Genomic DNA, 118,810 nt, shown 5'->3' on the forward strand with positions numbered 1-118,810 from the left:
GATAACAGCTTAATCTGTCTATTCATAATTCAAAATGCCCCCTGATAGATATTATGCTTTGAGATTATTATAACTAAGGGCTTTAATTTAATTTATAAGTAGAAATTTACTGTTGTAATTTGTCAAGGTGCAGCTAGTTTAACTATATTTTGCATATATGATAATATGATATTGATATTAAACTAAATTTCATATCAGCATATAAATATGGAGATGATAGGCTACAGAATACAAAATACTATGAAAATTTGCAATAATTTGTGTTAACAGCTTGTTGTGCTTCCAATAAATTGATGCAGGTTTGGAATTGAAAAATAATGAGGTTTATAGAATAAATAAACAAAAGTTAAACATAAAGATCTAAAAAGTTTTTTTTCTTCTTTTTCTTCGAATTAAAAAAAAATACCGTTACATGAATAGCTACCGTAAGTTTTGCCTGTTGTTAAATAAGTTAAATGTACAGAAATATCTAGTTATTCAAAAACAGTAATTTATATTTGCGATTATATAAAAATATTCAATACAAATACTCAGGAATATGTGAAAAAAAAAGTTATTGAAATATATTTTCAGTCAGGCATAATGTGCGCCATCATGGAAACGGGGTCCTTCGTTTCACACGGAAACCAACGCTAATGACCGATGTTTGTTTTGCTAAAGTTAGCAGGTAAATATTTCCATTTTACTGTCACATTTACACGACATTGCGCATTGCCACGCAAGGATTTATAGTCTACGTTATTTTAACTTCACCCCACGGTGATTTTGGCCACGCTAGCTGCCGGTTAAACGCTGCTAAAACGTTTGTTTACATTGGTTTTATTTAGCGCATCCATTCATGCTAAAGGCGTTAGCTGCGACGATGCTAACTGTGTTTTCGTCGCGAATGTGCGTTTACGCGATGGAAACGTTAAATAATCTCAACGGGATTTTCAAACGGATCACATTCTCTTCGTGTTAAAGTTAAATTGTCTTTAAAATGATTAACGTTAAAGGCCGTTGACGTTACCGTGCTAAAACTGCACAGCTAGGCTAGGCTAGGCTAGGTTGCTAACGAGCGGTGTCTGTGTGCAGCGACGCTGTTTGCGTGGGTGTGTGACAGGTGGATTTAAACTGCTGGATGTAATGTGGAAAACTGATTAATTTGTTCTTTATTTTATCCGCTATTTAAATCACCTTTTCCTCAGACATGTAATTAGCCTCTGGCGTGACATAAATATCATTTTAAACAAGTTTTTAGCTTTATTTTCCCGGATTTTTTTGCTCCCACCACCAGTCAACAGAAATGAAAACGAATCTCAATAATGTAAGAATATTATTTCAGTGTCATGAGAGTTTAAACACACCGTTATACAAGCTTTGACAATACAGCAGTTTCTTTTCGGCTGACTTTACTAATCCTGTCACTTATGTCAAGGCAAGAAAAGAAAATGCAAACAGCCACATGAATGAACCCATTCATTGATTATCAATCACCCATTGATACAAGGTTGTCTTCCCCAGCTCCCATTGATTCTTTAAGAAAGAGGCTAATTTAATTGTGTCTGTCTTTGTGAATCACACGTACCCATCACCTGAGTGCAAAACTATGTTCCCAGAACAAAGGACAATAAAACAATATATAAGTAATTCCTTTGTTTAGTTTCCACTAAGCCACATTCAATGGTCAAAGTAAACTTTCATCTTACAGAGCAGTAAACACACCCATTTCAATAAGAGGATGTAAAATACCAGCTCCCCTCTTTTTTTTTCCTCGATTGAAATGTACATAACTTAAACGTAAACAGTGAACAGTGCAACAGTCGGAGGTTTGTCTTCAAAAAAATAATTTTTGTTGTTGTCTTTCCTCAGTATGCCTGCTGAACGCAAGCGCTCAATAAACATGGATGAAAAAGACGTTTGCACCTTCAGTAACAAGGAAAAAGAGAAGGACAGAGATGGCGAGAGGCGGCCGGCGTCGGCTCGGGACAAACCGAAAGACCAAGAGGCCAAAATGAGCGGCAAAAAAGACAGCGGCAAGGAGGAGAAGAGGAAGCGCCTGGAGGAGGAGAAAAAGAAGAAAGAGGAGAAGGAGCGGAGGAAGAAGGAGGAGGAAAAACAGAAAGCAGAGGAGGAGCAGAAGAAGAAAGAGGAGGAGGAGAAGAGGCTGCAGGAGGAGGAGGAGAGGAAGCTTCAGGAAGAGGAGGCCAAGAGGCAACGGGAGGAGGAGGCAGCGCTCCTGAAGTAAGTGATGGTGTTGTCTTGGTAACTCTGGATCCTGGGATTTTTATTTTATTTTATTTATTGTGCAATACAAGTGACAAACATAAAGACATGACACAGCACAAGACAGGAAGGACCTTACACCGCAACACAGCAGCCAAAAAAGTAAATGAATTGAGAGAGAGAAAAAAAAAAAGAAAGAACCAAACTAACAAAAGAGAGTTAAATAATTAAAACAGAACAAACCTTTATCCCCCCCCCCCCCCTTTTCCTTAATTTCCCTTCCCTTTCTCCTTCCCCTTGTCCCCTTGTCCCGCTCCCCCTTTCTCTTTTCATCCCTTTCCTGGGATTTTTATGTATTTATTTATTGTGCAATACAAGTGACAAACATAAAGACATGACACAGAACAAGACAGGAACGTCCTAACACTGCAACACAGCAGCTAAAAAAGTAAAAGAATTGAGAGAGAGAGAAAAAAGAAAGAATAAAACAAGAGAAAAAGTAAAAAAAAACAAATAAAAAAAACATCAGCAGCCAATCAAAGAGAGTTAAATAATTAAAACAGAACAAACCTTTAGTTATTTTCCCCCTCTTTTCCTTTATTTCCCTTCCCTTTCCCCCCCTTTTCCCGCTCCCCCTTACTCTTTTCCTCCCTTCCCTGGGATTTTTGTTGATAATCAAAGCAACCAACAAACACATATGTTTTGCTTTCATCATATATACAGCTCTGGAAAAAATCCACTTAAAAATGATTAGTTCCTCTGGTTTTACTATACATTTGTCTCATTCTATAACCTACTGACAAAATTTCTCCCAAATTGGAAATAAAAATATTGTCATTTAGAGCATTTATTTGCAGAAAATGGCAACAGGTCAAAATAACAAAAGAATTCTGGTGTTTTCAGAGCTTGTATAATGCAAAGAAAACAAGTTCATATTCATTTTAAAACAACACAACACTACTTTTTAAACTTTGGAAGAGTTTTGCAATCAAAATTGGTGGAATAATCCCAATTTTTAATCGCAACAGTATCTTTCTTCATCATTAAATATGATTTGGTTCAGGTGATCAGCTCAGTAGAGTGAGGTGTGCTTGTGTTGGAGTTCAATAGACACTGGAATCGATGGCTGCCACATGTAGAGAAGCTGATTTATTAAGAACATTTTGGAGTGGTCTCTTTATTTTTTCCAGAGCTGTCTATATTTATATATTTTTTCCCTTAATTTCTGCAGGGAGAAGGAGGAGGGTCATCAGCTGCACCAGGAGGCCTGGGAGCGCCACCACTGCAGGAAGGAGCTCCGCGTCAAGAACCAGAACGCCCACGAGGGTCGGCCCGAGGAGGCCTTCTTCAGCCGCCTCGACTCCAGCCTCAAGAAGAACACGGCCTTCGTCAAGAAGCTGCGCACGCTCACCGAGCAGCAGCGCGACTCGCTCTCCCACGACTTCTCCTCGCTCAACCTCAGCAAGTACATCGGCGAGGCGGTGAGCTCCGTGGTGGAGGCCAAGCTGAAGATCTCCGACGTGGGCTGCGCCGTGCACCTGTGCTCGCTCTTCCACCAGCGCTACACCGAGTTCGCGCCGCTGCTGCTGCAGGCGTGGAAGAAGCACTTCGAGGCGAGGAAGGAGGACAAGGCGCCCAACGTCAGCAAGCTGCGCACGGACCTCCGCTTCATCGCCGAGCTCACCATCGTCGGCCTCTTCACGGACAAAGAGGGACTGTCGCTCATCTACGAGCAGCTGAAGAACATCATCAGCGCCGACCGCGACACGCACACGCACGTGTCGGTGGTCATCAGCTTCTGCAAGCACTGCGGGGACGACATCGCCGGGCTGATGCCGCGCAAGGTGAAGCTGGCCGCCGACAAGTTCGGCCTGACGTTCCCGCCGAGCGAGATCATCAGCACGGAGAAGCAGCAGCCCTTCCAGAACCTCCTCCGGGAATACTTCACCTCCCTCACCAAACACCTGAAGAAGGACCACAGGGAGCTGCAGAACATCGAGAGGCAGAACAGGTGAGTGTCATCCTTCCCTCTCCAGTAGAGTTGCTTTCCATGGAAATGATGGGAATTATTGGGAATTTATGGGAATGAACTGGAACTTGGGGGTAATTTAAACAAACTGTATCATATACAAACATAAATGTATTAAATATTTTGTTTTGTCATAAGCAGACATCCATGCAATACAACAACAAAACAACTGGGTCAAGGAAGGAAGGAAGGAAGGACAAAGGGAAAGATGGGAGGAAAGAAGGAAGGGAAAAAGGAATGAAAGATAGAAGGAGGAATGGAACAGATTGGATCGATTGGGTCAAAAAGGAAGGAAGAAGTGAGGACGAAGGGAATGAAGGATGGGAAGGAACAGATTCGTTCAAGGAAGGAATAAGAAGGAACGAAGGAAGGAAGGAAGGGAAAAAGGATTGTGGAAAGAAGGAAAGAAAGAAAGATGGAGGGAGGGAACAGATGCGTTCAAGGAAGGAAGAAGAAGGAATGAAGAAGGGAAAGAAGGGAGGATAGAAGGAAGGGAAAAGGGATTTGTGGAAAGAAGGAAGGGAGAGAGGAAGGAAGGAAGGAAAGACAAAGGGAAAGAAAGAAGGAAGGAAGGAAGGACAAAGGGAAAGATGGGAGGAAAGAAGGAAGGGAAAAGGGAATGAAAGATAGAAGGAGGGAGGGAACAGATTGGATCAATTGGGTCAAAAAGGAAGGAAGAAGTAAGGACGAAGGGAAGGAAGGAAGGAAGGGAACAGATTCGTTCAAGGAAGGAAGAAGAAAGAAAGAAGGAAGGAAGGGAAAAATGATTGTGGAAAGAAGGAAAGAAAGAAAGATGGAGGGAGGGAACAGATTCATTCAAGGAAGGAAGAAGAAGGAATGAAGAAGGGAGGAAAGAAGGAAGGGAAAAGGGATTTGTGGAAAGAAGGAAGGGAGAGAGGAAGGAAGGAAAGATGGAAGGATGGAGGAAGGGAACAGATTGGGTCAATTTGACCCTGAAGGACGACAGAAGGGTTAAATTAACTGTTAAGGGCCAACCTACAATTTTGTAAATTCTGGATTTATTCCCATGGAAAGTTTCCAACTGCACTGCTCCTTTGTCACTTTTTTGTTTCTGCTCACTTGATGATTCGACCTTGCTCCTCGACCTTCCTCCTCCTTTTTCAGACGAATCCTACATTCCAAAGGAGAGCTGAGCGAGGACAGACACAAGCAGTATGAGGAGTTCGCCACCTCCTACCAGAAGCTGTTGGCCAACACTCAGTCACTGGCCGACCTGCTGGATGAAAACATGCCCGACCTGCCTCAGGACAAGACCGTGCAGGAGGGTGTGTATCCATCAGCAGCACGCACATCCCCCAAAAATATTTATAACAACTGGGTGCCAGACAAAAAAAATGTAGCAAAATAGCAAAACATAAAGGGATAGTTCACCCAAAATTGAAATTGCACTCATTACCTATCTACTCACCCTCATGTGGACTAATATAAGGGCTGGGAGAAGTTTCAGAGTCCTCCGTGGCTTCTCTGAGTTACAGGGGGTCTCGGCGTAGCAGTGCATGTCCATATAACGGTTGCAAATGGATACCAACTGTCTTCGTAACAAAAAGACACACCAAAAAACATCCAAATACCTCCAAAAAAATTAAATAAGTCTATATTTCAAGCTTGTTTTGTAGCGGAAGCTTCTCGAAGCTCCTCTTCCCGGTTCGTCAAATTTGGACGAACTGGGAAGAGGAGCTTCCGCTACAAACAAGCTTGAAATATAGACTTGTTTAATTTTTTCCGGGACAATTTCTCATGTTGGGGCTTCAATACAAGACGGACATTACATACGAGCAGCATGGAGGTATTTGGATGTTATTTGGTGTGTCTTTTTGTTACGAAGACAGTTGGTATCCATTTGCAACCGTTATATGGACATGCACTGCTACGCCGAGACCCCCTGTAACTCAGAGAAGCCACGGAGGACTCTGAAACTTCTCCCAGCCCTTAGTCCACATGAGGGGGAGTAGATAATGAGTGAAATTTCAATTTTGGGTGAACTATCCCTATAAGGTCTGCACACCAGAAGTAGCCCCAAAGCTTGTTTTATTATCACCTCATGTGGCGTTTCGGGTACACAACCCTTCTTCAGACACATGTGAAGACTGGCTGTGTACCCGAAACGCCACATGAAGTGATAATAAAATAAGTTTGGAGCTACTTCTGGTGTGCAGGCCGTATGTTTTGCTCTGTATCCAGAATTATAATGATACAGTGGCATCATGCAAAAGTTTCTGCACCCCTGGTCCAAATTTGTGTTGATGTGAAAAAGGCATAAAGTTACAGATGACACATTCCCTTTACATTTTAAACAATATATATATTTGTTTTCATCTTTAACATTCTCAAAATGACAGAAAAAGGAAAAGTTTTGGCCACCCTGCATAGTTAGTAGCTAGTAACTATCACATTCAATTTAGAAACTATCACAGTGTGTAAATAGTAAATATCTTGTCTGATACCTTGGTCAAAGTTATCTGAGAGCTCAAGTCTCCTGGGTTTCCCATTCTTTTGCAGGCTGCTGCTTTGTTTAGCTTTTTCACTCTTAAACTGTAGAAAACAAAAATAATTCACTGGTATTGATTTAAAAATATTGAAAAAGCATGTTTAATGTTTAACGTTATGCCTTCTGGAGATCATTTCTGTTGCACATTAACAGACTTTTGGACCAGGGGTGTCTAAACTTTTGCATGATGCCACTGTAGTTAAAGCTGTACAGAAAAGAAAATTGAATTTGAGCCCACTGTGGGTCCTAACATTAGTGTAATAACTCATCTTTCAGACGATGGAGCCCAAACGCTGTGCAAAATTCTATTTTCGAGTAAATCCGGGATGAAAGTGTGGTATTTTTTCCCCGCATTGGATAATGCAGGAGCACGGATTACGCGTCACGCTGCTCACGATTCATCAGCCACTGATATTGGATCCGTCATCCGTCAATCAAACATCTGATACACACACACACCGAGCTCGGTCTCGCCCCAAGCATTGAATATCCCGCCCGCTTGTTAACGACTAGGGCTGGGACGATATGCTTTTCTCCCGATTCGATTCTTCTACGATTTTTTTGGAAGGCGATTCGATTTAAATTGCGATTCTACGATATTGCCGATTCTCTCGATTTTTAGTCTTTAGCATTTTTAATAACATTTATCTGCACACAAATACTGTAGGAGCCTATAAATGAACATACTCCATTATAAAGTGAACTTAAACCCTTTTCAAAACCTGTACTCTCTGTATGTAAAAAAAAAGACTAACAAATGCACATTGCACAATATTTTAAAAAATTCCTAAAAAAAATCGATTTTTGAAAAAGAAAATCGATTTAAAAATCGTCAAAAAAGGTCGATCGCGATATTTATGTGAATCGATTTTTTCTCCCACCCCTAATAACGACCAATCAAATTCGTTTTCCTTACTCGGGTAAACTCGTGCGGCAACTCGTGGAAACTCAGCGTGACAAATGGCCATTTCTGAACACCTTTAAGTAACAACTCTAGTGAGGTGAATGTGTGTGTCATATCTTTCTCTCTGTGCTCGTCTTTAGAGCACGGCCCCGGCATCGACATCTTCACCCCCGGGAAGCCCGGAGAGTACGACCTGGAGGGAGGGATCTGGGAGGACGAAGACGCTCGCAACTTCTACGAGAACCTGGTGGACCTGAAGGCCTTCGTCCCCGCCATCCTCTTCAAGGACAACGAGAAGAGCGGCCAGGGCAAAGACAAGGACGACGCCAAAGGTAAGTCCGTGACTCACACAGAGGCAGACAGATGAAAGAAAGAGAGAGGGAGAGGGATTCATTCATTCAAGATTCATTCACTCAGTTTTATTTAAACTGACTGTTTGCTGCTGCTGCTGCTGCTGCTTCAGATGGGAAGGAGGCGAAGGAGGCGGCCAGCACCACGGAGGAGCTGGAGCTGGAGCTGGAGGCGCTCGACATCGCCGATGAACCTCTGGAGCTGGAGGGAGCGGACGAGGCGGAAAACGAAGAGCTGGCCAAGAAACTGCTGGACGAGCAAGGTACTGTAAACGTTTCAGTCCAGAAGAGACAAACAAAACAAAGCTTCAGTAAAAAGAGGATTTCTCATAAGTTTTTGTGTGTGTGTGTGTAGAACAAGAGGACGAGGAGGCCAACACCGGGTCGCACCTGAAGCTGATCGTCGACGCCTTCATCCAGCAGCTTCCCAACTGTGTCAACAGAGACCTCATCGACAAGGTGAGGAGAAGGTTTAACATGGTCAAAAAGATTATTGTCAGAGAAATAATCACGGTATTACCATTATTATGCATTAATTAATTAATTTCACAACACTATGAAGGTGTAAAAATCAATTATAATGAAAATTTATTTACATTTCTAATCATATACACAAAATATTTTAAGTATCTACTGCTCAAAAAAATAAAGGGAACACTTAAACAACACATTGTAACTCCAAGTATATCACACCTGTGTGAAATCAACCTGGGATGATAATTTTGATTTACATTGATCATTTTTATGTTATTTCGTTCTCAACACACTCTACTATATATTGAATAACGATTTTAAACTGCAATATTTCATTAATTGAGATCTAAGATGTGTTATATAAGTGTTCCCTTTATTTTTTTGAGCAGTGTATTAATAAAGGACCAATTATTAATCCCCCAGGGAAAATGTTTGGATTATTTCAGTGATTATTTGTCATCTATACTGAATGTTTAAGCCTCTTTTTTCTTCTTTTTTTTTTACACATTTAAATACCTTGGAAAGTGACGGTATTGAGAAATGTTTACGATTAAAATAATTGTGGAATTTGAAAACAAGTAATAGTGACATCTCTAGTCAAAGATGATGATTCAAACAAATTGATCAAACAAAATGATTTTGTGAAACTATTTTATCCATATTTCCTCCTCTTACATGTAACGCAGTGTTTTAAACGAGTAAAAGCAGCTCACACACTGTGTTGACTCCTGCAGGCCGCCATGGACTTCTGCATGAACATGAACACCAAGTCCAACAGGAGGAAGCTCGTGCGTGCTCTCTTCACCGTCCCCAGGCAGAGGTAAAACTAGTTAATGATGTGCAAAGTATTATTTATATGCTGAGCGGGAATATAGAGAAAACTTTGGTCTTTAGATCTAAACAGATTTAGCTCATCTTAGATATTAACAATGGATAAAACGGCTGTTTTGTTTGAGTTTTCTGCTCATTTCTTCCAAAATAAATTCACTATTATCATTTGTCCAACACCAAACAGCAGGAAAACAGTGTTGCAAGAACATTTAGTAGGTGAATAGACCTAGAAAACTGACTCCTGCTACGAGTCAAAAACCATTAAAAACACCTCACATACATGTAATTTCATTTTTCTTTTTAATAAAGGCTCAATATTTTCCCAAAACAGCTGGATGCTACCTATGAAGAACCAGCAGGAAACAGTGCATTTGTTCAGGACTATTTTTAGTGGTGGATTAATACACATTTGCTCCTCTAGTGATTATTTTGCACAGAGGAATAAGAGCACTGGATACCATATGTTTCATTCATAACCTTTATTTAAGCTCGGAGATATATTGAGGAGTAACCTCATTTACAATATAGCCGAGATGAAACACAAAACATAAAAGGACAGAACACAAAACATTTAAAACGTAATTGAAACAAAAGTGTAGTTAAAAGTAGGAGCAGTTAGAGGTGAAATAAAGTGTAATTATAGATTTAAATTGTCCTATTGATAAAAGTGTGGTAGGTAAGTTTCAGATGATCTTGCAGAGTGTTCCAGGTTGTAGGTGCAACAGTAAGAGAAACTGGTCTTTCCGAGTTCAGTGTTAATATTGGGAACCTGCAGTGTGAGCCAATCTGTTGAGCGTGTGCGTTAAGTTGGTTTGGTTTCCGTTCAAGGAGAGAAACACAGACTGTTTCCTTCCAACAGCAGCAGGTGGCGCTGTCGTCTTAACCTCTAGTCTGCAGGTCAGCTGAGCTCTGCCTCTTCCTCCTCTCTCAGGTTGGATCTGCTGCCCTTCTACTCTCGCCTGGTGGCAACTCTCCACCCCTGCATGTCGGACGTGGCCGAGGACCTTTGCTCCATGCTGAAGGGAGACTTCAGGTTCCACGTAGGTTCCTCTCCATCGTCGGCGCACTTTTATCACAATATTATGAATGAAAACGTTTCATTTTATTGATGATTTTTACGTGTTTTTTTTGTTGTTTTTTTTGCTTTTAGATCCGGAAGAAGGACCAGATCAACATCGAGACCAAAAACAAGACAGTCAGATTCATCGGGGAACTGGCCAAGTTCAAGATGTTCTCAAAGACGGACACGCTGCACTGTCTCAAGGTGAAGAGTCTGAGACCTCGTTATCTCTGAGCTGATCGATGTGAACGTTACAACCTATTGTATTGTATTGTATTGTATTTTATTAGCACATAAGAGATATATAAAACAACATATTAAAAAGTGGAACATGCAAAGTATACAGTAGATAAAGCAAATGTGCAAGAGAAACAAAAAAAAACCCTAATAAGGGCTTGTCAAGTGGTCCTCCTAAAGACAAACATTCAACATAAATGTAATTTACACTAATGAAAAAAGCAACATAAAACAATTAAAAAGAGAGAGAAAGAAAGAAAATCAATTTTGTGTGAAAATTCAAGATAAACATTCAACATACATTTATAAAGATAAACATTCAACATGAATTTAATTTACAGTAATGTGAAGAACAACATAAAACAATTAGAAAAGAGAGAGAGAAAATCTAAGGTGATGTAAAAAATAATAGCTGTGTGTGTGTGTGTGTGTGTGTGTGTGTGTGTGTGTGTGTGTGTGTGTGTGTGTGTGTGTGTGTGTGTGTGTGTGTGTGTGTGTGTGTGTGTGTGTGTGTGTGTGTGTGTGTGTGTGTGTGTGTGTGTGTGTGTGTGTGTGTGTGTGTGTGTGTGTGTGTGTGTGTGTGTGTGTGCGCCCCGACAGATGCTGCTGTCTGACTTCACCCATCACCACATCGAGATGGCGTGCACGCTGCTGGAGACCTGCGGACGCTTCCTGTTCAGATCCCCAGAGTCCCACCTGCGCACCAGCGTCCTGCTGGTCAGTGAACAACATCATCATCACTCATTTAAACTCCTACGTTTTTTATTTCTGTGTCGATAACCAGGATAATTTGGACAGAAATTGATACATCATGAAGTTGTAATCTGATTCAAACAGCTGATATTTTGTAGGGGTGGTTAATCGATCCGATTTCCCCGATTCGATTCGATTATTAAAGATTATTTATTTTCCATTTGACAGTAACAGTAACCCAAAATACACCACAAATGTATTGCTCCATTAAAAAACAGTCAGCTACTAAATTACTTAACTTCTCTTTTACTGACTTGGAGCTCAAAGTACCTTCAGTATTTTGTAGTTCTTTTTGTAACTTCCAAATACATTTTTTAACTTTTGCTTTACTTTTTGCGCCAGTCTTTCACAGTCAAAAAAACCCCCAAAAAAACAAATGTCCGCACTTGCAAATAAATGTCGATATTTGAGTTTTTTCCTACAGAACAAAGAAGCAGCTTTGGAGCTTTAAAAACACGACAATAAAATCATCATTTGTCACACGTCATCAGTCCTCAAGCTAAAACTTTATGGATGAAGACTAATGAATAACTTTTGCTTTACTTTTTGGGTCAGTGTGCAAATAAATGTCCATAGTTTGAGTTGCAGAGTTGCAAAGATGCAGCTTTGGAGCTTTAAAAAATTAACACAATAAAATCATCATTTGTCAACATTAGTCACACGTCATCAGTCCTAGTAAGTCCTAAGTTAAAACGTATGATGTATATTCTTGGAAATTTAATAAAATCAATAATTTATTTTTTTCACCACCTTTTGTCCGATCTTCCCGCTACAGGAGCAGATGATGCGTAAGAAGCAGGCGCAGCACCTGGACGCGCGCTACGTGACGATGGTGGAGAACGCCTACTACTACTGCAACCCGCCGCCCATGGAGAAGACGGTGAAGAAGAAGCGCCCGCCGCTGCAGGAGTACATCCGCAAGCTGCTGTACAAGGACCTGTCCAAGGTCACCACGGAGAAGGTGCTGAGGCAGATGCGCAAGCTGCCGTGGCAGGACCCCGAGGTGAAGAGCTACCTCATCTGCTGCATGGTCAACATCTGGAACGTCAAGTACAACAGCATCCACTGCGTCGCCAACCTGCTGGCCGGCCTGGTGGCCTACCAGGAGGACGTGGGCATCCACGTGGTGGACGGCGTGCTGGAGGACATCCGGCTCGGCATGGAGGTGAGATACAATGACAACGACGATGATGTAACGATTCTGAAAGAAGAAGAGAGCAGTTGTTTATGTATCGGTGGTGAGGTAACGCACAGCGAAATGAAGGACAGGAAGACAGAACAAAGCCCTGCGGTTGTCTTGACTGACGGTCCTGACAGCAGCTTGAAGTGCTGTTGTTTCTGCAGGAACAGATAAGACGACACGTTCACAGTTCACAACCTCGACATCGTCTGACAGCAGAGCATCAACAACATGTGAAGTGTTAGAAACTCTGAAGGTCACAGTTATGTAACTCAGTCCGTTGCAACATAAGTTCATTTACTGCTAATACTTTCATGTCTTTAGTTAGGATTTTGATTGCAGAACTCAAAGGGATAGTTCGATAGAACGTTACCACACAGAGTTGTTTTAGAGGGAAATTCATGCAAAACCGCTGATGCGCGTTGCCTTCAGGGACAGTTTTTCATCATCAGTCTCTGTATTTCCCTCTAAAACAACTCTGTCTGGTAACGTTGTGTTATTATCTCATAGCGTGGTGAATGTGCAGGTCACAACTTGTCCACCAGAGCGTTGTGGAGTTGTTGGATTGTGTATTTGTTGAGTTTGATGAGGGAAACCAAGAAATCCCATGAGCCTCCGTAGCGTAGCTCTGAGCAGCTCACGGCTCTGCTCCGCCGTTCTAAAAATAGCTTGCACCGACAATTAAAGGTAACGAACCTACTGCTATGACTATAGGGATTATGGCAATGGGCCAATTTGCCAAAATGTTGAACTATCCCTTTAAACATGTATCAGGGAGTTTTTGCAGCTACTTTTACTTCAGTATAGAGCTGAATAATTAATCGAAATATTATCAAAAGACGTCCTGTTTCCTGTCTGTTTCATTCTTGTGAACGTGATGTCTGAGTGACAAGTGAGGGGATTCCTTCACATTTTGCACAAATGTTTAATTCAGGTCGATTGGATTTTTATTTGTCAAAGATCAAAGATGCGACTACAACATTTCAGGAATACCCAGAGGGAGGTTCATCGTTACACTAATGGCACGAATGGTTTAGAGTCAGAAAGGTCACAGCTCATATACAGTATCAACCCACTCATCCATTATTAAGACAATTAAATACCAATGTCTAATAGGATGTTATGTTAATGACGTGATGGCATGTGCCGCCATTATTTTCTGCAGCTTGGTTGCTTGGTGGAAGCTGGTGTTAGATTTACTTTTGATAAAGTTGAAAAGCATCTCAAAAACCACAGATGAACTATAGCGATGTCATTATTTCTAATTTGTTTGTCCGTTTCCCTCTCCCTGTTGCCAGGTCAACCAGCCCAAGTTCAACCAGCGCCGCATCAGCAGCGCCAAGTTCCTGGGCGAGCTCTACAACTACCGCATGGTGGAGTCGGCCGTCATCTTCCGCACGCTCTTCTCCTTCATCTCGTTCGGCGTGAACCAGGACGGCAGCCCGAGCCCCCTCGACCCGCCGGAGCACCTGTTCCGCCTGCGCATGGTCTGCACGCTGCTCGACACCTGCGGCCAGTACTTCGACCGCGGCTCCAGCAAGAGGAAGCTCGACTGTTTCCTCATCTACTTCCAGGTGCGTCGCAGCTCCACGCACCACGATTCTGTCCCGTAATATATGATTTTGGGTTTTTGTAAACTTGTCGAATCTTGTAGGGACTTTGTTCTCAGATAAAAGCCGAGAGAATCAATAACATGATGTCAATTCAATCAATCAAACATTATTTCTATAGCACTTTTCATACAGTTATAATACAACACAAAGGTGCTTTCCGTAATAAAAACACCCTATCCCTCTCACCCACATACTGCATGAAAGTAAAAGTGGAATATTTAAAAGAAGGCACTATTAAAAAGGTTCATAAGGTGTAAAAGAGAATAAATAGATCTCGAAACAGAAAGAGTAGGAGGAGAACAGAATAAAACAAATAAAAGGAGTAAAAGCAGTAGGAGAAATAAATATGCACATAACTAAATTAAATAAAAACATGCTAAAACATAGAATGATAATGATAAGATCAGTAAACTAATAAGACAATAAATAAGTAATTATAAAACAGTGAGTGAGTAAAATAATAAAGCGGGTAAACACTGTACAATTATTTTTTAGTTTAAGAGGATGTATGAGCAAAAAGTAGGGGAATTATATAAAAAGAATAGTTTTGGGATTTTGATTTGTATATTGTGACTGTAAACCAATTCATTATTATGGCATTTCATCTAATGTAAGTGTTTTTTGCTTGTTTTGTTTTTTAAGAAAGGAACACGTATTATAAGTTATAAGTCATTCGTTTTATTCTTTTTAAATTATTATTATTTTTATCTTTATTTTAAATCCGCATTATGTCTTCTTACTATTTTGGGCTCTATGTCTTGTATGCAAATCACTTGGTAAACTTTTATGTTTTGAAAATGTGCTGTATACTGTACATAAAGTGGATTGGATTGATCAATTCCAGGATTCAAATGAACAAATAATGAAATAAAATAAATAAAACTAATATTAATTAAAATAAAAAATCATAATAATAATAAAAATGAAAGGAAATTCAGTTAAAAGCAAGCCTAAAAACTGCTGTCGTGTGTGTGTGTGTGTGTGTGTGCAGCGCTACATCTGGTGGAAGAAGAGCGTGGACGTGTGGACCAAGGATCACCCGTTCCCCATCGACATCGACTACATGATCAGCGACACGTTGGAGCTGCTGCGGCCCAAGATGCGGCTCAGCTGCTCGCTGGACGAGGCCACCAAGCAGGTCACCGACCTGGAGAGGGAGGTGCTCGTCAAGCTCGGTAAGCGTGACACGGTGACACGGTGACACGGCGGCTTCTGAATCTGTAGCGTCGTACGTCCGTATACCGTATATATCCGGCACCACGTAATTAGCACATGTGCGGCAGCGTCCGGTCTCTCCGGCGGAGCAGCATTCCTCCGTGTGTGGGAGGACGACCGGCAGCGCTGCATCACTCCTCACTAGGCCTCGTCTGTCGGACAGGTTCAGCTCATCTAAACACACACACACACACACACACACACACACACACACACACACACACACACACACACACAGGGACACACACACATAGAGACAGACAATGAAGAGGGTTTAGGAATGATAATTGTGAATTAAAATGAATGCAGAATTCATTATAGGCTTCGTTTCAGAAGGCAGTGACATAACATCCACTGATGGGGAAATAATTGATTGTTTAATCACATTTACACTAATACAGATAGATTTTTGGATTTTCTGTTGATTTATTTGTTCCTAAACTTGATATTTTTGAATGATGAGCTCCTGGTTTGACAATTTTTGGTCATTTTCAGCCACTAAATTGAACATTTTATAGAAGAGCAAAGGAGCTGCAGTCATACTTCATGCACATATTCAATGACACGGTGTTGATATGTGAAATGCGACCTTTAAAACACCTGTTTCTTCTCACTTAAACCTGTTGAGGGTTAGATTTAGAGTTAAGAAATCTCTGATCTGAACACAGATACAGTATGATGAGACACAGAGATAATGATCGGTGTGATCACCGGCTCCGATCTCTGTGAATAAACATCTAGATATGAAAACGTTTCAGAGTCCAGGCAGTGAAGAAGTTTGAACCTGTATTTATTTTGTTCCTTTAATAGTTTCTGTTTTCTGCTGCTGAATGTAAAATGAATTCCTGTGAACGCAGAGACACAAAGAGAGAGAGAGAGAGAGCGAGGGAGCAGAGTGGGTGAAGGATGAAGCAGGAAGCGTTTGTGTCGCAGGTGTTTTTTCTTCAAAGCTTCGTCTTTGTTGAACAGTTTCAAGGTGTTCACATCACCTGGAATGTGCAGAGAAATATGTAAACAGAGGCTCCACCCTCCGACACCGAGACACCGAGACACAGAGACACCGAGACACAGAGACATGGACCGCTGCTGCAGGACGTTATCCAATCCGTTTTATTTATAAAGCACATTTAAATTAACACAAAGGTTTCCAAAGTGCTGTACAGTAAAATAAAAACCATAAAACATACTAAAAAGGCAAAAATACTAAAGATAAAAAAAATCAACAACCTACGTCGCTTGAAAAGCCAAAGAAAAGAGGTGCGTTTTAAGAAGAGTTTTAAAATTAGACAGTGAGAAGGCCTGTCTAATTCATTCCATAATTATCATTACAGTTACATTAAAATATAGTTGAAGCTTAAGTATCATTGGAGACCTAAGAGCTCTAAAGTATCTTAATTAGTGTTTTTTTTATATATAAATATACTAATGCAACAACATGTGAGCGACTTTTTGCTGATTTTAGCTGCTGGAGGTTTTAATTTCTTCATATAAAATCATGTAGATTCATCCAAACTGAGGGTTTACGACCTCGAGATACATCTGAGGGACCGTTCAGTTTGTAGATTTTACTTTCACTCTTTGAGCCTTTTGCCCTTTTAAGAAGTTTAAACTACAAACAGGTCAAGTGGGCTGTTAGTGTTGGAGGTCACAGGTCACAACAGGTTAATCTTTAACAACACGTTACCGGTATAAATTTTATTTTATCAGCGCCTTCTCCTCAGTTTTTTGTGTGAAGATGTAATTCTTCAAGGTAATAAGTGATTATTATAGCTGTTATAAATAGATAAATAAAGTATAAAGCAGCAGAATCTGGAAAGACTCATAGACAATAACCTCAAAAATGCACTGTGTGTGTGTGTGTGTGTGTGTGTGTGTGTGTGTGTGTGTGTGTGTGTGTGTGTGTGTGTGTGTGTGTGTGTGTGTGTGTGTGTGTGTGTGTGTGTGTGTGTGTGTGTGTGTAGAGAGAGTGATTGATGAGCGATCGGAGGCCTCTCTCTCTCTCTCTCTCTCTCTGGTTTCACACTGGTTCCTTTGTTGAACTCTTCATAGTTGAACCAGGATCAAACATTCCTCAGGACCTGATCGTCCACTTCAGGCCCCGCTGCATTTTCTCTCCGTCACCGCGGCCGCGTGTCTCCGAGTCTGACTCATGAGGCAGAAATTAAAGGGATAGTTCAACATTTTGGCAAATTGGCCCATTGCCATAATCCCTATAGTCATAGCAGTAGGTTCGTTACCTTTAATTGTTGGTGTAAGCTATTTTTAGAATGCCGGAGCAGAGCCTTTCTTGGTTTCCCTCATCAAACTCATCAAATACACAACCTAACAACTCCAAAACGCTGTCGTGGACAAGTTGTGAGCTGCACATTCACCACGCTATGAGATAATAACAGAACGTTACGAGACAGAGTTGTTTTAGAGGTAAATTCATGAAAAACCGCTGATGCGCGATGCCTTCAGGGACAGTTTTTCAGCAAGCAGTCTCTGTATTTCCCTCTAAAACAACTCTGTCTGGTAACGTTGTGTTATTATCTCATAGCGTGGTGAATGTGCAGGTCACAACTTGTCCACCAGAGCGTTTTGGAGTTGTTGGATTGTGTATTTGATGAGTTTGATGAGGGAAACCTCTAGGAAGAAATTCCTTTAGCCTCCGTAGCGTAGCTCTGAGCAGCTCACGGCTCTGCTCCGCCGTTCTAAAAATAGCTTGCACCGACAATTAAAGGTAACGAACCTACTGCTATGACTATAGGGATTATGGCAATGGGCCAATTTGCCAAAATGTTGAACTATCCCTTTAATTTGTGTATCTTCCTATTTCTATCTGTGGCCGCAAGTGTCTCACTGTAATCTCTAATAATAACCGTGTGTGTGTGTGAGATGTAATAATGACCCTGGTGTTTATATCTTCCACCCAACCCGAGGTCTGGCCATGGAGAAGGACGGCCGCTCCAGCAGCGCCATGAGCGAGGGCGAGGGGCTCGACGAGGACGAGGATGACGACGACGAAGAGGGCGGAGCCGAGACGGAGGAGCAGTCGGGCAACGAGAGCGAGATGAACGAGCAGGAGGAGGATGTGAGTCCAGAAAAAAAAACACAACACACACAACTCATACAACACAACACTACACAACACAACGCTGCTGTTGGCAACTGACCGTGTAAATGATGTCGTGCTTCCTCGATGTTCTCGTCCGGCCGGAGAAAAACCTCTGTTGACAGAAACTCATTGTGCGAACAGATACAATCAAAAAACATGTGATGTGATGAAAATTGGATGAAAATATATGAATATTGTTTCAGTTTTCAGTCGTTCTCAACAACGGGATTTTTAAAAACAAAAATCGTTAAATTAAAAATTACATTTTGATATGTGTAAATCTGGTCTCAGGAAGTTTATACTGTATATGTTTAGTCTGAAGATCTGTCTTTTTTAATTTTAGAAGCTTTTCCACCAAAAGTTTCAGGAACTAAAAGTTTCTTTCAGCCCGTTCATTGTCTGCGTTTCCACGGGGAGGTTATGCAAGTCGTTACTAAAGTAAACGTCACCTACTGGTCTTTAAACTACACATACGGTACAAGAACAAAAGATTTCTTCTAAAACGTATTGTTTTGATAATGCATGATGGAAAACAAGGAACAAGAAGCCGTCCAATCAGGCCGACCAGGAAGTCGCTCTGGTCTTCAGATGTAGAGAAACACAAACAACCGTGTCGGGCCGAAGCGCCGGGGAGAGGGAGGGTATTCCCCGAAATGTTCCTGGTTCCTACAGTATTTGTCAATCAAAATGATTTGGAAACAGTTTTGATAATAGAATGATCATCTAAGTCCAGAAATATCAAACATTTGCAGCTTCTAGCTTCTTAAATGTGAAGATTTTACACCTTCCTTTTATATCTATGATCATTTTCTAGATGAATTGATAATAAAAAAAATAGTAGCTAGTCACAGCTCTGGTGCAGATATCATCAGATTTCAGATAACAACAGGCAGGTATCAGTGGAGCCTGTTGGGGAACATTTTTATCTGTTGACTGGATCTCAGTGACAGTTCAACAGGAAGTTAATGAAAAGATGAATAATTTCCTTTGAAAGGAGCAACTGCACCTCTGACCTGAGGTCAGTTCATACCAACACAACAAGGTACAAGTGCTGCATAACCTCTGTGATCAGGTCAATAGAGATTACTAAAGTATTATATTTATGAAATGTATTTGCTGTATTTACAATAAGTTATTTTATTTATGTTCTTCCCAACAGGACGGGTCTGAGAACGAGGAGGAGGAGCGGGAGGAGGAGGAAGAGGAGAACACCGACTACCTGACCGACTCCAATAAAGAGAACGAGACCGATGAGGAGAACAATGTAAGAGGGAACATGTCCTATATAATATAAAATTATATTATATTATATTATATTATATTATATTATATGAAGGAGTCGATGTCCACAAATTAAAAAACACCATAATCACCATTACATGAGCAAAGATGATGAATGTTGACTGTTACAATCATAATAACGCCCTAAACCTTCACAGCAAGAGACTTTCCTTTTGTAATTTATTATTATTCTGTTTATTTCAAACATCTTAAAGACAAAAAATAAAATAAAATTCAAGTACATAAAGACAGTATAAGCAAGTGCGGGACATCAACGAGCGTTTCTTTCTGAATCCCTGCAGTTTGAAGAGGAGCAGATTAAATGTAGCTGAAAGAAAAGACAGGTTTTATCATTAGACAGAGCTTTCTGTTAATTAATTAACTAATTGTTGCAGGAGGTGACGATCCGTGGCGGAGGACTGAAGCACGTGGCGTGTGCCGAGGACGAGGACTTCATCCAGGCTCTGGACAAGATGATGCTGGAGAACCTGCAGGTACAGTACGACCACCGCACATCCCCCACGTTTTTTAAAAAGAGTGTCTCTGCAAGAGTCTGACAGCGTGAGTCTTTCCTTGTCCCTGCAGCAGCGCAGCGGCGAGACGGTGAAGGTGCACCAGCTGGACGTGGCCATCCCGCTGCAGCTGAAGAGTCAGCTGAAGAAGGGCGGCTCGGGGCCGTCGTGCATCGGCGAGGGCGACACCGACATCTCCGACACCATGCAGTTCGTCATGCTGACGCGCAAAGGAAACAAGCAGCAGGTGAGTGAAGTGTAAACAGGGTGCAGCAGCAGCAGCAGGTTTTGAAAGGGATAGTTCACCCAAGATTGAAATTGCACTCATTATCTCCTCCCCCTCATGTCGACTAAGGGTTGGGAGAAGTTTCAGAGTCCTCCGTGGCTTCTCTGAGTTACAGGGGGTCTCGGCGTAGCAGTGCATGTCTATATAACGGTTGCAAATGGATACCAACTGTCTTCGTAACAAAAAGACACACCAAAAAACATCCAAATACCTCCATGCTGCTCGTATGTAATGTCCCTAAAGCCCCAAAATGCGGGAAGAGGAGCTTCGAGAAGCTTCCGCTACAAAACAAGCTTGAAATAGAGACTTATTTAATTTTTTTTCGGGACAATTTCGCATTTCGGGGCTTCAATACAAGACAGACATTACATACGAGCAGCATGGAGCTATTTGGATGTTTTTTGGTGTGTCTTTTTGTTACGAAGACAGTTGGTATCCATTTGCAACCGTTATATGGACATGCACTGCTACGCCGAGACCCCCTGTAACTCAGAGAAGCCACGGAGGACTCTGAAACTTCTCCCAGCCCTTAGTCCACATGAGGGGGAGTAGATAATGAGTGCAATTTCAATCTTGGGTGAACTATCCCTTTAACCTCCAGGAGCGTAGTTTTTGTGTCCTGTGGAGGAGCTCAGGGACCCAGAGGTGTTGCAGCGTCACAAACTAACGTCCATAAATAAAATCCACTCAGCTGCAGCTTCAGGTTTGAGCTCAGTGTTGTAGATGAGTGAGAGAAAACACAGCAGCAGCAGAGGAGTGAGAGAGTGATTCACTTTCACTGTTTCTGAAACTCACTCACACTCCGACTGACTGAGCCCAGGAATAATATTGACTCGACTCCGTGTGTATGTGTGTGTGTATTTCATACTTGTGAGGACCAGTTTCAGTTTTAAAGCGTCATTATGAGGACCTCAGTTTGGACTGAGGTCGGTGGTCGCTGCTTCAGAGAGACGTTTGAAGGTTTATTTTTCTGGTTTTAAAGCTGCGGTGAACAGTTTGGAGCATGACGTCGACATATCGTCACATTTTAAAGAGGATTTTTACCTTAATTAAAAAGTTACAGAGTAATTGTGATAGTTAACTACATGACTTGTAACTTGGTGTGGTAGTGTAGTGTAGTACCTGGCCGCTGCCCCGGTGTCCCAGCTCTAACGCACTTCGTAACCTTCGTAATCTTTTTGTTTATGACAGTTAAGACTACACAGATATACACGTTGTAACATCGTATATATGTTACATAACGTTACGTAAACAAATGCACATGGCTGAGAGGAAGGTTAGCAACACAGAGGAGAATAGATCGCACACATAGTTCATCTTTAAAGTTGATTTTTGTGAATTAGTTTGTTATATTCACATCCAGAGCAGCGACAGAGCAGCAACATCATGATTTTTCATTCTGCCATTTATTCCCTCATTATTATTAGTAGTAGTATTAGTAGTAAAGATGTGCCAAAAAGGATGTTGCAATTATTTTTAGCAATTTGAGTCAAAATTATTACATTTTTTGCATTTTAATTTTCACTCAAAGTTTAATCTAGAAATTTTTGTTGGATCTTTTCCCAAACAAACATGTTTCCTTGATGGCTGGAGGATTTGATTTGTTGTCCTGGTGCTGAGACACATTTTTATCTCTATCAAAAGAAGAAGCGATTTGGATTTTGCACTTGGTTTTGGTTATATTATCTTTGAGATAATTATGCAGTCGTAGTAATTATTAAAAAGCTGTTGTTCTTCTTATGGATCGTCCTCCATATTATAATTTATTTTTTTTCTTAACCTATGTTTGCTTACATGAGTTTCTCGAATCGTTTGTTTCTTTTTTTTTACGGAGGAGGTTCAGAGGATTCGTCCTCACGCCTGTGGTCTCTGGTCTGGTGTGTAGCAGCCAGAGAGGAGGGGGCACGCTGCCAACGAGGGTCCTCGCAGGCATAGGAAGGAAAGCGTGTGTGTGTGTGTGTGTGTGTGTGTGTGTGTGTGTGTGTGTTTAGGCTGCAGCGGTGGAATGTGTGGTTTGAGGGCAGAGGCTGGTTGTGCTGCTGCAGGGTGTGTCCGTCTTCCTGCTGCAGCTCTCGGGCTTTAACGGAGCGTCGAGTCGAGTCGACACAGCTTCAGTTCTGTGAAGCTCAGAGCTGAGACAGAAAAATCTTTGTCGGTGCATCGGTGAGGTGTGTGGATGGGAAACGACTTCTCTCTGTAAACACACAACACACTGATTTACAGCAGCAGCGAATCAAAGCATCCTCTGTATACCTACAGTATGTGTGTGTGTCTATGAGTGTGTATATTACGTATGTGTTTGTGTGTTTGGTGTCGTTGCTTCCTCTTGTGTGGGATGTACATGACACAGAAACTCACCAGTTTGTTTTTATAAGAAAAAAAAACCTCTGGTTGACGCCTCAAATATGAATATTAACAAGTTTTCCTGGATTCCCGTGACAGTAAATGCATCGTTTTTCAGTTTTGAAGACTGTGGGATAGAAAAAGAAAAAAAAAAATAGGTAGATGTTTCTATTAAAGCTCCACCCAGCTGTCAGGACTTCCTGTCACTTTGTGATGTCACAACAAAGCCCCGCCCCTCCTGGATCCAAACATCCAACAACAAGATTTCTCTGAGTGTTTTATTCTGAAATCTGCTCAATTTTTATTTTTTGATGATTGATTGACTCAGAAAACAGTCAGCCAATCAGAAGAGAGGCTCAGAGTCTCCTCTTCCTCCTCTCTTCTGATTGGCTCACACCGACCTGTTGTTACTAGAGCTCCAGAGAGAAGCTGAGAGAGGAGATGGAAAACTACACTGAGATGTTTTTTTGGTTCTTAAAACCACTGATAAATCTTCTTTTTTAATTTATTTTTTTATTATTTATTAGCACATGAAACAAATAAAAATAAAGCAGCATATTAAAGAGTAGAACAACAACAAAAAAAAAACAAAATAAAAACCCCTAATGGCTTGTCAAGTGTTCCTCCTCCTTATGGATCAGACCTTCAAAACAAAAGCATCAACTACAGACCAGTGTGAGTGTTTGTAACTCGTCCTCCATCTTTCATACATCACTGTTAACCCGTGTGTGTGTGTGTGTGTTTCTCGCCAACAGTACAAGATCCTGAACGTGCCGCTGTCGTCACACCTGGCGGCGAACCACTTCAACCAGCAGCAGGCGGAGCAGGAGGAGCGCATGAGGATGAAGAAGCTCACGCTGGACATCAACGAGCGGCAGGAGCAGGAGGATTACCAAGGTAACGCAGCATGACGGCTGATGAAAACACAACAATACACACACATGTCTTTAAAGGGATACGCCAACATTTTATTTTTCGTGTCTTGCCTCACTCCCGAGTCCATGCCCAGCAGATAGACACCATCCTTTCGACTGTGCGTGCAGTAACAAGGGAGATAGAGCCGTATCGCCCGTAATTAGCTTAGCTCAAACACTGGAAGTGTATGGGTAGTGTTAGCCTGCCTCCACCTAAAGTCATCAGAGAAACTCTTCAGCAACTCTAAACGGACCGATCTTCGTCTCAGAGCTGACAAAACTCTCCGGTAAGGCATCTTGAGCGGTCAAATGCCGCTAACGGGACAAGATCGGTCAAAACGGAGGGTTCAAGCAAAGATGGTTTATTTTGGTTCAAGCTAGCTACATCGAGGGTAGGTTAGCTTCCTGTTTCAAAGTAAAAGCACAAATTCTATCGTCATGGTTTTCTGTATGTAAAGGGCAACGGGTGTTTTATTTTGTGAAAGTAACCGGAAGTGCGTTGGTCACAACGGCTAGCTTTAGTAGCGCCAAATTCGTCCGAAACAAAATTGTGAACAGCTGGTATTTAGACAAATTAACGACACACTGCTGATCTAAACGGCTACTTTCTCGCCTAAACATGTTTGAAATGTGGATAAAGTGATATATTTACAGAGTTTAGAGCTAAAATGAAATCCCTTTAACTCTGTGTGTGTGTGTGTGTGTGTGTGTGTGTTTGTGTTACAGAGATGATGCAGTCGCTCGCTCAGCGTCCGGCTCCGGCCAACACCAACCGAGAGCGTCGGCCGCGTTACCAGCACCCGAAAGGAGCTCCCAACGCCGACCTCATCTTCAAGACCGGAGGAAGGTGAGGCCTGTGTGTGTGTAGAGTTAGGACTCGTTACCTCAACTCAACCTGCACTGACCCCTCCCCCTCCTCCCTCCTCCCTCCCTCCCTCCTCGGCAGCGTTTCCTTGAACAGAGAGAAAATGGCGAGAAATGAAAGGCAGGAGAAGCGAGACAAACAAGAGAGACGAGAGAGGAAAGACAAGCAGGAGAGAAACCAGAGATATGAGACCGAGTAGAGTTTGTTTTCTTCAGATTCAGAGAGTTAGGCATAGAAATAAGAGAAAAAGGAGGTTTGGACGACGACTTCCTGTTTTTTAGATTTTCACTTTACACTGATTCTGATTTTCCAGGTTTGAGTGAGATCGTTTATTTGTTGTGGAAACACGTGTAAATAAAGATTCATTGAAGTTTATGCTTGAACAGAAACAGCAGCTTGTGTGTCTTTGTTGGAACAACATCATAACGTGTGTGGCGTTCAAGCCCGCTGGGATTTCTCAGATACAAACACATTGAATCACATGAGAATCTTTTTTTTTTTTTTACTTTGGTTTTATCTTCAGATTTGTTCATATTTGCCACAAATGTATTTAAATTAATTTAGTTTATAGTGGGTTGTTAAAGCAGATATCAGTGGAATGTTTTTGTTAATATAAGTCCTAAATAGTCCTATTTTCCGTCAGCAATCACTTACATGAAGTATTTCAGCCTAAACACGAGTCTCTCCGTCACTCTGCTCTGCTGTAACCCGAGGAGAAAATTTTCCTTGTGGGATACAAGTGTTATCCAATGAGGAGAGAGAACGGCATGAAGGGCTGTGTGTGCAGCCAAGGGATGCGCGTGAATGTGGTGACGTAGCACGAGGACCAATTGATGCCTGACAAGGGCGGGGGCTGCTAACTCATGGTGCGTTCAAAGAAACTCGTACTTTGTGTTTTTCCTTCCTGTGAAGTCATACCAGTTCGATCTGGTACGAGTTCACGGGTCGGAAGTTACGAGTGGCCGTTATAGGGAACTTTCACAGACAACAGGATGGTAAAAACACGAGCTACGGGTTACCTGGAACGCTACCAAGTCGTAGTTGTGACTTGAAGCTGTAACTTACGGTTTCAAAAGCCTGCCTTGAACGCAGCATTAGCCGAAACGGCCGTGAAGCTGATATCTGCTTTAATGTTCTGGGATGTTGTTAAGCTTTTAATATTTTTAATTCAGAAAGAAAATCAACACACACAAAAAGAAAAGAGACAAAGTCGTGGTGCTGAAATCAGAAAGTGTCAATAAAGACAAACACTTTTATGTTTTTATGATTTTTTTTAAATCTTTTTTTAATCTAATATTAACAGAAAGAAAAATACAGAATATCAGCACAGGTAGATTTGTGTCAAACTGATTTTAAAGCAAAAATCAATATGTTTTTGAAGTGAAGACAACAGATACATCACATGAGGCAATGATGGGAGTTATTGATCAGTGGAATGAAAATGTTGGAGTCTGATTAGAGGCTGAAATGCATTGAAACACAAAAACCACAGTTTTGAATTGATTTTCTCTTTTTCTGCTGCAATTTTGTTTTAATTATCCACATATTATTGGTATTTGATACCAAGATGCATAGATATATATTTTATATTTAAAAGGGTATCATAACATCAGCAAATATAAAAAAAACACATAGATGATGAAATAGATAAAATAGAATTGAAATATAATTTACAACACATTTACAGTAAAAAAATAAGTGAAGAAATTAAAGTCATTTCTGACTAAAAAAGCAAGTATATGAGTTTTAATGACATTATAACATTAAAGGGATAGTTCAACATTTTGCCATAATCCCTATAGTCGTAGCAGTACGTTTGTTACCTTTAATTGTCGGTGCAAACTATTTTTTAGAACGGTGGAGCAGAGCCGTGAGCTGCTCAGAGCTACGCTACGGAGGCTCATGGGATTTCTTGGTTTCCCTCATCAAACTCATCAAATACACAATCCAACAACTCCACAACGCTCTGGTGGACAAGTTGTGACCTGCACATTCACCACGCTATGAGATAATAACAGAACGTTACCAGACAGAGTTGTTTTAGAGGGAAATTCATGCAAAACCGCTGATGCACGTTGCCTTCAGGGACAGTTTTTCAGCAAGCAGTCTCTGTATTTCCCTCTAAAACAACTCTGTGTGGTAACGTTGTGTTATTATCTCATAGCGTGGTGAATGTGCAGGTCACAACTTGTCCACCAGAGCGTTGTGGAGTTGTTGGATTGTGTATTTGATGAGTTTGATGAGGGAAACCAAGAAATCCCATTAGCCTCTTGGCAGCTTACAACTCTGCTCCGCCGTTCTAAAAACACCTTGCACCGACAATTAAAGGTAACGAACCTACTGCTATGACTATAACGATTATGGCAATGGGCCAATTTGCCAAATTATTGAACTATCCCTTTTTAAGTTGGTAATATAGTATGTGGTGAAGATAAAAAAAAAAATATGAATAATGAACAATGAAAACAAGACTTTTTTACCTACTTTACTTTTATTGCTGTTGCTACAGTCATTGTCCTGCTCTGTCCCCTAGGAGACGCTGATTGGAGTCTGGGCCCCGGGCTGAGCGAGCAAGAGAGCGAGCGAGCAAGAGAGCAAATGAAAAAGCAAGAGAGAGAGAGCGAGTGAGCGAGTATAAAGAGAGAGAGAAAGAGAGGACCGGAGAGGAGAGGAAAGGAGAGGAGAGGAGAGAGGAGAAACCGCTCTACAACACAGGGATCGAGTCCTCCAGACCAGGCCACGCCCCCCCTGAGGGAGAGAAGAGGCGGCGGGGGGGGGGTCAGAGGTCAAAGGTCAGACAGATGATGGCTCTCTTTTCTTTTTTGTCTGTTGCCTGAGATGACAACAATAAACAAAAAAAACCACACACAACAACAACAACAGAACAGAACAACAGTCTGGACCAATCACAGAGACTGAAGACTGATGATGAACACCTGAGCGGCCGGCGGCGGCAAACACGGACAGGAAAGAGGCCGCCATTACCGCCGCCACTGCTGGAGGAAAACAGTGACTCGTATTTAGGAGTTCGAACCTGCGAGTGGGTGAAAATGTTTAAACGAGACTAGTTTAAGATCCAGATTTTTATTTCTCAGTAGTTCCTTTTTGTTTTGTTTTGTTTTTTGTTTTGTTTTTTTGGACTCGGGAACACGAAGCGACAGCGCAGACGAACGACGGGACGACAAGGAGGATTTTAACACTTGAGGTGGTGCGTTCAAGGACCGTTCGCCCAGTGATGCAGAGGAGGACGACGACGTTTCACACACATACAAACACACACACATAAGGCTGAAAAGGTGAAAAAATGGCCGATGGTTGGGAGCAGTGATCGATCTGCAGCTTCTTTTCTTAATTAATCATCAGATTATTGTTTAAATCTTCTTATTTGACTAAAAAAATGCAATTTTTTTGACAGATAAAGCAAAAAAAATTCACATCGAGAAGCTGCAAACAGGGAATTATGGGAATTTTATGCTTGGAAAATATAAAAACAGCAGCAAATCATGTTTCTGATCGTCGTCTTTTCCCGATTTAAAGTCCAGTCCAGGAAAATTAATCAATTTTCTGTCGGAAAACACCTTATTGATCGACCAACCAATCATTGCAGCAGCTGGTTTGTGACACATGTGAATGATAATTGTTTTACTGTCATTTAAAACCTTCTCGACAGCAGCTAACGAGGCATCTCCACTCAACTTAATTGATCTGTAATTATCTGTTTCTACTGATTTAATTGGCCTCCGATGATCTAAGGAAGGTATTTGAGTTAGAGATGAACGGACGAGCAGGAAAATAATCAGTTAATAGATCAATTATTGTCTTTTTTTTTGGGAGGGGAAGTTAAAACGAGATGATTAAGTTAATTATGAGTCATGCTGCAGTTTATTTTTACCAGTTAATTGATTAATTGTTCAGTGAACCAGAGTTGCGAAGCTCCACCAGACTTTTCCATCTCGGCCTCATTCACACACACACACACACACACACACACACCTGGAACATCTGGACGTCCGGGCGTCATGTGACCTGCTCACTGATGGACACCTGTCTGTACATAACCGTCACTTTCTCCAACTTCTTGTCTCACTAGATGTTTTTTTTTTGTTTTATTTTGTTTTGTTTTTTCCTCCAGAATCTAAGAGTTAAGTTTTTTGTTTTTTTTTGACAATATCCAGCTTGCTTTGATTTGGATTTGTGTAGTGTCACGTGGATTTTTTTTTTGTTTTTTTTGTTTTTTTTGAATAACCGTGTGCCTGAGAGTCTTCCTCAGTGATATATATTTTAGATCTGTTTTACCCCGTGGAGCCTGTAGATGGTTAAATGTGCTCTGTGTTTTCTGCTGCACTCTGATCTAGTTCGTCTGTTTCTAGGTTCAAAACAAAACAAAAAAACTTTGGCGTTGTTTTTTTTGTTTTTTTCTTCCTGCGAGCAAAAAAGAAAAACAGTAGCAGCTTCTTCAGCTTTTGTGTCTCGGCTCCTGACGGACAGAAGTGATCACAATAAAATATATGAAGACGACAACTCTCTTGTGTGTGTGTGTGTGAGGGTGTGTGTGTGTGTGTGAGGGTGTGGCCTGTGTGTGTCGAGCTCTAATTACAAGGCAGCAAACATCAGCATTTCCTCACTTCCTGTCTGTTCCCGCCCCTGAACGCAGCACATATAGGACACTGTTAAACACGGCCGGATCGACGTCATATGGAGGCCCAGAGGGGACAAAAAGAAGTTGTTGCACACCTGGGAATCAAAAACATGGAATAAGTAATTTAAATACTTGATATTCATCATTTTCTCTTAGGTTTTTAAACCAAAATGCCCCCAAAATCTTTTTTAGTATCTGTTAGTTTCCAGTTTTCTTAAAAAAATATATATTTATTTTACCATTTGCAGGAAAAAATAGTTGAAATATGCACTGCAAAAACTCAAAATCTTACCAAGAATATTTGTCTTATTTCTAGTCAAAACAAATCTCATTCTAATTAAAATAAGACTCATCACATTAAAAGCAGCTTGTTTTTAGACACTTTTTACTTCTTTCAAGCAGATTTTCACTTGAAATAAGTAGAAAAATCTGACAGTGGAGCAAGTTTTTCTTTCTTATTACAAACACAAAAAACTTACTTTCACTGGCAGATTTTTCTACTTATTTCAATTGAAAATTTGTTTGAAACAAGTGAAAATGATCTAAAAACAAGTTGATTTTTAGGTGATGAGTCTTATTTTAAGTGGAAAGAGATTAGTTTTGACTAGAAAAGAGACATTTTGACAAGAAATAAGACAAATATTCTTGGAAAGATTTTGAGTTTTTGCAGTGTGAGTATCAGTAAATCGCATTTTCCATATTTCACTGTTTTCTAACATTCATTCACTGTCAGGAGCATCAACATGATTCAAAGAGTATTTGTCATCCCGTCCCAAGAAATATGGCAGGAATGAAAATCTGTTTCTCACAATTATAATAATCAGTAGCTGCAGCCGTCAGTGAAATAATTGAATAACAGTGTTAGTTTCCTCCGGGGCTACAAGTTATTATCTACTTAGAAAACGCATCACTTACATTATTCACTTATCTGCTAATGATTTATGAAATAACCAGTGAGTTAGACAGATCCTTTTAAAATAAATCAAAATGATTAAAATGTTCTAGTATTTAAGCTCTATATCGATTTATTTAAACGATTGATAATCAAATTATTTGCTTGTTTAATCTTCAGTTGATCGACAGGTGGTGTAAAAACTATAATGACACAATGAGTCCCAGATAGAAAGTGTGAAGCAGAGTAATGAATGTGGTCGAACCAGAGTTTGACACCAGAGATGAGCAGAAGATAAACGTTCACTAATGAAGAGGAAAAAATGAACGTCAATCATCCTGAGACACGTCCACAGGTGATGCAGATGTTCATAAGCCCTTACAACACACACACACACACACACACACACACCCCTCCTCAGTGAAGGACCCTCTGTGTTACAGGGTTATGTAACAGTCTACAGTCAGTCTACAGTTTTCCTCTGAGCCGCTGGTGTTCGACACAACGAGTCCAATGTGAAACACAGAGAAGGTCTGAAAAAACCCAAAGTTTATAAAAACAGAAAGTGAAAACTGAGGTTTAAAAACCAAAAAAAACTAACTAAAAGTATAAAGTAGTAGGTAGATGTCATACATACAGTATAAAGGTAGATGTTTGTATTAAAGCTCCATACAGTATAAAGGTAGATGTTTGTATTAAAGCTCCATACAGTATAAAGGTAGATGTTTGTATTAAAGCTCCATACAGTATAAAGGTAGATGTTTGTGTTAAAGCTCCATACAGTATAAAGGTAGATGTTTGTGTTAAAGCTCCATACAGTATAAAGGTAGATGTTTGTGTTAAAGCTCCATACAGTATAAAGGTAGATGTTTGTATTAAAGCTCCATACAGTATAAAGGTAGATGTTTGTATTAAAGCTCCATACAGTATAAAGGTAGATGTCCATGTGTAGTGTGATTATAAAGCAGCTCTAGGTTCTATATTAACACTGTGAAAGTATCAAAGCCTCAGTCCACAGAGAAATGCACACAGCCTGTATTCAGAAACTGAGTCTTATAAAACCAGCCGTCAGGACTTCCTGTCACTTTGTGATGTCACAACTAAAGCTGTCACAAGCCCCACCCCCCACTTGTACCCAACACTTTGCAGGATTTGTTTTCTCAAAGTGTTTTATTCTGAAATCTGCTCATTTTGGAGGGGCGATAACTAAGAAAACAGTCAGCCAGCCCTTTAAGAGCCCTCATCATCATCATCATCATTAAACATCACCTTCTACTCTACCAGGTGAATCATTCTCCAGCTTGTGGCCAATCATTGATCAGCACCTGCTCGCCCTTTTCCGGGGTTAATGAAAGAAAAACAAGTAGAAGAGAAGTTTGTTTCATTATTCGGTTTAATGACTGACAAAAAAACACACAAAAAAATCAACTTTACATACATTAAGAAGAGTCTATACAACAACATGTAATGTAAAAGTCCGAGAGTCGACCAGGCTGTTGTCCCATAGCAGCATCGTCGCCCCACATAAACATACATACGCACTTCCTATAGCTTTTTTTAGGGCTGGGAGAAAAAATCGATTCACATATATATTGCAATATCTTTTTTGACGATTTTTAAATCGATTTTTTTTTTTCAAAAATCGATTTTTTGGGGGGAAATTCAATTTTTTTTTTTTATATTGTGCAATGTGCATTTGTTCGCCTTTTTTATATACAGAGAGTCCAGGTTTTGAAAAGGGTTTAAGTTCACTTTATAATGGAGTATGTTAATTTATAGCCTCCTACAGTATTTGTGTGCAGATAAATGTTAAAAATGCTAAAGACTAAAAATCGAGAGAATCGGCAACATCGTAGAATCGCAATTTAAATCGAATCGCCATCCAAAAAATTGAGAAGAATCGAATCGGGAGAAAAGCATATCGTCCCAGCCCTAGTTTTTTTTTTTGTACCCTGTCTGTTCAGTGCAGATCTGTGGGGTGTGTTAAACAACATGTAGCTACACACTGTGTGTATACAATACATACATACATACATACATACTTACATACATTATGCACCATTAGATACTTCAAAAAGACTGTAGCAAAAAACTACAGAGAACCGGAGTCTGTAAACAAAATTGACTAAAATGTTCACACACAGGAGGAGTTCATCATCATCGCCTGTGTGCGACACCAAAGTTTACTTCAAAAGTGACTGTAGGTGAACTACAGAGGGCGGAGTCTAGACACACACACACACACACACACAAACACACACACACACACACACACACACACACACACACACACACACACACACACACACACACACACACACACACACACACACACACACACACACACACACACACATACACACATACACTGCAAAAACTCAAAATCCTACCAAGAATATTTGTCTCATTTCTAGTCAAAAATGTCATTTCTAGTCAAAACAAATCTAATTCTACTTAAAATAAGACTCATCACATAAAAAGTAGCTTGTTTTTAGACACTTTTTACTTCTTTCAAGCATATTTTCACTTGAAATAAGTAGAAAAATCTGATAGTGAAGCAAGTTTTTCTTTCTTATTACAAGCACAAAAAACCTGCTTTCACTGGCAGATTTTTCTACTTATGAAAATTAGTTTGAAACAAATGAAAATGATCTAAAAACAAGTAAATTTTTAGGCAATGAGTCTTATTTTAAGCAAAAAGAGATTAGTTTTGACTAGAAATGAGACATTTTAACAAGAAATAAGACAAATATTCTTGGAAAGATTTGGAGTTTTTGCAGTGTATACACATACACATACATTACACACATAGACAACAGTTAAATAACACACTTGCAAATGTCAGAAACAAAAATATCGACAAACAGCTCGACAGGAATGCAAACACACGACTGGCCCACTGGTGTATTTCTAGACTCGGTGGTTTTTAGTGCTTGTGTTTTGTACAATGCCGTGTGCTCGCCCATCCCTATAAGGAGCACTTTCAAACCTCTCCCTCCACATAGTAAAAAAAAGAAAAAAAAAGAAAAAAGTCCGACTCTTACCCACAAACCCCATTCCACAGTCTGTGGTTTGGTGTGGGAGGTTTTTTTGTACCGCGGAGTAAAAATATCTTCCAGCTCAGCTTGGTGCTTGCAGCTCCTCCTGCAGCCATCATTGGTCCGGTGGGACAAACACAAGCTGCTTTATAACTGTCACAATATGTCAGAACTTAGTAATAAAGTTCATCTAGAGAAAAAAAAGTGCTTTCAACTTTGATCTCGTCCTGAAAGCCCCTGATGGAAAAAACAAACAAATAAAATAAAAAAACATTTACCGACAATCCCTGCTGACTAAAAAAAATGCCCCCAAAACCAGTGAAAACGGAGAAACGTCCCGTGTAACAGAGGTGATAATAACGACTTCACAGCCTGGGAATGGAAAATAACCGTAGTGTAAGTTATAAAAGCAAAAGGTGGGAGGTATTTTTCAGGTATGTGTTGTGGGTTTTGTTGTTTTTAAACCATTATTAAGACTAGAAATATGATTTGCAGAGCCTGATTAACCTGCTAGACAACACCCGGGGCAAAGTTTAAACCATGCACTGCAAAAACTCAAATATCTTACCAAGAATATTTGTCTTATTTCTAGTCAAAATGTCATTTCTAGTCAAAATAAATCTCATTATACTTACAATAAGACTCATCAAATAACTAGACAGCATTCAAGCATATTTTCACTTGAAATAAGTAGAAAAATCTGATAGTGGAGTAAGTTTTTCTTCCGTATTACAAGCACAAAAAACTTTTTTCAAGTGAAAATTTGTTTGAAACAAATGAAAATGATCTAAAAACAAGTACAGTTTTAGGTGATGAGTCTTATTTTAAGTGGAAAGAGATTAGTTTTGACTAGAAATGAGACATTTATTACAAGAAATAAGACACAAATTCTTGGAAAGATTTTGAGTTTTTGCATCGTGACCCTGTGGTGTCCCTTCCTCATATGTCATACATTCCCAGAAACAACCCTATTCTCTGAACTTTAACCGTGCATGGTGTCAGTTTATTTAGATTAAGAGCAGATATATTTAGAAATTTAAGTAGTAATGGTCTTAAAAATTATAATAATGCCACAACATCATAGATTTAAAAGAAGGGCCTTTTCCATTTCAGTTCATAGTGTGCGTTAGCAAAGGACCAAATAAATGTTCGCTTTGGCCAACAGAGGATCCAGCCTTACTCTATACATAAAAAATACAATTAAAACCCAAATAAAAATTGATTTAAGATTCAATCTGGGGCCCCTCTCCAAAGAGCATCGCATTTTGAGGCAAACATGGTCTTAGTCCCATTGTGCTTCATCATGGTTCAATCAAGTCCCCAACAAATTCACAACCTCCTACTGTCAGACTGAGGTTTTGCAGAAACTGCAGTGCCCAGTCTGATTAAATATGTGTTTATGTTTGGTCTTTTCATTGGATCTGTTGATGTTTAGATGTTGGGGTTTAGGAATTGGGTTTTTAAAAAGTCTGGTTGTTCACAATCACCGCCTTTTGTGGCAATCTCGATGCTTCTGTTCACAGCATCAGCTTGTCCCTAAGGAGGTATACAGTATATATGATGTCTTCACTGCAAAAACTCAAAATCTTAACAAGAATATTTGTCTTATTTCTAGTCAAAACAAATCAAATTCTACTTAAAATAAGACTCGTCAAAAAGTAGCTTGTTTTTAGACACTTTTTACTTATTTCAAGCATATTTTCACTTGAAATAAGTAGAAAAATCTGACATTGGAGCAAGTTTTTCTTTCTTATTACAAGCACAAAAAACTTGCTTTCACTGGCAAATGTTTCTACTTATTTCAAGTGAAAATGATCTGAAAACAAGTCCATTTTTGGGTGATGAGTCGTATTTTAAGTGGAAAGAGTTTAGTTTTGACTAGAAATGAGACATTTTGACAATAAATAAGACAAATATTCTTGGAAAGATTTTGAGTTTTTGCAGTGTTCGATCAGCTTGCAGTTCATCTGTCCTCTGAGACTTCTGCAGCAGCTGCACAGTGCCACACTGGTTTGTCAGTTTTTTAAATAGCCCAGGAATTGAGAACTGGCTGTGCAGGTCTATCACAGGATTCCTCCTCCTGTAAAGGTATGTCTTTTCTCTCTCCTTCTCTCTCTTTCTCTCCGGCCACGCCTCAAACTCAGTCTCGCATGGAGAAACGTCTATCATCTATCATACCACCCCCACCGAGCAGCTGCACACCGGAGATTCATGTTCGACAGGTTGCAGCCCGGCTGGAGAATAAAATGTGAAAGTCTTTCAAGAGTCCTTCAGCAGCCCCAGCTTCTTCAACGCCTCTCTACGTGATTCGTTCATCGCGCCGCGTCCGGAGAACTGCACGGTGATGCCCTGGGGCCGGAACATGGGCGCCGATTTCCGCCTGCGTTCGGGGGAGAAGGTCCTTTGCGGTGCTTTCGGCAGACCGAGTTGAGTCGAGTTGTGGAAAGACGAGTGTCGGGCAGGTCTCGGGGCGGTCGCCGGCGGCGGAGCTTTGAAACTCTTCGTCGATGAGTTTTCCGGAGCGCGATGAGAAGGGTTGATGGTCCGACTCTTTCCTCCGTAACTGTTTGGCGTAACTTGTGGCATCTCCGATTTGACGGGCAAGGTTTGGCTCTTGTCGATGTGGGAGCTGAGGATGTCGGGAAGGTCGTTCCTGGTTCTAGTGACAGAAACAGGCGTCATAACCTTGCTTTTCCCTCCGTAGGGGTTCAACTCACTGGGGTTGGCCAGTGCAGGTGGGAGGATTTGGGGTTCGTGGCTTGTTGGAACTGTTTCTGGCTCGGTCTTGGAGGAAACTGTAGGTTTGACCATGATGGACTTCCCTCCATAGCTGTTAAATTCCAGTGAGGCGACCTCGGGTTGAGGCGGAGGGGGAGGAGAGGGTGCCTTGGTTTCTACAGGAGGTGGAGGGTAAGTTGTTGGAAGTGAAGGACTCGGTTGGGGGTTTCTTTGTTCTTGGCTCCTGAGAGAATTCGTCCGCAGAATCTCTGCTGCTTTTTGGTCTCTGTGACTCAGCGGCGGCGGTGGTGTTGTAACTTTGGGCTCTGGCACCGTGGGAGCACTGGCCTCTGGAGGTTTGGCACTGCAGGTTTCTGCACCCGAGGGAAGATCCAGCGGGATAGAGAGGAACGACGTACCCCCCGACATGGCTCGATTCCTAGTTAGCCCCAACTTAGACAAGGCCTCCATCCTGGATTTGTCCGGCGTCGGGTCCTTGAAGGAAATGCTGCGAGTTGGGATGTTTCGAACCCTCTCTTCTGCAGCGTGCGGATGAGTGTTTTCCTGCAGCAGAGGATGGGACGTTCCCGTGAGGTTTGCCAGCATTTGCGTCCGCCTCTCTTGGATGTTCACGTTAGCCAGAGACTGGTTCTGGTGCTCCTTATTGCTGCTGCTGCCACCGAGGATCATGCTGATGTTAGCCGGGTAGCGGGAAGGCTTCGCCGAGGTAGGAGGACCGTGTTTTGATGCAAGATCTGCACCGTAGCTCGATGGTTTGTCAGACTCGAAGCTGCGACGGTGGATGAGCGAGGAGGGAAGCAAGGTGGGTGTTCCTCCTCCTCCCGCCTGGTTCTCAGCGATCTGATGGGCGATCAGGACCGGCGTGGGAATCGAGCCCGGAGGATGGTACGAGGAGTGGCTGCTGTCGGTCGGCCCGTAGCTGCCGCTCGGTAGCGGGGGGTTGTACTCCGAGGGTAAGCTGTCACGCCTCGGCTTTATCTCAAAGTGGCTTTCAGGGGGTGGCAACATACTCTGGAAATCTGGAAAGGAAGGAATCGTGAAATGGTCAGTAGGCCGATAGATAAATATTTGTTATTGCGTCGATCTATAGAAGATACAAGCAAGGCAAGGCAAGAATATTTGTCTTATTTCTTGTTAAAATGTCTCATTTCTAGTCAAAACAAATCTCTTTCCACTTAAAATAAGACTCATCACTTAAAAAATGAACTTGTTTTTAGATCATTTTCACTTGTTTCAAGCAAATTTTCATTTGAAATAAGTAGAAAAATCTGCCAGTGAAAGCTGAACGTTTTTTGCGCTTGTAATAAGGAAGAAAAACTTGCTCCACTATCAGATTTTTCTATACTTATTTCAAGTGAAAATATGCTTGAAAAAAGTAAAAACTGTCTGAAAACGAGTTACTTTTTAATGTGATGAGTCTTATTTTAAGTATAATGAGATTTGTTTTGACTAGAAATGACATTTTGACTAGAAATAAGACAAATATTCTTGGTAAGATATTTGAGTTTTTGCAGTGTATAAGCCCGTTTTTACAAACAATTTGTCTCAAAGGGCTTCACATAGCATCACAACAACATCCTCTGTCCTTAGACCCTCACATCGACTGAGGAAAAACTCCATGGAAAACCCTTTTAACAGGGAAAAATCTGAGAAACCTCAGGGTGAGCAACAGAGGAGGACAGCTGCAGTACATTACCTGGACTGGTGGGAATGAAGTTTGACTCTCTGGTCTGCACCAAGTCCGGTTCTGGTCGCACCAGGTCTATGATATCCTGGTCTTTGGGACTGAGAGGTCTGACCACCACGGGGTCGGCGGGGCTCAATGCTCGGGGTTTATCCACCTCTTCGACAGCAGGCGCCATCTGCCCGGGTCTCGGGTCGTCCTCATCCAGACTCTCCTCCAATGAGACAATGGTGTCTTCAAAGAACTGGATGCATTCCTGCTCCTCCTGGCTCAGATACCGCATATCATCGTCCTGCAAAAGAACAGAAGAAAAATAGTTCATATGGTGTAACTCCATTGTCTAATAAAGGTCTATAGAGGCCAGAACATTAGGATTTCTAGACCTTTGGCCTCTATAGACTTTCTTGAGACTCTGAAATGTTGGTATCTCTCCTCTAGACCATCATCATAACTCCTGATAAAGGCCCAGAGAGGCTGACACATTAGGATCTCTAGACCTTTGACCTCTCTAAAGAGACCTACACTGCAAAAACTCAAAATCTTTCCAAGAATATTTGTCTTATTTCTGGTCAAAATGTCTCATTTCTAGTCAAAACTGATCTCTTTCTACTTAAAATAAGATTCATTGCCTAAAAATGAACTTGTTTTTAGATCATTTCACTTTTCAATTGAAATAAGTAGAAAAATCTGCCAGTGAAAGCAAGTTTTTTGTGCTTGTAGGGCCTAATAAGAAAGAAAAACTTGCTCCACTATCAGATTTTTCTACTTATTTCAAGTGAAAATATGCTTGAAATAAGTAAAAAGTGTCTAAAAACAAGCTACTTTTTATGTGATGAGTCTTATTCCAAGTGCAGTAGAATTAGATTTGTTTTGACTAGAAATAAGACAAATATTCTTGGTAAGATTTTGAGTTTTTGCAGTGTAAACATTAGGATGATCAATAAACTGTGAATCCGAGCAAGAGTAGTGTATGGGATGTTCTTCTTTTTAAGACCAAGGTGAGACCTTTCCAACATTTACATGTGCTAATATCTTCATCAATCAAAACTTCTATTAAGCTTTAACAGTTCAGGTTCGTCTTCATTTCTCTCTTCATCTCGGTGCAAACCATCCACTACAACTTTCTCCTACAGTAGACGTGTGTACAGAGTGAACACAGGCCTGTTTGTTCCTCCATCCCAACCCTTCAAACTTTCTTTCCCACCCTATATTTAGCTCAAATGCCCCTCTCTTCTGTTTCTATTGCCCCTCCCTTCACCTTCACCTCCACAGCTACCTGTCCTGCTTCGCACAGTGCTGCCACTGAAGAAACAACACAATGGGCTATCCAGTAACAACAACACCGTGACTACTGATTTTGCTGCCTCACTCTGTGGTCTTTCTTCCGTCCTGATAAAGATCGAGTCCGCCTATTTAAACTAAACCACATGGCCGTGAGGAGCAGGTAATCTCCCGTGACAACATGAAACAGACCCGAAAAAACAGCTGCACTGGAGAAAACCAGTTACATTAGTTGGTTTTGCAGTTTTCATACTTTAGATACAAGATGCTTTACAGTAACCGACTGATAATTAAAAATTGAAACCAATCCCTGTCTTCAGGAAGTCAAAAACTAGCCAGGTACACTGAATATTTGTCTTATTTCTAGTCAAAATGTCATTTCTAGTCAAAATAAATCTAATTATATTATAAGACTCATCACATTTAAAAAGTAGCATTGTTTTTAGACACTTTTTACTTTTTTCAAGCACATTTTCCACTTTAAATAAGTAGAAAAATCTGACAGTGGAGCAAGTTTTTCTTTCTTATTACAAGCACAAAAAACTTGCTTTCACTGGCAGATTTTTCTACTTATTTCAATTGAAAATTAGTTTGAAACAAGTGAAAACTGTCTAAAAACAAGTACATTTTTAGGTTTTGAGTCTTATTTTAAGTGGAAAGAGATTAGTTTTGACTAAAATTGAGACATTTAGAAATAAGACAAATATTCTTGGAAAGATTTTGAGTTTTTGCAGTGTACCTCTGATGTTTGACTTAAGTGATGCTAGCTGGATGTTGAACAAATTAAATTAGCTGTTAGCACACCCAAAACCTGTGTGGACATAAGTATAAAAAACTTGCACAGAAACCTTTCTGTCTTCGTCGACATGCATCCATTACATCATGTTTGTTTAATGTGTACACAAACAGAAATGTGAAAGCATGTCTGTGGTTTTAGGAGGAATTATATGCTGAAGCTATTTCTTGGCAAACGTTAAAGTTGAGCACAGTGACCGTCCCAAAGTCCTCGAGTCTTGTTACAGTGAGATTGGCGGGTTTGGAGCGACATTGCACGAAGAAGTCCAAAACCAAAACTTGTGCTCGCCTTGATATCTGTTGTTTGTCCAACCCTAACTCTAACCTCTCATTAAACCGTAATGTCGTTTTAACATCTCTGTTTGTGAACAGACTAACAACTGCTTAGAGTCTTTATGCTAAGGCAAGCTAACCATATCCTCAGTCCAGATTTGTGCTTCAGTTTTTGCAAAGTGTGAACTAAAGCAACTGTTAAATGGATTTTTATCATCTTCAGAGAGAACCAGGCAACATATTTTTCCCACACTGCAAAAACTCAAAATCTTTCCAAGAATATTTGTCTTATTTCTTGTCAAAATGTCTCATTTCTAGTAAAAACAAAACTCTTTTCAGTTACAATAAGAATCCTCACCTAAAAATTAACTTGTTTTTAGATCATTTTCATTTGTTTCAAACAAATTTTCACTTGAAATAAGTAGAAAAATCTGCCAGTGAAAGCAAGTTTTTTGTGCTTGCTCCACTATCAGATTGTTCTACTTATTTCAAGTGGAAAATATGCTTGAAAGAAGTAAAAATTGTCTAAAAACAAGCTACTTTTTAATGTGACGAGTCTTATTTTAAGTATAATTAGATTTGTTTTGATTAGAAATAAGACAAATATTCTTGGTAAGATTTTGAGTTTTTGCAGTGCATGCTTGATGCTAAGCTAAGCTAGCTGCCCCCTTGACTCCAGCTTTATGCTAAAGCAATACTCTGTTGTTTCAGGAATGACGTGTTAATTAGGCCAATTTTGTGAACTTCGGACTGAAGCAGGCCAAGTTTCCCGCTATTTACAGTCATTACGTTAAGATAAGTTAAGCTAATCATGTCCTCACTGAAGATTTTGCATCAGTTTTTGATGCACAAATGCTGACTCCAACTTCATGCTAAGAGGAAAAGCATTTTGTGACCTTGGTGCAAAACCAAGCTGTTTACAGCCTTTATGCTAAGCTAAACTAAGCTAACCGGCATTTAAAGGATGAAATAATTGTTTTGTCCGCAGTCTATTCCACCTGTGACCACGATTACAACACTTTTCCCACTGATGTGAGTGAACAACAGAGTGTTTAACAGTGCAGTGGTTGTGTTTCACTACAATTAGCCTACACAACACAACCACCACCAGTCTGAAGGAAGCTGCTTGTTTGAGCGGTTTTCAAGGTGACGACCTTCAGCTTGATGGTTGACAAGGCAAACAGAGCCCGTTGCTGACATCGGTGTTGTTTAAGGTGAGCTGTGCTTCACACAATAGTCACCTGCAGCAACACCCAACTGAAACCTAGCAAGGAGATAAACAACCAATGTGCCGGTTTCAGCTGGACTGAATGGTGCATATTGTCGAGAAGCAGCTCAGGACCTAGAAAACTGCAGCTCGACCGGTTCGCCCAAGTTGTGTGCTGCTGATAATGAATGTCATCCCCAAGGCATGTGTGTGTGTGTGTGTGTGTGGAGGAGGGGGGGGAAGGATTAAGTTGTTAAGCAGGTGTAATTTCTCAGTGACAGAGATGGCTATGGGTGCATTGTGTAAACACAGTGCCGAGGTTTTGAATAATCAGTTGTTCATCTGATACGCTGAGTGTGTGTTGACTGTGAGTGTGAGAGTCAGAGGACAATAGAACAAGACGACTCTATTCATACCTGTGTCCTGAGTGGCACCAACTGTCCCAGCAGCAGCAGCAGCAGCAGCAGCCATTAAATCTGCTCTACTGTGGTTGATAATTATCTAAATGTGACTCATAGGGATATAATGCAACACGTGTAATTATCAGTTTCCTCATTTCTATGTAGCGTAAATGTCGACATCCGGGTCGATGAACTCCAATAAAAGTGGAGAAAAGTCTGTCAAATGTGTTGCAGAAGAACTTAATTTATAACATGCATACATCGAACTGTGTTTTTTTGTCGTTTATAACAAGGTTTTCCTTATATCCATATAGTAAGTTTTAAGCCTGTTAAAGAGGGAGAGGGTTTAGGAGACTGAGACCTGGTTTGTTGGTGCATGTAAAAGAAAATATGTTCATGTTCTGTCACTGAGCTCAATGTCACGTTGAGTTTGTCCAAAAAAAATATTTAGCAAAAACAAAAAAATCTGCCTACATGACGTCAATAAGTCTCAGACCTAAAAACTTTTTCTTGTTCTTCCCCGTGTCGTTAATTTTCCTGATTCCTGAGGTTTAATGGTGTAAAACGTTACGTTATTTCCTTCACCTCATTGACTCTCAGCCTCCCTGGTTTTTTTAGGTACTTACACCAAGTCCGGGGTTTCTTCTGGCGCCCCCGTTGACGGCGTACTGGAGCATAGAGTTGGCGTGCACACGGACGTCCATGGCGTGTGAGGGGTCAGAGGTCAGCTGCTCATCTCACAGAGGGTCCGGCGTTGCAGAATCATTGAATCTTCTGCAGCATCCGGAGAAGAGAGAAAGAGAGATAGAGAGGAGACGTCACTCGGCTGATACTAAACTGACCCCGGAGAGAGGTCACTCAAGGTCAAAGTGTCAGAGACAGGAAGCAAAAACAAGAATATTGAAAAAATAAAAGTCCTGCTTTAAAAATCCGACTTAAATATAAAAGAATTAGCGTTTAAATTGAAACTTAATTGATAAATTCTATGGGTTTTTATATAATCTCTGCTGTGCACTGCAAAAACTCAAAATTTTTCCAAGAATATTTGTCTTATTTCTTGTCAAATGTTTCATTTCTAGTCAAAACTAATCTCTTTCCGGGGCGGTGCGTGGCGCAGTGGGTAGAGCGGCCGTCCCATGTTGAGGCTACAGTCCTCGCCGCAGGCGTCCCCGGTTCGAATCCCGCGTCGGGCAGACCTTTCCTGCGTGTCATTCCCCCTCTCTCTGCCTCCCCATTTCCTGTCTATCTCTACTGTCATCACTATCAAATAAAAGCAAAAAGCCGAAAAAAATATATACTTTAAAACTAATCTCTTTCCACTTAAAATAAGACTCATCACCTAAAAATTAACTTGTTTTTTGATAATTTAACTTGTTTTAAACAAATTTTCAATTGAAATAAGTAGAAAAATCTGCCAGTGAAAGCAATTTTTTTGTGCTTGTAATAAGAAAGAAAAACTTGCTCCACTGTCAGATTTTTCTACTTATTTCAAGTGAAAATATGCTTGAAAAAAGTAAAAAGTGTCTAAAAACAAGCTACTTTTTATGTGAGGAGTCTTATTTTAGGTATAACTAGATTTGTTTTGACTGGAAATGACATTTTGCCTAGAAATAGGCAAAATATTCTTGGTAAGATTTTGAGTTTTTGCAGTGTGCAGCCTCTTTGTCAAACATTAACCAGTGTTTTGATGAGGTATTTATGGCTCAGTTTACTGTAGCTATTTAAAAGTTAACTCAGTGTTTCTCTATGTAAAGCCATTGGGTATATTAGTCAAATTAGGATTATTAACTCAGAAACGTTGAGGAATAAAGGTATGAGATAATCTGATGATCCACAGTTTTACGGCCCATCAGCGATGCACCTGATGGACCAGTCGACCCGGAACAGGCCGAGCTGCACAACAGGCTCGAGCCGAAACCAGTGACACACATTCCTGTTGTAACACTGCTGCTGATAAAAGCCTCGGAAAACAATAGAAGGCGCCGGAAAAAGGAAAAGTTGTGATGCCAAAAACAACAACGAATGATTCTGCATAACATCATGATAACAGGAGATTCAATCACAACCCAATGGACCAAATACAGCATCTTCGTATCAGTGTGGGTCATGAACTGAGTCATGGTGTGATGATACATTGTTTGTTTTTTGGTTGTTAATAGCAATTCACATGTGGTTATTCAACACATTTCCCCTCCTTTAAACTCTCACAAGTTCATTATTATCTGCAGCAAATAATCTACTAGATGTAGGCTATTACAACATTCAGAAGTGCAAAAGAAATATTTGTTTTTACTTTGCTCTTGTCAAACATTGGACAACTTTCTCTTTGTTTGGTTTTTAAAGTCAATAAAATAAAACTTTACATGTGCCCACACCTACTTAAACAAACTTTGATGTCTGTAATAACTAACACTTGACACTTTATACAGTAAATGTTAATTCATACTGATCAGAAATCAGTTTTTCATTGCTGATACTTATTTTTATTGTACTGTAATTAACAACACTGTATTTGCAGTGGTTTTTAGAAGAAAAAATGATAAAATATAGGATTTTAAATAGAAGAAATAAAACCTACAGCACACTTCTATATTACATTATATTCTTTGTTATACATTAGTCACTGTATGTTTGGTTTTACAGTGAGCAGGAGTGTCTGTCACAGAAATATTATATAAAGATTCCCCATGAGTTTAAGAAAATAAAAGCCTTAACTTTCACCAAAATTAAATAATAAATAAAAAGACTTTAAACTCACCCGGCAGCTCCGCAGCTCTTTCATCATAATACAAACAGTTTCCTTCACAGATGAAGCAGCGACTTTAATCTGAAACTTGTTGTAAAACTCTCTTTTCTTTCTTCTTTTCCTTAAACTCCGGTGGTTTCTCGTCCTCTCGTGCGCTCCCGGTGAGCTCCGCGTGCGTAATGACACCAGAAGGCACGTTACGCATCAGTTTTAAGCCACGAGGAGACTCCGCCCACCCCATAGTGTTAGTAGGGTGTGTGTGTGTGTGTGGTTTCATTCACTTGTTAGGTGACTATAGTGACACACTCGTTAGTTATCTCGCGCATTCACACACACACCTTGTGTATAAAGGAGTTTCACTGGGATGGGTTCAGGAACTGTGGGATATTCCACCTTTGCCCTTTCTTGTCGTTTGACCTGTTTAACCTGGATCGGTGACAACAACAGTTCTCACCGAGTTATTATCAGTTTTATTTATGGCTCAACACTTTATGGTATAAGTTCATTATTGACACAGTCATTTCAATGCATGAGTCAGGCACCGATAAAATATGTACAGGACAATACGTTACAGTGATACTGTAGATAGGTCTACAGTGGAAAAAAACGAGACCATTGAGAACAAGAATAAAGATTGGTGTTTTAAAGGAAAGGAATATCTATTTGTATAACAGTATTTTATAGTAATCATTCACTGTAATTATTTATTGAAAAATTCCTGGGAAGCACACGGTTGTTGGGTTTATTATTAACCTCCAGATGAATTTCCTTGACATAACATTTCTATATGTAAACCCAAGACAATATTTATTTCTAATAAATAGATAATTGAAACTTTTTTTTTTATTTGTATAGCTATAAGAAGTCTCTGTTTGCATAAAGCAGGAATCTGAAAGAGCACAAATCATCAGTTTAATATGCCTGATTAAACTGATAATTTAATCGAGCAAATGAAAAAGTACTTTGTCTTTTACTACAAAGAAGAATTAATTACCCGTAGGCTACAAAACACTGAAAGGACTTAGCCTACAGGTAACACTCTTTTTTTGTTTATTGGTTTTCACCGCCACCTGCTGGCTGCAGCCTGGTAGCAAACTCTGGCTTTATATCATGACTACGGTCGTGAAGGTACCGACAATAAAACACACTGAGGAAGACGGGTCAACCCTTCAAAATAAGAGCATAGCTGTAGAGCCTATACTTCTTGATACATAGTACAGCATCGATCTGTAATTGACTGTATTGACTTTTATTATAAGGAAAATATTAGTAGAAGCAGTTGTAGTATCATTACTATTATCTATTAACCCTAATCTCATTTTTTTCTCTCCTTTTTTCTGTAGGCCTACTTTATTTTATTCTTTTTTTGTCTTTTTCTTTTTTCTTGCTTTTAATTGTATGTGTAATGTTTCCAATTTTTACTATTTGGGGTTTTATTAAAATTTTTAAATATTGTAGGCTATGTTTATTTTTATTTTTTTTCTGTTTCCAATTCTTTAATGTTTATGTAAAGGCCAGTATGAAATGCACAATCTCGCCATAGGAATAAGAGGAGAGAATATAGGTTGTAGGAATTACCCTCATCTAGCGGTGCGGTTGCATATCTGAACATATTCTTGATATTGCATTCACGTGAAATCGGGCAGACGTCAGTCAGACAACAGACGCTGCATGTAACAGGATAAACAAGCGTCTAAACAAGTGGTCCGCCAGCACGAGGCAAAACAATACAGGCGTGACAATATGTTGTCATGGTGATGTCATATTGTTTTACCGTCTTTCTCTCATGGAGTAAAATGACATCCGGTTGGTTTGCCGACGGCCGTCTGCCTGACTGCACCTGAATGCAACACCAGTGCCTCCGTCCTTCCTCACACTACACAGTGGTGACAGTTTCAAAGATATTCAATATATGGAGGTTTATAAACCGTCTTTGACAGTTTTAACAGACGCTACCTGGAAAACGTTCTCCCCGAGCCGATAGCTCCACTGAGTTTCCATGGTTACCTACGGTCACGCTGCCACTCAACGTAAAAAAAATAAATGGCGATGCAACATGGCCGCCGCGGTTCGGTGGGTCGCCCACTTAACGACTTGTAACAACTCATTCAGGTACGAGAAAGCTTTCATGTGTATGCGGGTGTGATTCGACTAGAGTGAAATACGTATATATGAAAGCAGTATTTGATTTCTGCTAATAAAAAGCCAGTTACATACTGAATATTTTGACTGTTGACAAAAACGTAGCCTAGCTAAGCAACTGCTTAGCTAACGTTAGGCTACTTGTTTAAACAGCAAAATGAGCTGTTTTCAAACCAGGTTTTTGAATTGTTATTTTCACTCAGACTTTTGTGAATACTAATGCTTAATGAGACACTCAACTTTGATATAGCCTAATAGGTAGGCTATACGCATTTTTAATATTACAAGCCATGTTTCCACAGGCTTTAATCTGAAAGCAGGTAGCCTACCGGAAGTGCCATTATTACACACTGTGATTTGACAATGGTGTGGGTAGAGGAGGAGGTGGGAGGAGGAGGAGGGGGAGGACCAGGCAGGCGCATCAATGACAGGGCCGCCACACGGAGCCTCGCCGCTCGGCCTGTTTCCTGTCTGAGGCTCGGGGCAGCGGACGGACTGATCCGAGCGGAGTGAGTGAGGATGCGGGAGCAGGTGCGGTTCTCCTCCCGGTTCTCCTCCCGGTTCCCCCGCTGCCTTTTACTCCTCGTCGCCGCTCTCACATCATCATCATCATCCGCGTCCGCCGACGGAGAGCTGAGGCCGTGCAATGAGGTGAGTGAGCGCTCTTTATTGTCCCATTATCAATACTGTTGTTGTTGCTGTTATTATTATGTCTCATAATAAACTGATATAAAGCCTCTTATAGACAGCGCTGTGCGATTTAAAAGACTAAAATCAATTCCTTTTTTAAAATCTTTGCTCTCATTAGGATATTTATGTTTATTCTCAGTCATCAAGTTAAGAAAATGGCCATGCAAACAGAAATAAACAACCACAGCAGCACTTAAACGCTTCCTCTAATGCACAATAAAATAAAACACTACACGCCTATATGTCTAACTCGTCCAGTTACTATACAGTATATATTGGCTCAGCTGTGTCCCGCCGCTCCACGCTGCTGATCGGCTTAAAATCCGCTTCATGTTATAGCCTATATAAATAAACGTGCTCCGTAACAGGATGACGCTGAGTGCCGGCCTCCCTCCCCGCCTCTCAGCAGCCTCTTGCCGGCCAGCACGGCCAGGATTACCCGCTGAGGAGGGAGGAAGGGAGGGAGAGATAGAGGGAGGAGGCAGAGCTGCATGTCCTCCAGGATGCTGCCTCATCGATTCCATTGATAATAACAGTGTACAAACTCTATAGCCTATTGATTAGCTGCTGTTATATCAGGTCATTATAATCATTCACTAGGCTAATGCTTTGCAGACTATTTATAAGTCATTCATAATAACAACTTTTCCCCTCCTTTTCCTTTTTCCTCAGTCATTAATGAAGGTTAATAATGTCTTCCTCAGTTTGTCACCTATAAATGTTATTAACCAATAGGTTTGACAATAATCAATGAAGTGTGGAGTGGTAAATGTTAACGAGCTGTTAATGAATGAATGGATGGCCTCCTCTGATTGGTCCCTGCATGCAGGCAGCACATCCTGGCAACTGAAGAAGTTATTCTCACTATATGTTCACACTGATCTATAAAACATTAGTAAATGGTTTAATCAACCGATAATAGAGTTATTGATCACAGGCTGTGAATGCAGATTGGTTAAAAAGTCCTTCACCTCCAACAATTTTCGGTAACACTTTAGAATGAGTATAGCTACACACTATTAAGCATTAGTTACGCATTAAATACTGAATTCATCATTAGTATGTAGTTGAAAAATGTTTTACTCATCATTGATAAGCACTAACCGTGTTTATAAACTACATACTAATGAATATTCAGTATTTATTAATGCTTAACTAATGCTTAATAGGCCAATTTTCTCATCACATGTGGAGTTAAAGCATCAAAACCTGTGCATTGGGGCTTTGTTTTCCACTTTTAATGCAACATCCTTTAGAGTGCAAAGCTTCACTCTGGCTCGTCTCCTCCTCCTCCTCCTCCTCCTCCTCCTCCTCCTCCCCCGAACCGAAAGCTGTTCAGCTCAGTCAGCTGGACGGACCAATCAGCCGAGGACGGCGGCGGCCGACCGACAGCAGCAGCTGCATGGCTGCGGCCGAGCAGCGACGACATCTAAGAGGCAGCAGCTCATTAGAGAGAGAGAGAAGGAACAGTGGCAGAAAGACGTAGTATAGCTACGTCCAGGAGGATGAAACAGCAAGAGAGAAAGAGAAAGAGAGAGAAAGAGAGAAAGAGAGAGGAGAAGTAGGACGTGGAAGAGTGTGTGTGTGTGTGTGTGTGTGTGTGTGTGTGTGTGTGTGTGTGTGTGTGTGTGTGTGTGTGTAGCACAGATAAGCCTGAGCTCTTTTAAATGACTAATCACCTCTCTGCAGCAACAAGCATGGCAATTCATGCTGTGACCCCCCTCTCCTCTCCTCTCCTCTCCTCTCCTCTCCTCTCCTCTCCTCTCCTCTCCTCTCATTTCCTCTCCTCTCCTCCTCTCTCCTCTCCTCTCCTCTCCTCTCCTCTCCTCTCATTTCCTCTCCTCTCCTTTCCTCTCCTCTCCTCTCCTCATTTCCTTTCCTCTCCTCTCATTTCCTCTCCTCTCCTCCCATTTCCTCTCCTCTCCTCTCATTTCCTCTCCTCTCCTCTCCTCTCCTCTCCTCTCCTCTCCTTTCCTCTCCTCTCCTCTTTTCTCCTCTCCTCTCCTCTCATTTCCTCTCCTCTCCTCTTTTCTCCTCTCCTCTCCTCTCATTTCCTTTCCTTGCCCAACACACAAACAAACATCCACATATCGTCATGGCAACCCGCGCTGAGATTCACCTGCTGCTTGTTTGTGTGTAAACGGGACAAACAGGAGGTGTCGACTCCTCCTCCTCCTGCACTGATGTGCTGACGACGACGGAGGGAAAGGTGATGCTGAATGATGATAAAGAGGACACGGGCGAATGTGTTCCTCCGGTCTCCAGGGTGACTCACGCCGGTTGCCATGGAGACTGGTGAAAAGCAGAAAGAGAAAGAGAGAGAGAGAGAGAGCCGGGATGAAATCCAACGCCATGACAATCCAACCTTTGAGTCAGGAGATTGAAGGATTTGCAGTGACAGGAGAAAAAGATGGACGTTGATCTGTTCAGTCTCTGACTCCGATGATATTTGATCACAAAGGACAAAAAAGAAAAAAAAAGAAAGAAAACAAACTCCGATGACGTTATAGATTATTGTTGTCAGTTAACAAAACAGATACAGCTCCAAAGATGATTTTTGAAAACACACAAAAAAAGCCTCTTTTTTTTCAAATATTAATTCACTGTTTCTGTTTCTATTTTTTGATCTAAAAGAAAAGAAAAAAGGCGATGAACAGAAACTGTGTGCAAAAGCAAAACAAACCTCACAGTCCAACATGAATGAGTCTGAGATATAGAAGCTAAAGAGTGGGTGAAAACTCCTGAAGCGAGAATAGAAATAGAGTGGTAGTAGAGTTGCAAGATGTGGAGTTCAGTTCAGTCGTCAGGTTGAGAAAAGGTCAGTGAGCTTAGCTTAGTATAAATAAATATGGGGAAGAAACAGGTTCGTTCTGCCTAAAAGCCACAACATCTGTCCATCTATAGACAATAAAACAACATTTTGTTTGGTGAAAAAAATGTTTTTCACTTGTTTGTCTTGTTTGACAAGTTAAAAATGAACAGGCAGCCTATTTTTCATTTTGAGATACATAAGTTAATACAACTTAAATTACCTTTTTATGTAATTGTGTAGGCTACATAGTGTAAAACCAATAGTGAAAACCAATAAAGGGAGTTGAAAAAAAATGAACAGAAAGTAGAAAGTAGAAACAAATATAGGCCTACTCTTTGACCCTGTAATAAATCAGTTTGATCAGGTTTATTATTGAGCTTCTATAGTGCCCGTCCGGCCTTGTCTGTTGCCGTGGCGATGACACGTGGCTTTTCTTTATAATCAATGTTCAGTTCAGTCGGTTTCAGATGATTCGACTCCTATTTAATGTCAGAAGCGGAGCGGGCGTCCTTGTTGTCCCGACGACCTGCCGCTCCCGCTCTTAATGGACCATTAGTGCTCCATCCATCCAGCTCCGGCTGCTGGTTTCCGTGGCGACCTGGGTCAGCCACCACTTTTTATATGACCACACACACACACACACACACACACACACACACATAGAAAGTCATAGAAATTACTGGAGGAACTGGTTTCTTGCAGATAGACTGGAGATACAAACTGTCCGTGTGTGTATATATACTACATGTTATATACGTGTATTGATTGATATCTGTGTGTGTGTGTGTGTGTGTGTGTGCGTGTGTGTGTGTGTGTGTTGCAGGCGGACTACTACTACCAGTACACAGAGTGCGACAGCATCGGGTCACGGTGGAGAGTCGCCATCCCTCTCCACCCCGGCTCCTGCTCAGACCTCCCACCCCCGACCAGAGGAACAAACTGCTGTGAGTGCTTTGGCTCTCTCTCAAAAATGTATTACTGTAAAGGGATAGTTCAACATTTTGGAAAATTAGCCCATTAAAGCAGAAGTGAGTGGTCCGGTCGTTTTCGCTAATGCTGCGTTCCAGGCAGGCTTTTGAAATCGTAAATTACAGCTTCAAGTCACAACTTACGACTTTGTAGCGTTCCAGGCAACCCACTCGTGTTTTTCCGACCTGTTTTACCGGTGAAAGTCACTATAACGGCCACTCGTAACTTCCGACCCGTGAACTCGTACCAGATCGAACTGGTACCACTTCACGGTCGGAAAAATACGAGTTTCCTTGAACGCACCATAACAGTCCTCGTCCCTACGTCACCACATTCACGGCGTTCCTTGGCTGCACACACAGCCCTGCATGCCGTTCTCTCTCCTCATTGGATAAAAACTGTAGGATACGATAAATGTTTTCTCCTCGGCTCAGAGCAGAGCAGAGGGACTGAGAGACCCGTGTTTCAGACCAAACACTCTATGTAAGTGATTGCTGTCGGAAGATATAACTATTTAAGACTTATATTAACACAAATATATCACTCACTTCTGCTTTAATGCCATAATCCCTATAGTTTTAGGAGTAGGTTTCTTGCCTTTAATTGTCGGTGCAAGCTATTTTTAGAACGGCGGAGCAGAGCCATGAGCTGCTCAGAGCTACGCTATATGGAGGCTCATGGGATTTCTTGGTTTCCCTCATCAAACTCATCAAACTCATCAAATACACAATCCAACAACTCCACAACGCTCTGGTGGACAAGTTGTGACCTGCACATTCACCACGCTATGAGATAATAACACAACGTTACCAGACAGAGTTGTTTTAGAGGGAAATACAGAGACTGTCCCCGACGGGAACGTGCATCAGCGGTTTTGCATGAATTTACCTCTAAAACAACTCTGTCTGGTAACGTTGTGTTATTATCTCATAGCGTGGTGAATGTGCAGGTCACAACTTGTCCACCAGAGCCTTGTGGAGTTGTTGGATTGTGTATTTGATGAGTTTGATGAGGGAAACCAAGAAATCCCATGAGCCTCCGTAGCGTAGCTCTGAGCAGCTCACGGCTCTGCTCCGCTGTTCTAAAAATAGCTTGATTATTTATGTATTTATTTTCTGTTTTTGTTTTTCTGTGATTGTCACAGATGGAAAGCATGTACAGCCCTGCTATTTGCTACTTGCTCTGCTTGATTACTGATATTTTCTAATGTTTGTGCTCCATTCAATGTACGTGGTCGTGAGTTAAATAAAAGTGAAGTGTTTGTGTATTTGTGTGTCAAGCCGTCGACCCACTTTTTTCCCTCTCCCTGTCCCGCAGCGTTCTCCTGTCCAGCTGGGATGTTTTTAGAGATGTCCACTCAGGAGTGCACGCCGTGTGCGTCCGGCTCGTACTCGCTGGGCAGCGGCCTCCGCTTCGACCAGTGGGACTCCATCCCTGCGGGCTTCACCAGCCTGGCCAGCTTCCTGGACCCGGGGCCCAACGGAGAGGACAGCCAGGCCTGCAACAGGTGGGAAACACACACACACACGGAGAAACATGGAGATATTTTGTTGTTTTTGTGCTGAGTGTGTGTGTTTTGTTGCTGCAGCTCGTCGTGGACGCCGCAGGGTGTGTATCTGGAGTCGAACCGTGACGAGTGCACCGTGTCTCTGGTTTACGCCGTCCATCTGGAGAAGCAGGGCTCGGTCTCCTTCACCTACCAGTACCCCGACAACAACATCTTCTTTGAGTTTTACGTAAGAGTCCTTTAACTACACACTAAAACAACATCACAGACACCCGGGGCGGGGAGGGGGGGGGATCAATACGGTGTAGTAGTATCACGCTATTTTGAGTGGCATTATTATATCAATACAGACATACAACATATCGATCTTTTATTATATAATTTGAAAATACAATTTACATTTTTTTCAGTCTGTCTATTTTTGCTATCTCATTTTTCAAGAATAAAGATCATTTAAGTGACAGAAACAAACAAGTTGGAAATGTTTTCATCATTCAAAGTTGATGAATGGCGATGTAGTTATTAAAAATACTCTCTATATATATATGTACATATGTATGTATATAAAGATATAAAAATAAAAATAATAAGGTATTGAGACCTAAGTATTATAATAATATTGTAATTCTCACCCTAAACATACAGTGATACATTTATATTCATTCAAAAATACAAAATAAATCACGTGGATTTTCCTGAATTGTCTGTAAAAGTGAATCTGCCTCAACCTGCTTTATTCAACAGCTTATAAAGGGTTAAACTGTCTCTATAATATAATAAATTAAAGCAATAATTTGACATTTTTGAGGAAAAATTGCCGTTTCCCCTCTCATTAGCGAGCTGCACAGACTTCTTTGTCAGAGAAACTGAAGGAAATTTTTCCAAAATGTCAAACTACTCCTTTAAATGTTGTGTATCTAAAACTGGTTTTCATATTAAATAAAAGTGTTAACTTGTGTTCAGGTGCGGAACGAGCAGTGTCAGGAAATGGCCCAGAGCGACGACCAGAAGTGGATCACCAACAACGGAGAGTGGGACACACACACGGTGAGGATGTGGTGTGTGTGTGTTTGTGTGTTTATATAGGACAGCGTGTTGTAGATTGTGTGTGCGTCACTAACTGTGTTGTGTGTTTGTGTGTCTCAGGTGAGTCTGAAGGCTGGTACCAACATCCTGTACTGGAGAACCACTGGGATCCTGGTGGGAGGGAAGATGGTCAAACCTGTGCTGCTCAAGAACATCCAGATCGAAGGTACAGAGCTCATGAGACGTTCAGGAACTCAGCTGTAATGTAGGAAATTTGGAAAAGTGTCTCCTATAGACAGGTTTCTTGTGTACAAACAGGTGCGCGCGCAACCAGGGGGCAAAATTTGACTGTTTCGGAGTTAACTGATATCAATGTAGATGCCGTGTAGGGCTGCAGCCGATATCCGAGTACTTGCTCGGCTTGGGCGGCATCCGAGTGCCATTTCACTACTCGGATACCTCCCCCCGGTCGGATGGTCTGATAGGGGGCGGATAGCAATTTGAACACATTATAGCATTAGCATGTTACCGTCCCAGCGCGACCTGACCATCTCCCAGTGTGTGTAAGTGCCTGTGTGTGCGAGGAGGAGAGAGAGAGAGTCGTGGCCGCCACAGACTCGTTTATTAATGGGAAACGCTGGATGCGCTAAAAAAAAAAAATAAATAATAAATTTCGTTTTTATCAGACCCATAGCTAAAATATTCCCAGTGACGAATGGATTTCAGATATGTCCAAATACCCAGCTATCATATGGCTCGACATTTGCCGTTATCTCATAGAGAAGCCCAGCGTGTACACAAATGACAATTTGCGTGCATATAAGTCTGTATGTGCAAAACTTTTCATTAAAAAAAAAAGTATATTATTTGTAGTTTAATTTATGACACCAGTGCTGCACAGACTGTCGCCGCCTTTATCACCTTCGCGACCCCAATCTGCCCTTTCAATGGCCTGGAGCCATAGACTTCTTCCTTTTTTGACAAACGAATGAGATCCCCTCGGTTTATTATACAATTTCCATCCATCCTTTTGCCGGTTTGTGCAGTTACAGTAACAGCATTGTCATTTTCGTTTTCAAATCAAAATCAATCAAAATAAACTTTAATGTCCCCGGCGGGAAAATTGTCATGGACAATCAATGCTGTACATCCTGCATACAGATTATAAAACCATACACCATATCACATACTCACACACACAACCAACAGAGATCACTTACAGACAGTACAACCAAGTTCCTGGTTAACACAAGTAATAAATAATTATAGTAAAAAATAATTATTGCACTTTCTCCTATAGCCTATTGCATCTTGCCTCTCAGTATTGCCACAGTCTCTGGGTCTAAATTGCACCTTTGTATGTGTGGACTCCACCATCAGCATCAATTTAAAGGTGCCGAAGGATTAGTGTATATATCTATTAAAAAAAAGAGATTTATTTTCTGCTTGACTCCGCTTGTAAACAATGAGAAATGTCCCGCTTTCTGCCCCCTGGCTGCGCGCGCACATCTGCGATGACGTTGCACAGAAACCCGTAACGGTTTCTGGAAGTGAAGTAGCGACTGTGGAGACGGGAGTTGGACATGTAAATAAAACCACTCAGATGAACTGAAACTTTTTGGATCCAACTCATCCTTATGACTTGAAGTTACTACACATACTCTGTATCAGAAGTGAGTGTCGTGTGTTTGTGTGTCACATCTGTCCAGGTGTTGCCTACACGTCCGAGTGTTTCCTGTGCCGACCTGGCTGGTTCAGCTCCGTCCCGGGCTCCTCGTCCTGCCAGCCGTGTCCCAGCAACACCTACTCGGCGAAGGGCTCGTCCTCCTGCTCGCCGTGTCCCCAGCATCAATATTCACGTATGTAACACACATATTCAGACACAAAGTTTGTTGTCTCTTTGTGTTTTGAACTCACACGTCGCTCCTGTCCTCTCTCAGATGAAGGATGGGCTGAATGCAAAGTGAGGCCGCCGTGCTCGGAGAAGGATTACTTTCAGATCCACACGGCCTGCGACAGCGAAGGGAAGGTCAGCAACACACACACACACACACACACACACACACACACCTGTTCCTATTCACCTAGACAAGGACAAACACACACAAATCCCTCAGTCATGTGGTATAAGTTAAAGGGAAAGTGTACTATTGGATGAATTGTCAGTTTAGTTGAGTTTAGCTTTGATTTGTAGATAAATGATGTTGATTTTAACACAAGATAACCACAAATACTCACAATTGATGAATATTCTGCATGAAATTCCTGTTTATGTTTCATTTTTGTGAATATTTGCACACAGGATTACCACTGTGTTATTGACATATGAGGCTGATTATCTGTTTTAACTGCAGAAAATGTCTGATAACACACCACAAAAACATGTTATATAAGTGCTATCTTGTGTTTTTACTGTATTTTCTAGTAAATGATGTGTTTGTACGGGGGTTAGCTGGTAGATTAAAAGCAGTGGGGACGTGTTGTGTTGTGCTGCTGTACCAGAAACAGGAGACGTCAGTAAAGAAATGATGAAGCACTTTGCATGTCTGTCATCTGATCTACAGCAAACTCAGCTTCACTGATGTTTTGTCAGAGAGGCAGAAAGGAAACTCCTCCTCTATTGTTGATGTTATTGTTGCCTCACTCCCGAGTCCATGACCAGCAGATAGACACCATCCTTTCGACTGTGCGTGCAGTAACAAGGGAGATAGAGCCGTATCGCCCGTAATTAGCTTAGCTCAAACACTGGAAGTGTATAGGTAGTGTTAGCCTGCCTCCTACCCGAGCCGAAACCAGCAGTCAGAAGCTGATTTCATTTTAGCTCTAAACTCTGTAAATATGTCACTTTATCAACATTTCAAACATGTTTAGGCGAGAAAGTAGCCGTTTAGATCAGCAGTGTGTTGTTAATTTGTCTAAATACCAGCTGTTTACTATTTTGTTCGGACGAATTCGGCGCTACTCAAGCTAGCCGTTGTGACCAACGCACTTCCGGTTACTTTCACAAAATAAAACACCCGTTGCCCTTTACATACAGAAAACCATGACGATAGAATTTGTGCTTTTACTTTGAAATAGGAAGCTAACCTACCCTCCATGTAGCTAGCTTGAACCAAAATAAACCGTCTTTGCTTGAACCCTCCGTTTTGACCGATCTCGTCCCGTTACCGGCATTTGACCTCTCAAGATGCCTTACCGGAGAGTCTTGTCAGCTCTGAGACGAAGATCGGCCCGCCGGTTTCCTTTTAGAGTTGCTGAAGAGTTTCTCTGATGACTTTAGGTGGAGGCAGGCTAACACTACCCATACACTTCCAGTGTTTGAGCTAAGCTAATTACGGGCGATACGGCTCTATCTCCCTTGTTACTGCACGCACAGTCGAAAGGATGGTGTCTATCTGCTGGTCATGGACTCGGGAGTGACGCAAGACACGTAAAAAAAAAAATGTTGGCGTATCCCTTTAAACTCTATTTTTTTGTTTCTTTCAGACTCAGGTGTTGTATCGTTGGGTGGAGCCGAAGATCTGTGTGGAGAACGCGACGGGAGCCGTGGAGCTGCCTGCAACGGGACAGAGAGAGCCCTGCCCCCCCTGTAACCCCGGATACTACAACAGCAACGACTCCACCTGTCTGCCCTGTCCACATGGAACCCACTCCGACGGCACCTACGGTAACATCTGTACACACCTGGGCACATCTGGGCACACCTGTAGCCTACACATCTGGCACAAATAAACCAATACAATGCTCTATGGATACAAGTAGATCGTTTTAATCAGTATAATCAGGCCTTTTATACACAGTATATATCTAATCAATCATCATGTATGTTTCCTCCCTTCTTCATCCTTTCTTGAGCCAATCTGTTCCCTTCCTCTATCCTTCTTTCCTAACTTTCTCCCTTCCGTCTTTCCACCATCCCTCTTCCCTTCCTTCCTTCCTTCCTTCCTTCCTTCCTTCCTTCCTTCCTTCCTTCCTTCCTTCCTTCCTTCCTTCCAGCGTGCGCTGAGTGTCCTGCGGGGACGGAGCCCGTGTTGGGCTACGAGTATAAATGGTGGAACGTGCTGCCGTCCAACATGAAGACTTCCTGCTTCAACGTGGGCAACTCCAAATGTGACGACATGAACGGTGAGCAACAGCAGCAGCAGCAGCAGCAGCAGCAGCAGCAGCGCCGCAAGAAACAAACTGTTGTAGAGACAGAGTGAGATAGATTTATGACACGTGATCAAAATAAAGGCTGGGGGGGAAAAAAAACTACCCAAAAATTAGCATTTAAATATAGAAAATAAAGTAATTTATTATCTCTTCTCACTGTGACGGATACATTTTAACAACCACTGTCGTCCTGTCTCATGATGCGTTCACTGTCTGATGTATAAAGTTGTAATTTGAATACATACAATATGTCGTTGTTGTGTCTCCGTCAGGGTGGGAGGTGGCAGGAGACCACATTCGCAGCGGAGCAGGAAGCTCAGACAACGACTATCTGATCCTCAGTCTGCACGTGCCCGGCTTCAAGTACGTAGAGATCGATTTATTAGAAACTGCAGAATGAGATCTTGATTATTGATTGATTAATTGATTTGTTTACCAATAAATAATTGATTGATTGCACAGAAACAGCCCAGAAATAACTGATTGCAATTGTAATTGACAATTGCAATGACTTTCTTTCTTTCCCAAAAAATTCCCTTGTGAAAAACTTTTGCAAATGAAAAACATGACATTACTATGCAATTTACATTATTTGTTGGCTATTTCTCAACATTTCTACACAATTAATTGTTATTTCTTGACATTATCACATAATAAGAAACTCTTTTATTAGGTTGACATACAGTTGGTCCTTCTGCAAAAGAATAGAGGAAATTAAGTGGATAAAAACAAAAATATAGTTAAAGATGAACATAAATCTACCCATAAAATATAAGAAAAAGTATGTCCTTAAACTAAAATGTATATGAGAAAAAGAATATGTGTGGTTATTTTATTTTGAAAGTAAAAAAAAAAGAAAAGATTCAGCCCAGTTGTAATTAATTTTCTTACTAGCATATATTTAATATGAGTGTGTGTGTGTGTTGTGTTGTGTGTTTGTGTGGCAGGGTCCCAGCTTCACTCTCGGGGATGACCGGTGGAGAGTTTGGCCGCATCACCTTTGTGTTCGAGACCATCTGCTCCGCCGACTGTGAGCTCTACTTCATGATGGTGTGTGCTTGACCTGTATGTGTTTGTGTGTGTGTGTGTGTGTGTGTGTGTGTGTGTGTGTGTGTGTGTGTGTGTGTGTGTGTGTGTGTGTGTGTGTGTGTGTGTGTGTGTGTGTGTGTGTGTGTGTGTGTGTGTGTGTGTGTGTATGCCGGTACAATCGTGTCATATTACGTGCGCAGCTATCAACTGGACGTGTCACACCCGCGTGCTTTGACGCCTGTGCAGCAGACAGCGCCTGACGTGTAATGTAGTTTCCTCATTGACTTATAATGGCCCCCCGTTCACGCGCACGTTCACGCGTGATGGCTGCTGCACGCCGGTAATCACACTACGCGTAGTGACCACGTGTAACATTCATGCGTTTTTCAGCAAACGCACGCATTAACGCTCGCGTGAAGCTGATTGAACATTTTTGTCAGGCGCTCACGCGTACGCGGAAACGACGTGCGCAAACTGTGTCACGCGTGACAAGAAGCTGCGTTCGTATGAAGCAGATTGTGCACGTCTTTCTGTCACTGTTTGACTAATGTTGTTACGCGTTCACACGTGCGTGCGGTCGCAGACTCTATTGCTGCGCAGCCGGAAGTTGATCTGCCCGGTGTGCACCACTACGCGTAACGTGACGCGTAGTGTAACTTAGTTGTTCTGTGTTGCATTTTCATTTTCATCCAGTAGATGGTGCAATCGATCCAATACGAGATACAGATATAGCCTATAGGCTGTTGCATGACATGATTTATTTGTTCAATGAAGACAGAGAGAATAATCTGTGTCCCAGCTGGCCACAGCGGCCGGCCGGAGCCACTCTCTCCACACCTTGCGTCTGAGCCGCTGTGGACCGTGGTCGCCATCCCCGGGTCAAGCTGCTGCTCCGCCCCGCTGACCAGGCAGCTCACAGCGGCAGTGGCGGCTGCGGCGACGTCGCTCCCCGGTCCGGGACGGAGCGATCCGCTGTAGGAAGAGGCCGCTGCGAGCTGCCTGCTCCGCGGGGCGGATCAGCAGCGTGACCCGGGGAACTCTGGTGCACTGCAGGGATGGCATATGGACCACGGAGCTCCGGCCGGGGGGGGGGGGGGGGGGCGGACGCAAGCGGGGGGTGTGGAGAGAGTTGCTCCGGGACCTGGCCGCTGTGGAGCGAAGTTTCCAAATATCATAATAACAAAACAATAGAAAAGTCAAATACTTAATTTTCCACGTTATTCTGTTTTTGTTTTAAAACAGAATAACAGAAAAACAAAGTTGTTTTTTGTTGTACATTTTCACAGCTGTGTTTATTTTTTCACACAAGCTGATCGTTAACTAATCTTCCTCATGTACTGTTCTCCTCGCTCGTTCTCCTGATCCACCTGTTTGTGTACCTCTGTGTAGGCTCCACCGTGCCATGAGACAAACGTAGCGCAGTTTATTGTGTTTCACCGGCGAGGAGCTGTCATTACGCGCGACCATTACGCACGGCGATTCCCCTCATCTAAGCTGCCGATTAGAGTGCCCTGTGCCGGGAAGGGAGCCTGATGAAATCCCGGACTGTAGCCGAGGTCTGGGACTGGATCCCATGTGACTGAAAAGAGTAGAAAAGAACCATAAAGGGGCCGCTGCCACCTGCCAAATATGCCCGGGGTTGGAGACCTCAGGGTCGGGTTGAGTCTCTGAGAAGAGCTGGTCTATCACCCAGCCCCATGCAGCATTATTCCATAGGGTGGCGAACGTTACTGCAGCAGATCGTAATATAGCTATATTCCTCAAATAAAACAATCAGTCAGTATTCAATTAATAGCCTGGTCTCATATAATGGCGTTCAAGCCATATAAAATTAAATTAAAAACTATCTATTTCATAGGCTATTAATATAGGCTACAGTACAGTGGCTATAACTCAATTCACTGGGCTTTTATTTTGAAGTTCAGACACTTCCAGGCTGTCATCGGCGTTAATGCAGGAGTGAAGCTGACCACCTCACCCTCTGCTTCAGAGAGGGACAGCCTGTCCGGAGCCCGGTTGGGACCGGAGACGGGCCGCAGAACACGTTGTGAACATGATCTGACTGAATGGAAGCAAGCGAAGCGCTACAGCAGCGGAGACAGAGAGCCAGGCAGCGAGGAGATGAGGAAGATTAACTAATTAACGATCAGCTTGTCACTCATATGTAAAAATAAACACAGCTGTGAAAATGTATCCATGTGCTCAAAACACAACATTTACAAAGAAAGAAAAAAAGATTTTATAGGCCATTAATCAACAGTCTGTGGCTATAACGCAATTCACTGGGATTTTATTTTGAAGTTCCGACACTTCCGGTCTGTCATCGGCGTTAATGTGTTGTTTAAGATCAAAATCGAAAAGGCAATCAAAATTTGACCATAATTTGATTTTGGTTTTTTTTCGTTGTAAAAACAAAAAACAAAAAAACAAAAAAAAACAGCCTGAATTGTGGTTTTTTTGGTTTTTGATTTGAAACGGAAAACCAAATTAACCAGCTGACTTTCGTTTTCTGACAGTTTGGTTTAAGGAAAAATCAAACTAACGAAACGTACACGGACCCAGCTGGAGATGTGCGTTAGGTTTGTGCACCTGAATAGCTGCACAGAGGCTGCAACACTGTCCCGGCCGAGTTTTTTTTTTTTTTTTTTTTTACACTTTATTAATAATTATATAGGTACTGTAACAAAACTGTCGAGCCATCAGGAAGGTTGAAATTGAAATATGCAGAATCAGTGTCAACCATGGAGCATAAAAAGACATGACATCACTGAGCCTCCTCCTGTCCTAATATAATTATCTCATGGGTCTTTTGTGGTGGCAAAAAGTTTTCTATCCATTCAGTAAGGAATGAGCCTGGCTCACAGCTGAGCAACACATATCACAAGGTGAGGAGAAGTTCTGTTTAAATACCAGAATTTTCCATCACACAACTCTTTAGGCAGAGGCCGTACAGGGCCGTTTCAAACAATCTGACTGTGCTCATAGGCAGGACTGCTGTTCTATGTAAGGCTAAGCAGTAGTACTAGTAGTAGTAATTTATTTGTCCCCGTAGGGAAATTGAGTTGCAGCAGATCACACGCTTGACATTTCATCTAGCAAGTTTATTTCTTGATTGATGCACCTTTTCTATAACTTAACATTGGGAATTGTGTGAAAGGTTACAGAGGGACTTCTGAAATCAATGCCTGTATGGCCTCAAAATTAACTGAATTTGTCCAAATCGTAGCAGTAACCTTAATCAGTTGACTCAAAGCATGTTGTAAAATATTGACTGGGTGTGTGAGGGATTATGGTGGATCAACGCAATGAGTTGTTTAAAACAATGCCACAAACACAGGGGATCCAGTTCATCGTATTTATTGTTTAGCTGGTTGGTTTCTGATGAAAAGGAAAAGGAAAGAACAGCAAAATATTAGTCCACAACCCACACAACTCAAATATTCAGATCAATTAACAACTAAACAAAGTGTACTTAATCTTGGTAAGCATAACTCACACTTAATAAAGAGTAGACGTTAGTGGTGGCATGGCATTTAAATGACCTCATGGTTTTTGTGGCCTGGCCTGGCTTAGAGGATTCACTTATCAATTATGCTGTTGTGACTGATCAACTGTATCCTATAATAAAAAACAAGATTTGATCCTGATGGGAGTGCTTTCTTCCAGCTGACCCAATCCACAAGGGAATGAGGTGTAACTTATATTCTATAGCCTTCATGGTGATTGGTAGAAGACCAATGGGTTGTTTTGGACATGTTACACACTAGACAAGACTCTCCACCATCAAAATAACAATTAAGGAAATATCTGTTGATACAAATGTGTGTTGCAATTGATTAATATTCATATTAATGCTCACACTTACTGTATCTAAGCTACTAAATTTGTGTCTGCGTTTTCATTTAGCCTAAATCTAATAATAAAACTATATAACATGTCTATATAGACCCAGCTAGCAGAAGTTATGTGTAATTTAAAATATGTTTTCAATCAAAACAAGCTCTGTAAGTGCGAGGGGCTGTTTAAAACCAAGAAAGTGCTTGGAGACTGTAAAGAGCATTTAAAACAATATTTATTCACAGAAATTATAAAATGGGGTGTGGGGGGAAGGAGTCCGTAATTGTGGTAGCTTGGCAACACCGATCCTCCACGTCCACCGCTGGTCTTCCACTTGCACACTGTCCTCTGCCGGGCGCAGACTCGGAAGCTGTGAGGGAAACAAGATGGCAGTCACTGCATTTACACCCAACACGCCACTTCATTTACGTCCTAAGATTGTTACTCACATGATGGGGCAGAGTATCAACTGTTCACCGTCACCTCGGGCCAACACCACTCTCGTCGCTTGGCACCACTGCTGTCACACCATCCTCGGGCGTCGGCCTTGTACGCTGTTATGTGGGGGGAGAGACTTCAGTCACTGTACTTTTTACACACATTCACAATAACTTTCCACGGCCAGGGATCACTACTCCCACAACGGGGGCAGAGTAGGGATGTAACGGTAATGGTAATACCGCAATATCACAATAACAATAGTGTCTCAATATTATTGTGGACATGTAGAGAATGAAATGACGCAAATACTGTAGATTTTAATACCATTACATCCCTAGGGCAGAGTATAAACTCACATTTCACTTAGTCCGACAGTCAATGCCCGTCTGTTGACGACAGCTGTCGCTCTCTTTTTTCTCCTTTCCCCGTGGATCTCACACTCCTCTTCCTCTGTCTGCTCGCTGCAGGTGTAACTGGGTCGGTCTTCAGGCCTTGACCACTCTGCTGTGTTCTGGTGTAGAATCAGAAACTGGCAACTCTTGTCGAACTCTGGTTTAGCCCTGTCTCAACAACACACCTGACGTGAAAAAGGACAAGCTTAGTGTATATAAAATGGTGAAAACCAGACACAACGTTACAGGCAACACTAGTTTTGTAGGCTCTCAAAACTCAGTTCTACAGGTGCTTTTCACCAGTGTGACATGTGTCTGAGTGGATCTGCTGTTAAACTATAATGTAAAAGTTCCCAATCATGATTTGGGTTTAAGGATCGCATACAGTATCTCACAGATTGAGTACACCCCTCACATTTTTGTAAATATTTATTGTATCTTTTAATGGGACAACACTGTAGACATGACACTTTCATACAATGTAAAGTAGTCAGTGTACAGCTTGTATAACAGTGTAAATTTGCTGTCCCCTCAAAATAACTCAACATACAGCTATTAATAACAGGATCACAGGAGCGCTGCTGGTGTCCCTCAAACCACCGGTGCTCTTGCAAAGGGTAACAGATCAAAAACAGAAAAAAGTGCAGGCACTCCGGTTGGTTTGAAAAAGTTAAAAACCCTTTATTTTGAGTGCCTGCACTTTTTTCTGTTTTTGATACAGCTATTCATGTCTGAACCACTGGTGAAAATGTCCAAATTGTGCCCAAAATGTCATTTTTCATCACAGCCTCAACTGTCTTGGACATGGAGTTCACTAGAGCTTTACAGGTTGCCCCTGGTCCGAAAAACCATTTTTACTCTCGAAAGTGAATTTTTGTCAATCACAAGTTTCATGAGAATTGTGTTTAGACCAAAAGAGATTATTATAAATGTGTAGTATGCATCAGTTGAACCTTCTTGCATATGGGAAGTAATAAAGTCAATATGGTAACTGTGGGGTACATTGTGCCACCTGCCCCATACACTACATCAATGTATTTTTATATTTTTCCTTTTTTTAGTTCAGTTGAGAGAGACAGGAAATGGGGAGAGAGAGGGGGAATGACATGCAGGAAAGGACTGCCCGATGCGGGATTCGAACCGGGGCCGCCTGCAGTGAGGACTGTAGCCTCTACATATGGGGCATCTGTTCACTTGACGCTCCTAAATGAATGTATTTTGTCTTTACTTGTCCTGATTACTGAATCAGGATTCTGGATGTTTATGATTACAATAAGTACACTGCTGAAAACAAGCTGCTGTTTATGGTGAGCCATGTATTACTTTAAAAGAGAAAGATGAAGGATTCTTCCCAAGATGCAATGTAATCACAAAACTCCCCGAAGCTCAGTGAGTTGGTGGCTCAGCAGCAGGTCCCTGCAGTTTGTGTTCACCTGCCACCTGGACAGGTGGAATATGAAGTAAAGGGGGAGGTGGGAGCTGGTGGGGGTCGGGGGGGGGGGGGGGGGGGACTCAACTTAGATGCTCCTATGCTCAACTTGCCCAATTCTCCTCTGGTGAATGTGTATATTAAATGGTTCATGTAGCCTATATAAAACCCTGAAAAGATGAGAAGTGTTGGTAGAAGCCCTTGTAATATCTGCACACTAGTAAACAGTATTCCACTAAAAACAACAGAAACAACAACCACCACAAGGACAACTTACTTTAGTAATCCTTTGCCCCACAATCTTGGAATAAGGGAAGCTCTACAGGTTTATGTGGACGTCACAGTCTGGAAATGAGTGAAAGTTTGTAAGTTTAGCATAAAAGCACAAAAAGCTAAATTACTGAAATGACTAAAACACTTGTTTTGATAGAGACATCCATGAATGACGTGAATACAAATATTAATACTTAGAAAAGACTTATACTAATAATTTTTGAGCAATTCTTAATGTTAGTGATGCTATCTACATAATGGATGTGTGTGAATGCATATACACCTGCCTGCCTGTACATGTGCATCCCTGTATACAAGATCTTGTTGTTAACAGATAAAGTACTAAATAACTTGGAGAGAAGAGTATAGTGTCAGTCAGCTGTGCTGAAACAGTTACAGTTACCTCTCACTTGATGCCATATGCCTTGGCATAAAGCACAGACAACAAGGACGTCATGGTGGTCAGGTGGCTGTATTCAGGCTGTATTAGGACCAGTACTTGCCAACTACGTCCATACAGAAGACTGGAGGACTTGAGAACATGGGATATGCGAAGATCTCTCCCCTGTAGGATTGCATACAGCATTAATAACAGTAATTGTTGGACTGATGGTGAAAATATATTAACAGTCACACAAAAAGTAGTAAGTAAAATTGCAGTTAAACTCTTATTGTCTTCTTTCAAAAAACAAACAAACAGAACAAAACCAAAAGAGCCCAATAGATAGGTTAATTCAACTGGGTTTTTGTTAGTCTGTGAAAGTGAGTTAGTGAAACCTTAATCAATTACACTGATTTCCATTCAAGTGTAGTACAGTTGTGAATAGATGAAGTGCAAAATAACTTGTAGAGAAGAGTATAGTGTGTCAGCTTAAACAGTGAAACATGTTGGTTGCATAGATTTAGGAGAATGTAGTTGAGGACTATCAACAAGAATAAGAATGTTATTATACGGTACTTGCCTGTACATATTTAGAGCACAAAGAATAATGCCATGATGGCATAACTCTTATATGATACACACCTGCTCATCAAGGCTGGAGCGACTCCTCCTCATTGTCCTCACCTTTGCTGCATTCAGCTGAGACCGACCACAGATGCCCTTTCCTGGTGCCTACATAGACAAAAAGTTTCTAATGTTATTTTAAAAATAAACTTTCAAGTAGTACAAGAAGTTCAATGAGAATCTATGTGGAAAATACACAAAAACACTTACTGCACATGCTTGGCCCTCATTTGGAAGTCATCATCATTGCAGAGAAGCACCCGTCAAAGTAGCCCCCTTCCTCAGAGCTGGAGAAAATAAAAAATAAAAACAGTACACTGGTCACACCATGTCCATTTATGTCCATCTCAGTTGAATGAACCCAAACATGTTGCAAAAATGTTGCATTTTGTTGTTATTGTGTGTCTCCTGCACCCACTCCCCATTTAACTAACTAACGCAAGCCAAAATAGTTTTGGCTCACTGAAAGATGACGCGGGAATCACGTGACCCGTGGGAATTTCCAACATGTATCATCCTCTATTCTGCGCACAACTTGTCCACCTTGAAGGAGCTTATCACCCACCCACTCCATAAAACTCTGGTAAAACGGTGTTCAAACACACATTGCCAGTCTGTTGACAGAATAATTGAAAATACACTTATATGTAGAATTAAAAGGTGGTAATTGTAAATATTGCATAAGCCAGCCCACCCTGGCATACTCCATTTTCTGCCAGCATCCATATGAAGTTTAGGAGAGAGTTCTCAGGTGGTGTTATGTTGCGTGTGTTGGAAATATGATTGGTAAGAGCACCGGTGTGATGCTGCACTGAGCTAATTTAAGGTGGTACTGTGGCTTAAATCAGGCCCTGTGAAAATCACATTCTAAATGAAGTATTATGGTGATGTTGAGGTGTGCAGGCCTACGACTACAACTACTACAGACTTCAGAAAGCTTCTTGGACTGGTACATCCGCATAGAAATCCTAACATGATGTTTTTCTACCAAAATAAGAATAATGATGCACAATTACATACCAAATCCTGGCTCTTGTTCATCAAGCATCTCCACACCGTTCTCCTCAAGGACACAGAGATGATCATCACGTTTTCTCCATCGTGGCAGGTCTGATGCCTTTGTCCTCTTTTTTGACCTAAAAAAAAAACACACAATATAATCAAAGTAATGCAGTTAACCACACAGACTTCCTGCACAAATGCATCATAATATCTGATCCCCATGCATGGAATAAGATATTTAAATTACCTTTGTGTCAGGCTCTTCGTTTTACTGAGCGTCTCATCGAACTCAACTTCAGCTGTAGCCACTGTATTATCTGTAACCTGTAAAACAGTGAGAAAAGTACAGTGAGGGCTGGCATGTAGCATTAATGTTAGCCTAGCTATGTTAACGTTAGCCTAATCATTAAAATCTACATCAAACAGTGCAGCTAGTAAAGTCAGCCAGTTTAACAACTTTGATCAACCACAAACAGTTTGTGGTTGACGACACTGGCTGTTTTTGGAGGTAAAATAGCTTTAACTGTTAATTATTTAATCACAGTTTTCCATGTTGTTTGTTTACCTGAACGGGGGCTGCCTGTCGGTGAGACGATGACGGACTTGCCGGAAGCTACGTCAGTCACAATGAAATCAGCTGATCGTTCACTGTAACCATAGCAACGATGGAACTCTGAGCAATCTTCGTAATAACTAACAAACGAAATACACATTAACTGAATAAATATAACGTTAATGATTAAAATAATGCAGCAAACGTTACCACAATAATGAAAAAAAACAACAACCACGACAGCAACTACAAGCTGAAAAAATCTTCGTCAAAACGAAAAAAGTATAAGCCCATAGGTCGTCTGCCTTGAATGGTTACAAAGTTATAGCTAAAAATCTGTTTTTTTCTCTTCTGAATATCCATTTCATTCGCACTTTCGGGAACCTCCAGCACCCACAGCATGCATGGATGTATTGGTCTTTTCCTTTCTCCTTTTCCTTCTCCTTTTTCTCCTCCTTCTGCTGCTTCTTCTTCTCGTCCGGCAGGCAAAGTCTGGCTCACTGCTGCCTCCCCTGGTTGACTAAAATGAAAAGGCCAACTACATTACACGTCAAGTTACGCGGAGTGGTGCGCACGGTGCAGATCAACTTCCTGCTGCGCAGCAACAACATCTGCGACCGCACGTACGTGTGAACGCGTAACATAATTTGTCAAACAGTGACTGACAGACGTGCACACGCTGCTTCATACGTACGCCGCTTTTGTCACGCGTGAAATACAACCTGCGCGTAACAACGCACGCACGCACGCACGCGTAACAAAGTAACCATGCGTGCACACACACGTCGCTGTGCGTCTTTCCAGTTGTTTTGACTTTGATTTCACCTCATAGTGTGTGTGTGTGTGTGTGTGTGTGTGTGTGTGTGTGTGTGTGTGTGTGTGTGTGTGTGTGTGTGTGTGTGTGTGTGTGTGTGTGTGTGTGTGTGTTTGGAGAAGAGTGTGGTGATTTACTATTTTCCACAACAAGAACATCCATGTTGTTGTTTGTCATGTTAATCAGTATAATCAGGCCTTTTATACACAGTATATATCTAATCAATCATCACAAATGTTTATATTATGTCAGTTTTGTCCTGTTTCCTTCCTTCCTTCCTCCCTTCTTCATCCTTCCTTGAGCCAATCTGTTCCCTTCCTCCATCCTTTTTTCCTTCCCTTCTCCCTTCCGTCTTTCCACCATCCCTTTCCCTTCCTTTCTTCCTTCCTTCCTCCTTTCTGTTTTCATCCTTTCTTGACCCAATCTGTTCCCTTCCTTCATCCTTTTTCCTTGCTTTCTCCCTTCCTTCTTTCCAACATCACCTTTCCCTTCCTTCCTTTCTTTCTCCCTTCTTTCCGTTCATCCTTGCTTCTTCCTTCCTTAAGCCAATCTGTTTCCTTCCTCCATTCCTCTTTCCTTCCTTTCTCCCTTTCTTCTTTCCACCTTCCTTTTTCCTCCCTTCCTTCCTTCCTTCCTTCCTTCCTTCCTTCCTTCCTTCCTTCCTTCCTTCCTTCCTTCCTTCCTTCCTTCCTTCCTTCCTTCCTTCTTACCCTTCGTCCTTACCTCTTCTTCCCTCCTTGAACCAATCTGTTCCCTTTTTTCCTTCCTTTCTCCCTTCCTTCTTTCCACCATCCCCTTTCCCTTCCTTCCTTCCTTCCTTCCTTCCTTCCTTCCTTCCTTCCTTCCTTCCTTCCTGTCTTTCTCCCTTCTTTCCCTTCATCCTTGCTTCTTCCTTCCTTAAGCCAATCTGTTCCCTTCCTCCATCCTTCTTTCCTTCCTTTCTCCCTTCCGTCTTTTCACCATCCCTTTCCCTTCCTTCCTTCCTTTCTTCCTTCTTTCCTTCCTCCCTTGTTGTTTGTCACTTTGTTCTGAAAATTATTATTTTTTTTTTTTAATGAATATTGATAATAATCCAGCAGCTCATGTTCTCCAGTGTAATTGTGTTGCTGTGGCGCCCCCTGCAGGACGTGAACAGGAAGAGCACCACGGTGGTGGAGTCGTGGGAAGGCACCAAGGAGAAGCAGGTGTACTCACACAGCATGACCAGGAACGCCTCCGTCACCTACACCTGGGCCTTTCAGAGAACCAACCACGCGCTGGACGTGAGGACGTTTAAAGATTTAAAGCTCGTGCAACATCTTTGGATTTAAATTATCATCACCTTAAAGGGATAGTTCAACATTTTGGCAAATTGGCTCATTGCCATAATAGTTTCAGGAGTAGGAGGTTCGTTACCTTTAATTGTCGGTGCAAGCTATTTTTTTTTAGAACGGCGGAGCAGAGCTGTGAGCTGCTCAGAGCTACGCTACGGAGGCTCATGGTATTTCTTGGTTTCCCGTATCAAACTCATCAAATACACAATCCAACAACTCCACAACGCTCTGGTGGACAAGTTGTGACCTGCACATTCACCACGCTATGAGATAATAACACAACGTTACCAGACAGAGTTGTTTTAGAGGGAAATTCATGCAAAACCGCTGATGCACGTTGCCTTCAGGGACAGTTTTTTGGCAAACAGTCTCTGAATTTCCCTCTAAAACAACTCTGTCTGGTAACGTTGTGTTATTATCTCATAGCGTGGTGAATGTGCAGGTCACAACTTGTCCACCAGAGCATTGTGGAGTTGTTGGATTGTGTATTTGATGAGTTTGATGAGGGAAACCAAGAAATCCCATTAGCCTCCGCTTATCTAAAAAATAGCTTGCACCGACAATTAAAGGTAACAAACCTACTGCTATGACTATAGGGATTATGGCAATGGGTCAATTTGCCAAAATGTTGAACTATCCCTTAAAATATCCAGGATGTATGAATGAATATGAACCTCAGCTCACGTCTTCGTCCTCATCCCTCTGTGTGTTTACAGGTGCGTAGCTACGTCAGCGACACGGTGAAGCTCTACTCCATCAGCGTCACCAACGTGCTGGACGGCGTGGCCTCGGCGTGCCGCGCCTGCGCTCTGGTCCCGCAGAACTCGCAGCGCGCCGGCTCGTCCTGCGTCCCCTGTCCCGCCGGCTTCTACATCGACAGAGACACCAACCGGTGCCAGGAGTGTCCGCCCAACACGCACCTGGCAGGACGACACACCTACGGGCAGGACGCGTGTGTCGCATGCGGACCGGGGAGCATCAGCAACAAGGTGGAGTGACGTCAAGACTGAAATTATTTAACTTTTTTTTTTTTATACTTTATTGCAGGATTGCACAAGTTCATATTCCAGCACATATCTTATCAGTCACTGGAGCATTCCTGCAACATTTATGACATTTTTAGTGAAAAACATCAAAGGAAAAAGGAAGGAAAAAAAAGTAAAATAAAAAATAAAAAATAATAATAAAGGGAGGGAAAAAAGGTGGGACAAAGACAGTTGGAGAAAAAAAGAAGAAGCATAAAATAGAAACAAAAATACAATATATACATACACAAATTTGTTCTCTTCAGAGATCTAGTAAACATTTCTTCAGGGCTGAAATCATCAGTTTTATTTATTTATATAATCAAACAAACCACACACAAATGATTTAACTAACGCTTTAATTTACAGGCCGCTAATGACGTAGTAATGTCATGAAATAGCCATGGAATAAAAAAGTGATTGTGTCATAATGTCTAGAAATGCAGCAAGCCTAGCCTTTATGGCAAGCGGATTTAACATTTAACGCATTGTGTGGACTATTTAAATGTTTTACTATGCAATGAGAGCATTATGCATTCTTGTTATTAACAGTAATTTATTATTAATAGCATGTTTTTATTATCTGTAGCCTACTACTTGTTTTTATGTAATACTGCACTATGTGATATGTTGGTGTCTTGGTGCTGTCTTCAGTCTATTGTGTTTGTGATGCCTGCTTTAAATTCAATTTCCCTCGGGATATAAATAAAGCCGAACCTGAACCTGAAATAGCCTAGAAATAACGGTCAATTTCATAGTGATGTCGAGAAATACTGTACAGGCAAGAAAAAAACGATTGATTGCGTAGAAATAGCCCAGAAATAATTGATTGTAATTAGGGCTGCCCCCAAATAGTCGACCAAGCACTGGTCGACCAAAAAATCATTAGCCGACCAGAATTTCATTGGTCGATTGGTCGCAGGAAAAAAAAAAAAACATTTGGAGCCGTGTCTTGTCAAAATTAAGCCAACATCAATGACTGAACTGTATAGGAAAGGTTATGGGGCTTTTATTTTGAAGGGCCAGATACAGGAAGTCGTGACGTGACACTTTTTTTTTTTTTTTTTTTTACACGTCACGGCAGTCTCTCTCGTATCACCGCTGTCACCATTAGTGGTGCTGTCTGAGCCCCGGTCCCGTCCCACAGCGCTCACCGGCGGCCAGTGTCACGGAGCGGATCCATGAGAGTCCCCGCTGCAGTCAGAGACCCGCACCCATAGACATATGTCTATGCCCACACCGCTCCACGCCGCGGACCCCCACCCCCGCACCCCCGTCACACAGCCTGAGCTCAGTTACCCTCCTCATCTACTGTGTTTATTGGTGATAAACGGGCATTCTGCCGGTAATAACGGTGAAACCCGACCCGAATCTCGGACCCAACACGGCCGGAGTCACGAGCATTAATTAATTCTCAACCTGACCGCGGGCAAAAAAAAAAAAAAAATTATAATTTTTTTTTTTTTAATTTTTTTCCCCCCTCAAGGTGGGGGGTCGATTAGTCGACTAATCGCCATAAGTGACGACTACTGGTCGACCAACAAAATCTTTGGTCGGGGGCAGCCCTAATTGTAATTGACAACTGCAAGGACTTGGTGGAGAAAAATTCTGTCCTTTCCCCCCAAAAAAATTCAAAGCATGAAAAGCATGTGTAATATTTTGCCTTTATGAAAAACATGACATTACTATGAAATTGACGTTATTTGTCGACTATTTCTTGACATTTCTACACAATTAATTGTTATTTCCTGACATTATCACATAATTAGCGGCTTGTAAATTAAAGGGTTGTTAACTAATGATCTTTTAATATCTCTAAAGTTAAAGCTACTGACATGTTTATCTTCTGTTTTTTTTTTCTTAAAGGAGCACTCCCGTTGCTATAGCGACTGCCTCTTCACCCACACGGAGAACAACCGCACGCTGACCTTCGACCTCGGCCCCATGAGCGACGTGGCCTCCATGACCATCGGGCCGAGCTTCACCTCCAAAGGCACCAAATACCTGCACCTGTTCAACATCAGCCTGTGTGGCCACGAGGTGTGTGACACGCACGCACACACACACACACACACACACACACACACACACACACACACACACACACACACACACACACACACACACACACACACACACACACACACACACACACACACACACACACACTCACACACACTATCTCCTCTGAGCTCCAGTTCCAAGAAACCAAATTTAATTTAAAGGGATAGTTCACCCAAAATTGAAATTTCACTCATTATCTACCCACCCTCATGTCGACTAAGGGCTGGGAGAAGTTTCAGAGTCCTCCGTGGCTTCTCTGAGTTACAGGGGGTCTCGGCGTAGCAGTGCATGTCCATATAACGGTTGCAAATGGATACCAACTGTCTTCGTAACAAAAAGACACACCAAAAAACATCCAAATACCTCCATGCTGCTCGTATGTAATGTCCGTCTTGTATTGAAGCTCCGAAATGCGAAATTTGCAAGCTTGTTTGTAGCGGAAGCTTCTCGAAGCTCCTCTTCCTGGTTCGTCCCGGGAAGAGGAGCTTCGAGAAGCTTCCGCTACAAAACAAGCTTGAAATATAGACTTATTTAATTTTTTTCGGGACAATTTCGCATTTCAGGGCTTCAATACATGACGGACATTACATACGAGCAGCATGGAGGTATTTGGATGTTTTTTGGTGTGTCTTTTTGTTACGAAGACAGTTGGTATCCATTTGCAACCGCTATATGGACATGCACTGCTACGCCGAGACCCCCTGTAACTCAGAGAAGCCACGGAGGACTCTGAAACTTCAATTTTGGGTGAACTATCCCTTTAAATTAAATTTGGTTTCTTGGAACTGGAGCTCAGAGGAGATAGTGTGTGTGTGAGTCTGTGTGTGTGTGTGTGAAATTTCAATTTTGGGTGAACTTTCCCTTTAATCTCATGCAGTTGCAACATCACCACACTGTGATGAGAAGATAATATGCTGCAGGGGAGAGATATCAGGCGTAACCATAGCAACTGACAGATGATGTGTGTGTGTGTGTGTGTGTGTGTGTGTGTGTGTGTGTGTGTGTGTGTGTGTGTGTGTGTGTGTGTGTGTGTGTGTGTGTGTGTGTGTGTGTGTGTGTGTCCATGTGTGTGTGCTGCAGGGGAGGAGAGCGGCCGTCTGCACCGATAACGTCACCGACGTGTCCAACAAAGACGAGCAGAGCGACGCGGCCCCGTTCGTCAACTCGGTGGACAGCTTCATCTGCCAGTCGACCGTCATCCCGGCGGACGGGCGCGGCTTCAGGATGGCCATCTCCTCCCAGTCCATCAGCCTCGCAGACACCTTCATCGGTACGGTACAGTCGCTACGACGGCTGTGAAGCTGCAGCGTCTTGGATAATTCCATTATTATGCAGATGATACAATTGACCTCTGGCTAAGCCCCGCCCCCTCCACTCACTCGGACAAACAGTCAACATTGAGTGACAGTTGCTATGGCAACAGCTGTCACAGTAGAGACATTTCACAGGAGGCAATTGATGGTTTTTGGAGACAAAAAGATTAAATATCATCTCGAAGTCACCAAAACTTCACTTAAAGGGGACATATTATGCTCATTTCTGCTTCTTGACATGGTACCTTGATGTCTAAAAGTCATGTTAGTAACATGCTTTGGTCAGAAAAACCAAAAGATTGAGCACAGCTGGGTTCTCTACACACCAGTTTCACAGCCCTGCTCAAAACGGTCAGTTTAGAATCTTCGCTCTGGTAGCTGAGGTAACCATGGTAACCATGGGAGCGAGGGCTTGAATATTCACATCACCCGGCTTGTGATGTAATAAGCCGGGTGAAATGAAAACGTCTAGTTAAGAGACACATTTTCTGACTATGGCAGTTTACAAAATGTTGACGTAGTTGTCAAAACTTACGTTTAAGGGGTGAGGAGGCACTCAGGATACGCAAATACACATACTAAAGCAATGAAAAAGTGAGTTTTGCATAATATGTCCCCTTTAACTTAACTGCTATGGCTGCCGTTTGCCGCGAAACGCCGATAGCGACGGGCTAACTTCTGTTAGCCTGTCTATGGAGTTTTGCATTATACGTTAGCATTAAGCTACCGGGCTTTATGCTTAGTTGTGATGCTGGCTAACATCCAAACATCTCTCACAATATGTTGCCTCAAATACGTTGTTGACTTAACTTAGAACAGATGTAGACATCCTTGTTCATTTTATCCACGTTTAGTTGGTGTTGTGGTCTACTGCATAACTTTATCCAGAGCAGACACTTCTCTCGGTTGAGATGTGGCTTGGGAAAGGGTTAAAAAAAATCCCCCCCGTGGCCCAGCCTCTCGAGATACCTAGTGTCTGAGCTGCATGTACCCCATGCACACCGTTTGACCATTTTAAACTTAAAATGTCAAGAAAAAACATATAAAAACGAATGAAAACTGACTAACTGCAATGCATTTCAATGGACGTGGAAGCAGAGAATGTCCGAGTGTATGGGCTAGCTATGCACACTGTGATTGGCTCATCGTGTTTGGGGGCGTGGCTTAGCCATAGGTCAATTCTATATAGTATTGGTCCCACACCAGAAGCAACAGTCACATATTTACAATCTGCCTTCAACGGGTTCCAACAGGCTCTTGTTGAGCATAGGCTTGTTCTGAACCCAGAGAAGACCAAATGCATGTTCTTCTCTAGGACTCAAGTGACTAATAATAACATCAGAATACACACCTTACAGAAAAATACATACATCGACACCACTGAGTCTTATAAATATTTGGGCATCTGGTTGGATAGTAAGCTGTCATTCCAAATAATCAAAAAACTGAAAAAGAAACTTGGTTTTCTCTTCAGGAATAAATCGTGTTTTTCTCTTACCAGCAGAAAAACAATAGTACAATCAACAATTATGCCTGTCTTTGATTATGGGGACACCTTGTACATGCATCCCTCCTCCTCCTTTCTGAGGCCTCTTGATGCAGTGTTTCACAGTGCTTTACGTTTTGTTATGGGTTCTCCACCCACCACTGTGTCTTATATGAAAGAGTGGGTTGGTCTTCTCTCACTTCTCGTAGAGAGCAACACTGCCTCTTGTTTATTTATAAAGCATTGATTGGGAAGCTCCCAACCTACTTAATGTCCTTGTTCCACTTCAGTCTACCAAGACCCACCCGCTCAGCATCATTTATTAGGTTAGACATTCCACGTGTAAATACAGAGGGAGGAAAGAAAGCTTTTAGTTTCTTTGCCCCGGACAAGTGGAATAAACTGTGTAAAATTGTGTTTTGCTTGTATTCTTGTTTTGCGCGGTCGGTGTTGCTGTTGTGTGTTGTTCTATCTCTGTAATCAGGGCGTCATTAAAAAAGATAGCCTGCTCTCAATTGGCTTCCCAGAATAAATAAAGATTTGAAATGAAAAAATCAGCAGCTTCTGATCAACATGTCTGACTCCGTTTCTTCTTCTTCCTCTTCTTCAGGAGCGACAGTCGACTCCGTCCTCAACGGCGTCAACGCCCAACCGGAGCTTTTCCCTGAAAACCCCAAAGATGTTCCAGACATCAACTTCTTCTACAGGTCCAGAACAAAGACACACAGACACAGACACAGAGAGTCAGCGTGTCGTTGTTGTTTTGTCCTCACTGTGTGTTTTTTTGTTTGTTTGTTTTTTTAGGTCGAACCAGCCGACGGCCTCGTGTGATCAGGGCCGGAGTTCAGTCGTCACTGTTCGCTGTAACCCAGAGAAGTCTGAGCGAGGAGAGCTGTCTGTGCCCAGGTAACTCATTATAAACTGTAACTCATGTAGGACGTGTAAAACTGTCTGTCAAACTATGTCAGAAATATGTTTTTTTTTTTTGTTCACCCCATTTTTGGGGTGTTTTTAGTTTGATTGGTCAATATGAGTGTGAACATGATACAACAAGTTATATACCATGAATAAAAACATACATTATTGTGCACATTGGCTTTGGACAGTGAAAACTAAGATTAGATAAGAAAAAACATAGATTATGCACATTATATTCACAAGTTAAATAGGATTGGGACTTAAATATTAAAGGTACTTATGGAGTAAAAAGAGACAACAGTGACAGAACAGAAGCAGATTTATTAATTTATTAAAAAGTACAAGTTGAGTACAATATAATGGGACACAAATGTTTAAAATTAAAAATGTATATACGATGAAAATTAAATACTTTTTTTTTATACAATTAAATTGTAAATCAGATAAAAATTTAGTGTGTGTGTGTGTGTGTGTGTGCAGCTTGTGTCCTGCAGGAACGTGTGATGGTTGTACGTTTAACTTCCTGTGGCAGAGCTCCAGCGCCTGTCCACGCTGCGCTGAGGACGACTACCACCGGATCGAGGGCGCCTGCAAGGGAGGCGTTCAGGTAACACACACAGCGTAGGAATTACAGGAACTGATAAAATCAAACAAAACCAAACAAAACAAGACACATCCTTGTCTCATCCTTCCTCTCTCTCTCTCTGTCTCTCTCTAGGAAACTCTGTACGTCTGGAACGAGCCCAAGCTGTGCACCAAAGGCGCGTCGCTGCCGTCCAGAAGCTCCGCCCCCTGCGAGGCCATCGCCCTGTGGCTGAAGGTCGGCGTGGGCGGCGGGGCGTTCGTGGCCGTGCTGCTCATCTCCCTCACCTGCTACTTCTGGAAGAAGAACAAGAGGTGAGAGACCAGAGGAGAGGGAAGCTGCTGGTTTATTTAACCCCGTGAGTCCAGAGCAACGTGCTCATTAGGATCAGTGCAGCCGCTAGTTAGAGGCAGAGACGTCAGCAACACGCACAACGTTTTATTTACAGCATCAGACACAAGTGAACTCCACAGCAGTGTTTTCATTTTCATTTTCCACATTGGCGCATTCATGTTTTTAGTTTAGTTTTATGCTAGAAGCTTTAGTTCTTCTTTCCTGTGTCCGTGTGCACTCTAAAAAAGTTATAACAATAATTAGCACAGATAATGATACTGATAGTAATTCTAATGATAAGAAAGATAATAAATGATAATACAATAATAATAATAATAATAATAATATGATAAATAATAATGGCTGTCGGTAAACACGTGTTGTTTACACAGTTGTTTTACCTTCTTCAAATAAAATGAAAGAATCCACTGAAATAAAAATTCAGCTATTAAAGAAAATGATCCACTGTTCGGGAAGAAAAATCACTGACTCATCATGATATGTGTGATGAAAATATTTTGAACAAAGAAAATGAAAGTTATGAGGAACAAATGTGATATTTCAAGGAAATTTTTTCTCTTTTCTAAAGTTAAAAATGTAAGAGAAAAAAAAATACAATATATAAAATCATAAATAAATCGCTTTTCTGGAGACTTTTTTTTTTTTTTAGATCAAAACAAATCATAATTTTATTAGAATAATGTCCAAAATGTTCAAGTGAAAGGTCAAAATGTTATGACACACTGCAAAAACTCAAAATCTTTCCAAGAATATTTGTCTTATTTCTAGTCAAAATGTCTCAATTCTAGTTAAAACAAAACTCTTTTCACTTACAATAAGAATCCTCACCTAAAAAAAATGAACTTGTTTTTAGATAATTTTCATTTGTTTCAAACAAATCTTCACTTGAAATAAGTAGAAAAATCTGCCAGTGAAAGGAAGATTTTTGTGCTTGTAATAAGAAAGAAAAAATTGCTCCACTATCAGATTTTTCTACTTATTTCAAGTGAAAATATGTTTGAAAGAAGTTAAAATTGCTACTTTTTAATGTGACGATTCTTATTTTAAGTATAAGTAGATTTGTTTTGACTAGAAATAAGACAAATATTCTTGGTAAGATTTTGAGTTTTTGCGGTGCAGTATGTGTTTGAGAACAGATGTGAGCAGCCTGACTGATTTGAAGCTACAGGTCCTGGCAGATAGAAAAACATTAAATGATGAGTCAGTGAAGAACAGCTGGTTTTAGTCCAGACGAATGAATCAGTCAAAAAAACACGGTGCTGCTGCCTCATGATGACAAAGTGTCTGTGGTCTGTGTTCAGGCTGGAGTACAAGTATTCTCGCCTGGTGATGTCGGCCAACAAGGAGTGTGAGCTGCCAGCTGCAGACAGCTGTGCCCTGGCTGAGGGAGAGGAGCCCGATGACGACGTGGTCTACGCCCAGAAACCAACGCTGCTGGGGAAACTCCGCGCCATCGCCAACAAGGTGAGTATCAGCAGAAAGAGACGTTTAAGAAGATGAAAATGATGTATTTTTACATTTTTCAATTCTTATTTTATTATAGAAGAATTAAGAAAAGTCCAAAATACTTGGGAGATGATGAAGAAAATGTTCTCCACCAAGTCTTTTCTGTAACCTCACATTAAATGTAAAACATCCCCACTTATATAAACAGACATTACAGTGTTTAGAGCTATAAATGAATAGAATTTCAAAATAAGAAACTCTTTTATTAGGTTGACATACTGTACAGTTGGTCCTTCAGCAAAAGAATAGAGGAAATTAAGTGGATAAAAACAAAAATATAGTTAAAGATAAACATAAATCTACCCATAAAATATAAGAAAAAGTATGTCCTTAAACTTAAATGTAGATGAGAAAAACAGAATATGTGAGGATATTTTATTTTGAAAGTAAAAAAAGAGAAAATATTCAGCCCAGTTGTAATCAATCAAATAAAAAGATGCCCAATATGACAACATGAATAAGAATAACAGATTGAGCGGGTTTGTAAATTTTGTAGTAAATTTTCTTACTAGCATATATTTAAAGGGATAGTTAAACATTTTGGCAAATTGGCCCATTGTCATAATCCCTATAGTCATAGCAGTAGGTTCGTTATCTTTGTCGGTGCAAGCTATTTTTAGAACGGCGGGGCAGAGCCGTGAGCTGCTCAGAGCTACGCTACGGAGGCTCATGGGATTTCTTGGTTTCCCTCATCAAACTCATCAAATACACAATCCAACAACTCCACAACGCTCTGGTGGACAAGTTGTGACCTGCACATTCACCACGCTATGAGATAATAACACAACGTTACCAGACAGAGTTGTTTTAGAGGTAAATTCATGCAAAACCGCTGATGCGCGTTGCCTTCAGGGACAGTTTTTCATCAAGCAGTCTCTGCATTTACCTCTAAAACAACTCTGTCTGGTAACGTTGTGTTATTATCTCATAGCGTGGTGAATGTGCAGGTCACAACTTGTCCACCAGAGCGTTGTGGAGTTGTTGGATTGTGTATTTTATAAGTTTGATGAGGGGAAACCAAGAAATCCCATGAGCCTCTGTAGCGTAGCTCTGAGCAGCTCACGGCTCTGCTCCACCGTTCTAAAAATAGCTTGCACCGACAATTAAAGGTAACGAACCTACTGCTATGACTATAGGCATAATTATGGCAAACTGTTGAACTATCCCTTTAATATGTGTATATGTGTGTGTGTGTTTCAGCACGAGGGCAGAGATAGCGGTGAGTCGGTGCAGCTGAACTCCTCCCAGTCTGATCGATGGGTGCTGGGATGAACAACAGACACAGTCGGTCGGTCGTTGCCACAGAGTTAAACAACGGAGGAACATTCAGTCAGTGAAGGCGTCACTGTCGCCTCCTTATGTGACCTTTGACCCCCCCAAATACACCAATACAGTCACCAATAATACAGATCCCAGTTCAGTTCACTGGAGAACGTTTGCCTGGTTCGCTGCTGCTGCTGCTGCTGCTGGACACTCGGCTTTTTTTATCCCCTCGACTCTCTAGAGCCAACAGGAAACACAGTCAGTCCTGCTTTAACGCCGCCTGTTGCCATGGATGATTCAACCAGAAGATTTAAAAAAAGGAGAAAAAAATACCCTGCTTTTAATGTTTTTTGTATATTTTGTATTTTCATTTGGTATTTTCTGTTCAGAGTCATGTATTTATATCAATGTTTATGTTATGATGATGATGACGAACCTTTATTAAAGTCTGATTTGGCTTTGGGATTCTGTTTGCGTGGATGTTTTTGAGTTCAGAAAAGTGACGATGATCATAATATAATAGGCCTATAGTACATAAAAACATAGATATGATAGAAAAGCAAAAAGAAAAGAAGATGACAACAAAGATAATGTATAAAATAAGAATAAACGAAGGCCATAAAGTCCTGATAGCTGAGAATATTACTGTCAGATATTGTAATGTAATATGTGCAAATACTTGCTGTGTATTTGAAACTCCGCGCCATCGCCAACAAGGTGAGTATCAGCAGAAAGTGACGTTTGAGAAGATGAAAATTATGTATTTTTCAAAATGTCTTATTTTTTTTATAGAAGAATTAAGAAAAGTCCAAAATACTTGGGAGATGATGAAGAAAGTGACCTCCACCAAGTCTTTTCTGTAACCTCACATTAAATGTTAAACATCCCCACTTATATAAACAGACATTACAGTGTTTAGAGCTTTAAATGAATAGAATTTCAAAATAAGAAACTCTTTTATTAGGTTGACATACACTTGGTCCTTCAGTAAAAGAATAGATGAAATAATATAGTACATTTTTATAGTTAAAGATAAACATAAATCTACCCATAAAATATAAGGAAAAATATGTCCTTAAACTAAGATGTATATGAGGAAAAACAGAATAGGATATTTTATTTTGAAAGTAAAAAAAGTAAACGAAGGCCATAAAGTCCTGAGAAGAATATTACTGTCAGATATTGTAATGTAATGTGTGCAAATACTTGCTGTGTATTTGAACGCAGCAGTGAACACATTATAGGCTACAAAAAATAATAAATAAATAAAAAAACATAACATGTAAATCCACTGGTGCCCCAGGTGGTGCGTTCAGGGACCGGGCACAACCGAGCAACATGTGGTTGGGTAGAACCGGGGTCGTCGCCCGGCTGGTCCCTCTTTGCACAGCCGACGGCCACGCCTCCTCTCCGGCTGCTCCTCCTCCTCTCTCTCCCTCCTCCTCCTCCTGCTCCTGCTGCTCCTCCTCCTCCTCCTGCTCTCCGGCCATCGACGAAACTTCAAAGCGGACTTTTACTTCTTTTTTTTGGTTTGTGTTTTGTCTTTTTCCACCTGAAGCAGCGCAACTTTCTGCGGCTGAATCTCGACGCGAAGATGAGTTCAAGTTCGTAGCTAACGGTAGGAAACTGAAACTGTAACGTTTCTTTTCCCTTTAGCTTTCCCCCCCTCCTCTCCTCTCCTCTCCTCTTGTCTTTCTGTCTGCCTCATCTCTCCCAGGGCATGGACATGAAAACAATCACGGCCCGAGCGAGCGAGCAAAAAATAGCAACTTATCGTCGAGTATTTGAACATTTAAGAGTTTTATCAGCACGAAAACGGTTAAATTAGCACATTAAGCTAACGGGCGCGTGCGTATGTTTGTTCAGTTTAATCGGAAACTTTCGTGAAAAACCGCAGATTGAAGTTCGGAGCAGTGACGTCACGCCAGAGCTACAGAAGCTACTAAACACTTTTTATTAGGAGACTATTAGCTTTATTTGGACATTAACTAATCAAATAATCCATCAAAGACGTTAAATAGGTTAGTTATTAACCTTTTAATTAAAAATATAGGCCTATCACTGTTTTCTTGGACTGCCTTTAGCATTTTATTGTACAGCAAGAAAAGAATGGCTACAGCACGTTGAACATGAAATAACAGCCATGTAGATAGTGGATTGGTGAAATATAAACTAATATGTTGTGTTCTTAATTTCATTTCATTTCATTTCATTTCATAACCTTTATTTAAACTCGGAGATATATTGAGGAGCAACCTCATTTACAATATAGCCGAGATGAAACACAGAACATATAAGACAGAAGACAAAACAATTGAGACATACATAAATATTCAGACATAACAAACATACATAAGCATAACTTGAACACTAAGTGTAGTTAAAAGCGGGAGCAGTTAGAAGTAAAATATGATGTAATTATGGATTTAAATCGATTCCTATTTCCAATTTAATGTCTAACGTTATGATATTGAAACCTGGATTAGTAAATGATGCAGTGAGGCAAAATCTTAAATTAGAGTCTAATGTATAAAACATGAACATGTGTAATTGTTTTATTTTTTCATAATTATCTTTTAATGCTTTTCTTTGACCTCTAGTTTTTTTTTTAGGATCTTTGGGATTGTAGTCAGTCACCAGGAAGTTACTTAGTCAACAAGTATTTGAAGTATTTACTTATCTGGTTTTGGACTGTTAGTCAGACAAAACGGCAATTTAAAGATCGTGGTTGAGTTACTGGAGAATAAAGACAGACATTTCCCCAATTTATATTATAAATCTAGCAATTAATGAATAAAATAGGCTATACAACGGATTATTTGTAAAATGTACACTTTTGCGGCCTGTTCTTCTGTTCTACCTATCAGTTTATTGTCCTGTGTGGACCAAGGAGGACACAGTCATGTCCATCAAAAACAAACTTACATGAGAAATACTTGAAAATGTTATAAAATGCTGATTTATCTCCATTAAAGTGTTTTCATCTGGTTTTGTCTGTGAACTTAAAGCATTTCTGTCATTGATAGATGTACATGTGCAGTGCTGTGTAAAGACTTGTGTACCTTTTGTGCGACAGGGACACCACTAGAGCTTCTCCCTTCTCCTGTTTGTTGACGTGGTGAGTCAAACTGCTCGTGATTATGACTGTTCACAGTTAATGTGACGTAACGGAGAACAAAGTGTTGTTGTTTTTCTCTGAATCCTGCCCAATTATTATGACATATGACAACAATTTAATACCATAAAAGTTCATGTTAGTCCTAAAATCTGTCACTAGTTTAATTTATTCCTTCCTGACGCTGAAGTTGGACTGACTACAGATTAAAACAAAACATTTCAAAGACTGTGTAAGTGACCTCATCACTTGAATATAGTCTTTATTTTAATATATTTTTATTTTTTGCAGTGCCGGTCGATTCAATCATGGCTCGCGGCTGCATCTGTTGCGTGAAATACATGCTCTTCCTCTTCAACCTGCTCTTCTGGGTAACTCCTCCACACACACACACACACACACACACACACACACACACACACACACACACACACACACACACACACACACACACACACACACACACACACACACACAAGGAAGAGTCAGGAAATGTTCTTTTTTTTCAACTTTATTGAAAGTTGTAGCAAAAACAAACAATTCAGTCATCAGATTAACAATATAAGAAAATAAATTTTGGTGACAGACCTCATCGTATCCCATGAGAATTATAATTGTTGTGACAGATTATTGGTTGAACATTTCTGAATGTATGATCATTATTGATATACATTCTTATTTGTCATTAACTTAAGAGACTTACTCCCCCTCTCCCTTGCCCTTAGGAGGTCTTTCACCTCCTACCAGGCCATTGCCTTAATAAGAATGTATTCTTAGCAATTCTTGCCTGGTAAAATAAAGGTTTACTACTACTACTACTACTTAAAATAATAATCAACTTCAATCAAAAACAATTTAAATGGTGGTGAAGAATTCTGAAATTTGCATTTATGGATATGAAATTGCCCCAATAAAATATAAAAGGTTTACTGTAGTACATAGTTTCTTTTCTTTGATTTCAAAATAAGTAATAACGTTCTTCCCCTCAATGTTGATTTTACGTTTTGTTTTACATAATATATAGTTCCTAAGTTCTTTCCAATATGAACAACCATAAAACAAATGAGTTACATTTTCAAGTTCAATTTTTACAAAAGGTTAATTTTTTGTCAGGAAATGTCCTTATGATGTCACCGTGAATCAGCCATGACATCAGTACAAACACACATAAACACATGAATTAAAGGTCCTTCGTTATCATTAGATGGACAGGAAGTGTGTTGAGTTTCCTGTGTGTGTGTGTGTGTGTGTGTGTGTGTCTCAGCTGGGCGGCTGCGGGCTGCTGGGTGTCGGCGTGTGGCTGTCGGTGTCTCAGGGCAGCTTCGCCACGCTGTCGCCCTCCTTCCCGTCGCTCTCCGCCGCCAACCTCATCATCACCCTCGGCACCGTTGTCATGGTGACGGGCTTCCTGGGCTGCCTGGGCGCCATCAAGGAGAACAAGTGCCTGCTGCTGAGCGTGAGTGGACTACGTTAACTTACCCACAATGCATCACCAAAACCCTTGAAGATTTGATTATTTAAAGGAGAATTCCGGTCATTTTCTAAGTAACGCTCTATAGGACGAATCGCTTTGTTGTTTACAACTACTTCCGGGTAGAAAACCAGCATTCGAACAATAGTGACGGACGAGAGTTTCGCTATATATATCTACTTTTTCATGTTACTATATCGCCGTTTAGACTTATCTGATGTTGGTAAAGTCTATAAAACCAATGATTGGACAAACATTACTATTTACGTGTGCACATTTTTGTAATTAGTCATGGTTATCATAGATTAGCTGGGCTAACGGTTAGCTACCTGTTTAACTTTAATAACTCAGTGACTCAATAAACGCTCCATGAAAAAATATTTTCTCCAGCGGATATCTGAGTTACAACATGACTGAGCAAACTGGAGTAGTTTCATGTCGTGTCCGACAAAGGGAGGGTTTTAACAGCTGACGTCTTGGTGTTAGCTTAGCTACCGCCGTTAGCTTAGCTACCGCCGCTAGCTGTCCCTGTCAGCTGCAGCCACTGATGCTTTCTAGACATCGTGATTCCCCCAAACTGAATAAATACAACACATAGCAACACGAAACACACACACAGAAATAGTAATGTTTCTTCAATCGTTTCATATTTGTCTAAACGGTGATAGGGCGTGAAAAATATGATATAGCCTAGCTAAACTCTTGTTCGTTACTACTGTTCTCATTCAAATTACGTGCAGATTTTCTACCTGGAAGTAGAATGTAAACAACAAGGCGATTCGGTCTATAGCTCTAAGTCTCTGAGTGCGACCATAGGAAAAGACCCGAGAAAAATATGTGCAGCCCGGACCTAGCTCTCCTGCTGCTAGCTACACCGCTATGTTGCAGCTAAACAGCGAAGTAATGGGGGCAGAACTATAAAGCCGCGACTTTGGCCTCTATATTATGCTCAAAATATCTGTACAAATGCTTTGCAACATCCACCAGTTCCTTACCACACAACACTGACTGTGCATAAACTCTGTTAATAATATGAGAGAGCAGTGCTACATGTGTGTTTTTGTCACGTAGCTCTGTTCATGCTAGCTTCCTGGTTAGACCTTACTAGTCGACTGTCGAGCGCATCGGTGCAGAAAGTGGATGAAGGAGAATATACATATCCGGATCCGATGATTAAGAGATGGAGGAACATTTTGAATTTGATGGTCGTGCGTGTTTATTCGAACCAGAATATACAGATGAGAAGCACTAGTCTTCATTAATATGGAAACAGTCCCGAGCTCGACAGTCGACTAGTAAGGTCTACCCAGGAAGCTAGCATGAACAGAGTAGCACTGCTCTCTCGTATTAACAGAGTTTATTCACACTCAGTGTTGTGTGGTAAAGCACTGGTGGATGTTGCAAAGCATGTGTAGTGATATTTTGAGCATAATAGAGGCCAAAGTCACTGTTTTAAAGTTCTGCCCCCATTACTTTGCTGTTTAACTGCAGTGTAGCGCAGCTAGCAGGAGGAAAGCTAGGTCTGGGCTGCACATATCTTTCTCATCTCATTTTTTCCTATGGTCGCACTCGAGGGCCTAGAGCTGTAGCTTTAATTCAAAAATGACCGGAATTCTCCTTTAATATCTGGCATGTATTTTTTAACAATGGATCTTATATTTACGACTTTTTTTCACATGGTTTTAATTTCACCCTCCATTCTCCTGTGATGTGACTTCTCTTAGTTCTTCATCGTTCTGTTGATCATCCTCTTGGCCGAACTTATCCTCCTCATCCTGTTTTTCGTCTACACAGACAAGGTAAAAAAAACTGCGTAAATGAACGTTCAATATTCATCAACAACATGTGAGGCGACATGTTGTTACGTAATCCACCCGTCTGTCCTCCTCTGTCCAAACCAAGGTGAGCGAAAACGCCAGACGGGACCTGAAAGAAGGTTTGGTGCTGTACAACACGGATAACAACGCCGGCCTGAGGGACGCGTGGAATACCATCCAGGGAGAGGTGAGTTACAGAATAGTCACCAAAAAAAAAAAAAAATCAAGTTTGTTTAAAGGGATACGCCAACATTTTTCTTTTTTTTCGTGTCTTGCCTCACTCCCGAGTCCATGACCAGCAGATAGACACCATCCTTTCGACTGTGCGTGCAGTAACAAGGGAGATAGAGCCGTATCGCCCGTAACTAGCTTAGCTCAAACGCTGGAAGTGTATGGGTAGTGTTAGCCTGCCTCCACCTAAAGTCATCAGAGAAACTCTTCAGCAACTCTAAATGGAAACCAGCGGGCCGATCTTCGTCTCAGAGCTGACAAAACTCTCCGGTAAGGCATCTTGAGCGGTCAAATGCCGCTAACGGGACGAGATCGGTCAAAACGGAGGATTTCAAGCAAAGACGGTTTATTTTGGTTCAAGCTAGCTACATCGAGGGTAGGTTAGCTTCCTATTTCAAAGTAAAAGAACAAATTCTATCATCATGGTTTTCTGTATGTAAAGGGCAACGGGTGTTTTATTTTGTGAAAGTAACCGGAAGTGCGTTGGTCACAACGGCTAGCTTGAGTAGCGTCGAATTCGTCCAACAAAATTGTAAACAGCTGGTATTTAGACAAATTAACGACACACTGCTGATCGAAACGGCTACTTTCTCGCCTAAAAATGTTTGAAATGTTGATAAAGTGATATATTTACAGAGTTTAGAGCTAAAATGAAATCAGCTTCTGACTGCTGATTTCGGCTTGGGTAGGAGGCAGGCTAACACTACCTATACACTTCCAGTGTTTGAGCTAAGCTAATTACGGGCGATACGGCTCTATCTCCCTTGTTACTACACGCACAGTTGAAAGGATGGTGTCTATCTGCTGGTCATGGACTTGGGAGTGAGGCAAGACACACACAAAAAAAAAATGTTGGCATGTTATGTTGTCCCTTAAAGCGCTTTATTTTGAAATAACCAGTGACCGTTTCCTCCCTGGACAGTGGCGGTGCTGTGGCGTGATGAACCACAACGACTGGTACACCGCCCTGCACGACCACATGGTTCCCGACCGCTGCTGCCAGCAGTTTTACCCCGGCTGTGGCCGAAACGCCTCCAACACCTTCTGGACACGGGTCAGTCCTCCTGAATTTATAAATAATACTGATAATCTGTGTTTTTATATTTATTGCAATACATGAAAAGACCAAAATAATGATTAACCAATTCAAATATTGTGTCAGTTCTTCTAAAATCTGCTTTATGTGTTCATCCACCACTGAAAATAGTCCCCGATAAAAATAGTGTTCACTCTTGTTTGATTAAAGTGGCTATTAAAGTCTTATTTTACAAAGCGAAACTAAATATTTGTGACACATTTTAACATTTTACAGTGCATTATATTTTTGGTTTTGATATTTTCATTGTATTAACTGATGTTTATATCACAAGAATCGTCTTTAAAGACTTAAATCTGGTCCTTTTTTTTGTAATTCACTTTTTATTGTTTTTTAACAGCGCAACAAAAGGACCAATATATATATATATATGAACGTGAATAATAACAAGACCAAAACAACATAATTCTTGACATAAATCATTAAAAAGATCTTGTGTGAAACTTAAAGAAAATATGACATAATTTCACACTATTTAAAAAGTAACTTGTTTAACCTTTTGGTTTTGATGCATTTCAGATTTGTATTTCTCTTAACAACAACACAGGTTCACGTTTGTTTTTGTACGTTTATTTCAGGGCTGCTATGAGAAGGTGGAGGAGTGGCTGGACGACAACAAACACCTTCTGGGAACCATCGCCATGTGTGTGTTGGTCATACAGGTGAGCAGCTGTGTGTTTAATCTCTGTATAAAACAGTAAACTGATCAATTATTGTTAAAGGGATAGTTCAACATTTTGGCAAATTGGCCCATTGCCATAATCCCTATAGTTTTAGGAGTAGGTTTGTTACCTTTAATTGTCGGTGCAAGCTATTTTTAGAACGGCGGAGAAGAGCGGCGAGCTGCTCAGAGCTACGCTACAGAGGCTCATGGGATTTCTTGGTTTCCCTCATCAAACTCATCAAATACACAATCCAACATCTCCACAACGCTCTGGTGGACAAGTTGTGACCTGCACATTCACCACGCTATGAGATAATAACACAACGTTACCAGACAGAGTTGTTTTAGAGGGAAATTCATGTAAAACCGCTGATGCGCGTTGCCTTCAGGGACAGTTTTTCATCAAGCAGTCTCTGCATTTCCCTCAAAAACAACTCTGTCTGGTAACGTTGTGTTATTTATCTCATAGCGTGGTGAATGTGCAGGTCACAACTTGTCCACCAGAGCGTTGTGGAGATGTTGGATTGTGTATTTGATGAGTTTGATGAGGGAAACCAAGAAATCCCATGAGCCTCTGTAGCGTAGCTCTGAGCAGCTCGCCGCTCTTCTCCGCCGTTCTAAAAATAGCTTGCACCGACAATTAAAGGTAACAAACCTACTCCTAAAACTATAGGGATTATGGCAATGGGCCAATTTGCCAAAATGTTGAACTATCCCTTTAATAATAATAATAATGATATATTCTCCTCTCTCAGCTCCTGGGCATGGCTTTCTCCATGACGCTGTACCAACAGATCCACCGAGCAGGGAAGAAGTACGAAGCCTGAGGCGCTCGTTTCAATCCGTGTTAATACTGGGTACATTACATATATCACATCTGTCACATCTGTTACTCTCATCTATTGTTTATAGTCAGAATAAGCCAGTTATCATGTGTGTGTGTTTGTTGTGTGTGTATGTGTGTGTGTGCCACTACAGCCTTTTATAATTTGTTTTTTTTATCAGTTAATGTTGTGAATAGCCTTGAAACTAGTTTTTATTACAGTTAGTTTTTTTTAATCGCACTATAATGAGTGTTTTTATGTAAAAAAAAAATGTTTTAAAAAGGACTGATTGATGGTTTTGAAGTGACGCCTGTGGAATAAACGAATGTAAAGATGCATTTAGATGAAACGAGCCTCTTGTACTAATAACTTGATCAATAAAAAGCAGAGAGCACTCGTCACAGGAGCTTTTTTAGTTGTTTTAGTGATAAACACTCACTGACCTCGTCACTCGTGTTTTCACCACAGATATCCTTTGATTACACAGATAAAAGCAGAGTCGCCATCAGGTCAAACAGAATAATCTCTGATCACGTTAAAGGTGTAAAATCCGTCGCCTGATAAAACTGTGGAGGTTAAAAAGACTTTAAACGTGTTTGTGTTTGTTCAGAGTCACAGAAACTGATCAGTCGACACGCAACACGACTTTTATCTGAAAAAAACTGTTGTTTTTTGATAATTTGTTAACACATTAGAGTTAAATAATATTGATTGATCAGTTTCAGGCGATAAACTTTGGTAACACAACGTGGTTTTCTCAAAATGAATCCAAATACATGTGGTTAGCTGAGCATAAATACTGGAAAAACCTCCTGATACAAACTCTTACTGAGTGTTTTGTTGTATAAATCAAACTTACTTGTATCTACTGGTATTTTAATGAAGGTACAGTGGGGGGGGGGAAATCAAATTACAGGTTATTTTAGAGCAAGGGAGAAATAAATGATACTTAATTACTGGTAACCTGCAGGGTACAGAAGGAAAACTGAAGTTGTGTTATTAAGGAGGAATAATATCATATAATTAGAATAAATAAAATAAAAATTACCCCTTTTATGCTCTTTAATTACACTGTTATGGAAAAATACTGTGGAAACTGAGCTGCACCTTCTCCTGGATTCATGCCTCAGTCGTTTATGATATGATTATTATTGATTATATATCGTCACTGATATGAATCATCTTCTCTGGTTATTATTATAAGTCCATGGTCTGGTCGTTGTCGTGGACGACGTTGCCCTTGATGACGACGTAGCGGATGAGCTCCTGGTGTCCTCCCAGCTGGTAGATCAGATGCTCCCAGCTGCACAAACACATGAGAAAGTCAGGACCAAGTAATTAATAGAGATAGAAGAAATAAAAGGAAATTTAAGCACTAAAATGACAAAAAACACAGAGAATGGCATAGATAAAAGTAGCAAAAAACTGTTACGGAGCAATAAAAATAGAAGAAAAAGCTATTTCAATTTAGTTTGAGGTGTATGGCACCCTCTGTTGGATGTTTTGTGAAGCAGCAACAGGTTTAAATTTACAGTAACATTTTAAATATATTATTTCCTACACTGGAGTCAGAGCTTCTGCAGCATCTAAGATGAATTAAATAAGAAATTTAAATAGTTTTCTCTCTTTCTGACATGGAAGCTGCACATAGTGAGAGATGATGTTGGAAGCCTATAGTTTTCATGGACACAGAAAGAACTAACTGATGTAAAGGCTGCAGGTTATTTTCACCTCTAACTCAACATGGTTCTTCATTCACTGATCGTTATGATTCATCCCCTCTTGATAAGTCAACACAATGATAAACAATAAGATGCCACAGACCCATAAACAGGGTCTCTGCAGGTTTCACCCGCTCAAATTTAAGACTTTTTAAGACCATTATGGATGAAATTTAAGACCTATCATGACAAATAGCCTAAAAAACGTACAAAAGAAATGCAGAGTCACAAAATTAGAAATTGATTGCAATATATAAGTTGCGTGTTAGGCATGTTTGTAGTTGTAAATACATTCAATAATAAAGCACAATGAAGTGTTGCAGGAGCATTTTATTGAGCATTTGCGGTAGCGAGGGCTCTACGATAACATTTTTCCCAAGGAGCACGCCTAAAGTGAACTATTTTCCCGGTTCGCACATGTATTTTTTTTAGGGTCAAATGCGAGTGAAATGCTCACTCATGATGGGCATAAGAAGATTTAAGACCTGTTTAAAATTATTTAAGATTTGAACACAATAATTCAACGAATTTAAGACATTTTAAGGCCTAAATTTTCAAATTTTAGACTTTTTAAGACCCTGCGGATACCCTGATGAAGACACAGGACTACAGGTTTTTACCGTGTGGCGTTCAGGATCAGCAGGTCTCCGTGCTTGTGGACCTCCAGGGAGCCGTGTGTGTGCGAGCGGCCGAGGGCGTAGGCCGCGTTGATGGTGGCGGCGGCCAGAGCCTCCGACATGGACATCTTCATGTTGACGCAGGCCAGGTGCATGACGATCGGCTGAGGGACGGAGAGGACACGACACAGAGAGAGAGAGAGAGAGAGAGATGTGAGACAGAGTAATGTGGTCGTCAGCTTGTATAAAAGTAGCCTCAATACCCATGCCAAAAAAACACGGGTTTATCATCATCATTGTCATGTACTTGCTAAATATGATATTTTGAGTTTTGAAAACTTGATAATACACTCAAATGTTCGTTTACTTTACAAAATCATTTACAGTGCTTATGCTTCCCCTTTGAAAAGGTTTGTTACACTCTGCTCTGAAAATACAGCAGAGTAACTAGATCTGTTACAAGGGGTGAGTGTAGTATCCCACAACATAGAACTCAATTTGGTAGCTCTTCTTTTTCATGTGTGGCCATGAGTCAGAATTTATCTTATGTACAAATTCCTATACATTTTCATGCTTATCAAAGCGCTGGTTACTTAGTAAGCAAGTTTGCACATTAAAGCAGATATCAGTGGAATGTTTTTGTTAATATAAGTCCTAAATAGTCCTATTTTCCGTCAGCAATCACTTACATGAAGTATTTCAGCCTAAACACGAGTCTCTCCGTCACTCTGCTCTGCTGTAACCCGAGGAGAAAATTTTCCTTGTGGGATACAAGTGTTATCCAATGAGGAGAGAGAACGGCATGAAGGGCTGTGTGTGCAGCCAAGGGATGCGCGTGAATGTGGTGACGTAGCACGAGGACCAATTGATGCCTGACAAGGGCGGGGGCTGCTAACTCATGGTGCGTTCAAAGAAACTCGTACTTTGTGTTTTTCCTTCCTGTGAAGTCATACCAGTTCGATCTGGTACGAGTTCACGGGTCGGAAGTTACGAGTGGCCGTTATAGGGAACTTTCACAGACAACAGGATGGTAAAAACACGAGCTACGGGTTACCTGGAACGCTACCAAGTCGTAGTTGTGACTTGAAGCTGTAACTTACGGTTTCAAAAGCCTGCCTTGAACGCAGCATTAGCCGAAACGGCCGTGAAGCTGATATCTGCTTTAAGTTATGTACATGTGAGTGTGTATCTAAATGTGTCTGGTTATTAATTGAGTGTGGTTATTAGATGAGGGTGAGGATGGGGAAGGAGATGGTTGGACTGTTTATGTGTGTGCTTGTGTTTGAATGTGTGATGAGAATAAGAGAGAGTAGCCTATGTGCTGTTCATTTAACTCTATTGTGCATTTCATGATTTGGCGCTCTTGTTCCCTGCTTTTGCTAGTTTTTAAAAATATTATTGTATCAGATCATATCACTTTTACTCAATATTCTTAATATTGTTATCTGTCAGTTTCTTACCTGCCCAGGGACTACAGGTGGAAATTAGCAAATGTTGCTACAACCTGGCTCAAAGCATCTTCTCTTGTTTTACAAGATTAATGTTTTTGTGCATTGTCCCTGTGTTATAATTCCTAATTTTTAATTCCTAATTCCTAATTCATCTGCACCTCGTCCTGTCTCACTCACCATGGAGCAGCAGTAGGCGTTGGGGTTGAAGTCGCTGCCGAGGGCGACGATCACTCCGGCCTCCAGCATCGCCCTGGCCCGAGGCTGAGGCAGCCTAAACACACACACACACACACACACACAGATTATTATCATGATTAGATATGTCACAGCAAGTGTGTGTGTGTGTGTGTGTGTTAGGGGTGGGAGAAAAAAATCGATTCACATAAGTATTGCGTTTTTTGGGGGTTTTTTTTATTTATATTGTGCAATGTGCAATTGTATGTTCATTTATAGGCTCCTACAGTATTTGTGTGCAGATAAATGTTAAAATGTAGCAGTTTACCTCAGTCTATGTCTCATTTTGTCAGAAAGGTTTCAGAAGCCTGTTTTTTCTATAATCTTTTATTTTTGCCTCTTTTATGCAGTCCAGGCTTTTGAAAAGAGAGTAAACATATACGTATATTGCTGCTGAATAAATCTTAAAAACTGACTTAGCTATATGTGATGTGTATTTTTGGGGGGAAATATGGTTCCTGGAATAGTCATCATAATCATTCAACTGGTGTTAAAAATGCAGACTAAAATCGCGACAATATCGTAGAATCGCAATTTAAATCGAATCGGCATCCAAAAAATCGTAGAAGAATCGAATCGGGAGAAAAGCAAATCGTCCCAGCCCTTGTGTGTGTGTGTGTGTGTGTGTGTGTGTGTGTGTGTGAGAGAGAGAGAGTTTACCGGAGGATGTAGGCGGTCGTCGGCAGGAGGACTGCAGCTGTTTTTGCCGCGGCCATGGCAACGATCCCCTCGTCTGTGACCTCCTCCAGGTGACTGATGGCCAAGGCCCCGAGCTCGGCCCCCAGCTGACACACACACACACACACACACACACACACACACACACACACACACACACACACACACACACACACACACACACACACACACAGGTTAACAATATGATCACTCTGCTCTCCTTAAAAGTCAATTATCAAAGGAAAATGACAAATAGTCTTTTATTTTAACATCTGAAGGATGAGGATTTGCTGCTTTTTCTGTTTTTGTGAATATAAATATTTGAATTTTAGACAATTGTTTGGATGAAATAAACGATAAAAGACACTTTGTTGTGCTCACTTTTCCAAATAACTAATAAACTGATTTAAAAATAGTAGATAAATAGTGGATACATCAACACCAGAATCAGCTGTAACATCATTATACAATGTTTCACTCTGAATAAAAATACAAAGATTTAGCCTCAAATGTTGAACATAAAGATATAAAAGAAAAGAAAGAAAGGTCCTTATGAATTAAATCTGAATTAAATGTGAAAACTACTGTTAATTTAATAAAAACTAATAATCAATACAGGCTATAAATGATTTGTTAGTTACAGTCCAACTTCTGTATTTAATTACATTACTATGGATGGATGGATGGATGGATGGATGGATGGATGGATGGATGGATGGATGGATGGATGGATGGATGGATGGATGGATGGATGGATGGATGGATGGATGGATGGATGGATGGATGGATGGATGGATGGATGGATGGATGGATGGATGGATGGATGGATAGATAGATAGATAGATAGATAGATAGATAGATAGATAGATAGATAGATAGATAGATAGATAGATAGATAGATAGATAGATAGATAGATAGAACGATAGATAGATAGAACGATAGATAGATAGATAGATAGATAGATAGATAGATAGAACGATAGATAGATAGAACGATAGATAGATAGATAGATAGATAGATAGATAGATAGATAGATAGATAGATAGATAGATAGATAGATAGATAGATAGATAGATACCTGAGCAGAGTTCATGGGATGGAGCTCGTCTCCGTGGAAGTTGATGTTGAGTCCCATCTCTCTCCCGGCCTGCAGGATGGAGCGCGTGGAGTCGAGGTCGAACACTCCCTGTTCACAGAACACGTCGATGTTGTCCACGCGCAGAGTCCCCGCGGACATGAGCTGCCCGAGCCGCGGCAGCTGCACGTGCAGGATGTCGTCCGTTGCCTCGGCGACCGTCTTCCCCCTGGAAACAACAAGACACAGAGACAAGGTGAAGGTCAGGGTGACGTAACGCCAGGTGAGTGGGGAGGAGGAAGAGAGGATTGTATTAGATTTTTTTGATAAACAACAAAAAATAGCAACACATTACTTTTCTTTATCGCTTTTGTACCTATATTTGACCTTTTTTTTGTCCTCCTAGGTCAAGGAAGGAAGAAAGGGAGGAAGGAAGGAAGGCAGGAAGGACGAAGGGAGAGATGAGAGGAAAGAAGGAAGGGGAAAAGGAAGGTAGATGGAGGGAGTGAACCGATTGGGTCAATTGGGTCAAAAAGTAGGGAAGAAGTAAGGAAGAAGTAAGGGAAAAAGGAATGTGGAAAGAAGGAAGGAAAGAAAGATGGAGGGAGGGAGTGAACAGATTAGGTCAATTGGGTCAAAAAGGAAGGAAGAAGTAAGGACGAAGGAAGGAAGGAAGGAAGGAAGGAAGGAAGGAAGGAAGGAAGGAAGGAAGGAAGGGAAAAAGGAATGTGGAAAGAAGGAAGGAAAGAAAGATGGGGGGAGGGAACAGATTGGGTCAACTGGATCAAAAGAGGAAGGAAGGAAGGAAGGAAGGAAGGAAGGAAGGAACAAAGGAAGGAAAGGAAAGAAAAATGGAGGGAAGGAACAGATTACGTCAAGGAAGGAAGCAGAAGGACGGACGAAGGAAGGAAGGAAGGAAGGAAGGAAGGAAGGAAGGCAAGAAGGACAAAGGGAAAGAAGAAAGGAAGGCAGGAAGGAGGAAGGTAAAGATGAGAAGAAAGAAGGAAGGGAAAAAGGAAGGTAAGATAGATGGAGGGAGTGAACCGATTGGGTCAATTGGATCAAAAGAGGAAGGAAGAAGAAGTAAGGACGAAGGGAACAAAGGAAGGAAAGAAAAATGGAGGGAAGGAACAGATTACGTCAAGGAAGGAAGGAAGGAAGGAAGGAAGGGAAAAGGGATTGTTGAAAGAAGGAAGGAAGGAAGGAAAGAAGGAAGGATGGAGGATTGGAACAGATTGGGTCAATTTGACCCAGAAGCAGGGCCGTTGCTAGGAATTCTGGGCCCCCTGAAAGAATACTAAAGTGGGCCCCTGACTTTTCCACTTTTTTTCTTAGACTACATACAGTATGTATTATCATTTTTTATTTAGCTTACTTTGTTTTGCTGCTAATTTTCTCTGCAAATTGAATCGTAGGCAACTGGACTTGTATTTATCGTCTAGCTGGTGCGGACTAGTAAGACTTGTTGCATACGAAGAGGCGAAACATCTGCAGACAAAATAAGTCCAGTGGCCTACGATTCAATTTGCCCAGAAAAGAACGATGACCTGGATGAATGAGAATATCCATAGACATTTTGATGCTAATGCAGCATTACTATGAGTATTAGTAGTCAGGGTCTTATGCAGAATAATTCAGTCATACAAACATTAGACTACTGGGGTTTTTTGTGAGCCCCTAGAATTATCATCACCTTTCTCCCGGCCCTGCCCAGAAGGACAATGGGAGGGTAATGATCTAGTTAGTTAGTTTCATGAATAAAAGAATTTAAAAAAATATTACGATCTGCCCTTGGCACTTTGTAACGTCTACCAGAGGGAAGAAGTTCAAGCTCCCTATTGTGTGGGTGAGAGGGATCATTTGCTATTTTGACAGCTTTTTTCCTAAGCACTTCCTCGTACATACAACTTAATTGTTTGTCTTGTCCCTATGATTTTTGAGGCAAGGTTTACTATTCTCTGCAGCTTGCTTCTTCCTTTAATGTTTAGATTACCATACCACATTGCCATGTTGAAAGTTAGAATGCCCTCTATCAGGTTCTTATAAACTGTTTCCATAATGTGCTTACTCACTCTAAAGGAGTTGAGCTTGCGCAGTAGATGGAGACGTTGGTTACAGGTTTTAAAGGGATAGTTCACCCTAGAATGATATTTCGCTCATTATCTACTCACCCTCATGTTGACTAAGGGCTGGAAGAATTATCAGAGTCCACCGTCCCTTCTCTGAGTTACAGGGGGTCTCGGCGTAGCAGTGAATTTCAATGCAACGGTTGCAAAGGGACACCGGAGCTCTTCGTAAAAAAACACACACAAAAAAACATCCAAATACCTCCATGATGCTCGTATGTAATGTCCGTCTTGTGCTGAAGCCCCAAATCGCGTAATTGTCCCGAAAAAAATTAAATAAGTCTATATTTTAAGCTTGTTTGTAGCGGAAGCTTCTCGTCTTCTTCTTCTTCTCCTCTTCCTGGTCCGTCCAAATCTCGCGTGATTTGCGCCGGCGTCAGTGCGGTTACTGCGAATCACGCGATATTTGGACGGACCAGGAAGAGGAGAAGAAGAAGAAGAAGACGAGAAGCTTCCGCTACAAACAAGCTTAAAATATAGACTTATTTAATTTTTTTCGGGACAATTACGCAATTTGGGGCTTCAGCACAAGACGGACATTACATACGAGCATCATGGAGGTATTTGGATGTTTTTTTGTGTGTGTTTTTTTACGAAGAGCTCCGGTGTCCCTTTGCAACCGTTGCATTGAAATTCACTGCTACGCCGAGATCCCCTGTAACTAAGAGAAGGGACGGTGGACTCTGATAATTCTTCCAGCCCTTAGTCAACATGAGGGTGAGTAGATAATGAGCTAATGAAATATCATTCTAGGGTGAACTATCCCTTTAAAAATATAGTCTGTGTTTTCACTGAAATTTAGGTTACAATCAATATATGTACCTAGATATTTGAACTTGTCTACTACCTCTACAATTTGTCCCCTAATTATAAGGGGCTGCACAGGGTCCTGTGTTTTTCTATCATACAATGCTTTTTGTGTTTTTTGATATGCTGTTCTGAGGAGGGGCCGGCGGGGCGTTTACTTGGGGACGGCGTGCGCTCCGCAGTAGGTGGAGGAGATGTTGATGGGCAGGCAGCGCCGCGCCGCCTCGATCACCTCCAGCATCTTGAGCTCGGTGTGCAGCTCGAGGCCGTAGCCGCTCTTGCACTCCACCAGCGTGGTGCCGGCGCGCTGCATGCGGACCAGGCGGCCGCTCAGCGCGCTCAGCAGCTCCGAGGCCGCGGCCGCGCGGGTGTGCTGCACCGTGAAGTGGATCCCTCCGCCGGCGCGGTGCACGTCCATGTAGGAGGCTCCGGCCAGCTGCAGAGAGGAGAACACACACACACACACACACACACACACACACACACACACACACACACACACACACACACACAGGGAGAGAGAGATGTTAGCAGAGGTTTAGATGCAGTTTTAACCCTCCTGTTGTCCTTCTGGGTCAATCTGTCCCCTTCCTTCCTTCCCTCCCTCCTTCCTTCCTTCCTTCCTTCCTTCCTTCCTTCCTTCCTTCCTTCCTTCCTTCCTTCCTTCCTTCCTTCCTTCCTTCCTTCCTCTTTTGATCCAATTGACCCTTCTTTCCCTTCTTCCTTCCATCTTCTTCCTTCCTTGAACGAATCTGTTCCTTCCCACCATCTTTCTTTCCTTTCCTTTTCCCTTCCTTCTTCCTTGAACAAATCTGTTCCCTTCCTCCATCTTTCTTTCCCTCCTTCTTTCCACAATCCTTTCCCCCTCCCTTCCTTCCTTCCCTTCTTCTTCCTTCCTCGAACAAATCTGTTCCCTCCCTCCGTCTTTCTTTCCTTCCTTCTTCCCTTCCTTCTTTCCACAATCCTTTTCCCTCCCTTCCTTCCTTCTTTCCACAATCCTTTATCCCTCCCTTCCTCCTTTCCCTTCTTCCTTCCTTGAATGAATCTGTTCCCTCCCTCCATCTTTCTTTTCCCCTTCCATCTTTCCACAATCCTTTTTCCCTCCCTTCCTTCTTTCCCTTCTTCCTTCCTTGAACGAATCTGTTCCTTTCCTCCAACTTTCTTTCTTTTCTTCCTTCTTCCCTTCCTTCTTTCCACAATCCTTTTTCCCTTCCTTCCTTTTTGACCCAATTTGTTCCCTCCCTCCTTCTATCTTTCCTTCCTTCCTTCCTTCCTTCCTCCCATCTTGCCCTTTGTCTTTCCTTCATTCCTTCATTCCTTCCTTGACCCAGGACAGGAGGACAACAGGAGGGTTAAGTGACATAAAAAACAAAATGTCATTTACCTTCATCGCAAATTCATGCACCCTGTCTCCGGCCCAGACTGGATGAGTGTGGGCGTCGACCAAACCTTGAAACAAGAGCAGTGAATAAATGCTTTTTTGATATTGTGCAAATAAAACCAAGTCAAGTTCAAGTCAGTTTCATTTAAAAGTAGGCTATAATGTGTAGGAATTCCCCCCATCTAGCGGTGCGGTTGCATATCGGAACCTATTCTTGATGTTGCATTCACGTGAAATCGGGCAGACGTCAGACAGACAACAGACTCTGTATATGTTGTCATGGTGATGCAGTATTGTTTACCTGACCCATGTTTTACTGTCTTTCTCTCGTCGAGTAAAATGACATCCGGTTGGTTTGCCGACGGCCGTCTGCCTGACTGCACCTGAATGCAACACCAGTGCCTCCGTCCTTCCTCACACTACACAGTGGTGACAGTTTTAAAGGTGTACAGATAAGAAAATTGAATTTGAGCCCACTCTGGGTCATAAAATTTGTGTAATAACTCATCAATCAGACGATGTAGGCCAAACTTTGTGCAAAATATCCGTAATTCAAACGTCTGAGACACGCACACACACGGAGCTCGGGCTCGCCCCAAGCTTTGAATATCCCGCCCCGCTCGATAACGACCAATCAAATTTGTTTTCCTTACTCGGGTAAACTCGTGTTGCAGCTTGTGACAACTCGGCGCGACAAACAGGGCAAACGGCCATTTCTGTACACCTTTAACAGGCGCTACCTGGAAAACTTTCTCTCTGAGCCGACAGCTCCGCTGAGTTTCCATGGTTACCTACGGTCATGCTGCCACTGAACGTAAAAAATGGCGATGCAACATGGCCGCCTCGGTTTGGTGCGTCGCCCACTTATGTACAGTGTTGGGAACGTTACTTTTAAAAAGTAATTAGTTATAGTTACTAATTACTTCTCCCAAAAAGTAACTGAGTTAGTAACTCCACTACTTCACTATAATAGTAACTAGTTACCAGGGAAAGTAACTATTGCGTTACTTTTTCTTTCTTTTTTTTAAGTTTAAATATGTCGAAGAATTTTAAATTTTAAATTGTATTTTATTGTTTTCATATATTTCACTGATCGCAATTATGGAATGCGAGTGTGTGTTTTATTGAAAGCGAGGCTGGTGTGCCTATGAAAATAGATTACAGTGGGTTTTTTAAGTGCTGTGGCTACAAGCAAATCTCATATTGTCTCTGTACAAAGACAACAAAGACCTTTTTAAATGTGAAAACAGCGGAGACCTATTCAAGATTTGCGTTTAATAACAGGCGAAACATCGAAATTAATTTATTCATGGCCACATTAAGTGAAATTATTAACTTTACCGATTATCCATCTGATTATCTGTCCTGCTGCGAGCGCACAACAGGGTATCTGCGGATCCTTAAAAAGTCTTAAATTCATATATCTAAAATTAAGGCCTTAAAAAGTATTAAATGTATTAGAAAATTCTAAGATGGTCTTAAATATATAATACACAGCATCATAAAATATGTATGCACTTAAACTTTTATATGAAATAACAGGGTATGCGTGCAGGGTCTTAAAAAGTCTAAAATGTGAAAATCTAAATTTTAGGTCTTAAAATGTCTTAAATTTGTTGAATTATTGTGTTCAAGTCTTAAATAATTTTAGACAGGTCTTACATTTTCTTATGCCCACCATGGGCGAGCATTTCACTCGCATTTGCCCCTAAAAAAAACAAACATGTGTGAACCGGAAAAATCACAAAAAGAAAGAGCACACGATTGGTCAAAAACTACAAATCCCACAATCCTCTGCCTCAACAATAACAGTAGTTAGTGTAAGTAAGGGAGAGTGGAGCTGTAGGTGAAAAGAGGAAACAACGCCACGTCTGGTCCTGTTCTATGTTGTTCGTTCACACCGTCACCGTTTATTCGTTACGTCCGCGGTGTAAAAGGCCGTGACGCAAAGACGCGATTAGGCGCGAGACGCGATTAGGCGCGAGACGCGGTAGACGCGACTTTTTTTTTTTTGCGACGCTACACCCGATTCTTTTATGGCGACGGGACCTTCGCGTCTTCGTCCTTTTCATCGTGTTTGGTGGGAAGACCCGCAAGGGGCTTCCCACCAAACACGAGGAACGCTTTTTTTTCGCTCGAGTTTATACGCGCGACCAAACGCGAGATACGCGAGAAATGCGATTTATCGCTCGTTTTGACTTTGTGTAAATTCGCGTCTTCACGAGCCCGCCCATTTTCACTACAACAACAACATTTCTGCTCTCACCAACCATGGTTGAGGTCACAACGCTGCTGTAGCTGCTCTGGAAGAGTTCCAGCTGATGAGCTACAGAGACTTCAGAGTCAAAGAGGAGCAGTGCGTCGCTGTGTCGGACTGTTTGGATTTAATGAAGAAGCTGCACAGAGTCAGGTGAGCAGAAGCTCAGGACAAACACTTCGCTCCGGGACATAATGTAGCTACACCTCACATGTTCTTGTCTTTTACCTCAGGGAGATGTGTCTGTTTCCACTTTCCCTCCGATCTCGGCAGCTTCCCTCTGCTAGTCTGTGTGTGTGAGGCTAAACTGCGTGCGTGTGTGGTTTGTGTACAAACTGAACACTGCCTCTGATTGGCTTAGCACGAAACCTTACTCTGCCTCAACCAATCATCATCACTTATGCGGTTGTCTCGTCCCTCCCTCCTCCCCCCTCCCCTCACCAAAGGAGAGGAGGAAAAAACAACAGTTTAGCAGCTTCTGTGTCTGAGATGAGATGAGCCAAGTCGGAGGACAACGGCTTCACTGAGTAGTTTGTAACGCGCCTCATTTAATTGTCGGTAACGGTAACGGCGTTGTAACGGTGGAAATAGTAGGCTAATTAGTTAGATTACTCGTTACTGAAAAAGATAACGCCGTTAGTAACGCCGTTTATTTTAACGCCGTTATTCCCATCACTGCTTATGTATTTGTAACCACTTGTAACAACTCACTCAGAATGTATAAAAAATCTTTGTATTAGCTACATGAAAAGCAAAAATGCCCTAAAGTTATTTTCTTTGCTGGACTTATTTACTATTGTGGACTGAGACCCTCACGTTCTCTTTTCTTTTCTTTTTGTTCTTGATTGATCAAGATAGCTGATTCAGCACTGTGAATGTATCCACTACCAATGTGCCTTAAATGTTTGTATTTTGAAGTTACTTCAATAAAAAAAAAAAAAAAAAAAAAAAAAAAAAAAAACTTGTAACAACTCATTCTAAGGTACCAGAAAGTTTTCATACGGGTGTGATTCGACTTCAGTGAAATAGCCTACGTATTTATGAAAGCAATATTTGATTTTTGCTAATAAAAAGCCAGGCTTTAATTATAGAGCAGTGGCGTGCACAGACATTTTGAAGGGCAGTACAGGGGCGAAAAGGAAAAAAAAGGGCACCGCGCATCCTCACCACTGAAGAGGGCACTTTACTTTAGCACCTGTTTTTCAACAATCGCCCCCTGTGCACGCCACTTCTATAGAGCGCATTTAAAAACAAAAAACCTTGATGAAAGTGCTTTACAATATGCAAAACAAGAACAACGACTAAAGAATATAAGACAGAGAGAAAGAACATTAAAAAACAATGGGTAAAATAAAACAAGATGGGTTTTTAGCTGTGTTTTGAAAATATTAATGGGGTTTAAACTAACCCTGATTCACAGACTCCCACAAAAGGTCACAAGAGGTCACGAGATGATTAGAAGAAGGAGATGAAAAATGAAGAATCAAAGTTTTGCATCAGAAATTATGATTATCCTCAAATGCATAAAGGTGTTTACAACTATTCAAAAAGTATAGGCTATTAGTTTGTTCATCTGTAAAGAATCTAGTCAGAGTCAAAGTACAAAAGCAGACGTATAGGGAATAAAACATAAAGTGGAGACACTGAAGGGAAGTGTAACTCAGTAACCGTCCAAAAAACACAATCTGTATGTTGACTTAGAGAATAATTTTGCTTCTCTGTTAAACACATCAGTTAAACAAATCACGGCTGATGACAGACACTCACCGGGCAGGACGCACATTCCTGTGGCATCGATCTCTTTATCAAATGTTGCTCCTGTAAACTGAGCTCTGATGGTTTCAGCCGGTCCCACGGCTTTAATCAGGCCATCGCTGCATCAAGACACAGGTCGACTCGCTTTATTAATGTAAATACATACATTGATTTCACCAAATTAAAAGTTCAGCCAAGTCCAAGTGCAGCTCAGACTAATGGAAGCTCTTCTTCACATTATGTTGTTTCCTCTCTGGAGCCAAAACTTTACCTCCTCTGCTGCTCCACCAGTGGAAAAACAAACACAAATGATGATGATGATGATGATTTAAAATCCATAAAATGTTTTGACAGAACCCAGAAATACTTTGTGTTTGAGAGCTTCCAAACTTTGACTGAAACACATGGAAAACAAGGCATAAATAAGTGTTTTATCCTGATTTCTTCAGCATCTTATGATAGATCTTTACATCTGTGATTTATTAAGATTAAACTGTAAAAGATGCTTTAGTTCATTCTCTATTCCTGTTGTTTGGAAATGTATTGGCAGCTCTCTATACAAGAATCTACAAGTATCTGGTTATAGCTACCGTATATACACAATAAAGGTGTATAGTGGTGGAAGCAATCTGTACAGACTAAATAAAAGTAAAAAACTGGAAATCAACTGAATAATGTCACATCCACAATGAGAATTTGCAGGAAAACATCAACAAAATACAAAGTTTCTTGCTGTAATGAGCCACTGCACCACTAGGCGCCAGTAGAGAGCCTCGTTTTAACTGAGGCCTGCAGGAGTAAAATAAACTTTCAATCAGAGCTGTGTGTGCAGGTCTGAGCAGCTTCATCAATGCAAATAAATACAAAAAAAAAGTGTCAAATGATAGTAATTCAGAAGATTTAACAAAATGCACAATAAGTAACAGCTTTCGTTTAGCTTAAATCTGATCTGTGCTGTAGAAAACTTACCTCCCAATCACTACGCTCCCATTTTCAATCACACAGAGGTTCTGCATCCCATGTTTGGTGAGGTATTTCTCTCCACTGCTGCAGATCACAACCAGCTGTTTGGCATTTTTCACCAGGAGCCTGTGATTGTTACTGGACATTTTGATTCACCCAAAGCAGCAGCAGATACACACACACAGAGAGTATTACCACAGACTGACTGACTGGACTTAAAACTGGTTTGAGCCACAGTCAAATATTTGTTCATGGGAGCAGAGTTTAAAGTGCAGAGAGAAGGAGGAGGGGGCGGAGCCTCTGTCACAGAAATACAACCATTTAACCAGAGAGTCCATCTCTGCATCGGACAGTTTAATAATTAGAGACAAGTTCTTAGAGGATAAAGTTAAAGGGATAGTTCAACATTTTGGCACATCGGCCCATTGCCATAATCCCTATAGCCATAGCAGTAGGTTCGTTACCTTTAATTGTCGAGGAAGCTATTTTTAGAACGGCGGAGCAGAGCCGCGAGCTGCTCAGAGCTACGCTACGGAGGCTCATGGGATTTCTTGGTTTCCCTCATCAAACTCATCAAATACACAATCCAACAACTCCACAACGCTCTGGTGGACAAGTTGTGACCTGCACATTCACCACGCTATGAGATAACTAGAAAAAGCATTTCCAAGAATGGAAATGGTGTGACTGCTGATAGCAACTGAACGCTGTTGCAGAATTAGCAAATAGTGCAAGCAGTGATCACCATACAAATTTTTTACCAAGGTCGGAATCGAACCCACAACCTCATGGTCATTAGACTTCCACTCTGCCTCTAGGCCACGGTGCACACACAGTTAACACCAAGAAAGCTTGAGAGTCAAGCTTGAATGACTTAGAATGAAAATTTCTGTGAATTTCAGGCTGAGAGCAGCAGTTTCAACATGAAGCAAGTTATCAGAAGTCAACAGAGGACAACTGGGAAAATAATGCACTATAATTGTTGTTGAGGCAAGATTTGAACCAGCAACCTTCAGGTCTCCAAACCAGCAAGCTAACCACTAGGCTACAGACAGAGACAGTATGTGAGGGGTAAAGAAAACCTTTGATAAGAGGATCACTGGCTTCTGCTTAAAAAAAGAGTAAGGAATCGTGGCAGAAAAAGTTAAATATTTGAAAAAGTATAAATAGTTAAAAAGAGAAAAGTAATGCCGATAAAGTTCAAAAAAAGCTGCACGTTTTGATATATGAATTGTTGAAATAGCACAAAACCTAACACACTAACCATATGGCCACAGAGAACCTGAGTTACAATGAGCTTTATACTATGAGGAATCAAAGACTGTCCAATGACAGCTGAATAATTGGAATCAAAAGTCAAGCAATGATGTGAAATGACTGAGGCAGGAATCGAACCCATGACCATATGATCACTAAACCTTTACTCTGCCACTCGGCTACAGAGAGCACATTGCTGTCAAGACTGTTGTCATTCATTGTAATGTGATGATGTGCTGCAAACTGGTATGAGTAATCAAGGACATAACAAACACCTGTAACCAATTGAAGGCGGTGGAGGAGAGCAGAATTCAACATAACATAACAAGAGTTCTTCCCTTGGATTCGAACCAGTGACCTTGGGGTTGGGAAGCAGCCACCCTACCCCCTACACTACAGTGGAGTTGTGGCGAAGAGAGGTTGAGACTCTGATGAATGTGAGATTTTTCAATGATTCTTAAAATAAAGAGAAATTAGTATAAATTAGCCACACCAAGCAAGAAGAGGACTTTTTTGTGACCTGTGACTATTTTTTGGTGAATTAAAATGAATTAAAAAGCACTTAACAGCAAGTTACAAAGTTGAGCTCCTTCTCCTGCTGATGTGAAAAAAATACATTGAGCTGAATGAGAGCAGAGAGCTCCCTGGCTGCATTTAAAAAATATTTAAAATTATTATCTAAGTCTCTTTGCATTTTTGACCAGAATTTTAGCCAGAAGACAAGTGTGGCTACAAAACTGGAGAAAATAATTTGTCTAGAGTTTAATTTGTGGCCGTGCTGACAGTTTAGCCAGAAAAACTCTAGAATGTTTTTTCGCCTCTCTCCACTCTGACACCACTCTGGCTCTGCTCGTTAGACGCAATACACACCCATTATAAAGCTGAAAAAAATCAGAAAAAGTTAAATATTTTAAAAAGTATAAAGAGTTAAAAAGAGAAAAGTAATGCCAATAAAGTCCAGAAAAAGCTGCACGTTTTGATATATGAATTGTTGAAATAGCACAAAGTATGAAGGACTAGAAGAAGACCGTAAAAAGGCGGAAGAAAATGGCCAAACAGAAGAACAATAGTGTGACTGCTCAGCAGTCACACTAATAACACAACGTTACCACACAGAGTTGTTTTAGAGGGAAATACAGAGACTGCTTGATGAAAAACTGTCCCTGAAGGCAACGTGCATCAGCGGTTTTGCATGTATCCACCAGAGCGTTTTGGAGTTGTTGGATTGTATATTTGATGAGTTTGATGAGGGAAACCAAGAAATCCCATGAGCCTCCGTAGCGTAGCTCTGAGCAGCTCGTGGCTCTGCTCCTCCGTTCTAAAAATAGCTTGCACCGACAATTAAAAGGTTAACGAACCTACTGCTATGACTATAGGGATTATGGCAATGGGCCAATTTGCCAAAATGTTGAACTATCCCTTTAATAATCAAAGACGTGTTCTTAGAGGATAAAGTTAAAAATATAAGGGAAAAAAACAGATGTTTTAGGAAAGGGTACAATAATCGCTTTATTGTGTCTGTATCACAACGTCACAACATAAAATTGGTCTCGCATACAGTAAAAAAAACAAAAAAAGAAATCATTTTCAAAACAGTTTGAAAACAAAAAACAAAAAAACCCAAACGTTCACTTGTTTCACATGGTGAAAACACAAACACACGTCGACTCAGCTACAACTCAGACATCATCACTCTCTCATCTCTCCGTCCTCCTCCTCTTCTTCTACGCCTCTGATGTACAAAACATTATTGCACCTGTGGAGGAAAGAAACACACCTGTTAACACACTAACACACACACAAAGACACAGTCACAACCTCTGGATCATGTCGAGCTTTTTTCTGCCTCCACCACTGATTTCTTTTGAAAAACGAGACATTAATTAATTATTAACACAGGTTAGTTACGGTAGTTAAGGATCTAAAGAACCTCCTCTGAGCTTTTTAGTCAAAAACCTGCAGACTTCATCAAGCCGCTGCACATCTGGACTTGTTGTCGGTTGTGCGATTATTTCTTGGCAAAGTCTCTGAGGGATATTCTTCTTACTCGTACCTTAGATAATGTTTTAATTAACAGTAATAACAGAGTCACACAGAGGAATTAAATAGATATTAAAACACACCTGACGAGCACTTCTCCCAGATGACCTGCCAACGCTCCGTCCACATACTCTTCTGTGTTTGCCAGCTGTCAGAGAAACACAGAGAGGAGACAAAAAAAGTGTATTTTCAGTTAATGCATTTGATTTTAATTGTTTCTGAAAACTGATTTTCATGGAAACAAAAAATTTTATTGGGTTCATGTTGTCAGCATGAGTATTTATGTGTAAGCAGGTTGGAATATGCAGGTTATATGTAATGTGTTTGTTTGCATGTACGATTAGATCAAAATTGACACAGAATATGCACATTTAAGTTAATACTTTTCTTTTTCCTTTGCGCAGGCCTTTATAATTTGTTATAATTGCAATTTACATAAACTTCCTTGTGTAACAAAATGAGAGTCAATCCTCTGATAACATTTTGTATCTAATATTTGATTGCTTCATACAGGTACACAATTTTATATCTATAAGATTTAGTGCAAACATGTCATAATAAGAATGAGTCAAGCTGTTATAAACCATGATATTGGCTAATAAGTAATCAAACTTATATAATCACATATTAACCATATCATAGTGAACAAATACAAGAGTGATGGCAGAGATCAAGGCTGATAAATTACCTTTCTAGATAAGTTAATAGTGACTTCAGTGCACTCACCTGCATGTTCATGTATCCGTCCACAGACACCAGGTAGCCTTTATACTCCATACCCCACTTCAGCTTCACCATCACTGGTTTTCCTGTCAGGCCATTCAGGAAGGGCTTTGGATTCAGAGGTAAACTCTGTCGAGAAGACAAAGGCGGTTAAGTTTATATACTTTATACTACATTTCCCATTGGTTACAATATTAGATTAGTGCTGTGTGATCCCGTATAACAACATTATACAGATTGTATTGTCTGTTGCAGAGATTTTTCTACTCTAAAAAGCAAAAATAATGACTAATTCAGGTACAAATGAGTAGATAAATGTTACTTTATACAAAATCTGACATGTGTTTGTGGCTGTTACAGACAAATAACAAATGAAAACCTTTATTTGGTGGCCTACTCTCATATGTTACGACATTAGGCTGATCACAAAACACAGAAAAGGCTTTATTCTTTACAAACTAATACAGAAAACAGCAAACCAAAGCTTTAATAATGCTATTTGAGAAACTATACACTTGTATCCTGTTTAGCTCAGAGATAGCCAGGGTTGAAGTGGATAGTTTTCAAAATCAGTGTCCTTAAACAGACCATAATACTAAGTTACAAAGAGTAACTTCTAAAAACAACATAAAACCTTCAGTTTGCTGATAATTAGGCTTCCTGCTCCTTAGATTAGACGATTTTTTTGAACGGAGTTTGGTGCGACTTTGTTTCCAGGCCTAACTCTGATAAAACGCTCAATAATATAACTTTTAACGATCAAGACCAATAAAACATATCATTAGTGAATAGATTAGTAAATAAAAGTTACGTATAGCATTGTTTATTTGAAGTGTGTGCATAAATGTGTGGGCTTCATTCAGTGTAAGTTATGAATGAAAAGCTAACACGGCTAATGCGAACTAGCTAACAGGCTGCTACGGTGAAAACAAAAACAACCAAACTACGAATCACGTGAGCTTGTAGCAAACAATAATAAGACAAACTCACCATTTCTGATTAATTTAAGTACGTATTGTAAGTTATAAAGTTGATGTTTGACTTCCCTTTCGTCACAATAACGTTAGCGCTCCACAAAAAAACCAGAACACGCTTTACCGCCGCGCAGGAAGTGGAACTCTGACCCGGGAGGAGTGTCCGTGTTTTTACACAGCGCCACCCCAACTCGCTGTGGCCACTGCGGGTACTGCAGTCAGTGATTGATGTTACAATGTTAATCATACATGAACTGCAAAGCTGCAATTGTTTTCCATCATCAATCAAAAACAACAACAAAAAATTAATAAAATAAAGATATACATATCTTTTTTATTCCAACTGCAGTCTGCATAAAAAAAAAAAAAAGCAAAACATACTTTTATTACTGCTGTTTTATGTGATTCTATGCATCATTGGTTCATATGTGTGTAGTGTTTTTATGTCCTAAAGTTAAGACGATTTTCTATCACTAGGTGGTGGACAATAAAAAAATAAAAAATAAAAGAATTGAATTGAACTGAAATTGAATCAATGATATTATCTTACTGTTATTTGAATTAAAAACAGATTGATTATTCAGTGCTTAACATGTCAAAATAGCTAAAAAAGCGTGACTTATTTTTCCCTTAGACCACAAAAGCTGTAGAGTTTACTATAATAAAAAAGGAAAGAAAAAAAAGAAGAAAAAAAACAAATAGGCGATTAACATTTAGGAAGCATGTACCACAAACATTTTTTTGTAATCTTATGTTAAAACTCTTATTTTTTCTTATTCTTATTTAGGTTAGGCTTTTAACACCAACAGAAATGTAGAATTAGTAAAACAAAACAAACATTTTTTTAATCACTGGAACATTTTAAGACAAATGAAAACACTTCAAAATGAAGGTTAAAACTGATAAAAGTCCCTCCCATAAAGGTATGTTTTAATTAGGGAATGACAGGAGATTAAAAGCCACAAATATTTTTGATATGATTAGCTGCAGGTGAAATTAAAATGCACCTTCATGAGAGTATAGAGCGTGAATAATCGGTTGATGATTGCGATGATTGATTGATTGATTGGCCTTATATTACTCAATGGTATTCATTATTGCCCCTTAGGTCACAATATATGTCATAATATATAATTACAGTATGCTATGCACAATAAATCATATGAATACACGTAATCGCTGTCAGGCTCTGCTCTGACTTGAACTATATGTACAAAGTTTTAAATTTGCATGAAGTCAAACGCAACAACAAATGATTATTGACTGATTGAACACTGACCTGTTTATGAGCTGAAAAAGTAAAATGACTGTCATTTCTGGGTCGTGCTGGTTCTCTGTCTGGGCAGCTATTTCTCTCCAGGCACAAACAGTCTGAAGATTTAACTCATTTTTCTGCGATGAAGCATTCAACTGTTACAAGTTCAAACCTGATACTCTGAATAAAACCAACATCTGACTTCCTACAGTAGAGGGGCTGGGTGCTGTCAGTGAATTCCTCTGAAATTGCACTGGCGCTTTCTTTGCATGGTTGAAATACTTGTGTCCTTACATCATTTAGCCTATTTTTCTTCCCCCTCCTTTTGAGTTGCCCTCTGTGTAATTAACCAATCCGTTAGTCAGTCAGCCTGTCAGTTATGGCATGACGATAATGTGTGTGTAGGTGTGTGTCGACAGCAGGGCCAGGAGTGCATCCAGAGGTGGCAGCGACTACGAACAGACACAAAACTCATCATAAATATTAAAAACTAGACGTAAAACAACCACAAACTGCACTACATGCCACAAAAATGTGCTGAACAGCCACAAATAGACACTGAACTACCAAAATGAGATGTAAAATGATAATAAAGCGATGCAAAAGTTCAATAAAGAGACATGAAACAACCACAAATAGACATAAGCTACCACAAAGTGACACAAAAATATGCCAAACAACCACAAACAGACACTAAACTAGCACAATGAGATGTAAAACTATGAGAAAGTGATGCAGAAGTACAATAAAGAGACAGAAAATGACCACAAAGTGATAAAACTCCAACAAAGAAATGCAAATCCACAATGGACAGGCACAAAACAACACTAAAGAGAGAGGGAAAAATACCTGAAAGAGCCACAAAAATATGTAAAACAACCATAAATAGCCTAAATACCCCCAAAGAGAGGTAAAAGTGCCACAAAAGTACGAAGAAAATACACAAAATGACAAAAATATGCAATTAAGAGCTGACAAATTACCAAAAAGAGACACTAAGGAACCACAACAATGTAAAAAGTGAGTGTCTGGGAGTCTGGGCCTTTTACAAGTCTGTGTCCTGGGGCCTTTTCTCTCTTACTCTGTGATTACTGGGGGCTCTTTGGATTTACAAATAGCTGCTATTTACTGATAACTCTCCAAATTAGAGTGTTTAAAGTTTATTATTGGCATCTATTTACTACACTGAATATATAAAAGTAATGAAATGAGCTATTTACTGCCTGGAACTAAGGTTTTAAATCTGCGTTTTTAAATGTTTTACACATGTCCTCCAGTCCACCCCAGAGGTTAGTCTGAGCCCACCCCCCCCTCCGGGTTCAGAGGGCAGATCCACAGCCTGTGCAGCGCTGCGTGACTCCAAATTATTATCTCCTACAATCTGTGAAACTCTGCTGCAGAGTTTTTTTTTTTCTCCCCCCCTCGTCGGTATCATCGTCAGGAGGAGGAAGACGGCTCTGTCGAAGGGGGCCGGTCGGTCGGTCGGATCTTTCCAGTCTGATGCCGAAGAGCCCTTTGAAGTCTGCAGAGGAGGAGAGGGGCTGTGGAGTGGATGAACTCATAAACCTCATCAAACGTCCATGAAAACTTTTAGACTGAGACAGAGGAGAGGGTTTTTTTCTTCTTCCCCCCAGCTAGCTATTCTTCTTGCAGCAGTAAAGGAAACGTCACTTCAACACTTCATACCACACTGCAAAAACTCAAAATCTTTCCAAGAGTAGGCTATTTGTCTTATTTCTTGTCAAAATGTCTCAATTTTAGTCAAAACTAATCTATGTCCACATAAAATAAGACTCATCACCTAAAAATGAACTTGTTTTGAGATAATTTTTATTGGTTTTAAACAAATTTTCACTTGAAATAAGTAGAAAAATCTGCCAGTGAAAGCAGGTTTTTTTTTGTGCTTGTAAAAGAAAGAAAAACTTGCTCCACTATCAGATTTTTCTACTTAGGCTATTTAAAGTGGAAAATTTGCTTGAAAAAAGTAAAAAGTGTCTAAAAAACAAGCTACTTTTTAATGTGATGAGTCTTATTTTAAGTATAATTAGATTTATTTTGACTAGAAATGACATTTTGACTAGAAATGAGACAAATATTCTTAGTAGGATTTTGAGTTTTTTTCAGTGCAGACTGAAATGAATTGGACGGACTATGATGGAATTTGCCAGCAATCGTCAGAAATGGTAGGCTACTACACTGAAATGGTGAACATGGCCAATAATATAGACCTACCTGCTTGAGGGAATTAGTTTTCAGAAGACGTGTTTATTCATGTTCTTGCAGAAAAAGATTGACATTCTCAAGGCTGGATAGCCTACTATAATGAATCTTAGCTTATGTTAGATTAGCGTATTATAAAATATTTATAAAAAGCCCCAAAAAAAAAAGAAAAGAAAAAGACAGACAGACAGACAAAACAAAATAAGCATAAGGAGATGAAAAATTTGCACAGAGATGAAAAATCGCCACCGTCGCGAAGGTCGTAGCCTCCATCCATCACATAAAGATGTAAATTGATCACAAAAGAGACATAAAACTACTTCAAAGAGACAAAAAGCAACCACAAAGAGATGAAAAACCATCACAGAGATTAAAAAGTACCATGAAGATGTTAAATGACCCCTAAGAAAACACAAAGGGACGAGTCTATGCTACATCCTAGCTTAGTTTAGCAGCATAAAAAAGTAGGGGGCAGAGGGCGCTTAGCTTTCGATCAGTGAATAATTAGGCTACAGACACAAAAACAACCACAAAAAGATGGAAAAACCATATCATAAAGCTACTAAAGAGTTGAAAAACAGCCACTAGTTCTTATGATGTGATGATGAGGCTACATGAAGCTACAGCCAGCAGTTAGCTTAGCTTAGCATAAAGGGGTAAAAGAGGCTCACACAAAAAATCAATCACAAGGGAAATGAAAAACCATCACAGAGATGGAAAAGTAGTCATGACCACATTCTCATGCTTTATGAAGCTACAGCCTACAGATTGGTGGTTTTCTTAGTTTAGCTTATTTTATTTTAGCACAGCAACACAGTGTGGTGTAGCTAACAGGAGGTTCAGACGGGTTTGAATCCCTGAGAAAGAGCCGTTTTCTATGTTCTCAAAGGGTCCGGTGAGTGAATCAGGACAGACAGAACAAAGTGAACAGGTGAGATAGTTTCATTTGGCTCAGTGCTTATTGGACACGGGTCAGATCCACAGAAAGCAGGTCATGGTCCGATTACACAGCAGACAGAGAAGCCAAAGCCATGCTGTGTTCAGTGGAGCTTGACCCAAATGGGCCCGAGCGGAAAGAACAGTTTTCCAGAAACAATTTCCTCCTAGAAATGCTTCTCTTTTTTCTGTTTCTTTTTTTTTCTTCTGTAGGCCTACCATCACTGGTCACAGGGGGGCACACTGCTGCAGGCTGCACACTGCTGCTTGCCTTGCCATCCTGTGCAATGCTTATGGGACACTCACTCAAGTTTTGTCATTACCATAATAATCTGAGGTGTGTGTGGGAGTTTCATGCAGAGCTCCTGCATGGGTTCATTTTTTCATACGTGAATGCCTTCATCTTGTCCCCTCGTCTCTTCTTTTTTCTGGGCTATTGAGCAGCCATTGTTGGGAACAGACGGTCATGTGGAAAGCAGAACTGGAATCAAAATGCTATTTTGCAATTTAACTGGCTTGCATATTTCACTGGTTTTGTATGGACACCAACAATGTTGTCAACAAAGGGCCGCGGCCGGGTTCAGCCGAGCAACCAATCGGTGTAATTTGAAGTGCGTCAGCAGCTCAACCGGCATCACTTTGTGTGTGTGTGTGTGCGTGTATGTGTGTGTGTGTGTGATTTCGCCATCCAAAGCCAATTAGTCAGAAATGTGGATATGAGCGCTCATTTACACGCCCCATATCAGCTTTTCATCAGACTCCACGTGGTCTGTATAGCAACTGGGGGTCCCGAACTTTCCCTGGTGTTAAGTAATCAACTTATGGACTTATTTGCACTTTATTCTACTTTCCACTTCTACTTCCTGTTAGTTACGGTAGGGGGACAAGTTAAAGATTTATCATTTTCATTGATGACATCAGCAGAAGCGTCGTAGCTACAACACCTGGCTGTGTGAGTCCTGCAGGGCCTTTAAGATAATAAACGCATCATATTTCATAAATGTCCTCCTGTGCTATTGTGTGTAGCTTTTGAATTATGCTTAAAACCCCTTAAGACCCTAGATCTCTCTCACAGGAGGGCAGGAGCACACTACACATCAAGATAAATAGGAGAATTAAGAACAAAACAACATCATGTGCAAATGGCCTGCAGATTAAGTGCAGACACTGTGGATATAAAACATTGGCACTGGTCCAGTGGTCTCCATGCAGTGGCCATTTAACACATTTAAATACAACTAAATGTCTCAAATAAGTTAAGATCTGACATTTTGGAGCATTTTGTTTTTACATATTTTCAGGCCCAGGCACTAAAACTGCTTTATTCTACTTTGCCTTCATTTGATCTTTTAATTTTATGCATTTTATGCTTTTTTAGATATCATCAGTGTTTTCATTCCTTTTTTTAGTACTCTACTCTTTTCTTATTATGCATTTTACTTTATTTTATGATTTAATTTAGGCGTATCTTTTATTTGAATGAGCTCTGTGTAGGATAATGTGCTCTGCATGCTATGTCTTTTTCTGACAATGGACTTCAAATGTAAATTAGCTTTAAATATATCAAACAGTTAGGTACAATAAGTAGCCTACAAATCAGGCGAATGGTTGATGTAGGCTATTAGTATATGTTTGCAAAATGAATGTTAAATAGCACAAATTGGAAATATTTAGGTACAAGAGGCCTTGAAATACAACAGTGACTCAAGACTCAAGACTACTTTATTAATCCCTTAAAGGGCAATTCCATTTGGTGGCTCGCACACCACATGCTCACAGCACAAACACACATAACATAACAGAGAAACCAGCAAAGAAAGGGAGGCTTGGCAGCTGTGTGCAAAGTCTGCTAGTTGCATGTAAGAAAATGAATAAATACATCATTAAAAATAGGAATTCTAACCATTAAAAGTAGGCTACATCTCTAAGTCTCTGGGTAAAAAGAAGAAATACATAAAAAGTACACAGTAGGGTATCCAGTGCACGCCACAGCATGCATCACACAATTTCAGGTGATGTGGTTTGCATGTGCTCCTCTCATTTAACACATTTAATCCTCCTATATCTGCTCGAAGTCTCTCCCTCCCTGGACTCCCTGAACTTCTCCCAAAGGTCCTCTGGAGGTCCGGGGCCCTCATGTTGGGGAGCCCCCCTGTGGTGGTGGTGGTGGTGGTGGTGGTGGTGGTGGTTGTCCATCCATGCCAGCTCAAGACTGCACCAACTGGAATGTTCCTTTAAGTCACAGAGGAGGAGAAAAAAACACACTGAGGAGGAGGAGGAGGAGGAGGAGGAGGAGGAGGGGCTGTCACTACACTGGCTCTCCGTCTCCCTGCGCTCCTTAGAAATAGATCTGCGGGGCAGAGCGAGCGGACGGAGCTCCCTCTCTCTTCTCTCTGACTGACTGACTCACTCTCTCACTGTGTTAAGGGGAAATGAAACACGCTGCAGGTCCCGGCGGAGCTGCAGACGAGCTGGACTTCTCCGTTCACTCAGACTTCTCCTTCTCCTTCTCCTCCTTCTCCTTCTCGGCTCAGGCTCAGCGGGACATCACACACCACCGTCCGGGATCATGTTGTTACTACCGCCTTATTGGATCGCAGCTGAGTGAAAGAGAGAGTCCGCATTGGATTTGAACCTACGCACTTTTTTTTATTTTTTTTATTTTGTTGGTTTTTATTTTTCCCACATCGGATGAGATCTTGTATCTAACTTCAGTGGATCGACTCCTCTTCTCCTCTCCTCTTCCTCTTCCTCCCTCCTTCCCTCTCTCTCGTTACTTCGGATTATCCCTGCAAATAAGGAGATACACTATGTTGGTTGTATTCGTGATCAGCCTGGCCTTGTTGTCAGATGCAGGTGAGTGTTGCTGCTGTTGCTGTTTTCACATTTCACATCTCTATTGTTACTGATGCAACAATGTGCAAAGGGACAAGTCAAGTGCATCAATGCAGAACTCGCCTAGACTTTCAGGCAGTTTAATCTCCACCTGGTTTCACTTCCTCCTGTGGATTTGTGACACATTAAGCCACATGTATTACAAGTTTAGGGTTTATTTTTGAATAATTAACTAAAATATTAACCTACAGTTTCCTTATTGACCTCTTGGAAGAGCAGAACATTAGATATGTCTGTTGAACTCATTGTTCTTAAATGTGACAAATGTGGATGGAGGTTTGGTATTAAAAAAACATGAAAGTTGTGATTTATATATTTTGAGTTGTAGCCTATGTTTGTCTGCATCCCTGGTTTCCAAATTAGGAATCCTCAAGTTGTTGCACATGAAAATGAAGTTTATATATAATAATATAATTTTACTCTTTAACAATGGAATATTATTATTATTATTAAGTCCAATGGGAGAATGTGGATGATTATAGGCTACAGTAGCGTCGGTCTTCCTCCCATGACCTCCTCACCTATAGACAGTTATGTAACGCAGCGTGAACTCCAGTTTAACATCTGCTGGAGAGGAGAAAAAAAAGAAAAGAGAAGTGAATCCAGCCTCTTAAAGGTTTAATCTGCGTCTGTCTGTGAGGTCTTGACATGAAAAACAAAGAGAGCTCCAGGTTTGAGATAATAAATCCTCTGAGGGAGATGACACCGTGGCCCCCGGAGGGTTTACGAAGCGTCTGACTCTGAACTCACTGCTCATCCTCCTTCCTCCTTCCTCTGAGCTGCCAAACTTTATCTGTGTCAGAGTCCACGCTGGCTGCAGCGTGCGGCGGCCGGCAGGTGCACAAAGCCTCCATTATTATCCCCCTGTTTTCTCTTTTTTGCATAACGTTTCCAATCGAGGTAAATCACTTGACTTTTGTCCACACTGAGTCACTCACTATCACATGCACACACACCTTAACACACTCAGCCTCAGGTGTGTAGCCTATGTCTGCTCAGAAAGTCAGATTTCTGCAGGGCCAAGTGAATGCAGGGAGCCTAACGAGACATTTTTATTGGTTAATATGGTCAATTATTAGACAAACATCACAATGGTATCAGCTGAAAGGGGGAGGGGGAGACGTGTCCTTAAATGTGCTTTTATTAAAAAAAATTTGCTTTGAAATCTGGACTCAAAGGTTGACTCGATTCCTCTTAAATTACAATAAAAAAAACAATAAAAAAATGCTTATTGCTTATCTCTGCTGGTGGAAGTAAAGGTGTTTTTTTTTTTTTATCTCACTCCTCTCCAATGCAACAGGAAGTGCAGTTGTTTGGGTGGACGGACCCTTTAAGTGCAGTGCCACACCTTGACATACCGACCTGACACCCACACTTTCAATTTCAATTCAATTCAATTCAATTCAATTCAATTCAATTCAATTCAAACAGCTTTATTGGCATGAACAGAAATGTGTTGTTGAAGCATTTTACAAACTATTTACAAAGATATTTCAATATGTAATATAATATACAATATGAAACATTTGGTAACACTTTACTTGAATAGGTATTCATAAGATTGACATAACAGCTGTCATAAACATCAGTGAATGCTTATGACAGCTGTTGTTAAGTGTGATTTGGTAAGTTATGTCACTTTTGATGCAAAGTTGACATTGTTTGAGATGTTTTTGTTCTGACAACTTGACATAAAGACAATTTAAACTGTCGTAGCAGACCTAATTGCCAAACTTTAAAAAAATTATGTCAAGTTCTCATAACAAGGACATCTCAAATAATGTCAACTTTGCATCAAAAGTGACATAACTTACCGAATGACACTTTAAAGGACAGCTGTCATAAGTATTCATTGATGTTTATGACAGCTGTCATGTCATGGTTATGACAGTTTTATGTCAATCTTATGAATACCTATTCAAGTAAAGTGTTGCCAAACATTTCAACATATAGCCTACACATATATACAATATT

The 118,810-nt window shown here is 40.9% G+C and overlaps 6 protein-coding genes and 1 long non-coding RNA gene across 8 annotated transcripts; 3 read left to right on the top strand and 4 right to left on the bottom strand.

Moving 5' to 3' along the window:
- The first annotated feature begins 626 nt into the window (after positions 1-626).
- On the top strand, positions 627-28,309 carry upf2 (UPF2 regulator of nonsense mediated mRNA decay). Of its 2 annotated transcripts, XM_083999575.1 has the most exons (21): positions 627-667; positions 1,852-2,223; positions 3,437-4,216; positions 5,360-5,520; positions 7,788-7,979; positions 8,111-8,260; positions 8,353-8,456; positions 9,206-9,291; positions 10,234-10,342; positions 10,453-10,566; positions 11,200-11,316; positions 12,128-12,517; positions 13,831-14,106; positions 15,137-15,320; positions 18,282-18,433; positions 19,617-19,721; positions 20,134-20,232; positions 20,324-20,497; positions 23,635-23,776; positions 24,520-24,640; positions 27,192-28,309. In XM_083999575.1, the coding sequence occupies exons 1-21, from the start codon at positions 636-638 to the stop codon at positions 27,199-27,201; spliced, it is 3,870 nt and encodes a 1,289-aa protein (XP_083855701.1). In that variant the 5' UTR covers positions 627-635; the 3' UTR covers positions 27,202-28,309. The 2 variants fall into 2 exon arrangements, with proteins under 2 accessions (XP_083855701.1, XP_083855702.1); XM_083999576.1 differs by lacking the exon at positions 27,192-28,309 and having other exon boundaries at positions 24,520-24,747.
- Positions 28,310-35,078: 6,769 nt separating this feature from the next.
- On the bottom strand, positions 35,079-44,496 carry proser2 (proline and serine rich 2). Its single transcript, XM_083999182.1, has 4 exons — positions 44,366-44,496; positions 42,234-42,381; positions 37,663-37,942; positions 35,079-36,985 (listed from the first exon to the last, which is right to left on the bottom strand). Exons 2-4 carry the CDS (start codon positions 42,309-42,311, stop codon positions 35,487-35,489), a joined length of 1,857 nt encoding a protein of 618 aa, XP_083855308.1. The 5' UTR covers positions 42,312-42,381; positions 44,366-44,496; the 3' UTR covers positions 35,079-35,486.
- Positions 44,497-47,014: 2,518 nt separating this feature from the next.
- LOC311006511 (endosome/lysosome-associated apoptosis and autophagy regulator family member 2-like) lies at positions 47,015-80,261 on the top strand (the record flags this gene model as incomplete). The annotated part of the gene is made up of 22 exons (XM_083999359.1): positions 47,015-47,146; positions 50,821-50,941; positions 52,284-52,473; positions 52,555-52,702; positions 53,437-53,520; positions 53,620-53,725; positions 55,209-55,358; positions 55,440-55,528; positions 56,986-57,166; positions 57,496-57,624; positions 57,924-58,014; positions 58,599-58,701; positions 69,552-69,689; positions 70,457-70,729; positions 72,632-72,805; positions 73,910-74,099; positions 76,239-76,335; positions 76,433-76,534; positions 77,027-77,153; positions 77,265-77,443; positions 78,785-78,947; positions 80,190-80,261. 22 exons carry the CDS (start codon positions 47,015-47,017, stop codon positions 80,259-80,261), a joined length of 3,039 nt encoding a protein of 1,012 aa, XP_083855485.1.
- LOC311006699 lies at positions 62,747-65,599 on the bottom strand. Its single transcript, XR_014596389.1, has 5 exons — positions 65,456-65,599; positions 65,057-65,124; positions 63,315-63,535; positions 62,967-63,071; positions 62,747-62,887 (listed from the first exon to the last, which is right to left on the bottom strand). It is a non-coding gene; the product is annotated as an uncharacterized lncRNA (long non-coding RNA).
- A 1,460-nt stretch (positions 80,262-81,721) lies between the features above and the next one.
- Positions 81,722-89,869, top strand: LOC311006696 (tetraspanin-9). Its single transcript, XM_083999592.1, has 9 exons — positions 81,722-81,870; positions 83,329-83,370; positions 83,659-83,738; positions 84,632-84,823; positions 86,563-86,637; positions 86,741-86,842; positions 87,809-87,940; positions 88,561-88,644; positions 89,402-89,869. The coding sequence occupies exons 3-9, from the start codon at positions 83,676-83,678 to the stop codon at positions 89,471-89,473; spliced, it is 720 nt and encodes a 239-aa protein (XP_083855718.1). The 5' UTR covers positions 81,722-81,870; positions 83,329-83,370; positions 83,659-83,675; the 3' UTR covers positions 89,474-89,869.
- Positions 89,870-90,099: 230 nt separating this feature from the next.
- amdhd1 (amidohydrolase domain containing 1) lies at positions 90,100-104,732 on the bottom strand. The gene is made up of 9 exons (XM_083999587.1): positions 104,543-104,732; positions 103,586-103,692; positions 99,565-99,629; positions 98,339-98,616; positions 95,251-95,476; positions 94,154-94,278; positions 93,437-93,530; positions 91,812-91,972; positions 90,100-90,773 (listed from the first exon to the last, which is right to left on the bottom strand). The coding sequence occupies exons 1-9, from the start codon at positions 104,680-104,682 to the stop codon at positions 90,668-90,670; spliced, it is 1,302 nt and encodes a 433-aa protein (XP_083855713.1). The 5' UTR covers positions 104,683-104,732; the 3' UTR covers positions 90,100-90,667.
- Positions 104,733-107,276: 2,544 nt separating this feature from the next.
- Positions 107,277-109,669, bottom strand: snrpf (small nuclear ribonucleoprotein polypeptide F). Its single transcript, XM_083999263.1, has 4 exons — positions 109,547-109,669; positions 108,560-108,685; positions 107,917-107,981; positions 107,277-107,549 (listed from the first exon to the last, which is right to left on the bottom strand). Exons 1-4 carry the CDS (start codon positions 109,547-109,549, stop codon positions 107,483-107,485), a joined length of 261 nt encoding a protein of 86 aa, XP_083855389.1. The 5' UTR covers positions 109,550-109,669; the 3' UTR covers positions 107,277-107,482.
- Between the last annotated feature and the right edge of the window lie 9,141 nt (positions 109,670-118,810).

This window comes from Trachurus trachurus, assembly GCF_905171665.1.
Source record: "Trachurus trachurus genome assembly, chromosome: 23".
Lineage (NCBI taxonomy): Eukaryota > Metazoa > Chordata > Actinopteri > Carangiformes > Carangidae > Trachurus > Trachurus trachurus.

What these genes read in the sequence shown, in the direction of transcription:
- LOC311006696 (XM_083999592.1), top strand. Translation starts at nt 83,676, where the DNA reads ATGGCTCGCGGCTGCATCTGTTGCGTGAAATACATGCTCTTCCTCTTC. An exon ending in GGAATACCATCCAGGGAGAG is followed by an intron (nt 86,843 to 87,808) that starts GTGAGTTACAGA and finishes CTCCCTGGACAG; the next exon opens with TGGCGGTGCTGTGGCGTGAT. An exon ending in CCAACACCTTCTGGACACGG is followed by an intron (nt 87,941 to 88,560) that starts GTCAGTCCTCCT and finishes CGTTTATTTCAG; the next exon opens with GGCTGCTATGAGAAGGTGGA.
- proser2 (XM_083999182.1), bottom strand. Translation starts at nt 42,311, where the DNA reads ATGGACGTCCGTGTGCACGCCAACTCTATGCTCCAGTACGCCGTCAAC. An exon ending in GAAGAAACCCCGGACTTGGT is followed by an intron (nt 37,943 to 42,233) that starts GTAAGTACCTAA and finishes GTTCTTTTGCAG; the next exon opens with GACGATGATATGCGGTATCT. An exon ending in CTTCATTCCCACCAGTCCAG is followed by an intron (nt 36,986 to 37,662) that starts GTAATGTACTGC and finishes CTTCCTTTCCAG; the next exon opens with ATTTCCAGAGTATGTTGCCA.
- snrpf (XM_083999263.1), bottom strand. An exon ending in ACGGATACATGAACATGCAG is followed by an intron (nt 107,982 to 108,559) that starts GTGAGTGCACTG and finishes TTTCTCTGACAG; the next exon opens with CTGGCAAACACAGAAGAGTA. An exon ending in CTGGGAGAAGTGCTCGTCAG is followed by an intron (nt 107,550 to 107,916) that starts GTGTGTTTTAAT and finishes TTTCCTCCACAG; the next exon opens with GTGCAATAATGTTTTGTACA.
- upf2 (XM_083999575.1), top strand. Translation starts at nt 636, where the DNA reads ATGACCGATGTTTGTTTTGCTAAAGTTAGCAG. An exon ending in GTTTCCTCATCTACTTCCAG is followed by an intron (nt 14,107 to 15,136) that starts GTGCGTCGCAGC and finishes GTGTGTGTGCAG; the next exon opens with CGCTACATCTGGTGGAAGAA. An exon ending in TGAACGAGCAGGAGGAGGAT is followed by an intron (nt 18,434 to 19,616) that starts GTGAGTCCAGAA and finishes TCTTCCCAACAG; the next exon opens with GACGGGTCTGAGAACGAGGA.
- amdhd1 (XM_083999587.1), bottom strand. Translation starts at nt 104,682, where the DNA reads ATGTCCAGTAACAATCACAGGCTCCTGGTGAAAAATGCCAAACAGCTG. An exon ending in AGGAATGTGCGTCCTGCCCG is followed by an intron (nt 99,630 to 103,585) that starts GTGAGTGTCTGT and finishes TCTTGTTTCAAG; the next exon opens with GTTTGGTCGACGCCCACACT. An exon ending in ACGCCTACTGCTGCTCCATG is followed by an intron (nt 91,973 to 93,436) that starts GTGAGTGAGACA and finishes TCCGTCCCTCAG; the next exon opens with CCGATCGTCATGCACCTGGC.